This window comes from Triturus cristatus, chromosome 3_1, assembly GCF_964204655.1.
Source record: "Triturus cristatus chromosome 3_1, aTriCri1.1, whole genome shotgun sequence".
Lineage (NCBI taxonomy): Eukaryota > Metazoa > Chordata > Amphibia > Caudata > Salamandridae > Triturus > Triturus cristatus.
The window spans coordinates 1,022,185,659-1,022,329,837 of NC_140583.1; positions in this window are offsets into that span (position 1 = coordinate 1,022,185,659).

Below are 144,179 nucleotides of genomic sequence, written 5' to 3' on the forward strand. Positions count from 1 at the left end.
CTTGTTTCCAGTCCAAGGAGGACCTGGCCTGGCAGTTTGGGCTGGGCTGTTGCCATTGGGCACAGGCACTGGGGAGAATGTATGACATTGTTCTGCATTCTGTCCATCAATTGTTGTTTTTGTGTGTGTTGGCATATGACAGACTAAATTACGCCAGTGCTGGTGGAGAGAAAAACAGTAGATATTGTACAGTTTTTCACTCACCTTTTGATGTAAGGCAGTGCAGCAAATCTGATAATTATGCTGCATTGCGCCACATTTTAGTAAGTTCCATCCACCCAATGTTCAGCATTGTCTGTATGACTGTAGGATGCCTCCATCATCTTGACAGAAAATGTGTGCAAAATTGCGCCAACTAAAACATCCATTAACACGCATGTCGCAAGATATGTGCATAACTGTGCCACATAATACGTTTTTCTTTGTGTCACATGCCATGATTAACACTGTGCCATAGAAAATTCACATCATCGTGTCAGAAGATAATGTCAATTATTGTACAACATATTATGCCCATTACAGTACTCGCAAATATGCCCACCACTCTGCCAAAACGTGCCACCAACCAAGTCTATCGTTGTGGTGGACAATATGTTGATTAAGGCACCAAAACATATAGTTATAATTGTTTCTATGAACATGAGCAGTGTTGTGCAAAATTGGACCATAGTGGCCACAGTATGCAGTGGCATTTATTAACATGAAACCAAGCATGTTAGTCACCAGGAAAGAAAGCATGTTAAAATGTTCATCATAACATGGTAAATCCTGTCCAAGAAAATATACAGCCTGTGGCACAGAGTAAATGATCATTGTCTGCTGAATAATATGCACATTGTTTTGTTGAAGAATAAAACCATAATTATTCCAGAGAATTATTTTTATTATTAGCTGTTATTTTGCAAAATATGCATGGATTTGTAAGCAAAAATGCTTGACTGATCCAGCATTAAATCAATCTGTATATGAATTGATGAAATTTCCTGTCACCTGTATTTGATAAGGCAGATTGGAATTACTAGTAAGTGGTCAACAATCGCAGCCTTATTTCATATGCACACCGCGGGGCATATTACCAAGTGCCGGCGATACAATTATCGGCACTTTAGTGTCCGATTTCGGGCGCGAAGCGGTGATAATGATATTGCATTATTTACAAGGACACGCTAGCGCGTGTTTCCTTGACTTAGCTCCCGTTTTTCACAAGCCTCGCCTCGCATCAATAATGAGATGCAAAGTAGGCGTGGCTGTGCAAACAACATGGGAAAATATCACGAAGGCAGCTTCGCAGTATTAACAACGAGGCGTTGCGATAATTTAAGTCACGCTAACTCTACCTTAATTCAGGAATTTAACGTCTGTTAAATTCCTGACTAAGGCATACCTAACATGGGAGGTGGATTGTGGGGCTAAGGCCACAGGGCCTATCATCAAGCTTATCGCCGTTTTCCATGGAACGACACTGGAAAACCAGCGATGTTCCATGGAAAGCCCAGCTATCGCTGGAATATTTATCGCAATAGCGCTAAGCGTTAATAATACAGCGCTAGCTTGGCAATATATTCCAGCGATAGCCGGCGATAATTAAAAGCACGCTAACCACGCTCAGCGATAAATATCGCTGGGGCTTGATAATATGCCCACAACAGTTTTCTTTTGACACTGGAATACGTTCAGTTACTCAGCCAATCACCTATGGCGGCTAAAGAAATATAATTGTAAAAACTGAAAATGAGTGGGACACATAATTAATGAGCGGGTGGCGATTTGATTCTGCTGTCAAGAAATTAAAATAAAAGAAAGGCTCGACCCTAGCAATCGAGAGAGTGGTAAGCTGATTTGAAAACGGTTTAGTTACCTCTGTTCATTATTTATTCTTACCTGCATGTTCTATTGCTATTGTAGTTATTTTTGTCTTGTCTTCTCTACCTCCCGCTGTTCGCTCTTCATCATTTTTAAATGATTTTGTTGTTAACGTCTGTGCTCACTTTTTCCCCTCAAGTGATAGATTTATTTTTGTCACTTATTTCGTTAGTTTTTTCATTGCATTTATAGCTTAATATATTTCCTATCTTTAAACTGAGAACGAGTAATAGCAAGATATTCTACGGATTATTTTGCCAGAAAATGCGCAGAACATAACGAGCAGGCTGAAGCACATGCGCATATTTTGCAAAAGAGGATTTTATGCGATTCTGTTAGTTAACTTTTGATGATAAGCTTTAGTGCAAAACCAATTTTCTGTAATTCATCATTGCATTGGACTTTAGTTGATAGGTAGTTACCTGACAAAACAACTAAGACCGAACCACGCTATTTTATTGGTTTAACACTAGGGGCCATATGTCTATAAGAAAGAACCCGACTTATAGCTCTGCACCTCACTTTAGTTTAGTTAGTTTCAAAGTGCTACGCACTAACTCTCCAGCACCAGCCGTTGTGTGGTGGCTCTAGGTTCCAGATCCGTTAATTGGAGAAGCAGATGGGGGTACGCCAGATAATGAAGTCCAGTCACTGTTGTAGTTTCAAAACCTTCATTTGTGCTTATTCCTTTTCTTTTTTTCTCAATAGCACATACTGCTCAGCCAACGCGTTTCATTCTAAAACAGTAGGAACTTCATCAGGGCTTAAGAAAAAGAATCATCTAAATCTTTTTTCCGTGCCAGTCAGTGTTGTCAATCCAGTTTATTCCACCTGATGATTTGGAAATTCCCAGGGCATCATCATGCCCTAATCAAAAAACCTTGTCCGAATTCTTGCTCTTTCAGTGTCCACGTGAAACTACAAGAGCGACTGGACTTCATTATCTGGCGCACCCCATCCGCTTCACCAACTAGGGTCCATATGTACAATGAAGTGGTGGAGAGAGGCGTTATCCTTTCTGGCTTAATGCCTCTCTCCACCACTTCTGAAACGCAAGACTGCACCATATTTACAAAAATGTGGTGCAGCCTTGCATTTCCCCCTATGATGGCGCTAAGTTTAGCAACTTCGAGCCAACGCGGGTACCCTTGCACTATGGGGTATCTGCGAGCAGGGGAGGATTGTTTATGTATAAGAAGGTGCCCCTTCCTGCACATAAACAACCCTAAAATGCCATTCTGTCACTTTCGTGTGTGCTGCTTCATGCAGCACAGATGAAAGTGACAAAATGGCATTTTTTAAAAGATTGTTTATGTACACGAAGGGACACTTTCTTGTACATAAACAAACCATGGCCATTTGCTTTTTACATGAGTGCTGCACAAGGCAGCACACATGGAAAAAACAAAAATTAAGAGAAATATTGCATTTCTCCTCGTTTCACCAACTTAAGACCAGGATTAACTTGATCTTAATTTTGGAGCTGCCTCCTATGTACGCCATCCCTGTACATAGGGGGCAGCATCAAAATGAATGGGTGTTGCTGTAGAACGCCCACGACCCCCCCCACTGCCCACCCTTTTCACTGTAAAATTGTGTGAAAGAGGGCCTTATTTACAAGGCAGCATTAAGCCATGTTAAGTGGCGATAGGGCCTTGTACATATGCCCCCTAGGTGTAATTATACCATATGATTATACAAGCACCTCACCCAGAAACAACCACACATAGAAATTAAAATAACCATAAATGTAGATCATACCATACCAATAACACTTTGCATCACAATTGACACCAACTTCCATTCCAAAATAAAAATTTAGTGAAGAAGATCCGAATATAGAAATATACTCCACAAAATATCAAATATATGTGTTTAGCTTTTGAGAGGAGAGTAATCTTGAATAAGATTAATGTGCTTCATTTGTAAACAACAGGCATACATCGATGGCAGCTGTTTGCCCAACACTAAAACAAGGTCCATATGCCCTGAACACATATAAATACAGGAGACAATCACAGACATAAATGTAACATACTACAGTACTCGATAATAGAAGTTATTTCCGATGTCACCCACAAATTACAAAAAGTTAACAAGCATTTACATTTTCAGCATATTTAAAACTATTAATTGTTGTTCCTTTCTAAGCTTTGACTATGTGCTTATTACATCCAGAGATGGCCGAGTCACAGAGGTAAAAAATGCTGTCAAACCCAAAGTGGACATCAGATGGAAAATCCAACCTATTTGCCTCATAAACCATTGCATTACTTAAGTCACCATAGCCTTCAATAAGGCCCCTCATAGATCAAAGTCATGGTTCCCAGATAGGAACTAAGGGCCTCGTTTACGAGTTTTTGATGCAGGGCAACGCAGCAAGTCACTTTGCTGCGCTATCCTGCGTCAAAAGGAAAAGACAAAAATGCACTGTATTTATGGTATACTGTGTATTCTTGTCCTTTCCCACTGCGCTAGCACCATTGTGGCTGCCTTGCGCCAATGCAGGCACCCTTGCACCACGGAGCAAGAGTGTCTGCATTGTTAGCAGGATTGTTTTCTTGCAGGAAGGGGCGCCCTCCTGCATTAAAACAATCCATGGAGGCTTTTTTCTTTTTCTATGCGTGCTGCATTTATCTTCTTTTTACGCCTCCCATGTGGAGGCATGCGTTTTTTACGCATTCCCCGGTTTACAGGTAGTTGTAAATCTGTTGTAAATCTGTGAATGCGTCAAAACCCATGGGTGTTGCATGGAAACACCCACAGCAACGCCCATGGAACGCTTCCATGATGCAGTGTAAGAGCAGTGACTTGGGCTGCTTTGCCTCACACATATCTACAAGCCGATGAAAAGCAGTGCTTAATTTGAGCCGGTGGTTTCCGGTGCTCGGCACTGGCACTTAATAGTTAACACCGGCGCAAATTTAGAGATGATCACAACAACAGTTAGTTATTAATTCATTATACATTAACAACGATTATTACCTGCCACCCAAGCCCTTCTTATAGCTTTGGGGGGGCCTGAAATAGTCTGAATTGTCACACATGTAGGAGTGTGATGGCTAGTAGCTGTGTTGTTACTATCATTTTTCAGCAGGGCAATTTGTGGGGCAAGCTGAAGTGCCCTCCTTACAAGAACCCTGGCACTTATGTTTTTACAAATTAGGCACTGATGAAAAGCCATGCAAAGTTGCTTTGCTTGGCCTTGTTGCTGTTCTGCACTCCGAGCCGCCGAAGAGTCATAAAAAGTGGCGGACCAGCCATGCTATAGGCTTGTCAATAAGCCCCTAAACTGTAGCTTATTAAGTTAAAGTTGATCTTCACTTCGTCATATGGGCTTTACATGCCAACATCAAATAGCTGCCAAGATTATGATTGATCCTCAAGAGCCCCCACAGGCTGCAAAAGCACAATCTTAGCTTCAAGCATAAGTTTCCCAACACAATGTACCATTGCGAATCCAAGTATTCATAACAGATATACATTTCTAGCATTCTTGAGTCCTGTTTCCACTTATTATTTGTTCATATTGGCCAAAAGCATGGAGGGCCTGCATTCTTCAGCTGGGGGAGAAGAAAAAGATTCCTCAAGCTGAATACAAAGGAGCATGGCCTTCTGCAGACCCCTGCCCATGGTCTACTAGATCATGGGGAAAAGAAAAAGTCAGCACAGCAGGAAGTAAGTGTTTGCAGCTTTGGACTCTTTATTTGACCCGTAAGGGGGAAAACAATAGGAATCGGAGCCAGCATTACCCAGTCTGAATATTATCATTCCCCATTCTCATAACTTGGTGGGGGAGGGGGTCCTCAATTTCTGAGGACGCGAATTATGAATTATTTACCAACTAGAAATTTAAGCTCTCCCAATTTAACTCACCAGCACCAAGTTTAAGAAGTAAAGGATGGGCGGTGCTGAGTTTTCAGTTCTAGCTCCTGGTTGTATGTCGGAATAATGAGTTCCTTTACAACGCCTACCTTAACAACACGGTCTCTACTTAGACTGTGTCTTAACCACAAATTGCTTTATGACGTTTTCCTTGACCACAATATTTTGTGGTAAAGGCATGCATGGTAAACAGCTATCCATGGCTAAGTTTACCACCCCCTTCTTCTCCGACTGAGCCCTAAATACACCCCCCCTTCCTTAAAACTACCCAGAATCCCCCACCCCTAAAAACTAATCTGAACTCCTCCCACCACCTAAAAACTACCCCAAACCCCCTCACACCCCCTAAAATCTACCCTGAATCCACTTGAAACTTATCCCTAACCCCTCCACCTCCTCTAAACTACCCTGAACCTGCCCAACCCCCTAAAAACTACCCGATCCCCCCACCCCCATAAATACTACCCCAGTCCCCCACCCCCTTATAAAACAACCCAAAACCCCTCTTACCTCTTCTCTCTCTTTCTTTTCTCTTTCACGCCATCCTGAACACTAGACCGATTTTGCTTAAACCACAAACATGCATGGTTAAGGGAAAGTCATTGTTCAGGGAAGTTGTTGTTAGGCTTGTGGGCTTCCTGAACTCGTGGCTCTTGCCTCGTTGTTCCGGAATTCCCTGCCTCAACGGTCTATCAACCTTCTTTCAAGTGTGTGCCCAGTTTCTTTGTACCCTCTTTGTACTTAGCACCAAGAAACCTCTGTGTGCTCTATAAGTGCATTACGACACACATTATCTCCAAGAGAGATACTGTACTGAATTATTAATTCAAACCCTAATAGCTACTCATGAGATAAGTGGAAACTCATACTGGGCTCATTGGTCTTAGTCTTCCTCAAATTAAGAGTGAAGTTGTGTTTTCTACATTAAACATTTGGTTTAAGTTACTTTTCAGGACACTTGAAGTTTCTATTCAATAATAACATTCAGGGCCCTATTTAGGAGAAACTAACGCAACGCGGTGCCGCAAGTCATTTTGCTGCACCGCTCGGCGTTAGTTTCGAAGCACAGTGATGAGATATATTTACAACAATATGTTGCATCCTTGTGCTTTTCCCTGAGCTAGCGCACAAACTGCTGCCATTTGATGCTAGGAAGCCTGTATCGTGGGTATAATGTTTTTGTGCAGGAAGGGGCATCTTCTTGCACGAAATACAATAATCTGAGGTGATTTCCTCTTCCAATGTGTGTTGTAGAATGCAGCATGCATGGAAAGAGGGAAAAAACGAGGAGAAATGAAAACATTTCTCCTCGTAGCGCCTCGCTACACCCCCCCTGAAGTGATGTAGCATTCTGACCAGGTTTATGATTGCTTGTAAATCTGGAAATGCATCAATGGACATGGGTGTTGCATGGAAACACCCACAGCAACACCCATGTTTCGCCCCTAACACTCAAAGTGTTGCGCGAAAAAGGAGCGATATTTACAAGAACACGTAAAGCAGCGCAGGGTGGCTTTACATGCGCAAAGGGCTTGTAAATGAGCCCCTTAATGTGAAATTGAGTGACTGGAGGTGATAACTCCATTTACAAGGAACTGGTTTGAAAGCAAGGCATCTCATGTTATTTGTATAGTATTTTTTTAAGAATATCTTTGAGGGAATGTGCTAGAGGTCCTTGCTTTATTTTTTACTTGTGTTAAGGTTCAAAACCAATGACCATGATTGAGAGTCAGTTCAAAGGAAAGGGAGAATCATATGTTCAAATAATCAGCCAAGGTCATTAAAGAAAAATGTGCACAACTAGGCTTCTTCTAGTTCTCAGTTTGTATATTTATTCAGGTGTCAAATAATCCATTGCAAAAAGTAAAAATGTAGTTAGAATAAGAATCCAATTCATTAAAAAATGCAGTATCACAATGTGCCGTTAGGAAATTAAGTGCACGCAGCACATATGGCAACAGTCAAATTAATAATTCAAGTACAATTCATCTTTATTCGGTTTTGCATAAAACCATAAAAGGCAGTACAATACATCATTACCAATATAAGACTTAGTTAAAACAATCACATTCAACCTGACTAAGCAAGCAGGCGGTATAAACAGGCGATAGATTTCTGAGTCAAACATCCATTGATTTTCTATTTCTCGCTGCCACTTTTAAGAAATGAACACACTAAGACATCCATCTAAACTTCCTAAAAGATAAAATAGCTCATCTTTGCATTTTCTAAAATCGAGACATTTTGAAATTGGCTTTAAATAAAGGACAAATGGACCTTTATAATATTTTCAAAAAACTCAAAGTACAGCAAGGTTTGTTCCGAAGAACTATCACTAGGGCTGGCCGAGTTGCACATCCCCCTATTGAAAGTGCATTTCCAAAAACTAAGAAGATGCCTTACAGTACTCACCCTAAAACAGAATAAGAGTGATATTTCCCACAGAGAGAGGGTAGAGATGGATTGATATCTGGTACTCAGTCTAAGCTCAATGTACTCCCTAACTGTGCGTTTATTAGACTTAGAAAAATAATCTGCTAGAGTGGTGAAATTTGTGAAATCTGGCCTTACCCACTTTCTTGTCAGATTTTGATAAAGTGCTTGGGGGCATATCAACAACAACCGGCGATAATTATCGCTGAGCGCACTTAGCGCCAGGATAATTATCGCCGGCTAGCGCCGATTTTTAGCGCTGAGATAGCGTGCTATTAGCAACGCTTATCTCATCAGTGATAAAAATCCTGGCGCTAACTGGCTAACGTGAGATTATCGCTGGAAACCCAGCAATAATCTCACGTTAGCTTGTTGATAGGGACTCACAAACTTAGCCATGATATCCACCTTCCATAGGACATCATGGCTAAGTCAGTCCTGAAGCAGGTGTTAGGAAAGTAGCGATAACAGGTGTTATCGCTACTTTTCCTGCCGCTATGCTTCATAGCGTGGGGCTTGATGATAGGAGAAATGTCGCTTAGCGACATTTCTCCTGTCATGCCAGGTCAGGAACGCCCACTTTGCATCTCATTAGAGATGCAAAGCTGGGCGTTAGAAATCCTGACGCTAAAGCAAGGTTTTACGAGTTAGCGTGGCCTTGCTGATTAGGCGATAAAATTATCGCCGCTTTTCGGCCGAAAACGGCCGCAAAAGCGGCGATAATTTTTTATCGCCTGCTTGTTGATATGCCCCTTGGTGCGTGAAATATATCAGACAAACCTAACTCACAAAACAGTTCGCAGACGTATCGAAGCCAATGCTTAGACTGGCCGGTATTTAGTTTAAGACAGTCTAAAATAATGTCCCTGCACAGGCTGGCAGTGGCATTAGTCCGTATGTTAACCCAAGGTAAAACTGGGGCCAATTTGATTTTGTCTGTAATGAAGGGTAGGTTTAGCTCTGAGTGAATAATAAAATAGGAACTCCTTGGGGGCAAATGGAGCAATCGCCTACAGATATAATTTTCCTCTATCTGTATATAAGAAGGATTAAAATGGCCCCAAATCCCTGCACCATACAAAGCAGAAGGAGCACATTGTGTGTATTAAGGGGCTTATTTACAAGCCCCTTGTGCCACTGGTACGTCACTTTTTCCCATGTTAAAAGTGATGCAACAGCAGTGCAAGGGGCTTGTAAATACGGCCCTTAATTTGTAAACAAGGTGCGATTGAACCCTACCTACTGCCTGGGGAATGGTAAGAAGGGCCCCAGCCGACCTGCTCAATTTCACCTGAGCAGAGGTTACCTGTGACTGCCAAGTTCCTAGTGAGTCAAAGATGATTCCAATATAACAAAAATTGTTTATGCTATGCAGGAATTGATTATTAATGCGCATTCAAATAACCTCTTTTTTGCATATGCCACATGCCATAAGGTAGGGCTTTCCAAAGTTAGTACTTAAGTCAAGGTTACTCACAAAGGATACAAATGACTCTACCAAGGAGCTCAAAGCTCAGGTAGTTCGAGCCAAGAGAACAGCGTCATCTTTAGAAAGTACCGAGGGGAAAACTGATCCCCTATTCTTGGTACATTGTGCTTACACTGGACAAATGTGAGCCCTAATTGGTTACATAAATAATAAACAACAGAGGTGCCAAGATACATCCTTGGCGCACTGCTCGAGCAAGTGGAAAAAGAGTCAGACATTTCACCTGCGGATCCATATCTTAAATTAGTAGTTAGAGTCTCATGAACAGTGTATTGAAAATTCACCCAAATGCTATCCAGTCTCAGTACTAACAGCATGCACAAAAAGTTTAGTTCTATTCACACATTCAAATGCTGTGGATAAATCCATAAAGGCCAGGTACAGTGGACAGTGCCTTGCTATAGTGTATTTGTCAAAAATTTGATATAAGATACAGCACTGTTCCCTTGTACCTAGCCTGAGCGAAAGCCAAACTAAAAAGGGTACAAGATATTATTTTGGTTCACTCAGTCTCTCATATGCTCAAAAACCACCCTCTCCAAAATCTTAGCACTACTATCTAGTAATGACATTAGACAGTGGACGGTAGCACATAGGCGAATTACGGTTCCACTTTTTAAAGATAGGGACTATAATGGATACCACCCAGGAGCTTGGGATCTTGTTACACAGAGATTTGGTAAAAGTGTTGGTTAACAAGGGGCCTCAAAGATCAATGTTGCATTTGATGAGGTCCATGGGTACCCCATTCGGGCCAGATGCTTTTCCAGCTGGGCTATGTCTTATGGCAACTTCTACTACTTTCTCTGTGAATGACAAACACAGGGATTACTCAATGTATCCTGTAAAAGAGCCTCTAAGCTCTAATCCTCAACAATATGAAAAATTGTGCCACAGTGCGAGACCCCGTCAGAGTCAGACACATTAGAGAGAGAAAAAGATTTACCAAAGCATCCCTTTGTCTAATCCTGTCCTCCAGGTTCCGGAAGGTCTTGCTAGTATTGTGCATGGTAGCAAATCCCAGTTGATCCCAGTCCCTTTTAAGCAGAGATTCCCTCCTCACTTTCAGGGTGCTTTCATAGTGCACTCTCTCATGTATATACTATTTTGAATTAGAAAGCTCCTTCCCCAATCGGTGATTAGCGGCCGAGCAGTGCTTATCAAACCAGTGAGAGCACTCTAGTTTACGCGACTAGGCTCCAGCAAATGGCTCCGAATACATGAATAAAGGTTTTCATAATAATACAACAGTACACCACCAGTCACGTTGGCCAAGCAACACTGAAAGATCTCCTGATGGATCTTTAAAAGAAAACCTAAAGTGGACAAGTCTGAGACCATCATTTGAATGCTGGGTGATTGCAATGGTGGCAACTAGTGATTTGATCTTGTGCACAGGGAAAAGTAACCTTCAGCTTTAGAGCATCATGATTACTCTCTGTTTCCTTTATGTAACACCCAAAAAACCATGAGGAAAATGGTCTGGCTGAAAAAATACCATCAATAATTGAGGCCCGCACCCTAAATGAGGTCCTTGGAGGGGCTTCGCTGCTAAACAAGTGGACCGCTTCAACCAGGTCATGAGCCAAGATAAGGAGCCCTGGCTATACCCCTCTAGAGCCAATCAGCCCTTGAAGAACAGCTTGGTCTTCACTTTCCTGCACCTCAGGAAAAACTGCCAATTTCACATTTAAATCCCCACATAAGAGATAATTCCATTAGGAGCAGGTCCCCTCTTTAGTAGGCTTCAAACAGGATAGTAGATTTTGATAGAGCGCTTTCAGCACTCTATATTGTATGAGTGCACTATATTCATAATTAAGACGCACTCACATGTAGTTTATCGTTTGCAGTGTTTTATGATTATTAAGATGTATTTAGTGGAACAATTTAAACATTAATTGTAGTGAATATATTCAAGAAGGATTGAATATGTATTGAGATTCCTGAATGTATAAGATACAAGATGATATTATACTCATATAATGTAACTGTGATTAGTTAAAGTTGTCCGAGTCTAGGCCCAAAAGAAACAGAGTGTTTACAGTTTCACATCCCCTTGGTCTCTTGAGAAATAAATAATTAAATACATGTTGTGTTAGAAAACAGAGTGTTCTCATTCTTCCGCAGGTGCCAGAATGCAAACCAATTATTTTTTGATTGAAGGAGATAACCGGAATGTCTTTGAAGATGGCTGAAAGGAGATAAGGGAGGATGCCTTCCGTGTCTGGCCTATCTGGGAACCAAGGCCATCCGAACAAAGAAGGTTCGCCACACTGACAAAGTTGCAATGGAAGATTTCTGATGACGTATCATTAGTCGAATCCCATGTTTTTGTATGATGCGCAGGGACAGTGAAATCAGACTTCTGCTAGCTTTCAGAGGAGAAGGAGCATCCTAGAGCGAGCTCCAAGCCTTAAGCTTATCAACCCATTTGACGTGACTACTTCTTAGGAAGTCAACACATGCTGACACCTTTGGGAAATGATGGAAGGGAATTAGATAGGACCTCCATTAGAATAGTGTACGGAAAGATATTTTATTTCTTTGTAATGAAAAGGGACCTAGACTCTGCATCTATTCTTTGTTGCATTCTGATTTTGGAGTTTACTATATTGTGCCTTTTGTGCCGAATCACCTATATTCGTAGACTCGGCTCTATATTGATCTTTTTGTATCTATATACTTTGATTCTTCGTTATGTCTACAATTGTTTTTGGCCTTATAATAAATCGACAAAACTGAAGTTCGGAGTCTGTTGTCCTTTACAGCATGGTTATATTGAAAGTATAATCCTGAATTGTTTTACTCCACTCAACCACTTTTAGTAGATAAATAAAAGACCATCTACGCCAAATCTAGTGAGGAAGATAAGGGGTGCAATTTTGCATAATCAAATTCAAAAAGATTACTCAATGTGATGAAAACATACTGGATTTAAGAAATCGTATGGTAGAAGTTTACCAGATAAAAATAAAAGGGGCTCAGTGTGTTTTTAACTAATAGCGCTTGAAAATCAAAACTCCTAGTAACCAAGACTGAAACTACCACTTTCAAATTCAGCTGGACTCAAATCGATAGAACATGATGTAGCGGAAATCACATTTTACTTGTAGGGGTGCATTATAATCACACATGTAGAGAGCACCCGCTTATAATCCTTTGTTGTGTTAACATGAAGTGTTCGAATTTTGAAAAGTATTAATCTGCAACTTGATGTGCTTAGGCCACTGAAAAGTAAAATTGAGAATTAATGTAGTAAGTGAATGTAACTAGCAAAAAACATTAATGTGAAGAACTTGGGCCTGATTCACAGAACTAACTTAAGACAAAATCCTAAACTTACTACTTTTGGTATTCACAGTCGTAGTAAAGTTAGGATTTTGTCTTAAGTTTGACTTAAGACAGACTTAAAGACAGACTTAAGACAGACTTAAGAGACTTAAGACAAACATAAGACAAACTTAGGACAGACTTAAGACAGACTTAAGACAGACTTAGGACAGACTTAAGACAGACTTAAGACAGACTTAAGACAAACTTAAGACAAACTTAGGACAGACTTAGGACAGACTTAAGACAGACTTAAGACAAAATCCTAACTTTACTACGACTAAATGCCTTCTGTGAATACCAAAAGTAGTAAGTTCCGGATTTTGTCTCAAGTTAGTTCTGTGAATCGGGCCCAGAGTGTTGTGAAACTGGTAATTATTCATTTACTAAATGTGCTTATTAATTGTGTCGTTTAGTATATAGGTAAATGCATTAATTGAAAGTGCCTTATTTGCCATGCAAATTGGTAAAGCTCATATGATACTTTCTTATGTTAGCTGAATTTTGTAGCCCTGAAATGCAGATCCCTGGAAACTCTCACTTTAGAATTAACAAGTCGAATTTCATGTGTGCTGTGGAATTTGTTCTTTTTCACGTTTTGTGTTGCAAGTGAAAGAAGCGCTCTCGTTAGCTAGAATAATGTCTTTGTTATACTAGTCAGGCAAGGAGTGAATACGTTACAATCACATGGCTTGAGTCGATGAAGGAAGGTCATTGTGCTTCACACAGGAGAAGGCTTGGGAACCTTGGACAAATTGTATCAAGAAAAGAACACCGCTGTCCCATGGTAAAACACCTTTAGGATCATACCCAGAGCAGATGGCGTGACCCACAATGAATCTTGGGAAAGTTACCTATGAATAATGTGTTGCTGGGAGTAGAGAAAGAGACCATTTCTTCTTTGCCTTGAAAGATAGAACATCTTTTAGCAAACTCTGTCATGGTAGCTTTATGGTACATGACCCATCGTTGGTGGAGAGACTTTTTTGGAAGACTCCACATGCTGTAACCTTTTACCCTTCTTCCTGAGGACCATTAAGTAGGATGTCACTTTAGTGTAAGTGTACAGATAAATTAATGCTTTTCAATCATCAGCTCTCGATGCAGGGAAATTTGGACTCATGCTTTCTGATACTCTGCATTGTGCTTCTTGAACTAATTGTTATACTTATGTTCCATTGTCTTAATTGGATACACAGATTTGACTTCATGCTAATTCCGATGTATTTCTACACTCCCTTATTTAGGTGTCTTTATGTTCAGTTATTTTTGGCTTTGTAATACATTAACTAACCAAAAGTAGTTGTTTATGGTGACTATGTGTCAGTGAGGATCATTGCCTAATTGTTTGGCTTAAAAAACAATTTTTCTACCCTCTACGCTTACATGCTGTGAAAAAAAAACCGATCAGGCTGTGACTCTAGGACAAGCCTAGAACTTATGGACCTGGCCCTTTCAAACACCTTGAGCTCTGTCTCAGGAAGAAGGGATTGAAGGACAGGAACAGCAAGTAATCCCAGAACATGAGATAGCAGTGGTAGCCCAAGTCTCCTGAAGTACCACAAAATCATACTGGGCAATAAAGTCTAGTCAAGCGGAGTTTGTTAACTTTTCCTCAATGCCTGTTATGTTCCAACTTAATTTAATAAAGAGTTTGTGCTCCCATTTATGGCAGTAACAAACCACTGGTTTTAGAAGAAATTAGGCCACTACCTTAGGATCAACAATTTTTGACATTTTTGCTTGGGTTAGATACATACTTTGTTTTGGGTACTGATAAAGGTGCCTGGGCCAACTTCCATAACCTGGGTTGCCTTATGTGTCAAATTAGGAACCAATACAGAAGAGGGTAACGGCTGCTTGAAGGTAGATAGTTTGTGCTCGATTGGATCTAAACAATCGTCAATGGGAGAAAGATCTGCTCTAAGAAGTGCCTTGAATTTAGGGAAGTAGTCCTCCAACAGCTGTGCTGCACAAGGAGGGCTTAGCTCCAAAATATCCTCCACCCCTCCCCAACTACATGTGTAAGTCTGTCCCTGAAGACTAGAAGAGCATGTTTGACTGGTAGCTTCTATGTGATTATTTTGAGCTATCTGTCTGGTCTGCATAGCAATGGCAGCTGGTTGAGGGGTGACAATGCCTTCATCTGTAGGGAGAGCAGTGCGCAGAGTTTTGCTCCGTAGAATTCTGCGGAGTTCCTAAAAAAATTCACAATATTCCCCGCCAACGGGTGGAAAAAGGCTTGACTGCACCGTTTATGCAGCTGTTTCGGGGCAGTAGCAAATTCCACGCTACGGCAAATGCAGTCTGCATGAGCATGGCCATTTTGTTTTACCTGCTTTCTATTCTCTGTATGGTGCTAGGCCTTGTAACCTTCTAATATGTAATTAATACTACCTCCATACCACTCATCCACCCCTTATTTACCTCTTTTTATCAGTGTGTTTCTTTAGGTTTGTATATTTTACATCTTTGACTTCTTTCTTTTTCTGTGACTTTTTGTGCTTTTTTGTTTTCCCTTTCCGCTTTCTTAGATCTTCCTTTCTACAGCTCTCTCTTCTCTTACTGACTTCATACTTTTTCTATTCCTTTCCTACCAAGCACCATGTCGGAGAAGCAGTGCGGCTGGTAGAGGCATTCCTTGGGGTCACCGGCAGCACCAGGGGGTACAGCCCCACCCCATTTTTTCTGGGGCGGAGGTGGCTTCACTTACTTTTAATGTGCAGTGCCAATTCCCCTTCATGCTGGCATCAGGCGGCAGGCCTGGGAGGTGATACGGCCTGCAGGAGCATCGGATGGTGTGGGGGTAAGTGCACCGTTACATGTGCAACAGCATTGGGGTTCAGCACACCATGCAGCAACTGATGCACCGCTGGGCCGACGTACTACTAATTCGGGAACAGTGCTGCTCGACCTGCAGGGTGGTGAGGTTACGGGGCTCAGTGAGTAATTATTTACTTTTTGTTTTCTATAATGGGTATATATTTTTTATCAAATAGCATGCTGTTCACACTCAGAGGTAAGTTAAGTTTACGTTCCGAATATTATGTGATCCAGTTTGACCTAGCCAGGTGCTCAGCACTACCTAATTGTAGGCGCTTGGTTGGGCTCATTATTTAAGAAGTCATGCAGACTTCTCTGTCCTTTCACTAAGATAGTGATAGTAGTAATATCAGAGAGTTAGCATTCTCTGTGCCTTTCTTTATCTAGCTCATACAGTCCCAATCTCCCAGTGATGTGTAGTATGCATCTATGCATTGAAAAGGGAGATTGAGTTGGCTCATCAACGGGGGTTGAGAAGCAAAGTTGATTTGTTACAATGCATTAGTCGTTCCAAATGTAGTTTAGGTTTCAGAAATTAGTTATGAAGTTTAGGTTTAGGAAATTAGGAATAGGTCAATTCAATACTAGTACTCTAGGCTATCTGTTTGTGAACAGTACAATGCTACTGCATTTGCCTTTCAAAATATTTTTGGATAGATTAACTGTACCCCAAATATATTTTTTTATCTTCTCTATTTATTAAATCAACACCCAAGGGCAAGAAGAGGGCATTATTGAAGGCAGGTCAGGGAGAAGCTGAAGTGCCTGCCACCACCAATGCCGCTGCGGGTAGAAGTACCATGACCACCAGCAGCACCACAGTTGATGGTTCTGCTGGCCCAAGTAATTTGTGTTATTATTATTATTTCCCTAACGTTTACCTCCCCCCACTGTTAGAATAATTTTGCCTTATTTACTTTTTTTGTACTGTCTCCTTTTTTTCTACTGCTCTTCAATTTAATGTTTGTTAAATGCTTATTGTTCCTGAATTATCCTTTTTTTCTATATTTTCTGTCTCTGTAGCTGACTTCCTCCTGTCTGCACTAGTCTGTAGCTTTCTTCTGCTTTGTTAGTAAGCTTTCCCTTATTCTTTCATATATCTTGAGGACTGGTACTGTAAGACTAAGAGAACAGATTTTAGGTACTCTACTGTAATGATTACAAGCCCAAAAAAGCTATTTTTCTCTACGCCTATTTAGTGAGAAGAATTTATCTTTCTTGCTCATACTCAAAGAGTAAAACAAGACAGTGGTCATGGTGGCCCCCCAATGTAGTGTTGTGTTATAATTCATTTATACAGCATACTAGCAGTTTCCATGACAGAGCGCAGTATGAGGTCCCAATGCATTTGCCAACCAAGACCACATGTCCTTCATTGACCAATTTATTCCACCCCTTGATTGAGCTTCACTGAGTCATCATAACTCTGCCCCTTCATTATGAAAAGTTTTTGGTTGGCTTGACGGCCTGGCTTTTCTAACATTGTCAACCAGAAAAATGCCCAAGATACTGCTAACCAAACTATAGTGAGGTATTGTGGTTGTATTTTGTTAAAATAATAATAAGGAGAGGTGTATTTGGCATCTAAAATGTGTAAGAGTCGTTCTTGGCATGTGTCACAATTTTCTTGCAAAGTAGTTTATGTACATAAATTTCGTATATTCAATAACTGATTTATCCCTGTTCAAATTTTTCTTCTTTTTCAACATTCATCTACAGTGATTGACGAAGCCAAAGCTTAGCTCATGATGCTCACAGACACTGCACTCTTCTATAGCAAAACCTCTACCTACACAACCTAATCCCTCTAACTCACCCTGAAGAAGAGTAAGTTAACTTTCCTTTCCTTACTGTCAACCAACTGTATTTGTTGAAAATATTTTGTGGTGGAGGGCGAGGTCAGGGAGCAAAGTGGGACTAGGTGCCTGATTTCGAGTTTGGCAGATGGGATACTTTGTGATGACCGTGCCATATAAAATCTATATCACATTCTTTTCACTACAGTCAAGTGCATCGTTTTTACCACCGTATACTAATGGCAGGCAGGACATCCGCGTTTTATACGTGATGTGTGTGATGCAGTATTATTATTTCTCCTCTGCCTCTTCGCAGTTAGGATAGATTTGAAAGGCAGTCGGAGAAGAGCAAGGCCATTGGAATTAAAGTACGATACTTGTTCATGGCAGCTGCCCCAGCTGCAGACTGCAGAGTGTAGCAATTTACCCAACGCACTAGCATGCCTCCATTAACTTAGCACAAAAAGAATACTTACACTGCATAGTGCATAATGTCTTACTCATTAATGAGATTTAACTTATTATTCTATTTACACACAAAGTGTCTGTTTAGTTTTCTTTACTATGAAATCCCTTAAAAGAATTAAAATCACTTAGGGGCATATCAGCAACGAGGCGATATAAAATTATCGCCGCTTTTGCGTCCGTTTTCGGGCAAAAAGCGGCGATACTTTTATCGCCAAATTAGCAAGGTCACGCATGAAACCTTGCATTAGCGCCCATATTCTTAACGCCCAGCTTTGCATCTCTAATGAGATGCAAAGTGGGCGTTCCTGACCTGACATGACTGGAGAAATGTCGCTAAGCGACATTTCTCCTATCATCAAGCCCCACGCTATGAAGCATAGCGGCAAGAAAAGTAGCGATAACCCCTGTGATCGCTACTTTCCTTACGCCTGCTTCAGGACTGACTTATCCATGATAGCCTATAGAGGGTGGATATCATGGCTAATATCATGGCTAAGTATATGAGGCCCTATCATCAAGCTGACGCCAAACTTCGTGAGATTATCACTGGGTTTCCAGCGATAATCTCACGTTTGGCAGTTAGCGCTAGGATTTGTATCGCTTTTGAGATAAGCGTTGCTAATAGCACACTATCTCAGCGATAAAAATCCATGTTAGCCGGCGATAATTATCCTAACGTTAAGTGCGCTTAGGGATAATTATCGTCGGTTGTTGCTGATATGCCCCTTAGTTGTTTTTTTTTATTTGGTGGTATTCTGGTTTAATTACTTGCATCCAGTCAGTGCTTTTATGAGAGGCATGTGTGGGTAAAAAATGGCCCTGTGGCTACTACTAATCTCAACAAAAATGCCAATGGCCCCAGGGAACCAGTACTGCTACTGTGTCACTACACATTTGTAAATAAGTGTTTGCACAGAGCTTTGTTTAAAATGTGTGTTTTTTTGTTTTTCTTTCTGATATAGCTACTCCCGCTGGTGCATCACTACCACCACCTTGGCAGACGATTGCAGTCCGGCTTCGGCAGCAGAGGATGGAGGCCATCCAGACCAAATACCATCAGTAGGTGGCTCTGGAGGCTGAGGGGCGGGGCCAACTTCCACCACCCTGGGTCCCAGTTCCTCTAGCCAACCGCAAGCCGCCTCTATCACGGCCACAACATCACCAGCGCCGCCAGCAGCTGGGATCCGCCTGAACCACACTGCCGCTCCCCTAATCAGATTGTTTCCAACACCATGTGCTGTGCAATCTGGCCCTGCTTCACCAGGAGATGGCAAGCCTACATCAGGAGTTAGAAAGTCTTCGGACCCGCATTGATGATACCCTCTTCTGAAGCCCTGTTTTCATTTGTTGTTTTGGTGACAAGGGCTTCTCTTGTGGGTGGAGAGGGTGGGAATTGGAAAAGGAACAAGACTATGGACTTTTCCTAGAATATTTTGGGCATTGGTTGGGGACCGGGTGATTTATTTGGGGAGAGGATTAGGCTTGTTGTGGATGGAGAGGGTGAGTTTCTTTTATTTATATTGTTCATAAGAAAAAGTAAAGGGAAAAATTACTCTGATACTTTATGCCTGAAATAATGTTTTTGTGTTTACTTTAACTTTGCACTGCAGCCTTTTGGCGCAGCCTGTTTAAAAATAAATCTGTTTATCAAAGTGTATACCAGTTAGTTTTAATTAGTTATACCCTTGTCCTACTACCCTCTTTAGCTATTTTGACCATTAGGAATTGACCATTAGGGGGGTATGCTGCCATTGCCTTAATTGCCAACAACAACCTAGATAACAAAACAACTTATCTTCAGTAGAAGATAGCAATTTATTACCTAAGCTAGTTCACTTCACTCCATAGTTCCCTTACCTGAATAGATGAAGTGATGGCTGCTACCTCTCTCAATCTTCCAAACCCTTGCTGCAGGGTTTCCCAAGGTGCCTTCTTAATGGTGGAGGTAGTAGTAGCAGGCTAGCGCGCTAACAGGGAAGGCATCACAAGCAGGGTGCCACACCCACCTAAGTGAACTCCAGCTGTCGGATTAATCAAAAGGATTGTCGATCACAAGCAACTATATTGAAAGACAACACAGAGGTAATGGGTTATATTTACATCACACCTGTACCAATACGGCGACCAGACTACCACCATGACACAACAAAGATCTGATATTATATCAAAAACTAGCAATAGTAACTTTTTTCGAGTAATGGGGACCTATTATTTTATTGAAACTAAACTTACAAATCCTTGAGTCAAGAGAAGTGGACTCAGAGTCAGGAGTGGACAACGTTAAGTGTTTACGCAACAGAAGGCCTGAATGATGATGTTGGCAAATGATCTATTTCTAAATTATGAATCTCTTTTATGCATGGGTGGGTAAGTGGGGCTGGTGTGGGCTATAGCTCAGGTAATAGAAGATCCCAAAGTGAGTTGGTGTTGCTTTCACCACAAATTCCCCATCAAGTGTGTGATCCATTTATGGTGCAAATTAAGTCACACCACAATAAATCACACAGCCTGGAGGAAGAAGGTTAAGGATTTGATGAATGGATGGGAAAGGACATCGATAATGTCTGCCACGTTTCTAAGGTTACTTTTGCCTACAGTTTCCACCAGGCGTCCACCCAGAACTAAAGTTCCCCACATGCTTGGCCACCACGTGATGATGTGCACTATCCTTCTAGCTTCCCCAGATATGCCTAACCGGTATGTTTGGTAGGACTATTATTTTTCATGACTTGCGAGGGTTAGCCTCAGAGACCTCATATTTGGATATCATATTGACTAGTGCATTGATTACTTGATGTGATCTGATGATTCTTTTAAATTCTTTTTAATAAGGAGATGTGTCAAATGTTTCTCCACATTGTTAGACACATCAAACATCCATTTTTCCATAGTGTTGCCCATTCCCTGAGCTGTTGCCAGGTTGAGGTAAGGCTCCTTATCCGCACGATATGGGTAAGTAACTTTTCCATTTGTTTTCATTGTCTAATATGACAGACCTGTGAAAATCAAAGTATCCCACTTGGTCTTATACATGCCTGTTTGTTACTACGTAGAGTCACATGCATTATTGATTCCTCCTGTTGCTTCTGTTTTTTTCTATAGGTAGGACCAGTAAATCAGCTATACTCCCAACAGGATTACTGGTTTTGTATTTCACTCTTATTTTCCAGCATTTTGCACTTGTTTTTCGCAGTAGCACTATTTGAGGTCCTGACGAAAGCTGTGACACCTTCATGGGTCTCTATGGCTGAAACATGTAGACCTGTGTTCGTCTCACACATGCAGTAACAGAAATATGCTGCAGGGGCACTGTTTTTAATCCTGGTACCAGGAATGAGTTAATAAAGTTTCCCCTTCGCTCTTGGTAGCTAGTTTTAACATCACTATCCCAATTTTTTGTATTTTTGTTGTGCTGCTCTCTTCACCCAACCAGTTCTTCTTCTCTCATCTGCTGGATTTAGTACATCCAAAGCAGAGTAGGAAAAAAACATCTTTGAGCTCCTCCCTCTCTTCTTAGTTTGTTAGTCTAGACCTGAGGATTTATTGTGTTTGTATAATTATTGTTTGGGGAACAAATCCTTGCAGATCTCTAAAACTTTCTCTGGACCCCCCTTCTCTTTGTGTGTTTACCTTAACTATATTACTGCCATTGTCCATGTCATCAAACACAATTCTGAGACCTCTGGGTCGCAGCCATTCAAACACCGTGCTGTTAACGTCTTCCAAGATGTTTGCAGCTCTATGGGATTTCTCCGTGGGGAACATGGCTACTGTTGCATGCTGCCGAACACCCTTAAAAGTTTCTTTAGCCTGAGGCCTGTAGTGAACTGTTGCCTAACCCCCACAAAAAGAAATCCAATGTGCAGTGATACACACGTATTCAGTGGCTTGACAACTGTTCCACATGTCTGTCATCAGTTGGATAGTGTGAACAGAACTCTGCTGCAAAGCTTGTCCAACAATTGCAGCACATCATGATGGAGCACTGGAACAGCAACTCTGGCAAGGTAGGTCTGGCTGAGACCTTCCATTTTGGGCAGATGACCACCACAAATTATAAAAATCCCATTCCTTCCACAAAAGAAAAAGGGAGGAGGGCCAGCGCTGGCATTTTAGCCAGCTTTACATTGTACAAATGTGCTATTGGTTGGGTGCATTCGTTTGGCCCCTCCTGCCTAAATATGCCCGTAAGAGCAGCCTAGATTTTTTCTGATGCCACCGTAGCAGATGATTTCCAGAGGGAAGAATCAGCATATGGTAGACTCAATGTGTATCTTGTTTGGGCAGTCACTGTGTGCTGTGGTGTTTCCATCTGACTCTTGTGCCATTTCGACAATGCTGAGGCAGGTGATACTGGTGGACTGCTGGGGACAGGGCTGCTTTGCATAAAGCTGTCACCCTATTCTTCCTAATCACATTCACCTCTGTGAAAAGGTGGCCTGGTAAATTATGTCCACTAATTAAAGTGGGCACCTTGCACCAGTCCAAACAACCCTTATGGTGATTTAAGAGGTCAAAGATAACCTTAGAAAGCTATCCAAGTGGTAGCTATGGAGAGCTGCCTTCAGGCTCAGTCTTGAAGGAATGTTAAGCAGCTTGCTTTACCAGAATGCAACCTTATTGTATTGGTTAAATGAGAGAAGAACCACACAGTAGTTATAAAAATAAATATTTATTATCATAACACCTTAAATACCTCACAGTATCTGCTACATGCAGATAAACACAAAGCACACAATACTGTAGCACAGAAACAATCGTAAGTAGCACTAATACACAGTGGGCTCCCAGGGGAGACCAAACCATATACTAAAATAGTGGTATAATAACCACGACTCGAGTCAAGGCAGGTTCTAGAGAGTAGATAATCGCCGGGACCCCAAGGAATCACCCAAGGTGAGTAAGTAGGGACCCCAGGGAAGACGGGTGCAGTGTGAGAACACAACCGTGTGCTACGTACAATTCAATGGGAGAGTCGCGATTGCAACTTTAAAGTTTAAGCACCCTTCCCAGTGGATTACGAGCAAATGCTTTGGAACATATAAGGTTGGAGAGCCAACCCACCTGTGGATACCAAAGTACCAGAGTTACCTATCCCAGGGAAGCCGGGTGCATGAGGCTAAAGTGGCGCCGGAAACCACCATCGTTCTCAATGGGAGTCTTTAAAGAAATGCCAGTGCTGGAAAGATGAAAAGTGTCCAGTGGAATCCGCAGGTGGATTCTTGATGGAAGGAACTTGAAAGCAGAGGGAACAGAGTCTGTATCACTCAGGAGTGACCAGGGGCTCGGTAGACGAATGCCCACCAATGTTGGGTGCTTCGGGTGTGAAGAAGGAGACCTTGTCTCTACAGCTGCAGGGACCAGGAGACGTTGAGGACAACCAGGAGCCGGATCTGAGCTGTCCCATGAAGGATGTCAAGTGCAGAGGGATCGGTGTCCGACGGGAGCACCAACAAACCTTGGCAACGGCAACCCACGAAGAAGGTCAAAGAAGGTTACGGTCTGCTCAGCAAGGACCAGAGGACTCACCACAGCAAGGGGAGTCAGGCCAGGCCTGGAGCAACCAGGGGAGCCCAAGAAAATCAGGATTGTCCCTCAGATGAACCCACAGGCTGAAGGCGCAGGAGTCGCAAGGGGACCTCTAACAGTTTAACAAAACAGCAGCTTACGGGGCACAGAGTGCGAGTTGGCCAAAGTCCTTTGCCTGAAATGTGTGCAAAGTGTGGGCTATCGACAGCCCAATGCACGAAGTTGGGAACACCAAGAAGAATATGCACTTGCAAATGTACGTGGTGCACAGAGGTTCAGGTTATGCGGTCCCCACGAGGGATACTGGCCTCAGACTTGGTGAGAGGAAAGCCCAACCTCAAGGGACATAGGAACCCACCTCCTTTGTTGCTGGAGCCTTCGGAGTCCACAGGAGCTCAGGATCAGTAGACCGTTCAGTTGCGTTATGGTGCCTGCGAATGCAGGGGAGTGAGTCCTTCACCCCAAGGGAGATACTTCAGTTGTCCTTGATGCTCCACAGGTCCTGCACGGAACCTGTATGTTGCACGGGCACAGATGATGATTTGGACTGAGAGGGAGACAAAGTCGGGCCCAGTCGAAGTGCAGCGAAGTCCAGAGTGTCCAGACGGTCGAAGGTCAGTGGTTTCTTGTTCAGAATCTTGTCCATGTCAAATCTAGGGTCCTACCACCAGATAAGCCCTTTTGTACCCACAGGAGAGGATTGGACAGATTCAGTGGACCCTCCCTCGGGAGGGTCAGGACAGTGGAGAGGTTACTCTCATGTCCTTTGTCCATTTTCACACCAGAGCAGGAACCAACGGCTCCCAGAACTGGTTTGAGCTGGACTATGCACAGTAACACCAAATGTGCCTCTTGTGCAGACTTTTGGAACTTTCAAACCTCCCTGTGATAGGATGCCTATTGTGCTGCCTTCCCCTGCTCGAGCTTGGCTCAGCAGCAGGAGGGCAGAAATGTGTCTCTGGTCGGCAGCAACCATTTTGTGCTGTCTGGGTCAAGAAGGCTGCTTCCGGGAATTCCAGGGATCCCACAAAGTTTGCTTCTGAAGGGTGGAATCATACCTCCCACACTGGTTACCATTGTGGATGTATGATTGCAAGGTTTTTGATACCAAACACGACATAGTTTGTTGCAGCCATTTTTGAGATAGCATTTTATGCGAGCATTTAATGCACCTCTACCTATAAGTCTGGCTGCATCATTGACAACCTGGGAGAATGGTCTCAGAGGCTGCAGGGGTGCTCTGCACATGCAGGGGTACCCTCTCACGTAAAATCCAGCACCCTGCCTTCAGTGTTGTTAAGGCCTGCTATAGGGGTGACTTATAGGTTTTAAGTGTAGTGACCTATAGATATAGTAAACCAATATCTAAAGTAAGTGATGCATGCACCATCTTACACAGGCTGCAATGGCAGACCTGTAATTCCATTTTTCATGGCCTCTCATGGGTGGCAGAATACATGCTTCAGCCCATGGGAGGCCTCTGGGTACCCATGCCCCGGGTACATGTGTACCATATACTAGGAACTTATAAGGGTACCCCAGTATCCAATCTAGAGTGCACCTAAGTACATTTCATTAAATTTTAGGAAGAAAGCAGATAGACTGTGGTCCTCATTAGCAGGATCCCAGTCAGACTAGTCAACAACAGTGTAACATCAAGCAAAAAGTGGGGGTAACCATATGAAGCAGATCCTACTTTCCTACAACCTCCCACCATGTTCAGAACTGATTCCCCTCTCTCATCACCACCACCACCTGCAGCAATGTTTTGAGGCGCACCTACCAGCGGATTGCGTGATGTTTTTTCTTTTGGGTTGTTTGGTCGTCAGACCATGGGGTGAACCAGGCTTACCTTGACAAACACTTGTGTGGCAAATGAAGCAAATTGAAATGTTATTCTACTGCTTGCTAGTAGTAAAGAATTCCTAAACTAAGGATAAGAACATTTTCAGTGGGCCACGGGTGCCACTGCCAATGCCCGATGAACTCGAGATAGGTGGGTGTGTCGGCTATTGATCTCTGCAGTGCATACTTCTAAGGAGGCAGTAGTGGATTCAGGTCTCTGTGGGAGCCTTACAAATATGGAAGCTGGCAGTAGTGGAGTTAATGTCGGTGTCCTCTCAGCTCACTTTCCTGACAATGAATGGTTCGTCATCCTCATCCCCTCTGACAATTTTAAGTCTTTCAGAAAACTTCCTTTTCCCTTGTAACGCCTGGTGTGCCTCGGACTCAGTCAGTGTCCAATCCATGTCCAGATCATCAAAAGGGGTGTTTGGAGAAGATGGTGGAGTATCCTTCCTTTTTCTTGCTGGAAATCTGGAAGCAATGGTTCAACATGTATATCTTGCTCAACAGGGAGCTCAACCCCCTGGTCTGCTCCTACATCAGGAAGCGAAAGAGGCTGGAGGACTCACATTACATGTTGTGGTCACATCACTTTTTACGGGCCTTCACTCTGGCAGTACTGGCTGTGGGTGATGTCTCTCTTGTGCGCCTAAAAGCAAACAAGCAAGAAAAGCATTTAGTGAATTGTGGCATTTGTGCAGTTTGAATTATTCATAGTCCAGACAATATAATTTAGTGTGGTTACTTATTATCCTTAATAATTAACAGCAATAGTGTATCCATTCCAAAGCCAAACCAAAGCACCATAACATTTCATTTTCAATCAGGATAAAAATATACAGATGTAACAGTTTGCTTTATGTGCGTCTAAGAGAGACACAGGTAGCAGTTAGGGAGGTGCAGAGGAAAATGCAACAAACCTTAAAGAATGAATGCTGGTGTGCACTATACACCTATGGCAGGCAGAGCGTCCAGGGGAAAATTGAAATAACGTTAAAAAAAAAATGTTGGTGTCTGCCTATGGCAGGCAAGGGGGTCCAGAAGGAAATGGAGTAATCCTTAAACAATTAATGCTGGTGTGCGATTGTGTGCCTATGCCAGGCAAGGGAGTACAGGGGAAAATGGAGTAATCCATGAAACATTAATGCTGGTGTGCACTGTGCACTTATGGCAGAAAGAGGGTCCAGGGAAAAATGTAATAATACTTACAAAATTAATGCTGGTAGGCAGCTGTGCACATATGGCCAGCAAGGGGTCAGCCGGTCCAGGAGAAATGAGTAATGTCAATCCTTAAATAATGAATGCTGGACTGCTGGTGTGCGACAGGTGTCTATGGCAGGAAGGGGGTGAATGTAGGCAAAATGTATATGAAAAAATTGAAAAACAATCGTAAACATTTCCTTACATTTATTATGTGTGTAATTTCTTTTTAATTATTAAAAAGAAATAATTGCTGGTGTTCTAGGAGATGATGAGAAACCCATTGGGGCGAACAGGGAAAAAAGTAAAGAAATGCATAGAATATAATATATAAAACACTGTTCAGATATACATATATTGCAATGATCCTCAAGCAGATTAATAAACTGGCATCAGGGAAAGTAAAAAAAAATTAGCAAAAACAAAAAGGAATAGTCCTCTCATAGCAAGTACCCTAGAAAATGGCATTGAAAACTGGAATAAATGGATTTACACAGTGGCAGGCTGCACACAATGTCCAATGGCCACAAGGTCAACCAACAACAACAAGCAAGAATGCATGGCCCCAACAAAGAACACATGCAGGCGTATGAGAAAAGCACAGTAGTTGGCTAGAAAAAATGGTTGTCCGACACATGGTCAAACACCAACAGCAAGTAAGGAGGCATGGCCACAACAAAAGGACACATGCGGGCCTATTGCAAAAGCACTCTGGTTGGCTACACAAAATGGCCTCCAATAATCAAAGGGTGGAGGAAGTAGCTCCAAGAGGTCCACTCAGCATCCATGAGGTGTACTCATATAATCAAAGTAGAGTGGACCACCAAAGACATTTATGCCAGAGTGTCACAGGGCCCGATTCACAGAACTAACTTAAGACAAAATCCTAAACTTACTACCATTTTGGTATTCACAGAAGGCACTTACTCATTTTGGTATTCAAAGAAGGCACTTACTCATTTTGGTATTCACAGAAGATAGGAGTCCTAACTTTAGGACTCCTAAATGCCTTCTGTGAATACCGAAAGTCTTAAAGTTAGGATTTTTCTCAGTTTAGGAGTAGTAAAGTTAGGACTCCTAACTTTAGGACTCCTAAATGCCTTCTGTGAATACCGAAAGTCTTAAAGTTAGGATTCTTCTCAGTTTGGGAGTAGTAAAGTTAGGACTCCTAACTTTAGGACTCCTAAATGCCTTCTGTGAATACCGAAAGTCTTAAAGTTAGGATTTTTCTCAGTTTGGGAGTAGTAAAGTTAGGACTCATAACTTTAGGACTCCTAAATGCTTTCTGTGAAATACCGAAAGTCTTAAAGTTAGGATTTTTCTCAGTTTAGGAGTAGTAAAGTTAGGACTCCTAACTTTAGGACCCCTAAATGCTTTCTGTGAATACCGAAAGTCTTAAAGTTAGGAAGTTAGGATTTTTCTCAGTTTAGGAGTAGTAAAGTTAGGAGTCCTAACTTTACTACTCCTAAACTGAGAAAAATCCTAACTTTAAGACTTTCGGTATTCACAGAATGCATTTAGGAGTCCTAAAGTTAGGACTCCTAACTTCTGTGAATACCGAAGTGAGTAAGTGCCTTCTGTGAATACCAAAATGAGTAAGTGCCTTCTGTGAATACCAAAATGGTAGTAAGTTTAGGATTTTGTCTTAAGTTAGTTCTGTGAATCGGGCCCACAGTTATTGTTCTGAAACCTCTCAAACCCTATTTGCCTCCAGCGGCGTATATTATCTCCACTGAGGCAACTGTTGTGAGTGGCATCATCATCGGGTTACGCACCTGAGTACTCGCTTTCCCAGGTGAGTGATGCCTCCAGCTGGATGGAGAGTGTCTGGTAAGTAACACTGATGGGATCCATGCGAAAAGCCTAAAATTAAAATTATCTCCTATGGCCAAAGGCAACTTTAATATGAATTGAGCGGAATAGGGATAGGGTTAAAAAGAGCATGAGACGTCGGCAGGACGAACTACTTATGCTTGGTGTCAAGGGTGGTTAACATGTTTCGGCCAGTAAATGCCTCTAGAGGCCAATGGCCTCCATAGTAGCACATCTTTTAAAACGTTCTAGACAATGAAAGCACTCAATTTTACAGCATCACATCACATAAAAGGTGGCATTAAAGCATTACTTGCGCTGCATATCAGATTGTTACTTTTTATAACACATACTTTTCTCAGCAATTTTCAATGGACATATACAATTTAATATACTGCACTCTGAACATTGCAATGGAGTTTCAGCTCATGACCTTCTGATGTTTCAAATCACATACCTTCGGCCTAGGAATCTAGAGAAAAGTGTTACTTTCCATGTACAGACACTGAATTTTTGAAAAACAAATGAAAACAATACTCGTGCACAACATATAAACAAATACTTTCAATAATTTGGCATAGTGGTGCCAAGTTATGTCAAGTAAGCCAAATCTATGTTAACTCAATTTTTTATACAAAAAATGTATTTTCAACAGCTGCACTTTTAGTAAGCACTGCATGTCCATTTTTAGATAACTGTCGGTAGAGAAGTAACTGTCAGGCCTCACTTTCCTTTAGAAGGTATTGGGATTGTAAAGACTGTGTTGCCTTTAAAAAATAGTGGGGTCTATAATTTATGGGGGAATATGGGCAAGGCAGTTTTCTGTATTCCTTTGTTTTACTTAAATTTTTTGGTGTAGGGTGAATGTCTGTGAGCCATACTTTCCACAGGTGTTGAGGTACTTGAAGTGAAATATGTACTGAAGCCCTTGGGATTTCTTTGACCGTGTCAGACCTGCCTATAGGCCTGCCTATCGCATCTCTAACTCCACAACTACAATAGCTTGGAAGTTCTGGTAGTCAGATAGTGTCTTTCTGGCTCCATGCAAGTGACTGGTGGATAGCACATCAATCATGGACTTCAAGCACTGCCCTCCCTAATGGTGGAGGACAGGGATTCGCTGGACGCCCCTCCCACCTCGGACGAAATTGCCTTGGCTATTCGCTCGGTTGCATCCGGCAAGGCCATGGGCCCCAATGGTATTCCCATCGAGCTCTACAAGCTACGCCCGGATGTGTTGGCGCCCCACCTGCGCGCGATGTTCCTGGCGGCCCACTCGCGGGGTTCCCTCCCGCCGGACCAGCGTCTGGCCACAATTGTGGTGATCCACAAGGAGGGGAAGCCCCGTGAACGGGTCACATCCTATAGGCCGATTTCGCTTTTGAACGCGGAGCCCAAAATCCTCGCCAAGGTGTTGGCCAACAGGTTGGTTGGCGTGGTGGGCGATTTGGTCCACCAAGACCAATCTGGCTTTATACCGCACCGCAACACGGCGCTCAATCTGCGGCGCTTGCACGGGGTGCTCGCGCGTGTCCCATTTGTGCGGGAGCCGGCCATCTTGGCGTCCTTGGACGCCACCATGGCGTTTGATACGCTTGAATGGCCATACATCTGGGCGATGCTGGCGAAATTCGGGTTTGGCCCGGGTTTCATTAGCTGGGTCAAATTGCTATATTCGGGCCCATTGGCGCAGGTGGTAGTGAATGGGCGAGTCTCGGCCCCATTCGCGCTGGGGAGGGGTACGCGACAGGGTTGCCCCCTGTCGCCTCTCCTGTTTGCCCTGGCCCTGGAGCCCCTGGCGGAGTGGCTGCGGTGGCACCCTTCTATCCGTGGTCTCCGCTGGACCCCCGAGCATGAGGACCGTGTGTCCCTCTATGCTGACGATATCCTTCTGTATCTCGCCTCCCCGCGTAAATCACTGATCGTCCTGGTTGATGTTTTGCGCTCATTCGGTCGCAACTCAGGCCTGGTCATCAACTGGGCGAAATCCTGTGTCTATGTGCTTTCCGGGGAGGCTCCGGCCCTACCACGGGACTGTCCGATCCAGATTGCCTCCCAAGGTTTTCGGTACCTGGGTATCTATATCACTCTTGACCCGGAGGCCCGCTATGAGCGGAATTTGCTACCCCCCCTCCGGCGCTTGAGGGAGGACGTGGTGCGCTGGCGGCGTCTGCCGCTCTCGCCTCTCGGCCGAGCGGCCTTGTTTAAAATGATGTCCCTGCCACGCTTCCTCTACGCCCTCCAGAATACTATGGACTTGGTCCCGGCACGCTATTTCCGTGAGGTGGAGGGCCTCCAGCGGCGCCTGTTCTGGGACGGGAGGCCGCGCATTGCTCTGGCTAAATTGACGCTCCCGTGGTACGATGGGGGGGTCGCCCTCCCTGACATTAAACGGTATTACTGGGCCTCCCAACTAGCTGCAATTAATCATGGCCTTTACGGGCCCGCCTTGAACCCGGCATTTGAGATGGATAAGATGCTCCTGCCCGGTGGCGATTACAATCGAGCGCTCTACGCTGGCGCGCCCGACTCCCGTTTGACGGGACTGACGCGTGTCATGGTGCGTGTCTGGCACGCGGCTAATGCAGCTATGGGGTGGAAGGACCGTTTGACCCGGGCGTCACCGCTGTATGCGTCTGAGAGGTTGGGCTCCCTGTGGACGTCGAAGGGCTTCGAGAAGTGGGACACGATCGGAATCAGCACGGTGGGAGATCTCTGGACGAGGGGGGGATTCAAAACTTTTGAGACGCTGCAGGCGGAGTTCCAGCTGCAGGGCAGTGAGTACTTTCGGTACCTACAGGTCCGCCATGCGCTGGGCTCCGTCTTCCCGGATGTCGCATCCATTCCGGAGTCTTCCCCCCTGGAGGACAGAGTCCTAGATGGCCATGTCCCGGACAGCACGATCTCCCTCATATACAAAAAACTGATCAACGATAGATCGTGCCTGCTGACTAGTCTCCGCGTGGCTTGGGTTGCCGACGGGCTGGAGCTGGACGACGAGGATTGGATTTCCGCGGTGGCCTCTCCGAAAGAGGTGGCCATCCCGGCTCGCCTTCGTTTCGTCCAGCTCAAGATCCTTCACCGGGTCTACGTGACGGGGCCAAGGCTTCTGCGTATGGGTTTTGCTGGTGACGGAATGTGTAAGCGTGGCTGTGGTGCGTTGGCGACTTTCATGCATATACTGTGGGAGTGCCCGAAGGTGGAGCGATTCTGGCGTGGTGTGCATGAGGTCCTGCGTGTGGTTACGCGTGTCGCGCTGCTGCCTGAAGCGAGGAGATGCTTGCTGAATGTATGGGAACCGAATGACTATTCGGTCCCGCAGACGCGGTGGGTGACTCTGGGATACATGATAGCCAAGCGCGACATTGCTCAATTGTGGGGATCCCAGAGGCCCCCTGCGGTGTCGGCCTGGAAAGAGCATATGGATTGGTGTATGTTTCGTGAAAAGGTGGTGTATGTGGCGAGAGGTAAGCCTGGGGCGTGGGTGAAACTCTGGGGCCCCTGGAACGCCTACCGCGGGGGTATTTGTGAGCCACCACTGCTACCGGCTGCCTCGCCTGCTCCGTCTCCCTAGACGGCCCCCCTCCCTCGGCTGCGGGCGCGCGGTCCCCCAGTCCCTGATCTATTCCCATTCCCCTCTCCAGAGTTCTGCTGCTGGTTTGGATCCCCCACTTATGGAGCACGTGCTGTCACTTTGGATCCCGGGTTGCCTTGCGGGTGTGGTTTTTTGGTGTTGTTTTGTTTCAAGAAAAGGGAACCGTACTGTGGGCTTGGAGCTGTGTGGCCTGCACCATTGATTACTCCTGTTTCACTGCTCTGCACTGCCGAGAGACTTTTACTGTATGTATGCAATATGCTTTTGTCATTCTAGCGGCCGGCCGGATGGTTGTAGGCCCATACCTGTAACTTTTACAAACTGCAATAAACGGTTTCAAAAAAAAAAAAAAAAAAAAAAAAAATCATGGACTTCAATAATGGAAGAGTTAATTGGCTGAAAGTCACAGGGAAATACTAGCATTGATAACATATTTGCTGGTCCAGATAACATATTAGGAAACATACGAGTTGTACCGACAAGGCATCATGCCCATTTTAGAGGTTAAAGACCTGAAAGGGGGTCAGACCACCATGTCATTTCTCTAATGCTCTTGGTAAATTCCCCTTAGAGTACTTTCAATTGCTGCTCATGGATGATCTCCATTACCTACTGAAATAGGTTCTATATTCAATTTTTCGTGCTTTATTTGAAGGCTTTTAGTATAGGGAGTGTTTTGAGAAATAGTCTTTGGGGTTTTGGTGCATGAGGATCTGAAGTTTGGAAACTTTTGACCCATGGCATGGATTTGTCTGGCATTTTAGGGGCAGATGTCTTGAAGATTTTAGGGTGGTGTATTTTCCAGAATTGTATTTCCTAAGACAACATCTTTGTCTCATTTGCTGCCTCAGTACTAAGTTACAGTTTACACATATAGAAGGCTATAAGAGATTAAATAATTGGGTGCAATTTGTGGATGTATAATACATTATTTATTCATTGACAAGATAAGGAAACAATTTTATTTCTTGGTTTATTTGTGTTATTATATTCAGTGATATTTGTAGACATTTGTTGCCAATGTTGTTGTCTGCATTAGTTCATAGAAAGTTTGTATTGTCAAAAGATGTTTTATCCTTATGTTACACAAGCTTAGGGTTTTTGAAGGCAAAATTGGTAAAGACAATGCAAAATACAACGTTTTCCCTAAAAAAATAACCACGTACTGATATAGAAAATTTGCATGGTAGGTCATGAAAAAAATCATATTCCACACTGCAAATAGAATTCACTTTTCACAAAACACGTACGTCCCTGTGAACAAATGAAAACATTTGAGTCTCATATAAAGTGAAGTTTGAACTCTCTTCGACACTCAAAAGCAAACAAGTCAAACTGTAGTACTATGGTTGAGATCCTCTAGGTCCAGTAAGAGTCATTTCGGGGAAACACATAGTGAATGGCTTAAAAACAGAGGGCCATATTATCAAGAACGGTGATAACATTATCGCTGCTTTAGCGGCAGGTAACTGCCACCAAAGCGGCGATAAGGGGCGTGATAATATGCCCTAGAGAATTCCAGTAGAAGCCCAGGTTCTGGTGTGAAGGACCACAAATCTGGGCTTCTATTGGAATTCTCTAGGGCATACTATCAAGCCCCTTATCGCCGCTTTAGCAGCAGTTTCCTGCCGCTAAAGCGGCGATAATGTTATCACCGTTCTTGATAATATAGCCCAGAGAGTGCTTTAATCCTTAAGAGTTTTTGTGTTCCATGAATTAAATTATTCTGCTTGCAATGAACAATATTGTTCTAAGAAAAAGAGGAAACATAATGTTAAAGTACAGTAACATTTTAGTACCAAAACACCATTTTAGTTTAGGGGAGAAGTATATGGTGATCGTTCTATGCTGTTGTCTGATTTTGTAAGTCTGATGTTGTCTGTAATTCCTGAATTAGGCAGAAAAGTGTCTGCTCAACAACGTCACATTTGTGTACATGCTAAACGCATACTGAAATACTTAGCAAACTATATCATCACCACAAGTAATCTTCTGACTTGGCATTGGAAGGTTAATATTTGATGATGAGTTGTGTATTGCAATATAAGCACAATGTAGTTGTAATGTCAGATACATGATATCATTATGCTAGTTTCTCAAATCATAATACAATTCATGATTTACAATTCGTACACATTCATGATTACAATGTGTTTTCACTAAAAGTCGAATGTAGATCCATAAATTTGAAAAATTGAAAGAGAAAAGTGATAAGAAAGAATGCTGTCCAACTATCGTGGCCATATTGGTGTGATATATACTTTATAAGTTAGTTATACAACTAGCCAGCTTGTGATGAAAATTATGGGGCTGATTACGATAGTGGTGAACTTGCTACGGGGTCACCGCCCGCCATAATATTATGGCGGGCGGTACCGCGGCAGCCGGAAACTCCGACTACCACGCATCCGACGGGCTCATTGAGTCCGCAGGTGCGGCAGAGGGCCTCCCTATCCAAATGGTGGCCGTGCCTACCAGGCACCGCCGCAGGGATTATTACGGTCCATCCTCGCCAGCCTTTCCATAGTGGTTCACCCACCATGGAAAGGATGGCAGGGATGGACTTTGGGAGCCCGTAGCAGGCCCTCTTTTTCCCCTGGCATTTTGGTTTTGGGTTCGGAGGCACCAATGGTGCCCCCCTACATTTCCCTGTGCCTTGTGGCAGGCCCCGCATGGTGCCTGCCACGTAGTGCAGGGAAATGTGAAATGTGCCGTTTCTAAATTGCGGCGGGTGCTGCTGCCAACAGCACTCGCTGCAATGTAAAATATGGGGAGTGCGACCGCCGTGGTGGTGATCGCATCGTAATCAGCCATGAAGGGACCACCGCCTTGAAAGCGGGCGGTCCCACTTCCCGATACGATGGCAGACGGACTCAAGTCCGTCCACCATCCCAATCACCCCCTGTGTTTGAAACTTGCAGTCATGAACACATCTATAAATGACAACATGAAAAAGTAAAAATACAAGTGGTTAAATATTATTTAATCTTGAACTAAATCATAATAACATTAATGTGCCATTCTGAGGAGCAAACAAAACAAACAGAAATCCAATACTTGAGGTACATATAGACTATATAAAATACTTAATTATATGTTACACTTGATATAAGTTAGAAGATACCATTTTTTAAACAATATTATGATAACTTTACCTGTAGTTACCTTTCTGACAGATAAATGTACTATATCAGTTCTTTATATTAGTGAATAGTGAATCTCATGCTTTTTATTAAGTCTTCATGAACTGTGCCAAGCTTCATTATCCAGGCGGTCCTGCCAAGCATTTTACTGCCTCTAGCCAGCTGTGTCAGGGAACTGTGGTTTCCTGGCAGAGTCGGCGGTCCCAGGGCAGCACGACCACCAAGGGCGTAATGTTGCAGTTGGAAGACTGCCACCGCCACCCCACCACAAGTCTGGTGATATGTGGACTGCCAGACTCGTAATCATGCCCTTAATGTTATAGTGGAGGTCCAATTTATATTACTCTTCCACAATTTAATCAAGAACGTAGTGTCTTCAATAAGTGGAGCGTGTTTTACGTAACTGTATAGTTGCACTTTCCAGTGGACATACTCACATTGTAAACAAAATCTTGCAGTTAGTAGCTACACTACATTCTGACTTAAACTCAAACTCAGTTTTAAAGTCCTTTTGTTAAATAAATTCTAAAAAAACTAAAACAAATGTTATGTTTATTTCAAGCATGCTTGATTTGATTTGTGTGTTATTTATACGTCCCAAAAAACGTGCTTGACCAGGAAAAGTGTTTCAGAGACATGATAATATTTGTGGCCATATCCTGGTCCCAGTTTTATGCAGATTTTACTTCGGATGCAATGGACTTCGCAGTTTTTCCTATCAATAGAGACATGACAGAGTTGATTTATGAATATGAATGTATTATTAAGGATCAGATTTATCTGGCACTATTTTACATTTTTGGTCTAATTATTTGCAACTGAGAGTGATTCACTTGTGACCTCTGTTTGCCACCAATTCAAACAAAATAGTTAAAGCCGTTGCGGACTCTCTGCCCTGAAAGATTAGCAGGCGGCATTAGCGTTGCCTTTTTATTGGTAGAATATTGTAAAATGTTGCAATTAAACAAATGTTTATAATTTTAATGTAGGGATTTATTGCCTGATTCTTGTATCTAAATATATCTTTATATGAACTGTAGTTATCTAATAAACAGGGGTTGTTATTACTAAATTGGAAAATCCACTAACAACATTTCACTTCCTCTGCATTGTTTAGGAGTTCTGAGACACAACTCCTGTACTTACACCTAATTTGGTTTTGTCTACAGTTGTCAAGTATGTAAACACTAATAGCCAGCTTATTTTCCCTACCAATATTCCAAGATTGAAGACACAGACTTGGAACATGTAATTGAGAGGCCAAACAGTTTGAAGCTGCCACACAAACCACACATACTATTAGGGACTGGAGTGCGGTTCACAAACATTTAACCCCTAAAGGGTTCCGTGCACCAAAAAATACAGAGGCCCTTATTAATGAAGGGCTTATGTCGCCGTTGCATCACTTTCTGTGTACCTGCGCGGCATAAAAAATGTGCCACACTGCACCATATTTACAAAGTGACACATCTAGGCAGATGCGCCACTTTGTGAACCCCTGAACCACATTATACCTGCGTCAGGTGTAATGTATGCAGTGTGTAAGTTCACCCATAAAAAAGGCTCGTAGAAGTGGAGCAGTGAAATCTATGAGTTCACTGGGTCAAATCCTTACGCCTGCTGCGCAGGCCCTTTTACATGCGACTCGCCCATGTGTAATGACACATTGCTGGAGATGCGACTGTTTTGCAACACACTCCAGCAATGCTTCATTACTGCGCCATCAGATACGTCAGGATTCCTGATGTATTTGGTCAATCCTTGCGACATAGAGCACGTACTGTAAATATGGCACCTCCATGTTGTCGCAGAGGAGGGCGCAATGAAAAGTGTTGCATCGCTGTTTTTAACTGGCGATGCAACACTTTTCATAAATGAAGCCCAGAATGTCTTGGTTCCAATTTATTGTCAGTTGGCTCTCCGGCATTTGAAATACGGAACTAAGTAAGCATTTCACCAGAATATGGTAACCAATGAGCTACCCCCCACCCACCATCACCGAATGTATCTATTCAGTTCTTTCACCACCAGACAAATGTTTAAAAGACATGAATTTTAGTGGCATCCGATAAGGTGGTGCTTCGGAGATATTTGCCCATGGCAACCTAGACCTTCTCTGGCTCTTAGCCATAACATGTCAGGTCCCTGTGAGTCAAAACCACGTAATAATGTTTGGAAATTGAGAAACTCAGCGGCATATTTATGAGCACCTTTGTGCCACTCTTTCACCACACAATGTGGTGCAAGAGCAACACAAATTAAAAATTAGATTTATGAGGCTACTCAAGGCCACCTTGCATTGCCCTGTCTGGCTTCATGAATCTTGAGTAATGTAACGTAGTGCAAATTGCTGTGTTGCATTATTTTGCATCAGGGACGCATTTCCATGGGTGTTCCCACACAAAATCCATGGATTTTGATGCATTCCTAGATTTACAAGACCAGGTAAAGCTGGGAATACCCTTCATAACAGGCAAAGTTAATCTGTCATGTTATTTTGTGTTTAAAATTCAAATGAACATTAAAAAAAAAAATTATGAAACTCTTAGAGTTTTTCAGCAGTGCGTCATGTAGGTTTGGGTCACCCCATTCCTCTTCTATTGACTTTTGTTCAGATAGGGTTCAGGGCTAAAACCCTTATACATGACAGCACGCTTTATAGACATCTCCATTACTTAACTTCTCAATTACACAGTTTGATCAATTTTGTCCATTTGGTGTGCAGGCTCATCCTCTTTTGCATTCTTTCAAAGCTGGGAATGCGCCAAAAAGATGTGCCTCCCCAGAAGAGGTATAATGAGGAGAAATATCTGTATTTCTTCTTTTTTTTTTCCCTTTTTCTTTGTATGCTGCATTCTGCCTCTCTGGATTGCTTTGTGCAGGAATGCAATCCTTAGTGCGCAAAAACAATCCCTCATGCAACGCTGGCACCCTTGCACCATAGTGCAAGAGTGCCTGCGTTAGCGCTAGGCAGCCATTGAGCTCTGTGCAGGGGAAAGGACAGTAATGTGCCATATTGATTTAAATATGGCACGTTCCTGCACTTTCCCAGTGACGCAGCACAACACATCAAGATGACTTGTTGCGCTGCGTCACCTTTTCATAAATATAACCCTCAGTGTTTGAATAAACCCCAGAATCCAGAATGACTGTGTGTATCTTACAGGTCAGGAAATCCTGTCTTACCAGTAGATTCTACTCAAGCACATCAAATGTAGCAGTTGCTTATTCAACTACCCAGCAATGCTTTGAGCATCCGATAGGCCCTCAAGACCTGGCTGTTCGAATAATCATCCGGGACCTGCAAGCGCCTGGATACCCTATCGGGTGATTGTTTGACATGGGCATGAAGCTAACTACAAAGGCTAGAATACAATGAAGTGAATTTCACACATCAATTTTCGTGTAGGGGAGACAGGATTTGATCATGTTCACCGAGAAACAAATCCAATAAACCACATCTTCCCTGCTCTCGACATTTTTGTGGTTAGCATTAATTGCTTCTTGGTTGCTGGTGTGGGTGTTGTATGCCTTTTTTATCCTTTAATCTTTTCGTACTGAATGATCTCAGTTTATGGACTCTGACACTATATAACCGCTCGCCCCCTGTTCATTAGAAGCCCTGCTTTTCCACCAAGAGACTCAGCCATCTTGTTGATGTATTTTATCTATATAGCTCTTAAAGCTAAGTGCTCCACAAAGAAGAATTAGAAATCAGTTTGCTACAAAACAAAAACACAAGAATGGTAGTCCAGGGCTATACAAATAGGCGCTACAGCTGTTCCGGATTATAGAAATCTAAATTCTGTTGGGGTAACTGTCGGGAAAAATGAGTTTCAAATCCTGGAAGCTGATGGAGACGCATCAAAAGGCCCATTAAAAGGCCCAGTCAATGCCAATTTGCACTGTATTGGGCATTCTTCAGTACTGTGAACGAGACTGTTGTTTGACGTCATTACGCTTTCAATCGAGATGATGATTGGCCATCTGTAACCGTGATAGAAAGGCTGAAGAAGACACGTGCTTAGCTCCACCTATGATGGCTCAGCCCAGTGCGAGAACATTCCCTACAGCAGCAGAAAGGATGGCACAGACTGTGCATGTTTCCTTGCAAGACAATGTGGATGAAAGAACTCAAGATCCGGCAGTGACCTTGCAGCTATGCTGTGAACTGCTACTAATGTGACAAGAGACTTACCTTTGAGAACAGCTAATAAATACACCTGTAACTGATGTTCAACTTCATTCATTTTTACATACTGTTGAAGTGTGTCAGATTGCCGAGCTACAGCATAATAATAATAAACAAATGTATAAAGCGCATGGCTACACTCACTAGTGTGTCCATGTGCTGCGGCATCAAAAAACTTATCAGTAGCAGTACAGTGAAACAGCTAGAAGGGAAGGCCTAAGGACGGAAAAAGCCACGTTTTTCGTTTTTTCCGAAAGAGTGTCTCTGATGGCTCCATCCGGAGACCAAGGGGGCGGTTATTCCAATGCTTGGCCGCCAGGAAACGGAAGGTTCGGCCACCCATTCTCGCTCTTTTGATGGTCAGAGTTCTGACCTTTCCCATCCCACATGATCTCAGAAGGCGGGCCAGAGTGTAGGGGGTATGTAGATCATGTAGATAGGTTGGACCTTTTCTCTGTAAGATGCGGTGACTAACACACAGGGTTTTGAAGAGAATTCTCTCCCTCACCGGAAGCCAGTGAAGGGAAGCCAGGGCCTGGGTAGAGGAAGCTCTCCTGGGCAGCATCAGAACGAGGCGGGCTGCGCATTCTGAATGCATTGAAGTCTTTTCATACATTTGCTACTTGCCCCCAAATAAAGGGCATTATCATAGTCCAAGTGGGAGGTTACCAAAGCATGGACCATGGTTTTTCTAGCCATCATGGGAAGTACATCAAGGGTCTTCCGAAGTACTCTCATTACCCCAAAACATTTCCCTGCCACCAGTCTGGTGTGGCTCTCAAAGGAGAGCTTGGTGTCCAGCCACATCCCTAGGTTCTTAACCTGTTCGCTGGGGGATGAAGTAGGGCCCAAAGTCTGAGGCCACCATGATGAGGACTAAATCGAGGGGGCTTTACCTACCATTAGAACCTCTATCTTATTGTCATGGGCTTGTGTAATGACACCACCAGTTGTGTGTCATCTGCGCATGACACAACACTGATGCCATACTTCCCAATAATGTCTGCCAATGAGGTGATATAGAGATTAAAGAGAGTGGGGCTGAGTATGGGGCCCTGTGGTACCCCTTGGGCCAGCGCAGTGCTCTTAGAATAGTAAGGTTGCAGAGACCCCTGGAAGCTGCGGTCATGTAAGAAGGACCTCAGGTAGTCTAGGGCTCGTTCCGCCAGTCCTCCTATCCTGAGGCGCTGTAGAAGTATTGGGTGGGCTACCATGTTGAATGCGGCACTGAGGTCTAAAAGGACTAGGGTGACCGTCTGGCCCTCATCTACATGTTTGTGGATGGTTTCTGTGGATAGGAGCAGTGCTGATTCAGTAGAGTAGGTCGCTCGAAAGCCCGATTGTGTAGGGTGAAGCAGGTTGTGTTGATTAATACGGGCTATCAGTTGAGTGTTGATGACTTTTTCTGCTATTTTGGCAAAATATGGCAGAAGTGAGAATGGACGAAGGTTCTCCAATTGACTCATGCTTACGTTCAGCTTCTTTTTTATGGGGAAGACAATCGCCTCTTTCCACCTTTTTGGGACCATTCCCGAAGTGAAAGAGAGACCAAGGAGGTGGCTGATGTTGGGCGCTAGGACCTCTAGGCTCTCTATTAACACTTTTGGAGTAGTGGGGCCCCTAGGTGAGCCGGATTTGATGCTTGAGGCTATGTCTTTGAGATTGTCACAGGAGGGGAGAACAAAACCACAAAGGCAGTCTGCCTCCGCTATGTTGGACGTCCCATCGCTATCAGAGCACCCATTACGTGCTTCATCTGGGAAGGTAGAATAGATTCTTTCTATATTCTCTGCAATGAAGTCTGCCACCAAGTTGCAAGAGTCCACGGAGCTGATATTAGAAGCTGTAGTTCTTGCTAGTGACGAGATCTCTTTGAAAATATTGAAGAGTTCCTTAGAGGAATTCTCAGCTATCTCAATCCTATCACTATAGTAGGTGGCCCGGGTTTTTCTTATGAGGGAGTGATATTGTTTAAGGCTGGTTTTGTATTCAGTCAGTCTTCTTGTGATCTGAGAAGTCTTTCTTCCCTGTCCTTTCTAAACGCTTACAGGCGGACTTAGCTATCCTGAGTTCGTCATTAAACCAGGGTGCCGTTTTTAATTGTCTCCCAGGCGCACTCAAGGACCATGGAGCAATTCTCTCTAATGCCTCTGTAATCCGCTTATCTAGTGCGCTGCAGGCTGAGTCAATATCATTGCCACCTGCTGGAGGGCTAGATTAAAGCTTGCTGCTGAAAACCTAGCCCACTTCCTATGCGGTTTCGCAGCGCCTGACGTCTTAGGAGTAGAGGTATAGGGTACCAGAGTGCTAAAGGGAACCACAAAGTGATCTGTCCAGGGAACTGCAATAGGGAGTTCAATTTCTAGAGCCCCCCAATTGGCAAAATTAGGGTCTAATAGGTGGCCTAATTGGTGAGTAGGGAGAGTAGATTGTAATGTCAGTTGCAGGGCAGCCAGTTCCTGACAGAGCTGTTGCACTCCGGTATTAGTCAGCTCGTCAAATAGAAGGTTCATGTCCCCCAGCAAAAGCATTTTGTCATAATGCAGAGCAGGTTGAATCACCTTCTCTATTAGGCTCTGTACAAACCGGATGGAGGGCCCTGGTGGTCTGTAAATTAGAAACCCCTTTATAATATAGTTAGCAGCTGCCATTATAGAAAAGAAGCCTGCTTCGCTATCATCAATGTTTGCTGGCTCTAGAGTACATTGAATCATTAATTTATGAATAATGGCAATCCCTCCCGCCCTGTTAGTCGGCCGATCCACTCTTGTAATTCCATAGTTATGTGGGAGAGCCTCGAGGATCTCTGATGTAGAGTCCTCATTTAGCCAGGTTTCAGTAAGAAACATCACATCTGGCTGCATGTCTAATAGATGGCCTTGGATTTCGTGTTTGTGCTTCTTCAGGGATCTGCAGTTGATCAGGGTGAGATTAAACTTCTGGCATGTCCCTATCTGTTTCTTGTTCGTCTCCATAGTGAATGGGCAGTGTCTACATTTCTGGTGCATGATTCCTGTCGCTATGCTGTGCTTACATATCTCCAAAATGGGGGGGCATAGTGCATATAGCTGTTCAGCAGTATACCTACAGGCTGATTCTGATTGAGCAGAGGTTTTGGCCCCGGGCCCTGACCGGCCACGGACGGGCGCAGACGGGCTTGCCTTTGGCGCGGCGGCGGCACACCCGCTGCGCGCCTCCGCTCGGGCATTCGCATTAAGTAAGGTACTCTTTCCCCAAGTTAGACCGCTAACCGCAGTTCAGCCCTAAGAGTGGAAGTGCTTGACCCCTACTTCCTAGTCCTCCGCACAATCGGCACTAACTGTCGCATCGGACCGGGACAGGAAGAATGTAGACGAGCACAAGTACCAGCAGGTTCAAGGTAAGTTTAATGGGAGCTTGGCGGACAGCCGAGCACAGCGAGGTCTGCCCCCCGGCCAGATTGGGAGGGGGGAGGGGGGGAGTGGCCGGAGCGGCCATTTTGAGGAATTTGGGCTACATTTGGGCATAGCCCAAATGTAGCCCAATTTTGAAGTTTATAGCCCAAAGAGTATATATCGCAGTTTCGCGCTAACCCAGCCACCATTTTAGGTTTGGTGACCTGGTGGCTGGGAGCGCATTGTCCTGTGAGGGATTTTTGTCAGGCCTTGTGTTGTTCTTGAGATAGCGGTTTCAGCTACTTGTGGCGTCATGGCTGGTGGCGATTATAGGGTGTTGGAAGCATTGCGATTGTTCGTGGACCTGGTTATGGCGGAGGTGTCGGTGGCGGCACGCCCAGTGAGGCGCGCGTCAGCGGGGGTGGCGGCCACCGTTGCGGCTTGCTCGCCCCCCGGAGCGCTGGAGGTGTGCAGGTGAGTGGGAGGGGCCGCGCGTATGCCAGGAGTGCAGCCCCAGGTGGTAGGGGGCGGCGGGGAGCGTTGTCTCCCCGCCGCATAGCCTGTCCATTGGGGGCCGCTTTTATACCAGGGGAGCGGCCCCGGGGGTGAGATTTCAGGTGGATGTGCTGAGCGGGGGCCGCGGTGATGTATGCGGAGCGGCCCCCTTGCTGTCCTCGGCGGATGCGGCAGGGAGGCGGGGCACAGTGTGTCAGCAGAGGTGGGAAGCGCGTTGGGCGCCCCACCACCGCGTAGTCTTTCCGTTGGGGGCCGCTTGTTAGGCAGGAGAGCGGCCCCGGAAGAGAGCGGGGACAGCGCGACTAGCGTGGGGGGCTGCGGGGTGCTTTTGGAGACAGCCCCCTTTATGGGGAACGGTGGAGTGGTGCTGGGCACCGCGGTAGGGGAGAGCGCTGCCCGGAAGTCGGCAGGGAGGCGGGAGGGAGTGGGGAAATCCTTGCAGACTCAGCTGGAGCCGGGCAAAAAGCCTCGGAGGGGGAGCGCGGTGCGTGGCTCCCCCCCGATGGCTCAGGCTGAGAGGGGTCGCTCTTGTACTAGGAGAGCGGCCCCTGGGGGAGGACATGGTGTAATGGGGCGACAGGGGGTGCACGGTGGGTTGCAGGTTCTGGGGGAGGGGGCGCAGGAGGTCCCTTCTCGGGGGGGTCAACAGCTTGGGTGGGTTGGGGGGGCAGGGACGGGGTGAAGGGGTAGGGGGCGTCGCGGTAAAAGAGGGTATGGTGCATCCGGCGGAGCAGGGTGGGGGGGATTCCCCCTAGTTGATCGATTCTGAGGGGAGTGAGCGCGACTGGGCAGGCCTGGACATTTTTGAGTCCTGGGCCGAAGGGGTGTCTGGGGTGCCTGGGGCAGGGGATGGGTCCGGGGATGATTTGGGCTCGGGGGTAGAGGGGGGACAGGGGGCAGGTTTTGTGGTGAGCGTCGGGTCGGGGGGGGTTGAGGACTTGGGTGAGGACGGCGGAGGATGAGGGGGGGAGGGGCGGGGGGGTTGGAATGGAGCGACGGGGATGACGGGGACGGCGACGGGAATGAAGGGGTGGATCTGAGGGCGGTGGGGCGGGCGTGGGTAGCCGGTACGTTGGGGGCAGGTAAGCGTGGGTGGGATGGTAGTCAGAAGAGAGGTGGGCCCAGCACACCAGACCATTCCTTTTTGTTTCAGGCGGTGGACCAACAACCTGACCGTCGCGGGGTGCCAAACTTGGTAGGGCTGGTAGCGGCCCGGAGGCACCAAGGAGAAGGGAGGGTGGAGCCTTGGGCGGCGTGCCCAGTACCGGCGGGGGATCCCGGCACGGCTGGCACAAGTAGGCCCGGGACGGGCTCGCCGGCCCCAACACCAACGGGGTCGCAGCGCCCCGGGGGACAACAACGACGGAGCAGCGCCGGAGAGGATGTGTTTTTCTCACGCAGGGTTCAGTCTGCCCCACCAGCGGAGAGCGCTGGGGGGCCAAGGCAGGAAGAGCTGGATTATGAGGAGGATAGTATGGAGGAGGGAGAGTTGCGAGATGTGGAAGAGGACGGGGCGGGGCGGGGGGGCCGAGTAATGCTGTGTCTAGTGTTTTGCTGGTGTCACGACGCCAGGCAAGGCCCACGGGTCGGACATCGAGGTGGGAGACCGGCTCGGCCCCTCAGCCAGGACACAGGGAGGAGCGACGGACGGAGTCATTGGCGCCAGGTAATAGGTCTTTGCTCGGGCGTCCAGTGATGGTATCTGTGGGGGTGGGAGGGTCTGACAAAGAAGGGGGGGTGGGAGGAAGGTTGCGCAAGGGCACGTATGTGGTGGATGTAGCGGTTGGCACGGAAGAATCAGGTAAGGGAGGAAAAGGCAAGGACGTGGAGTGTGTGACGGACACGAAGGGGACAGTTGAGACGCAGACGGTAGAGGGAGTGACAAAATTGGAAAGCAAGGAACTGAAGGTCAAACGTTTGCCGTATCTGGGGGTACCAAAGCCGTTAGGCACACATTTGATGTTGGCTACCAAGGAGTGGATTTGGAAAGGGGAGTACGTGGAGATGCTTATGCTACTGGACAGGGAAGTGCGGACTAAGGAGGGCTCCAAGGAGGAGGAATTTGAATTGGCAAAGCGGCCTAAGGTGCCGTTGACAATTGAAAACTGGACAGCGGCTTTCCTTATATATGCTAGTGTGTACTGTGAGAAATTCCCAGAGAGGTCAGTGGCCATGTTTAAATACATGGATGTCATACGGAAGGCGCAGATTACGGGGGGTGGATATGCCTGGGCACAGTATGATGAGGAGTTCCGGGCACGCATGGCTGGGGACACGGAGGCAAAGTGGGGCGAGCTGGATACAGATTTTTGGCAGCATACTATGGGTCTAGCGGGGTCTGGGAAAACGATTTTTACGGCCAGCGGGCTCCCGCTCGTTTATCGGCCTTCTCGAGGAGGCCCCACCCGCGGGGGGGTGGGGGGAGCAGGCAGGGGACAGGCAGGGGAGAAAGGATCGTGCTGGGATTATAATAAAGGATTGTGCACTCGGGAGTACTGCCGTTTCAGGCACGAATGCTCCGGATGTGGGAAGCGACATGCACTGGTCAATTGTTGGGGGGCCCAGGGTCCGTCGCAAGGGGGTCAGCAGTGGCAGTTGGGGGCCGTTAAAACAGGGGGCCAGCAGCAGCAACAGCAGTCGGGAGGGGGGCGGGGCTCTAAGGGGCCTGGGAGAAAGGGCTCGTACTCCGGTTAACGTGGGAAACTTGCTGGCGACCTTACAGGGGTACCCAATGAGAGAGGCTGTGGAACGGTTACGTTTGGGATTTGTTGAGGGTTTTAGGCTGGGGTATGAGGGCCCTCGGGGGCGGCGAGGGGCAGACAACTCGAAATCGGCACGGGAGCACTCTCAGATAGTGCAGGATAAACTTGACAAGGAGGTACGGGAGGGCTGCATGGCGGGCCCCTTTCAGGAATGGCCGTTGCCTAATCTGATTGTGTCACCCATTGGAGTGGTGCCTAAGAAAGAGCAGGGGCAGTTTCGCCTCATCCAACATTTGTCCTGGCCGGAAGGCGGATCGGTCAATGATTTTATTGATGAACGTGAAGCCACTGTATCTTACTCTTCTGTTGATGTCGCCATGTCACTGGTGGTGACCGCGGGCGCAACAGCGCAGATGGCAAAGTGCGACATAAAGTCGGCTTTCCGGCTGCTTCCAGTTCACCCTGATGACTGGGATCTGTTGGGCATACAATTCGGCGGTCACTGGTACATGGACAAAGCTTTGCCGATGGGCTGCTCAATGTCTTGCGCACTTTTTGAATGTTTCAGCACGTTCCTACAATGGTTGTTAACGGAACGGATGGGTCACCAAGGAGTTACGCACTACCTGGATGACTTCTTTTTTGTGGGCACCTCAGACTCCACGGACTGCCAGAAGGCTCTGGACAGCTTCAATAAGATCATGAGGGAACTGGGTGTGCCGCTGGCCCCAGAGAAAACGATGGGACCCGGCACGGCCCTGGCTTTTTAGGCATTGAGTTGGAATCAGGCTTGATGGAGGCACGCCTTCCTGCGGATAAAAAGCAGCAAATGTTGGAGCTGCTAGCAAGTGTGTTGGCAAAACAAAAAGTGACGGTTAGAGACATTCAAGTACTGCTGGGCCATCTCAATTTTGCCTGTAGGGTGGTCAGAGTAGGGCGGACGTTCTGTAGGCGACTGGGGCGGGCACTGGCGGGGCGGAGGCCCCCACATCATCATGTACGTCTGTCAGCCGGGGTGAGGGAGGACTTGAGGCTGTGGCAGTTTTTCTTGCATCAGTTCAACGGGATACCTCTGTTGAGGTAGGCGGACATGGTGTGGGACATACAGATTTTCTCAGACGCAGCAGGGAGCACTGGATTTGGTCTTTACTGGCAGGGGAGGTGGTGTGCCGAACCCTGGCCCGTGGAATGGTTGGATGGGGGCAGGACTATTGCCTTTTTGGAATTCTTTCCCCTGGTGGTGGCCGTCACGCTGTGGGGAGTGCTGTTGGCCCACAAGAAGGTCACATTCAGGATTGACAACATGGCAGTGGTGCATGTGGTCAATCGCCAGTCGGCAAGAGATGAGCAGGTTCTAAAGCTGTTGAGAGTGTTCGTGTTGGGTTGTTTGAAGCATGATATTGCTTTTTGTGCGGTGCATGTTCCAGGTGTGGACAATGACATTGCGGATGCTTTGTCTCGTTCGCAGTGGGGGAGATTCCGTGGGCTCGCCAAGGACGCAGACGTGAACTCGACCAGAATGCCGCACCAGCTGTGGTACGTAGGCAACACCGGATGTTGCAACTGGTTTTAGGATCGTTAGCACAGTCCACGAGGTCGGCATATCGAGCGGCATGGGAAGAGTTTTTAGGTTCAGGGGCAAGGCGGCGGGCACCCGGGGAGGCTAGACAGGAGGATGTCATACAGTTCATCTTGGACTTGGTGGAGAAGGGGCTTACGAAGGTCATGATCATGGGTAGGCTGGCGGGCATTTCTTTCGTTGGGAAACTGTTGTGGGGCTACGCACCTTCCGTGGGCGAACTGGGGGCAAGGATTTTGGAGGGCTGGGTGCGGGAGTGTGGGCGCGCCTCTCGTGTGCGGAGACCTTTGTCGTGGGAACTGTTGGAAAGGGTGTTTATGGTGTTGCCTGGATTGTGTTTTGATAAAGGGGAAGCAATGCTTTTTTCTACACTCATGTCTTGGATGTTTTTCGGGGCATTTAGAGTTTCAGAGTTGTTGGGGTCCAAAGGTGAGGGGGGTTTGTCTTGGGGGAGGTTTCTTTCGGTACAGAGGAGGTTAACATCTGGCTTCAAAAGACAAAGACGGATCAGAAAGGTAAAGGGCAATGGGTGGTTTTAAAACGGGGGCGCACGTCGCCAGTGTGTCCTTTTCGGTGGGGGATGCAGTGGAAAGCCTGGTCAAGGGATCTGGGAGGTCTGGTCTTTGCTCATGGGGACGGGCGGGGCGTGAAGGCTTCCCAGCTGTTAGCGGTGTTGAGCACGCATTCTTTTCGGATTGGGGCGGCATCAGAGGCCCATTCTAGGGGTTGGGGGCGGGGGTGACATTATGAAGCTGGGTAGGTGGTCATCGGATTGCTATCAGCGTTATGTGCGCAGCGTCGCTGGGGGAGGTGTGCAGTAAAGAAAAAAAAAAAAAATAGACATGTTATTCGGTGTTTTTCTTGTGTCTTACCCTTGTTTCTCTTTTCAGGTTCGGTTATGGGTCCCCTCGCCAGGGAGATGTCCATTTGGATTGTAGGGCATTCATTTGTGAAACGGGCGCAGGTCCAGGCCCGCTCCAGTTACTTTGGAGACAGTTTGGGGTTCAATAAAGACTTATTCGCGGTGGCTTGGTGGGGCAGGGGCGGTATGCGGTGGAAGGAGTTGTTGTAGGTGCTGAACGGGCTTTTGGTGGTGGGCAGGTTCCCGGATGTGTTGGTGCTACATCTGGGGGAAAACGATATAGTGAGGGAGACAGGTTTGGCGCTGATGCGGGCAATGAAGAGGGATTTGATTTTGATCAAAGCTCAGTGGGCGGGGTGTTCCGTTGTATGGATGGAGTTTGTCCCTCGGAGAATGTGGAGGGGGGCGGTCAATCCGGGGGCAGTTGACAAAGCTAGGAGGAAGTTGAATACGGAGATGGCGCGGTTCTGTCGGCATTTAGGGATTGATAGGATTGCACATAGGGAGATTTGCTACGACTCGCAGGATTTTTTCAGGGATGATGGGATACACTTGTCTAGGCTCGGCATGGACCTGTATCTGTTGGAATTGCGGGAGGTGTTAGCATGGTTGTTGGGGGTTTATCGCTGTTAGAGGGAGAACAGCAGTGGGGTTTGGGGGGGGCAGAAAATGGGGGGAGGTGGCGTATCAGCCTACACTCCCGCCCTATTTCTGGGTGGCGGGGTGTTTGACAGTTGGCCGGGATTGGCTGGAGTTTGTTGTTATATGTTTGGTAGTTTGTGAGCAGGAACAGGGAAAGGGTAACCAGGTAGGATAAGTTTAGATAAGTTTAGATTAGAGGTTGGTTAGTTACAGTAGCACAAAGGCAGGTAGGGATTACGGTCAGGGGAGTTTAGGATTTGGAAAGGCTAGATTGTGTAGGATTGGGTTATAGTATGGTTATGGAATGTTATGTTGTATTTTGTGGGAGGAGGGAAATGATGTGGGGATCGTAGGGGTGGGGGGAGGAACAAGGGGTCAGGAAATTGTTGTATAGCGAGGTTTTAGTTCTGTAAGGCAGTGGCCAAGGTATGACATTGTGATATGCACCTGTTTCAATAAAGCAGCCTTTTTCACACACAATAAACTAGTCTTGTGTCGGCTCGCCCCCCCCCCCTCCCCCCTTTATCTCCCAATGGGAGCTTGGGGGGCAGCCGAGCACAGCGAGGTCTGCCCCCCGGGCAGATTGGGAGGGGGGGAGTGGCGGGAGCGGCCATTTTGAGGAATTTGGGCTACATTTGGGGATAGCCCAAATGTAGCCCAATTTTGAAGTTTGTAGCCCAAAGAGTATATATCGCAGTTTCGCGCTAACCCAGCCACCATTTTAGGTTTGGTGACCTGGTGGCTGGGAGCGCATTGTCCTGTGAGGGTTTTTTGTCCCCTCCCGCCCTCCCTAGTTTTAGAGGTTTTAGGGGGCGTTTTCTTGGGGTTGCGGTCTAGCCTTGTTAGCGTGGGAGTTGGCAGGCGGCATTTGTTGGAACAGGTACATAGGGGCAAGTTGGTGTATTGTCGCTTGGAACAGGTGCAGGCGGGGTGGTTGACAGTTGGCCTGGATTGGCTGGAGTTTGTTGTTATATGTTTGGTAGTTTGTGAGCAGGAACAGGGAAAGGGTAACCAGGTAGGATAAGTTTAGATAAGTTTAGATTAGAGGTTGGTTAGTTACAGTAGCACAAAGGCAGGTAGGGATTATGGTCAGGGGAGTTTAGGATTTGGAAAGGCTAGATTGTGTAGGATTGGGTTATAGTATGGTTATGGAATGTTATGTTGTATTTTGTGGGAGGAGGGAAATGATGTGGGGATCGTAGGGGTGGGGGGAGGAACAAGGGGTCAGGAAATTGTTGTATAGAGAGGTTTTAGTTCTGTAAGGCAGTGGCCAAGGTATGACATTGTGATATGCACCTGTTTCAATAAAGCGGCCTTTTTCACACACAATAAACTAGTCTTGTGTCGGCTCACCCCCCCCCCCCCCTCCTCCCCCTTTATCTCCCAAAACAGTGTTAAAATGCAGTGGACTAAACACATAAAAGCTTTTAAAGGCGTGCGCTAAAAACTATTTGGCAAATCAATATAAAACAGTGGTATTGAGGCAAAGTAATGTTAGGAGGCTAGAGAGTACTGTCGCATTACCGCCACAAAACGGGTCTTAGCAGATTCTGCCACAATCTGCTCTCGCCGCTACGTGTCCGCTTGGGCATGCGCATTAAGTAAGGTCTTCTTTCCCCAAGCTAAACTGCTAACCCCAGTTCAGCCCTAAGAGCAGAAGTGCTTGGCCCCTCCTTCCGCGCCCTCCGCACAATCGCCACTAACTGCCGCGTCAAACCGGGGCAAGAAGAATGTAGACGAGCACAAGTACCGGCAGGTTCAAGGTAAGTTTAAAACAGTGCTAAAATGCAGTGGGCTAAACATATAAATGCTTTTAAAAGCGTGCGCTAAAAACAATTTTGCAAATCAATATAAAACAGTGGTATTGAGGCAAAGTAATGTTAGGAGGCTAAAGAGCGCTGTCGCATTACCGCCACAAAACGGGTCTTAGCAGATTCTGACACAATCTGCTCTCGCAGTGTACATTGCTTGTTGCACAGTATGATTTCTCTCTCCATCTTGCAAATTTGCTGCCACTGGTCCCAAGAGGGAATGGGATATGTTAGACTCTGTGTTTATTGGGCCTCTCGTCTGTGAAAACTGGCAAGAGATCACTAAGGTGGTACCATTCAATGCATGACACTCCTGTACCCAGAACATTACAGTGTCTGATTCCTCTACTGCCACTTCACTGCCATGCCCATGATGTACAATGCTTAGCGCTTCATGCAGACATGTCACTTTCAGAATGAGGCCACAGTTTAGGCAAAAGTTACTGGGCCAGAACTGTGATGTTTGTGGTCACACCCCAGTCAACCAGTAACTCAATTTCTTACACCGAGTAATTGCCAGTGACTGAGATTAATTCAAGCTTTTTACCCATGACATTTTTTGTATACTTCAATTAGATTTGATCGATGACATATAGAACTCTCTTACGACTATAGTATAAACCACCCAGGATGGAGTCAAAGGATAGTTTCTAAGACAAAAGAAACAACTCAATGCAAGCTGTGATTTCATAAAGAATAGGTTCTCTTTAAAAAAAAACAGTGGAAAGAAAGTGTTTTGGTTAAAACTAGTAATATGAAACATTCCATCTTGCTTCCTATGTTTGTGTCCAAAATTCAAAAGCTGTTGAGAGCTGAAGGTCTTGGAACCAAATCGGGTCACCCATGGTTGGTGACTCAATCAGCACTTTGGCAACAACAACAAAATACACTATTTCCAGTGCTTAATTTGAGCTGGTGGTTTCTGGTGCTTGACACCAGCACTTAATTGCCAGCACCAGCACTTAATTGCTGGAACCAGCACACTTATGACAGCTGCCACATGGTGGCGCTGTTTGTGCATTTAAAGATGAGCAGAAAAACTGTTGTTTGTTAATTCAATATACATTAAAAACAATGAAAACCTGCCACCTAAGCCATTCTTAAAGCTTTGGCAGCCTCGAACAGTGTGAATTGTCACATTTGTAGCTGTGTGATGGTTAGTATTGTAAGTACAGTGGCAATGGGTGGTGCAAACTGTGGTGGCCTCCTGACATGGGCCCTGGGGCTTATTATTTTACAAATTAAGCACTGGCATTCCTGCTTTCTGTGTTACTGCTGCTCAGCAAAGTACAAGGACTGCTAGCAGTTCACCCCTGCTTTCGCGTGTACCACTTTTGTTGGCCCATCGGGTGTCTCTTTGGCCATTTCAATTCTTTTTCACCTGCCGGAAGTCTCTGCTGCCCATTCAGCTCATCACATCAGTAGCCATTACTGACGTTCTCTGGTGCGGGAACCTCTGGACCAGTTACATGAAACTTTGAGATTTGTTGAACGCTAAAGAGTTAAAAAAAAGTTTATTCCCAAGAGCAGCAATTATTAAAAATAACAACTGTCTCAACAACGTCTCGCAGTGACTGACACTTGGCAGGTATTTCTGTTTACATCCAATTTGCATTTTCTTTATTGCAGCAATGTCGTTATCGCTATTAGTACTTTGCCTGACAGGGGCCCTCAGGGGACCCATAGTCTATTTCTGGCTTCACTCAAAACAAGTAAAAAGTGAAACAAAAAGGCCTTGTGTGAAACGAGCGGGTGTGATCAAACAGCTTCAAATGACAGGAGGTCCCGCTGGAGCCCGAGAAGGGAAAATGGCCCTTCTCGGTCTCCGTCCCCAGAAAAATCTCATCTGGATGATTCTCCCTCGCTCGCTGCTTCCGCATAGAAATGGTGACGGGCAAGGCAGGGTGTGTTTATGCACTTCAGATGTATGGTTTTGTCAGAAACTCTCAAAATGTTTCTTTTTAAAGCAGCCAAATACTCCAAAAAGCAATCCATTGAAACTAACCATCAGAACATTGGCTGAAGTAAAGCCATACCTGTGCATAGAGGTGCACGCGCTGTTAATAATGTGGTGCAATAAAAATTCTTCTGGTTGCCTCTGTTAACAGATGATGGAAGCATGTCACTATGGGGCCTATTTATGGAAAAGTCACGCAGTGCAATGCAGAAGTCACCACGCTGTGCTGCACTGCGTGACAGTGAAAGGGCAGGAATGCACTGTATTTAAAGCAATATGGTGCATTCCTGCCTTTTCCCCTGCGCTAGTGCCCTTTTTGCAGCCTAGCACCAAGCAGACACCCAAACACCAGTCTTCAAGGATGCCTTTGTTGCATGCAGAATTGTTTTTGTCCAGGAAGGGGCACCTTGCAGCACAAAAACAATACAGAGAGGCATATTCCTCTTTCTATGTGTGCTATAGGAAGAGAAAGTAACAACGAGAAATGAAGATATTTCTCCTCGTTACATCTCTCCTGGAAGGTGTATCTTTTTGGTGCAGTCCCAGGTCTACCAGTTCTAGTAAATCTGGGAATGCGCCAAGAACCATAAGAGTTGTGTGGGAACTTCCCAGGACAGAGTAAGACAATGCAGTGATTTGCATTGCCTTACTCCAGATTTATGGAGCCACTACGGGCCAGGCAAAGCGGCCTTGCGTGACTTCTTAAATCTTACTTGAGGTTTGTGTCACGCATGTATCACGTTGCGTGGTGCAAACGGTACGCAAACCATCTCTTAAATAGGCCCCTAAACCTATTGGACATGTCTGGTTAGACTGGAATCAAACCACACATGTTTAGAATGAGTCCAGCAAGAGGTCCACCCAAACTAAGAGAGGAGGGTCAGGGTCCCCGTGCCATGGTGCTCCAGGACCTGCTCAAACCTCTGAATCTCACAAGCTCAACAGGACTGCCAGGGCTCTTTGTTGTGCAGTGTCTAACAGATCAACACCATTCTGAGTCACCAGGGCCACGAAGTGTCTCTGCGGGGACACACCCTGCCCTGGTCCTTCAAAGTGATATGCCCTTGAGTCCTCACCTGACAAGTCTCTTTTGTGTACCTTTTTTCAAAACAATCTGCCAATATGGAAGTCTTTAGTCAAACACAGGTGCCTTGGCTCTGGGGTGTCCTCATTTATGGTGTGACATAAATGTGCATTGCTATCTTCCTGCACTTGTGACCTGGATTCCACAATGTACACTGTGATCTAAGGAGTAGACAAAATGAGTGCTCGCTCACTCATCCTGGTAGGAAGGTCATGGAACGCTAGTAAAGTTACTGCACACTTATTCTGCGTTATAGGCAGTGGGGAGAGGACCTAGTGCTGACAATCGGGAGAAGTTTAGGGTTCTTCTTGGATTCTTTGTGCCTGTAGTCAGTGTCACTCAATAACTATGTGCTGAGTCAAGAGGTAGCAATGTTTAAAACACGTTTCTTCAAAACAGCCAAACACCCACCGCGTTTCATTCTTGAAATTCTTCTGGGTGAAAAAGACCTCCTATTAGGGTGTGGTACCACAGAACATGCGCGCCAGCGAGTGGACTGCATACATGTCATTTTACAAGGCAACTACATTGTTCCTTTGACATCTGGCAAAAAAGGCTATCTAACAACAGCAAGACATGGCAGACATAAGCTACGGTTGTGCATCGTATACCATAAATGGCAAATATTGTTTTTTAGGTTTGGAGTTCAATAAATCATGATTCACCTTTACCTGTTTTTTTTCATTGAAGATATATATGAATACTTATGAGTCAGTTTTGTACTTTGTACCCTACCTGCAATCCTCACATATTTGGCAGCACAGAAGCTTTCCTGAGACAAGTTTTACAATTACTGCTCAGGTTTCCCAGAGGCAATCACAAAACAATATACCTGGATATAGTGTTGTAAAATATACAATCTGTCAACCACGGTATAAGCAGGAGTGGAGCAATCAAAATAGATGAAATTGTAACTGTTGAGCTGATTAACAAATATATATCTGTTTTCCTATTCACCTGAGTAGAGGGTACACCCACAAAATCATCCGGTACGCTCCTTACAAAAATAGCAGTGATTTTTGGACTTAGATTTTGGATGGGATGCAGCGGCGACACCTCCGCAAAGGGAGAGCAGCGTCGCCCCACTGCCTGGTTCAGAGCCAGCAAATGAAAAATAAAACGATCTTCTAGCATTGTTTTATTTTTCATTTGCCTACTCTGAGCCAGCGCTGTAGGGTGGGGTGGGGCTGAGGCATGGGTGAGGGGAGGAGTGATATCTGCACTCCCTAAGTGCGCATATGTGTTTGGCCAGCCGTCTCAGGCCAGCCAAATACACATTCTCCAGCCTGGCTGCATTGAACAACCTGGTTGGAGAAATCCCGCGGACTCCCTGGTCTGAGCAGAGCGCCATTCCAGCCCACTCAGAGCAATCTCCGCGCTGCTCTCGTCACATGAGAGCAGAACGGGGATTGGATGGGCATCTGTCCCAGGGTCTGCTCTCTTCAAATTAGAGCAGCACGGAGATCGGATGGGCATCTGTCCCAGGGGCTGCTGGGACCAGAAAGAGGACAGGAGGTACAATGGGGGAGGCAGCCGGCGGCTTCAGGTAAGTTCTTTAAAAAATATCATTACTAACACCCCTGTGCGATCCACCCACGTGATCCCGCCCTCCCTCGCGCGAACCCCCCTGTACTCCCTCCACCCGCCCACCACCCTTTGTGGCGGCCGTCACTGAGATTAAGGTCATGATGGTAGAAGAGTAAGGAGTAAGTTGGAGTATGGTTTTGTGCCCTTTGTCCTCCTCACATTGACCATTTGACTCATTTAGCTCTGAAGTTGATCTTCATGCTAAAATCTTGAAAAAACGTAGCATAAAATCCTACATTGGGGTTTGAAAAGGTACAGTAAGGGAAGCTAGACATTCATGGTTGCCTCACGTCCACCTTGTGCTCTTTCAGTGGCACACAATTTTGTGTAAATCTTGCAAAATGACCGAGTCATAGGTCCTGATGCCCAAACGTAAACTTGATAATTTTGTGTAAGTTTAATCTTTTTCGGTATTCACAAAAATGCAATGTAACACTAAGTTTACGACTGTGGAGATTTTGTAGTAGTAAACTTACTATTAAATTGCAGTTTTCTGAATACCGAAAAAGAGTAAATTTAACAAACATGTAAGTTTACCTTTGTGAATCAGGCCTTCTGAGTTTTATTTATGTTGTGAAGTCTGTTGCTATTTTGCCATAAATCTTCTATAACACGTTTGTTTTTTACACATCATTTAAAAATATTTTTTTTAACTGTTTTTGTAAATCACTTTAATGTATAATCAATTAAATGAACAAGACTAATGAATGTCTTAGCCTTTATCTTTCCGATTTCAAGTTGTGCTACTCGCTGTCTGCTACCCCCTTAAGCTGATATAAAACTCATTGTACCATTGTCGCTTTTTGGTCTTCCCTGGCCCTGCAACTTCAAAACCTGAATACAATCAAGACACAAAACTACCTAATGGGACACTGAATGAATACCAGAAAGTTGATTACATTTTTGTGAGCGCAGGTTTTCTTTCCAGAGTGGTGTCCTATGGGGCCTTGGTCTCAATACACAGTGACCATAACCCTGTCCTGCTTGCGGTAATATGGAACGATTGGTTGGGCATTAACATCCGCCCTAGCAACCCGGGATCAGTTCTATGCCCCACAGATCAAGGGAGAAGGCTCAAATGGGCGAAAGTGGTGCCTGGAAATTTCTTGCACGATTCGATGCCCAAACTAGACGGCTATGTCGAGACTTGTCAGAAGGAGGGCTCCCTAGCTCATGAAGTTATGGGAGCGTTTGAAAGTATCTGTGCACAAATATCCACTGCCCTCACGGTTAAGAGCACTCGTGGTGTTGAGAAAAAGCATGGATGGTTCGACCCTAAATGTTCTAAAGCCCATAAAGCCTTACTAACAGCTTTGAAACGATCCCCGAAAGACAGGACCGAGGTTGCTATGGCTAGGAAGGAGTATAAGGCTACTATTATGGGGAGAAAGCATGCCATAAAACAGCTGGCGTGGGAGAAATTAACTTCCAGTGATGTTTTGCGTAATAGCTCCCAGTTTTGGGCCACCGTGAACCAATCCTTCTTTTCCGAGGTAGATAACAGCTTAATGGATTGTGTTATACCAGATGATAAATGGCTCAATCATTTTAGCAATGTTTATGGTGCCAGTGATCCGAGCTTAGTCAATAATGGCTGGGAGCCCTTGGATTGCCCCCCTTTAGTTTTCACTTCCGCTGAGGTGGAGAGGGCCATCATGGAGATATCCAAAAATAAAGCCCCGGGACCGGATGGGGTCCCGGGAGACTTTTATTTGCTCTCGCCAAAACTCTGGGCAGGGGTTTTGACCCAAGTATTTACAGCAGCTAATAGTAACATCTTCTCCAGCAGTTGGACCACATCTGTCATCGTGCCAATCTTTAAAAAGGGCCAGCGCGATGACCCGGGGTGTTATAGGCCCATTTCCCTCCTTGACTCTGCCATTAAGATCTTGGGGAGAGTCTTGCTTTACCAACTCACAGATAACATCGAGAGGAGAGGTGGCCTCTCAAACCTGCAATATGGCTTTAGGGAAAAACGGGGCACCGTGGACTAGTGCCTAAACCTCCATATGATAATATCAAAATACACAGTTGCCAAGGAGGGGTCCCTGTTTCTGGCGTTCATGGACCTCTCCTCGGCTTTTGACCTGGTGAATAGGTCAAAACTGTGGGCTGTTCTACTGGAACTGGGGGTTGATAAGTCCCTTGTGAATTTTATGGCACTACTCCATCAGGACCTCTCTGCCAAGGTGAGAGTCACAAAAGAGGGTAGATGCACTAGCCACTTCAAATCCGTTAGAGGAGTACGGCAGGGCTGCATCCTGGCCCCCCTCCTTTTTACCATCTATATTAACAGCCTCGGCATACATCTCGAGGCCGTGGAGGGGGACGTGCCGCGTGCAGGAGAGACAAGGATACCTGCTCTCCTATACGCGGACGACGCTCTCCTGCTAGCTCGCACTGGGGTTGCCCTTCAACGTTTGTTGGACTCCTTTGGGGCTTTCATGGACCAACTTGACCTAAAAATTAATACTAAAAAGTCCCACACCATGGTGGCTACTCGCCACATAAAGAAAGGTAAATACACCTCTTTCTTTTGTAAGGGCGAGGTAGTGTCAAGGGTCGCTTCATTTCCCTATTTGGGGGTAACGTTTGATGAGAGGGGTACCTGGGGCCCGCAGATCAAGGCAAAGAACCTCTCAATGGCCAGAGCCACATCTGCCTTATTGGGATTCTCTAATAGGCTGGGTGCAAGGCCCATGGAGGCCCTTTTAAAAATTTACGAGGCTAAGTGTATCTCCATAGCCACATATGGTTCAGCCCTATGGGGGTTTGTCCATCAGGAATCATTACAACGTGTGGAAAATAAGTTTCTAAGAAACCTTTTGTCTGTTCCCCAGTCTACCCCCACTTACTTGATTCACAAGGAGGTGGGCTTAGACTATGTAACAGATAAGCTTGGTATAGCACCCCTAATATGTTGGTTAAAGACATGGCTTAATAATGAATTATCTCTCAACCATGTTATCCTGCAGGACGTTATGTCCCTGGATCATATGAATAAAATCTCATGGTTGGAGTATGTAAAAAGCACTTTTTCCAACCTAGGCCATCCCAACCTTTTTGCTCTGCCATCCTCTATTAAGAAAGAGGATATTAACTGGACCAAAAAACATTTTATGGATAAGGCGAGACTGGCCCGTGAGGAACAGGAACTGACCAAAATGACAGTTAGATCTCATTTTATGCTGTCATCCTCCCCGTCCCTGGAGCCATATCTCTCGATTGTCACAAAGCCCTTCCATAGACACTTGTTAATCAAATTTAGGTTCAATTTAATCCCCTATACCTTAGGTTGTTTTCAGACGTGGAGCAAATCGGAAAGGGGCTCGCCGTGTAAGTGTGATGACTTTTCCACTCAGGACACTATGCACTTTATGATGTTTTGTAGTTTTTACAGAACCCCAAGAAAAAAATACTTGTTACCGATTTTATTAGAAGCTGGGTTTGTTCAAGTTAGGCCTGCGTTAATTTTTCTGCAGCTTCTGGGTAGCACTCGCATAATATTCTCTGTGGCAAGTTTTTTGGTTGCCGCACAAAGAATTAAAACAAAGAAAAGGGCATTACCAGCCATTGGGGAGATTTAATGCGCATAAAAAGAGCATTTGTGATTATATAAATTTTGCCCTATCATGCACTTTCCATTAGAATTTTTGCATTCTCATAAATGTTGTGATCTGCTGGCTGTCTTTTGATCTCAATTCATGTTTTGTATTTTTATCTTGTACATATTGTTGTTTTATGGCTTTTATGATTTTTAAAAAAATCGAATAAAGTAATTTGACTGACTGACTGACTGACTGAATACCAGAAAGACTGACATCCCTGTAAGGCCATCAGCAGGGAGAAGAGTCAGCCTCACCTCTGTCTGACTTGTAGTTCATACCTACCTTCCTTGTTCCTTCTTGTCATGTTCTCTGTTCTTCTGTTCTGTGTGCATGCAATGAACATATGGATGGGTCATCAGCAGTGTTGCCTTGGTGCACTCATTAAACAGGAACATTGAAAACACCCTGTACCACTAAGGAGGATTATCTTCCACTCAGGACCTTTCAATCTAACCAATGTAACTGCTGAAACCTGACCAATATCTCCTATAACATCTGTAGGACCATATAGAGTGGGCATGCCTGTTGATGCACCTTGGGCGGTGCAGAACAAAGTGCTAGATTACCTTTACCCACTGTGGACCTGCTAGTGGTGGTGCTCCTTCTTGAGTTAGCTGTTAGCAGTGCTAAATTTGAGCCAGTGGTTTCCGGTGCTCAGCACGAGTCATAATCAACAAAACCAGTGCTTTTCATGAGCACCAGTTAAGGGCACATTCATTTATGGGGAGAATAAGTGATTTGCCCAGAATCACAGGGTGTTGAGCCGACGCCAAGACTCAAACCTGGTTTCCCAGTTCCGAAGTCGGCAGCTCTGGCCATTACGCCACATCCTCTTCATGGTTAGTAGTTGGTTTTGTCTTAGGCGGTGCTTACAGGAAAAATGGGCTGGTGCTAGCTGCATCGTGACAAGAACCCTAGCACTTTTTTTTTTCTTGTTTACAAATTAACCACTGGCTTCCAGAATACATTTCCTCCACTTTAGGCCTGCTGGGATAGCTTTTTGAAACATCTTGACAGGCTTCTGGTCTTTTTGTGTACCATAGTCCACCGTGGGTGTGCCGTGGTAGCACTGCGAGTAGAGCGGACTACCAGTTCGCCACTGCCAGCACGGTGGGATTAGCTGACTGCCAGGAGGCTGTCACTTCGGCACTAATGCTTGCTGGCAGCAGAGCTACATGTGCTCCGAACACTCCTGAGGCTTTATCTCATCACATCCATGAAAGATATTCCAATAGATTCTGACAACTTCCAGTAATGAGATTCACAATTAGAAGCATACAGGTGGTGTGTGGTATGATTCAATGTGTTGAAAACAGAGGACCTCATTTACAAGCCCATTGCGCCGCCGGTGCTTCACTTTTTTGGAAGCACCAGTGGTGCAATGTCCCTGCCCATATTTACAAGGCCACGTAAAGTCACCCTGCATGACTGTTCATGGCCTTGTAAATATGGGCTCCTTTCACACATTACTCTGCATGAAATGGGTGTTCCATGGCTGTTGCTGTGGGTGTTCCCACATATCATTGGAACCTGACACATTCCCAGATTTACAGCGTTTTGTAAAGCTGGGAATGCATCAGACTCCTATGCCTCCCCGGCGTAGGAGTGGCGCACGGAGGAGAAATATTTTTATTTCTCCTCTTTATTTCTCTTTCTATGCGTGCTACATAATAAAGAGGAAAATGCCATCAATGATTGTTTTTGTGCAGGAAGGTGCGCTTCCTGCACAAAAACAATCATCAATGCAATGCAGGCGCCCTTGGAACATGACGCAAGGGTGTCTGAGTTGGCATATGGCTGCTGTTTGTGCGCAGGCGGAGGGGAGACGGACCGGAATGCGCCGTACCTTATAGATACGTCACATTCCTGTCCTTTTTTTTATGCATGGCAGCACAGCAAGAAGGCTTGCTGCACTGCCATGCATCAAAATATAGTAAATGAGCCCCATAGAGAGAGACACGCAGAGACATAAACAGAGATAGAGATGGACAGAAGAAGCAGTGAGGAGGAGAGTCACCCCACTGCCTGGCTCAGAGCCAGCAAATGTGAAATAAAACGATGCTCTTGTATCGTTTTATTATACATTTGCCAGCTCCTATCCAGCGGTGTTAGGAGGGGCGGGGCTTAGGCATGGGAAAGGGGACGAGGACTGCTACGTGCACTCCACTCCCTAAGTGTGCATATGTGTTTTGGCCGGCCGTTTCAGGCCGACCAAAACACCCATGCGCACTTAGGTATTCTCCAGCCCAGCTGCATTGAGCAGCCGGGCTGGAGAAACCCCACAGACTCCCTGGTCTGAGCAGAGCATCTTTCTTGCCTGTTCAGATCAAACTCCGCGCTGCTCTGCAGCACGGGGATTGGATGAGAGTCTGGGTCCCAGGGGCTGCTGGGGCTACTGGGACTGAGAAAGTGGAGAGGTGGCGAATGCGACGCTGGAGACAGCCGGCCGCGGCAGCAAAAGGTAATATATATTTTTTTATTGTAACCCTCCCTCCCCCCGTGCAAGGCTTCCCACATGACCCTAACCGCCTCACCAACCTTTGTTTATGGCAGCCCCCACTGAGAACAAGGTGAAAGGCTGTTTGTATGTGTGCAAGAGAGACAGACAAGCAGAGAAAAGAAAGGGAAATGACTGTATGATAGTGAGAGATCACTGAGAAATATTGAGACAAAGAGATCACAAATGAGAGACGTAAGTAGTAAAGAGAGACAGACTGAGAGAGGACGGGGTACTATGTGAGAGATAAAAATAGGAGAATTGTGCTTGAATTTCACCCAGGACGTTTTGCTAAGTTGACCATGTTTTTTAGTCTAGGGAAAGTGTTCTTGTTGCCCGTTTAAATGACAGCAACCTGTATACTTTTTCCATAACCACTCTATGGCAAGTCTTGAAGTCCTCCACTACAAAACATTAATCAACAATGGAGGGGTGATCTGTGCACCTGCCAATCTCTACACACCTTTCATCCGGTGTCGAGGAAAATGGTGGAGTCTGAGGCACTTTAACCCCGTCCAGGCGGCGAGCACTCCCTTCCCGCTCCCCCCTGGTTGTTGCCATCTCTGCGCGCTTTTCCCTTAAGTACCACTTGACCACTTCTTGGTGCCTGAAAAGGTCGCAGTTTTATTTTTACAGCAAACATTTTTGTAACATGAAATCTTCATATTTCAAATCTCAACATTCATGGTCTTACTATAGTCCTTCAACGACCATGTTTCACTTTTATCTATTGTTCATTCTTTTCTCTATTCCCATTCTGGACCCAGCCGCACCAATTGCCTGGGAGAGGAGGGAGGGGCCCCAATCCCCGTGTTTCGGTTCACGGGTCTAGGCTTCAACTTGCTACCGATTTGGAGGGTGTCCCTTTCTGGGCATGCCCGGGCTGCAAGTGCCGTCCCGCTCGTCCTGTATCCTTTCGGGGCCCTCCCTTCTCCCAGGGGTCTCTGCCATTTGGCATCCCAAGGACCTTACTTGAGCATCTACTCTATTTTCTTGCGGCTGGGTCCTTGTCATCTTCTCCGTCTGTACCCCTGCCGTAAGGCATCCCCGGGGTCCTGCAGGAGTGTCATCTCTGTTCTTTCTCTGGCGGCACGCCGCCCAATGGCTCCCCCAGTGCCCCTGGCGTGAGGCATCCAAGGACACTGTGTGAGCCTTTCATCTATCTCCTAGTACTTTTGTTCTCTACTAGGTTCCTCGTGTCAGCTCCGCTACCCTTCCGCCCCTACGGCTGCGACGCCCGTATCCATAGGTGTGGGTGGGTGGGCTTTTCTTCTTCTTCTACGCGGCGAGGGGGAGCCTTGAAATTGAATTTCCTGGGCCGTTGGCCCCTTTTAACCTCCCCCTTGCCTACCTCTCTCGCCCCCTGATTGGGGGGGGGGATCTTCCTTTGTTTGTGGGCCTATCATGCCCTCCCCGGCCTAGCCGGGTTTTCCTGATTGTGGGGGCGTGGCGTGGAGGGGTCCCGCCGCCGGCCGGCGTTCTACCCTAGGCCTCTATCGGGTCCGGCTTTGCCTTCCCCGGCCTGGGTCCTTACCAGTCCCACAGCCCCCTCACCAAAAAATAAAATAAAAGCTTCTTAAGCAACTGCCGATGTTCTGGGGAGGTTCCAAACCTCATATGAATATCGCCCGTGCAGATCCTCTAAACACAAGTTGGAAACCTACTCTTGGCCAGGGTTTCCAGCTCACCTTCTGTTCCGCCGTGCAATATTTGCTCTTTATAAGGTGGCCATGTGAAGGGAGTCGATATCCAGGGCTGGACTGGTACTTCCGGCACCGGGAAATCCCCCGGTAGGCTGGATGGGGTGGGGGCCGGTTTTCTAACAGGGGGCCGTTTTGTGGCTGAAATTGTCGGTCCGTGAGTGACGTCACATGAGTCACTTCAGAGAGAAGTCTGACTGTCTGTCTGAGTCTGACAGACTGAGACTACTACTCCTCTCTCAGTCAGTGCTTAATTTGAGCAGGTGCTTTCCGGTGGTCAGCACCGGCACCTAATCCTCAGCAACGGTGCTTATAGCACTAGTTAATGACACACTCTTTTGGAAGGCAGGTGGTTTTCCACAGAATCACAGGATGTTGAGCCACGCAGAGACTCGAACCTGGTTCCCCAGCTCTGAAATTAGCAGCTGTAGCCATCAGGCCAAGTCCTCTCCAGACAAATGAGTGCCGGGGCTCGCGTCAGGAGGCAGTATTCCCCAGCACATTTCTCCTGCTGAGTGGGGCAGTGAGAACTTCCATTTTCAGAGCATGTATGACAGGCAGATTGCTAGGTATTGGCTAAAACGGCCGACCGTTCACTTTAAGCGGACTTGTAGTAGGCAGCTCAGACCTGGCTGGGAAGGAGGAGATCATGTAACAGACGGTGGCACTGAGTCTGAAGTACCCAAGTAGGGTTCAAAGAATCTGAGTAACGAGTAAGCCAGGCCATGACAGAACTACACTAGTTTGCAAGTAGTACTTGGGAACATATTTTGACCGAATGTTAAAATAAATCATGCTGGAAGTATGGAAAAAGAGGGGCCGAAAAGGGTGACCTGACACTTTTACCACTTTGCATTTCTCTGATAGGCTACAGGCTAGGGGACTACTTTCAGAAGTTGGTGGGCTGCCATATCTCAGTTATGCCCTCATGGCCCCATTCTACTTGCACCTTCCTCCAATGTTGGATTGGTTTAAAAAAAAAAAATTGGGTCATGGCTGATTTTGGTTCCCATTTCAACCTTGGGGTTTAGGACAGGCAAAGACTTCCTTTGTGAAGAGTCTTACGGTTACCAGGCGTTAATGCATGCCTAAAATGTATGCCTCTGCATGGCGATTGGGTGTGTACCCCTATCCTAAGTGCTCTACTGTATGTGAAACAGGTATTTTGACTTTTTGTTTTACCCTGGGGGTCACAGTAAGCCAGCATGTGCAGAGAGGCCTATGTTTGTCTCTGGCACTGAAAGGTACAGAAACTATTCTGTTACTTGGAGGGACACCCAAAACGTGCCCCCATAGTCGGCATAGGTATAATGTCCATTCCCGGGGGAAGTCACATGGATCTGTGGTGGGAGCCTATTGAATTATTGTGAATCTTCAACGTGATCTGACATTTTACTCTGTGTCAAAAGAGAGCATGGTCTATTGACCGTTCCTGTGTAAATTCCAGTTTTGAATGTAAACCTTAGGCCTTGCTCTGACATTACAGGTGCAAGTTGATTGTGTGTATATGTAATATGTTTATGATACCTGCTAGGAAGTAGGTCTCTGTGCCTAGTCAGCATCTGTGTACTGCATTCCATTTTCGATGGCCCTTGGATTACCTGGCTAGCATGTCACAAAATGGAGGATTGATACAGCATTCACAGACATTAGAGGTGTACTGCGTAGGTTCCTGTGACTGGAGGGTGGAGCTCCAGACACTGAAGTGAAGGAAGATTGAGACAGGGCTATCCTAAGAAATTAAATGAGGAACATTTTAGTAAAGGGCTGCTGATTAGTTCTTACTGACCAATGCCATTTGGTAGATAGTAGGGATGAGGGGTGGGATTGCACTTTCTGTTGTTCAATGTGAGAAAGTTAATTGGTAGGGCTTGCCCTTTTATCTGTCCATGGTTGCTGCTTCAGTAAGGCTGATGACAGCCAAGTGCAGAAATATCATGCTTCATTTGACCCTTGTGTTGGTGAGTCCTGCCTGGAATCTGCACAATTGCTATATTCATAGAGAGCCATCATTTTGCACAAAGGCTGTGTATTAGCAACAGCCACAACATTATATATAAAAGACAACTAACCCAACCCGGTTTTGAAGCCTTAGATTGTGGATCCACATTCCATCCAGAAAATGAGTATAAAAGCCACTACACTTTTTTCCAGTTCCAGGTCGTTCTGACCAAGGAAGTAATAACTTTGCAGGTTAACAACTCAGGTAGGACACTCCTTGCCTTACGCCCCTCTTGCTCCCTTGGTTGCATTAAACTCTGTCTAGCCTGGCTGGCCCCTTCAGTTAGGCTCTCATGTCCAAATTGTAATGAAATCATACCGAGACCTTCTCTCAACCCATCCACCATTAATCAATGGCAACCCCCCTTTGAAAACACTAAATCCGTTTTAACCCTTTCCGTGCTCATGACGGAACCACTCCGTCATGAGCCACGGGTGCCGTGTGCTCATGACGGAGTGGTTCCGTCATGCTGCGGCAGTTGGCGGCCTCTCCGCCCACGCGGCGCTAATTCGGCGCCTGTGCGGGCGATTAGCGCAGTGGGCGGAGACGTGACGGAACCACTCCGTCATGAGCACAGCTCACCCGTGGCTCGTGATGGAGTGGTTCCGTCACGTGCACAGCGCCACCGCAACTGCCCCCAAACCCCCCCAGCGCCGCGGCGGAATTCCTGCCGCGGCGAAGGGGTTAAATCTTGCTCTTATAAACGCACGATCCTTGACCAAACATAAATATGGAATCACTGAACTCATCGACGCACACGTTTGGATGTGCTATTCATCACTGAATCCTGTGGTGACAAGGAGGCCAACCCTGATTTTGCAGTAGCAGTCCCAACCAGATATGCGCTGTTTATACTGGACAGACCTGTAAAAAAAGTCAGTGGCCTCGCTCTGATATATAGTGAATAATAATTTCCTAGGCAATCACATGGATATGAATATCACAGTAAATGTATTTATACAAAACAAAAAACAAAAATAATCTAATAAGAACCAGTGTACCACTTAATAGTTGTAATTAAGCTTTTTTTCTTTATTATAAAGAGGAGCTGGTATTTTGTTTAAAAAAAAACCGTTTAGGTAATACACAATTACACATTTAAAAAGAAACACATTTTTTCAAAATGTTTCCTAAGTTGTGAAGACCATACACTGTATAATTTGGATATAATAACCAGGAAAATGAGTAAAATGCAAGTACAGACAAAACAATCCAAATCAACAATTCGTAAAATAAAATGCGGCAGTGGATCGTCTTCGACGCGCGTTTCGGCGCACTGGCGCCTTCGTCAGGAAAGCCACACAATTTTCTCGTAATTGAGGATTAAACGATAATGTTTTACAAGGGTTTCTATTAAAATTGTGACTATTCACTTATAGTTAGTGTAATTATATGTCGATCCTCCTTGGCATATTCGACTTTATAAAAGGAACCAATGAGATATATCGCAGTTGGATTACTGCCCACTGCACTGCTGTTCCTCTACCGACTGTAAGGCATTTTCCTTTAAATTAGACTTCCATAAGCGTACAATGTTTAATGGCATTCTTTCATATCGCCCTTCCGGCACAAAAAACGAATTTCTGCATAACTTTCAGTCACTATTAGACTTTGGTCTACAATCCGACATCTTCCCTATTCTTGGTGACTTCAATTTCCAGTTGGAAGCCAGTAATGACAAAGACACCAAAGCCCTCATTGGGATGTCCTCAGCACTGGGACTTATCAACTTATTAAGGACCCCACACACTCGGCTTGTCACACCCTTGATGGGCTCTTCACCAACAATCCTGCTATTACAGTCAAAGCATCTGTGCGCTATATAAGAAATAATAACATAACATAACATAACATACTCTTCCACTCAGCTGGTCTGACCATCAAGTCATAATTTCTGATCACATTTTGCCGCTTAAAGCACATGACTTTTTCTAGCCAGCTAGATCCACCACTCAAAGAACCTGGCATAAAATAGACTCTGTTCTATTGAATCAATCTGTAGGGCTGAATCAACCAGACCTCTATTCCTACGTAAACCGAGCATCCACTGCTTATACTGACTGGCTTATTTATGCCTTTGTTAAATTAGCCCCACCAACCACCTCACACGCGAACAGAAAGTAACCTTCAGCCCCCTGGTTCTGCAGAGCCTTGAGACTGGAGAAACAAGTCTGTAGAAGGCAAGAAAGACACTGCCGTAAGCACTACAATGTCCAAAATAAATATTCATACAAATTAGTGCTATCCAAATATAAATACCTTCTCATTAAAGAAAAAGGTCACTATTACACACAAATGATTGAAAATGCACCCAATTCCACTGAGGAACTGTTCCAGGTGGTCACTAAGCTTACCTCTGTCCTGAAAAATAACTTGACCATACATAGCCAACAATTCTGTGATACCATAGCCTTTACCTTCAAAGACAAGGCTGACCAAATCTTTAATAGATTTCATAACTCTGAGTCCAAGGACACCCATGAACTAAGATGACAGAAAGACCTAGGCTACCCGCCCTTCTAGAAATTTTCACCCACTTCTCTTAATCAAGTGCCCACTCTCCTGCTTGGAGCTCAATCAGGGTCACCTGATGACCCATGCCCCCCCAAGGGTACTGAAGTTGGTACCAGAACTAATCTCCACCAATCTATCATCCATTTTTACCTTAATAGTCTCACAAGGGGTGTCCCCAACCATTTGGAAACAAGTCTCCATTCTCTAACTATTAAAAAAAACCAATCTTGGCATTATGGATCCTCACAATTATCATCTGATTATCTCTAGGGTTCCCCTTCCAGCAAAAATTGCTGAAAAAATCATGACTCTCAAACTGTCAAAATCTATCCAAGACAACCATCAGATAGACCCCACCCAGTTTTGCTTAGGGCAGGTCACAGCACAGAAACATCCCTCATCAAAAACAGAGAAGAAATACAAACTTCTTTAGACAGTGGGGGTTTGGCCACCCTCTTTCTTCTGGACCTATCCACTGCCTTCGATATAGTGGACCATAAGATTCTGATCCACCGTTTGAATACCATAGGGATAACATATAAGGCCCTCTCCCTGCTCACATCCTTCCTCTGAGAGGACCCAAAAGCTGACCTTCAGCCAATTTGACTCCTAACCTTTTACATTACCATGCGGGGTTCCATAGGGATCTTCACTGAGCCCAACCCTTTTTAATATTTACATATCAGAACTTGCTCTCCTAATTAAAAGTTTCAACTTGAATACTACCTCCTATGCGGATGATACCCAACTATTAGTGGCAGCCGTTGACAAAGATTTCTTAGGCTCATTAAGGCTGCATACCTGCATCAGAGCCATCAGTCTATGGATGAGTAAACATTGTCTAAAACACAATTCGGGTAAAACTGAAGTAATGCTGTTCAGAAATCTCCTCACTGCATGGTACCCAGCTTGATGGCCCGATACACTTGGCCCACTGCCTTTAACTGTGAACTTGGGCTTGATTATTGATGATAAGCTCAAACATGGAGCTCAAGTATCCAAGGTGGTTTCATCTTCCTTTCATATCCTCTTCTTCCCTACATTCCTTACAAGACCCGGAAAAATGTGATTACAGCATTAGTTCTCTCAAAACTGGATTATTGCAATGGACTGTGAATGAATTTACAAGGAAATCTGATTAGAAGGCTCCAGCTGGTCCAAAATGCAGCAGCCAGAAGGATTCTGAACATCCCAAAATTTCACACCATCACCCTTGGCATCCAAGAGCTGCACTGGCTCACGATTCAGCAAGTGGGTTAAATTTGCAGCCCCCTGTGTGGCCCACAAAGCCTTGCATCATGCAGGACCGGAATTCTTATTGGGCCACATTAAGTGGTACATCCCCAATAGACCCTTGTGTTTAGCTACTGCTAGAACACTCACCATCCTACCCCCAGTCAAGAAAGTAAACTGGGTAAGAATGACCTTTGTTACCAGTAAGGCCAGGCTCAGGAATAGTTTCCCTCCATATCTCAGAGTCATTTCATCCCTTCTTACATTCAGGAAGGAGCGCAAAACCCGGCTCTTTAGCAACTAAATGGTCCCAACTCAGCATGTTCAGTTCAACAAGCGCCAAGACAACTACGGGTATAAGTGCGCATTATAAATAATTTATAACATGAAGTACTGCTGTGTGACCAGGGCTGGTGTCTGCATGGTAGCCAGTCTCTCAGAGATGAAGGGATATCACCTCAACTTCAAACTTGCTATAGAAGCTGATAATCTGTGCCTGCCTACTCTCAGTGGGGAGGAGAGTCGCTGGCCCTGCAGGAGGAGCAACTGCCTGTAGTGTCTTGTGATATTTTATGACAGAATCCTTTTGGCTCCCAATTGACTCTGTGGAGCTGTGACGTAGGTGTCTGAGTGCAATGGCATGAAAGCTGGATTTAGAATGTTGAGTTCGCAGTTACACGCAGCCACATAAAGACATGTAACACTAAGGTCCGTGTGTGGCACAGTTATTGTCTGGTACTCAGGATGGGGAAGACACTAGAAATGGCAACAAGATAGAGGATAAGTACCCCGAAGAATGCCTGTGCTCTCCCAGAGACTCCGCTATGGTCCAAGCAAAGTGCTTGTGCATGCCACATGTGTCGCTGTCAAAGAACAAAATCAACACTTCATGCATGTGGAGTCAAAGCGCAACTCCAGGTGCTGTAAAACAGATGAAGACACTGGAATCATTGCAAAGTATCTGCAAGTTGATGGTCGAGAACCTGTTGGTCAGGCCAGATATAAAGGTACTGTGCTTCCATGCAAGATATAGTTGTACATTATATGGAGCATGGTTATGCGGTTATATAATGATTCAGATAATAATTGATGGCTGAAAGAATAAGTAAGAAACAAGAGCCTTGATAAGCAGAGCTTTACAACCTCACTACCAGGCAAAGAGACCCAAGGAAAACCACAAGGGTTGTGCTTACTGAGCTGTCCACCACAAAAGCGGTCAAATGACGGCTCAGAACAACTCCAGAGGTCTCCAACAAGTGAAGGGCTCGGATGGAGATGAGGGAGGAGGTCACTGCTTCCTCAATTGTCCATGAAGACTCTGAGGCTGGTCCATCACAAGGCCTCAGAAAGAGAGCGAATGGCGCAGGCTCAAATGGATAGCAAAAAGAGGTCCACCCTCAGCCACCCCATAACTATTTACCACACTGCCGCCTTTTTGAAACCACCACCACCTTTTGATACCAACAAAAAGAAAAATATTGGTGATAGATTGACTGCTTAGATGGAGTCTTTTGATGATTTCAGTGATGCACTTGAAGAGACCGAATAAAAAATTATCAAGTACCTCAATAATCTTTGCTGGTGATGATGTGAAGGAAGTCATAAAGAAAATACCATGAACTGACGAAATTACATATTGTCAGATTAAGGAAACACTGAATCTCAAGTTCAATCCAGTACCAAACATTGATTATGTAAGATTGTTTGTCAAGAATGCCAAAAGGTTGGTGAGACCATTTCTGAATTTGTGGAGAGACTCGATATGCTCCTCAAACAATGTAAATTAATTTAATGATGAAGAAGTCATGCATCTTAGAGTTATTGATGGATGCTTGTCCAATTCATTCAGATGACGAATGCTGAGAGAAACTCTTAAGGTCTGATTACCACTTTGACAGTGTGGGAGCTGGCCGACACACCCGCGCCTTGCTCCCACACCGCCAAAGTCGACCGTCACCCACCTGCCAGATTACGAGTTTCCTCGTGGTCTTGGGTGTGGTGATTTGGTAGTCCAGCAGAGGTGCAGATCTAAGGCTCATATGTGAGCCTTAGAACTGCAGTGCCAAGGGAGTGCCGAAGTAAGTTTCTGCATGGCACGAACTGTGCAGTCCATGCCATGCAGGAACTGGGGTGCATGAACACATGGGGTCACACCATGTGCCACCCTGCATGTAACCCCAGGCCCTAAGGCAACAGGAGGCCCTGTAGGGCCCCCCTAGTTTCCTCACCGGCAGCTTTTCCGTGGTGGGAGCACCGTCATGAGACTGCTGGCGGTGAGGAAACTCATTATATGCTTGGTGGTGCCGCAGCGGCACAGTCAAGCATACTGCACTCTCAGACTGCCACACATCCTATTGCTGTCCAACTGCCGTAGTCGTAATACGGTCGTCGAATCATCAGTGCGGTGGTCCCCGACCGTCACCACACCTCGACCATGGGTTTGGCGGTCCAACTGTTATTAGGCCCTTAGTCCTGAGTGAACGTTGACAAGCTGCTGACATGGAGGCCAAAGGTGCCCAGAGTGAATCAATCATGAGTATTAAAAGTAAGCCAAGGACACAAAGTGATGTCTACACATAAAAAGAAGATATGTTTTAGAAGTGGATTTTCGTTTCCACACAAAGGTAAATGTCCCGTCAATGGACAGATATGTAAAGGCTGTGGAAAAGAGAACCATTTTGTGACAGTTTGTAAAGCGAATAACTAAAGTATGTGCTTCACAGCGTGAAGACACAATGGCCGCCAGAACATTTGAGAAGCAACATTCAACGCACATCCACAAGACCAAGCAGTGACAACAATTGAGGCAAATCGACACTGAGCAAAGTCAATCATCATCTAAATCATCGTCAAACAGTTTGTCTGCTTCAATATCGAGTGAAAATGAAGAAGATGGGTACGCCATGTCAATGTTTACCACACAGAAAAGAGTGTATGTCAGACTGGCTGCATGTGAGCTAAAGTGTCAGGCAAAGAAAGGTTGACTCTTCACTGTCAAGGAGGAGAAGCCCAGCATTTTGACCACTGAGACGAAGTGGACAGGAAAGAAAATGGAAGAAAAACAGAACTCCAGAAGGCCTCTTAATACAGAGGGCCCTACGCGCAACACACAGACAGCTCATCCCATTAGCCAAAACAAAGTACTATATTAACACCATCTATGAAGCCACCAACAGAAGCAGAACACAAATCAACCCCCCTCACTCCACATGAAGGTGAAAGGTCATAAGCCTCTTCTATAGTGACAAAAAGCAGAAGATCCACCAGCACATCGACCATACCAAGCCTTCTTCATCTTTCACACTCACCCATTCCCATAGAATCCCACAACGGTTAGCCTTCAAAGCCCTGACTGATGTGCTCAAGTCCCTCAAAGCCATTTTTATGGAGATGATGTCTTGCAGTTGTCGTTTATCAAGCTTTCTCTGGGTATGCCCTCTTACTCCTACTTATATTCGTCAAATGCATACCTTACTGAAAACGTAATCCAAGAAGCTCTTGTGACTGGCCAGATCATCCCACTCCTAAAGAAATGAACATTAGACCCTGATGACTTCCCTAACTACCCACCAATCACTCACCTACCATTTATTGGCCAGATCATTGAAAAAACTGTTTATGTCCACTCCAAGATCACATCAGTGCTAAACATCGCCTGCATGACTACCAGTCTGGCTTCAGATCACACTGCAGCACGGAGACCACCATTTACACATTATAGACGATGCCCTCTTGGCCACAGATGAAGATAATCCCTGCCTCCCGATATTGCTGGACCTCTCAGCTGCCTTTGACACAATGAACCATCCTACACTTATAAGAACCCTTAAGTCACAAATGGGATTTACCAGCAATGTCCTTCACTGGTTTTCCTTCTTCTTTTCTAACCAACACCAGTTCATTTACATAGGCACTTCCAGGTCACCGAAGAACACTTTCACATGTGCAGCCACCAAAGGTTTTTTACTGTCTCTTGTAACCTTGAACCTTTACATGGAGCCACTTGGTGCTCTACTTACAACAAACAGCATCAAAAGTCACCAATATGCTGATGATAAACAACTCTATTTGAATGTCTCCCCTGCTTCAGACATCCAATGCCTCAAATAAAGTTTGCACATTATTTGCAATGTGATGTCCAGCGCATACCTGAAGCTCAATCCAACCAAGCCAGAATTCCTATACATTGCCAAGAACAACAAACAAGTAATTACATGAATATTGATGATTTTAAACCCTAAATCTCACCATAGTTCCTAGACGTATGTGTGCAGGGGGTGCTGTAGCACCCCTCAAAAATAACCATGCTGAAGTTCAGAAGGAGAATGAGTAATAAAGATGCCTTTTAATTTTATTTTTATCTTGTTGCAGAGGTCAAATGTTAGGCCCTTTGCTCCAACAAATTACTGTTTTTTCTTTTCACACAGAGATTGGTATTTACTTTTCTTTCTATTACTGCAAGGGGAGGGGATTTTCTAACGTGAAATATGTGACAATTTCGCTGAGTGTAAAAGAAAAAGGCTGTAGGCTGTTAATTTTCTTGTAATTTTCTTTCTCACGCACAGTAAATCTTAATCTGTACACACATTTTAAAATATATCAGCAGTTGCGAAAACACAAATGAAACACTTTCTTTTGTAACTCTAAAGTGGGATGAAAACAGATATTTTAATAGGATTAAAAAAAATCAAGATACTTGACTTGGTGATCGGCAAATGATAAATATTCATTGAAAAATGATTTCTATATATTATCATTTGTGTGCGGTATAGTTTTATAAGCAAATCTACGTCTTGGCAAAGTTAGTGGCCATGTCAATGGAAAATATGCTATCTGTAAATTACAGTGTAGTAATATATTTATGACAATGTGTTTCAAAATGCACCACTGGCTACATACCACACCCGTACCACTCTTCTGCTGAATGGACATGGCTCATTTGCTACACTAGTTGTTCGAGTAGTGTTTGCATTTTTAATTGATTTCTAAGACAACAGTGACATAACACTGGTGGCAACACCCCACTCTGAAAATTGTTCCACTACTGACCCTCAGCAAATGCCAATTCACCAACTGGGCATCAACCAACTGGGCACAAACCTCTCCCTCAAGGAACACAGTACCAAAATAATTACTCCATGGTACCAGCTCTCTCTTCTAAAAAATAGTAAATCAATTTTTTCTGGAAAGCAACTTCAGAAATGCTGTTCGAGCCCCTTCACTCTTGCATTTGGATAGTGGTTGTTGGAAAATGGTCCTTTCTGCAGGGTCATCCTCAAACTTTTTGCCTTCCTCCTCCTCCTCTTTTTCTGACCTCGTTTTTTGCTGGGCTTAGAATGCTGAGCACTTTAATACTGCTAACCAGTGGTAAAGTGCATGTGCTCTCACATCTAAACATGCTAATATCAGCTGATACCCAATTGGCATATTTCATGTATTTATAAGCTGCTAGTAAAGTGCACTACATGTTCCCAGGGACTATAAATGAAATGCTGCTAGTGGGCCTGCAGCACTTCTTGTGGTATCCTCTTAAGTAGCCCTCTAACAATTACTCAGGTCTGCCATTGCAGAGCCTGTCAGTGTAGTTTACACTGCCATTTCAACCTGGAAAGATAAACCACTTGCCAGGCCCAATCCTCCCCTTTTTATACATATAAGGGGCCCAGGATAACCCAGAGGACAGGGTGCAATTTATTTTAAAGGCAGAATATGCATTTTTACGTTTTACACGCCCTGGTAGTAAAAAACGTCCAAATTCGTTTTTCACTATTGCAAGGCCTATTTCTACAGTAGGATAGCATTATAATTACCTTATTACATCTTTTGAGTGTAATTCCCCAATTGTGAAGAGATGCACGTTTCAGGTTTGGTTTCTAGACTCACATTCTAAAATAACAATATATGGTGAAGCGGGATTCTAAGTTGCAAGTCTGAAAATATCAGCTTTAGAAAGTTGTCATTTTCTTACTTTAGCCATTTTGTGCCTGCTGCCTGTCTCTGAATACACATCTGGGGTGGGTGACAGCTGGGCTTTGTGCATTCCCTCTTGACATCCTCACACAAAGGGAGCGTAGGGGTGACTTGATGGGCCATCCACTTCTTGATGAACAATCCTGAGAGGGAGGTGCTGGGCACAGCGTCAAACACCTGATAAGATTGTGACCTGTCCCCACACAAAGGGCTGCTTACCCCCCTGTAGTGAGTTTGGAGCCAGGGCATCAATGGTGGACCTCTGTGCACTTCAAAGACCTGTCTTTGAAGTCTCCCTCACTTCAAAGGCACAACTTGATGTAAGTACTAGCCCTATTACACCACCACTTCAGTACACTTCTGGACGTGCCAAAACTCTACCAGGAAGAAGAACTACTGTGCTGCTAAAGGATTACCACTTTGCTGGACTGCTGCTTTGCTGGACTCCTGCCTTGCTGTGCTGCAGTCCAGCCTGCTGTTTTGCTGCCTGTGCGAGAAGGACTGGACCTGTATCACTTGAACTCAGAGTGACTCCAAGAGCTTACTTATTTGCCTCCTGATTTAAAGTCCTAGGGACATAAAAAACGTTCAACTCACTTGCATCTGCACCAGGACTCTGCCATTTGTGAGTCTGCCTTGCCAAGTGGTGCCACCCCTGTCCTGGACCTTGGAAGTGAGGCCCAAGGTGGTTCTTCGGCCAACAGACGCATCCTCATTAGAACAAGTGCATTCTTGCCGTTGCGGGGATCAGAGCCAGCACATCTTCACATGGTTTGGAACCGGCACATCTTCGTCATTGTGTGAAGCGAACCCAGCGCATCGCCTTTAGAACCAGAGCATCCCCTCGGAATCGACGCATCTTCTGCCACAGAAGCAGTACCGACACATCGCATTTAGAACCTGTGCATCACCCTTGAAACCGATGCATCGCCAACTTTGTGTGAAGAAAACTCACGCATCGCCTCCTGTTGCAGGATCGGAACTGACGCTTCGCCTCAGCTGCACCCCTCATGTTCCTCAATGTCGATGCAACCAGGATCAAGGTACCTTTGTTCAGCGGGCCTACAGAGTCCCTGTATCCGGCCCACTTTCCATTGCGGTCCGCCTCAATTTTTGACTTTCTCCGGGCGCAGCGCAACAAGATATCCCAAATAGGCGCTTAGTGCTTCTAAGTGCTATTTTACTGTTTATTCTTTAAAAATTGCCATCTCATGTTCTACTTATTGGGTTTTTGATGTTTTGGTCTTTTTTTATTTATTAAATTAAGTTCTATTTTTCCAACCTGGTGTGCAATCCTTTTGTGTGGTGTTTTCACTGTTTTACTGTTCGAAATGCTGCACAAATTCTTTACACATTGCCTTTAAGTTAAGTGTGACTGCTCTACACCAAGCTAGCAGAGGCGGAGCACAGGTTAATTTAATGTTTGCCTGCTTCTTGCCCTGACTAGGATTGTGGTTGCTGTCTGACTTGGGCTCATACCCTAGTCAACCATCAACCCAATTGTAATAACCTACTTCCTGCCTTCCTAGATTCCATACTGGAATCCAGTAGGGGCATCTCACATGCCACAGCACTTTTCATCGATGGCTTGAAATATGATCACATCACACCAACCTTGATGAAATTCCTTTGACTCCTTTTGCCAGACCGTACCATCTTCAAAATTAGCTGCATCATTTAAAAAACCATCACAACCAGTACCCCCACTTATCATACAGACAAGCTCACCATTTCTAGCAGTTTTCAGTATATGTGTGATCAGGACACAATCAGGCTGCGGACTTAGAATTGCAATAATGAAAAAAGCATGACAACATGCCTTTTCCATCTGTGATCCCAGGATCTGAAACAACATCCCTGTATCCATTAGAACCACCCCCAACGGTGCTCCAATTTAGGTGAGGGTTGAAGACTCTACATTACAATGCCTTAACCTTAACCGTACACAATTCAGCTTCCTCTCCTATACTCTCAGATTTTAACCTTGCCTTTGACCATGTACAGTGCCTCGCTTCCTTTAGGCTAGGTTTGAGCTATAGAAATACCACATACATACATACATACTGCAGACATAGAGCAAAGCCTTTCCTGTCCTAAATTGTGAGCGGTCCCCTTGGTCTTCCTGTGCAGTTCCTGATGAGAACTGCACATGAAGTTGTGCATCAATTCATCATGCCCCCATAAACCCCAAAGGCCTGGTGCTATCACAGACACGGCAGCTACCTTAGAGGACCTGCAGCTTTGGTCTGGAGACTGCAACTGCCAGAGACAAGCACCCACATGCATCAGCCTGGGGCCAAACTGCAGAAGGCGACCAACCACTAGCTTCATCCTGGGGAATTACACTTCTGAAGATAAGTGTCTGCCTGCATCGCCTTTCAGCTGTGTTTCTCTAGACCTCATAAGGAGACTGCAGTCCATTACCTGAAACACTACGGGGCGTCTAGTATTTCATTTTGATGTGATAATAAAGTACTTTCTTTTAACACAAAGATGAGCACGGGGTGGACAATATATTGTGTCTTTTCTTTGGCTCTTGGGTTCTACACTCTTGCCCTCAACACTGCCTCCATGTGATGATGTATTCATTTCAATGTAAATACTGCAGTGACCTGGCCATTGACCCATTTTGAAGATATAGTCTGACCTACATAGAGCATGCAAATATTTCTGTAATCCACTCAAGAACTGGCTCTGTGAATACGTATTTGTTTATTTGTTTAACAGTATTCTATAGAACGCTAGCACCATAAGGTGTTGGTTAACACACTAGAATAGATACATTATTGTTTTAAAAAATGACAGTAAAGATAAGAAAAGTACAAAGAAATATATGACTATAAAGAGCGTACTGCTGCCCCTTATGCAATACTGTATCCACTGACTGAATCCAGACCTTCGGGGTGCATCCCTCTGACCAAATGTAATGTGATGCCAAACATGCCTTATTTTACTGCTCATTATGTTGTGAACACCCTTGTTATTTTATTATTCCTGATATTGTATTGTGACCATATCAAAAATTTAAATAAACAGATCAAACAAACAAAAAAAGACCGTACTGCTGCTTCAGTTGTAGACGATGCCATTAATGTGTATTTGGAAAAGGAGGGTTTTTAGGGAAAAAAAGTGAGGGATATGTTTTTAGGTCTGATGGGAGGGAGTTCCAGAAAGTTGTCAGCCCTCTTCTCAGATGAGGATAAAGCAACTTAAATTCATAGGTATTTTGGGTCTACAATAGCACTGGTTTAGGAGTTCCCTCAACTGACCAGTGTCTTTGAAAAGCCGTTGGATCTGCGGTGTCCCGGGTTGGCCATTGATGGACTCAGTTGTAGCCACACAAGGTTTTCAAAGACAGCTCTCCCAGTCTTGCTATAAACTAGTCTTCCTGCATTCAGGGTTACAGAGAAGTATGATGCTACCTCGGAGACCAGAAAAAACAGGGATAATGAACTAAATTGGTAGGCAAGATGTATTTGTAACATCATAAATTAGAAAAATGGTCGGACGAGTGCACCCTGTTGCATCTTTTGCCCCGACTGGCATCAATACCTGTCTCCACTACTGTCATTTGATCTCTGGGAGCATTTCTATTCTGCCCCACCTTGATAGAATTATGTGTATTTTTTTAGCTAAAGCCCAGTCATATCCATGCAATAAGAAATAAAAGTGCCCCTTTGTGGCCCATTGCAAGAGTATTACATATGATTCCCAAGACAAAGATCCCTTGTCAATGCCACTGTCCCATGCTACAGTGCAAATTCAAGACCACTTTTTTTACTTGTGTTATGGGTCATGCATCACAATGATGTACAATGAATAGCCATTGGGGGAAGGAAGGAAGGCTCTTATGTGTCAAACTAACAAAGACGGTACAAAAGGGGGTGGTGATGGACGGAGCATCAGAACCAATCAAACACTCACACCCAGTCAACAGATCTGGGTTTGATCCATCACCGTTCTTTAGCCCACTCTGCCACCCCAGTTCAGACATGGCCATATGCAAATCAGTCTGACCCTGTGCCTCATGGGAACAGTCCAGCCCGAACTACCGAATGGCATGGTGAGCAAAAAAACGATGGATTTAGGCCCAGATCTCTGTACTGGGGTGAATGTATGACATTGTTCTGCATTCTGTCCATCAATTGTTGTTTTTGCATTTGTCACCCCGAGTGGGAAGGGTATGCTCAGACGTGAGTCCCTTGCTCTCCATGCCACTGGAATCAGGCTATCCTGGCTGATGAGGGCTGAAAGCCCGAAACCGGTCTTAGGATGCTTGTTTCCAGTCCAGGGAGGACCTGGCTTGGCAGTTCGGGCTGGACTGTTCCCATGGGGCACAGGGTCAAGACTGATTTGCATATGGCTGGGTTCAAACTGGAATGGCATGGTGAGCAAAAAAACGATGGATTTAGACCCAGATCTCTGTACTCGGGTGAATGTATGACATTGTTCTGCATTCTGTCCATCAATTGTTGTTTTTGCATTTGTCACCCCGAGTGGGAAGGGTATGCTCAGACGTGAGTCCCTTGCTCTCCATGCCACTGGAATCAGGCTATCCTGGCTGATGAGGGCTGAAAGCCCGAAACCGGTCCTAGGATGCTTGTTTCCAGTCCAGGGAGGACCTGGCTTGGCAGTTCGGGCTGGACTGTTCCCATGGGGCACAGGGTCAAGACTGATTTGCATATGGCTGGGTTCAAACTGGAATGGCATGGTGAGCAAAAAAACAATGGATTTAGGCCCAGATCTCTGTACTGGGGTGAATGTATGACATTGTTCTGCATTCTGTCCATCAATTGTTGTTTTTGCATTTGTCAAACTAACAAAGACGCCATGATGGAACAGGAAAGAGGCCAGCACTATTCCATAAAGTTTACTGGTGCAGTTTCAGCAGGGGGGTTCCATATTCTCCCGATCTTTCATGTCTACTTGTATGTCTCCTGTAATGAGTGGCACACTGAATTCTCATGAGGCAGTGAAGGCAACCACCAAAAGGGCAATTATGGTGAGAATCTCTACCATCCCGGAAAAATAATGGAGTGTGTATCAAAAACACCCTCTATAATGCTATTATTGAAGGGGGGCACGTTACATTTAATAATATCAACATTTCAACATGACGCATTGTGAAATTTGTACTGTGTGCAGCTGTAGTTTAAATAACAACCCCGGCACTCAGTGCTATGAATAAGGTCTTGCAAAGAATCAATCATCCACCTCTTATCTTTGGTCTCATTTGTTTGATTACCTGCAAGATAATCCGAACCCCCCCCACACTGAATTTTCAATGTAACTTTGCATCTAGCATGTTCAAGCCCCGGTGGATGAAGGGTCTTCATTTTATGTGCGGGAGCTTCTTTAAAGTCGGGCCTGCCAGGCCAGAGTAGGGTATGGCCTCCACCCCCCAGGCGGAGGACCTTCCCCCGTATCATGAGATGCATGCCTTCAAGGTCAGGATTGTATTGCAACTGCAAGAGCAACTGCAAAGTAGTTTTCCGAGCAGGTACTATGTTGGTCTTGCCCCATCCCTGCTACGACCTGCTGGCCTTGTGGCAGGGGCAACTTTGTAGTGGATTTCTTCTGGAGGGGGCCTGATAAGGCCTCACTGTGGCCTCACTTCTAAATGAGGTGGGAAACCACACAGTTGGTGATGGAGTTTAGCCGCTACTTTATCGCAGTTCACTCACTCAAAAAAAATCTAACTGAGACCCTTATTCTGTTACTACATATAGGGTTTCAAGGTTTTGTGTTTTTTTTTTAACTTTAGAAAGCTTTATTGAAAAAGCAAAAGGCAAAGTAAAACATCATTACAAGAAGAAATGACAATAAATGGAGGTAAAATGTTATTAAAGTTAACAGTATACAATGCAGTCCCAAAAAGGGATATAGATACTATACCAAGGAAAAAAGCTTTTTAAAGGTATTTGTTTTGTGGAAGGGGAGAAAAGAAAAATAAAGAGAGAGAGAGAAAGGGGGAGGGGGAGAAGAAAAGAGGGGCAACCAGAAATACACAATCGATATCATAAATTGCCAAAATTAAAAAGAAAAGTGAAAGGCTAGCTGATAATTACAAAGGAGAATTAAAAGGGTACGAGGTAAAATTAAGGAATACGTCTAGAAAGAAAATCAGTTAAAGACAACCATAACAAATCTCTTTTGATCAATAATGGTACAGTAGTAGCAAAGGCACGATCAAGCCTATGGTGATGACATAGCAGGTTCCACCAAACACTGTATGAAATCTTCGAAGTATCTTTCTAGTCAGTTGTAATAATCTGAAGGGAAACAGCTATATACAAGTCTATAAATTTACATACATTACGTTAAACGTCCCAAATAGATGAAGAACCTCCCAAAAAAAATGTACAATTTCAAAAGGATAATCTGTGTCTAAGACGTCATTTAGTTTTGACCAGATACGAGACAAGAGGGATTTTACCAACGGACAATAAAAAAACATGTGAAGAAAATCACTATCAGCATGTGAGCAGGACCAGCACTTCTTGGAATCAAGTAACTTGAATGTGTATAAATCAGAAGGAGTAAAAATGAGTCTGTTGTAAAAAAATATATAAAGTCTGTGTGGTGCTAGCAGAGCGAGAAACAGTATGTATTTTAGACCATATGGAATCCCAAACCTGGAAGGGGAAATCCTGAGCTAGATCTTTTTCCCATAGGAGTTCAAGTTTAGATTTGAGCCTATCAGCAGTGGGGCAGGATAGTAGTTTATAAATGGCAGCAGCTTTGAGAGGAGTAGAAAAGTCTGATGGAGGTGAGGGGAGCGGGGTAGTAGTAATTAGGGAACTATTTTGGGAAATAATAGTGGTTAGAGTGTTTACAAGCACGGGATATTGGGAGGAGTAGGTGTTGGAAAGATTAAATGTTTCACGGATGTCTGAGAAATCCCTCAAGGAATTATCTTTAAGTAAATGATCATAAGTAATAATACCTTTATCAATCCATTCTGTCCAGAAAAGCGCTCTGTTATTGATCTTTAAGAATTTGTTATACCAGATCGGAGTAAGGAAGAAAAAATCAGCCTGTGAGAGAGAGGAGCAAAACAGTGAGAGGGCAAGTGCTTTGGAAAGTTTACATGTTGGAGTAAGAAGTCGCTTCGGAGGCTGAGATAAGCGAGTAGCTGTAAGAAATGAAAAAGGTGAGAGTTGCGCAAGCTCAAGTGTACTCCAGGCTGTTAAGGGAGGAGAAAGCGAGTCATTTAAAAAGGGCCAAATTTGTCTTAAAGTGAAAGCTGAGTGAAAGTGAGTAAGGTTAGGAAAGTTGACACCACCTAAGTCTTTGGGTTGTTGGAGACAAGAGAGAGAAATCCTGGCTTTGCCATTGTTCCATAAGAATTTTGTTAGAAGGCGATTTATGGTTTTAAAGAAATAGAGAGGAAGAGAAATAGGAAGCATTGAAAGATAAAAATTAACGATAGGAAGAAGCATCATTTTCATAGTTGCCAGCCTCCCCCACCAGGATAAAAAGAGAGGAGACCAGCCATCTATGAGTGCTGAGATCTTTTTAAGTAGATCCTTGTGGTTGTGTTTGATCGTTTCTCTAATATTAGCAGTATAAAGAATGCCGAGACATTTAATGTTCCTGGGGTTTCATTCAAAACCAGAACCATCAAACATATGGGAAAGGCAACATTTGTTGAGCGGAAGGACTTCAGATTTGTCGATATTCAATTTATAACCAGAGACCAGGGAGTTTTCTTGTAATCAAGAGAAAAGTGAGGGTAAAGAAGTGGACGGATTAGAGATATAGAGTAAGATGTCATCTGAATAAGCAGTGAATTTAATATCAATATTTTGAAATTTGAAACCAGTGTAAGATGATGAGCACCAAACTTTTTTCCAGAAAGGGTTCTAAAGCAAGAATGAAATGAAGAGGGGAAAGGGGATAGCCTTGTCTGGTGCCTCTATGGAGAGAAAAATAATTAGATTGGGAACCATTAACCCAAATAGACGTAGAAGGGGCAGAATACAACACTTGAATGTATTGAATAATGGGGGGGGGCTGAAACCGTGCCATCTCAGTGCACTAAACACAAAGTCCCAGCTGACCCTATCAAACGCTTTTTCAGCATCTGATGTGATAGCTGCGATTGGGCAGTCCATTTTTGAGGCGAGGTGGATGATGTTGAGTAGAGTTCTCGCATTATCAGCAATAGATCTACCTTTGACAATCCCAGATTGGTAAATAGTAGTAAGATCAGGAATTATTTTGTTAATATGGATTGCCAAAATTGTTGCATACATTTTACAGTCTGTATTGATCAAAGAAATAGGCCGATAATTTTTGCATAGGGAGGGGTCATTATCTTTTTTAGGAATTAGGCATAACATAGCCTGTGTAAAGGAACCTCTGGATTCACCTTTGGTAAAAAAATAGTTGAGCAGTGAAAGTATGTGTGGTATTAGAACATTCTTAAAGTGAAGGTAAAAGCGAACAGTGAAGCCACCCGAACCGGGTGTTTTGTCTTTGGGTAAAAGAGTAATAGCATTGAGTATTTCTTTTCCTGAGATAGGAGCGTCGAGGGATGAAAGGTCCGTAAGATTATCAGGGGATTTGGGAATAGATTGAAAGAAAGAGTCGATTTGTGCGGAAGCAGGAGTGAATTCCGGAGTATAAAGGGAAGAGTAATATTGAACAAAACAATCAAGGATTTTATCATCAGTGGACTGAAGGTTTCCATGATTATCAGTAATAGCTATGATTTTGGATTTTTGCTTTTTGATTTTGAGAAAGTTTGCAAGGGATTTGCCAGCCTTATTTCACCCTCCGTACATTTTAGCGTTTAATTTAGGAAGATTATTACATGCAGAATCCCAAGAATGCTTGTTATACTGCATTTTCACTTTCATGAGAGAAGATAGTGTATCAGAGGAATTTGTGGTGAAGAAAAGATGTTCAAGTTCTGTAATCTGTTTAAGAATGTGAGATGACCGTGAAAGGGCTTTTTTCTTCTTACGAGAAACAAAGTCAATAATGAAGCCTCTAGCGGCAGCCTTGAAAGCATCCCAAATAAAGTGGAATTGAGAAGTAGAGTGAAGATTATTATGGAAGAATTCTTCCATGAAAAGCATAAAGTGCTCAGTAAACTGGGAGTCTAGGAGGAGAGAATTGCTAAAGCGCCAGCGCCAGGAAGAGGGAGTAGGTGAGGAGTAATCTAAGTCTAAAATAACGGGGGCATGATCTGAAATAAGAATAGAGCCTATTTTTGAGTTAGTCATGAATTGGAAAGTGTGTTGAGTGAGAAAAATATAGTCAATACGGGAGTACGATGCATGGACTGGAGAAAAAAAGGAGAATTCTAGTATGTCAGGGTGGGAGATTCTCCAGGAGTCTATGAGACCTCTGGAAGAGATGGTTTTGTAAAAAGATTTTTTCATCTTATTTGGAACATATCTGGTTTGTGATTTCCGGTCTTAGAAGGGATCCATGAGTTGGTTACAGTCACCTCCCACAATCAAATCATCAGTCGCATGTGAGGAAAGAAGTGAGAAAAAGTCATTCCAAAAGGTAAAATCAATGCCATTAGGGCCATAAACATTACAGAAGGAAAGTTGTATATTGTTAACAGTGGTATCTAAAAACAACCATCTGCCATTAGAATCATGGAACTCATTTTGTAACTGAACGCTCAACGACTTATGAAACAGAATGATAACACCATTTTTGTTGTTCACTGCCGGAGAGCAGAAAGCTTCTCCTACCCATTGTTTACGCAGTGAAGACAGATCTTGCAGTTTAAAGTGCGTTTCCTGCAACAATGCAACTTGACATTTTAATCTTGCTAAATGAGATAACACACGTTCAGCCTCATGCATCAAGCCAAAATCCGCTAATAGCTAATAGCTAATAGCTCCCGGTATTGAGTTAAAAATACCCAATCCCAATGCATCAACCCAAAAGCAAAAATCGCTATTTAAGGAATCCTTAAATAGCGATTCCTTAAATAGCGATAGCATTTAAGGAATCCCAAATTGAGATTCCTTAAATGCAATGCATCAAAGTTAAAAAATTAGCGATTTCGCTAATAGGGGGAGCAAATTACCATGAAGATGAACTGCATGGTAATTTGCTAAAAGTTTGAAAAATGCACTTTTGTGCATTTTTCAAAGTTTCATGTTGCGCACACACATGCCCTTAGAGCATGTGTGTGTGCAACATATGTGCACATATCAATTTCAGGGGTGCAATAGGGTGTCATTTTGACACCCTTGCACCCTTGAAATTGCATGAGCAATTTGCGAGAACCTACTGGTACTCGTAATTTGCTCATGCAATCTCCAATTCATTCCTATGGGCCTGGAGGCCCATAGGAATGATTGGGACGGCATTCCTTAATTGCTACTCGCAATTTGCTAGTAGCAATTAAGGAAAGTTAAGGAATCGCTATTTGAATAGCGATTCCTACATGCATAGCCTTTTGCTATTCTTTATTAGCGATTCCTTATTTTTCGCTAATAAGGAATCGCAAATGGCATTGTTGATGCATGTGCCCCGTTGTTTTTTAACAGGGTTGCGAATACCTTTAACATTCCAAGAAATAACACGAAGACCACTCATCTCATGAAGATGAATAAGAGTAGTCGGAAAGGTAAAGAGATTTCAAAAAGGAGTAGGAGAAGAAAGAATAAGAGTAGAAAGAGGTTGGAAAAATGTAGATAGTAAAGAAGAAGAAGAAGAATAAAAAGAGAAGTAATTGAAACAATTGACCACCACAGGAATAGGAACCAAAAAAGGTATGCGAGAATAGTAGAGAAATATGAGCTGAGGTAAAAAGAAAAGAATCAAAAGAAGGAAACAATAAGGAGCCATGATCTGAGAAAGGAGAAAATAGGATACAGGCAACAATAGAGAAATAAAGGGTTGCCAGAGAAACGATGAAGAAGAAAAAAGAAGATGACTGGAATAAGATAGGAAAAGAGAGATGACAAAAAGCCAAGGGGCTTTAGCCATACCAATCCACAAAAAACCAAACAATAGTGGGGGGGGGGAGGGGGGGGGCAGCAAGAACCAAGATGACCACTCCAGTGATACGAAGCATCGAGAGAGAAAAAAACTGATATAGAAAATAGATTATGAATGAGGGAGAGAAAACTCAGAACATACAATAATAGACAAGCGAAACAAGGAGGAAGGAGACTTACCAAACAATAAAGGAACAAAGCAACGGGATGAACTGGACTTGATAAGCTGAAGGAAAATGCAGGGGTAAATCCTCAACAACAGTACAGCACAGGGGGAGACCTGGAAAACATGAAGAAAAAAGAAAAATAATTATAGACAAAGTCGAGATAAATAATACGACATACCAACAAATAATTAGTCTTAGAGAGAAAGACAAACAGATATGTCCAGTAACTGAATAATCACTGATTGCTAAGTTCCATGAGTTCTCCTCGATGAGAATGAATGAACTTACGAAGGTCAGCTGGATCATCAAAGGAAAATGTTCTATCTTTGTAAGTCACTTTAAAGAAACATGGATGTATGAGGCCATAGCGAGCATTCATGGATTTGAGAGCTGGTCTGAGATCAAGAAATTCCTTACGTCTATTAGCTGTTGGTTTAGAGACGTCTTGACTGAAAAAGATTTTATGTCCGGACCATAGCATCTGTTTGTGTTGCTTGGCCGCGCTGAAGATCGCCAAAAGATCAGAATACAGCAGGAAATAAAGATTTCGGGTTTTAATGCACATTTTTCACAAGGAGAATGACTCGCGCATTCACACATAAGCAAGATGTTCTTGACTCGTAAAGGAGCTGGGTTCCACATTCTAGATTTACTCAGGAACCTCTGGTCGATAGTCCTGTTGCCTGCTTTGCAAGTGTGGCGGGGAGGAAAGACTCACTAACCAATTATACTCTACCATTGCCCATGACCCCAAAGGAACACATACTCCTAATCCAAATGTTGTATATTTATCATAAAGCCATAAATAATTGAACATATAAACACCTCAAAACGAGAGTGTAAAGATACATGGGCACTAATACAAAACCAAACCTATGAAGAAGATTTAAACAGTGCATCATACACAAAATAACCAATTCCAAGATCAGGATACAAATTATTAAAGGAAACACATCTAGAGCCTTCTTCATTTGTAGGTAATAAGCAAACGCATTATCTACTTCTATTATGACATCCCTACTTAGCATTCTCCAGGCAAGCTCCCAGAAAAGTGTCAGCACGTGAAGACTTCTTAAGAAGTTTACTCACGTTGAATAGGTCGAGTAGCATAAAGTTATGGAGCTCATTCTGAGATGATCTCCCCTCTCCAGGTAAGGCAGAAGTCCCCGGGCTCTACCCTATCCCCAATCCAAAAGTCGAAAATCATGCCCCCTATTACATCACTTGACTGCCTCGTCCAGTTGAGTACTGCCTTACAGGTAACTTTCCATGAAGTAACAATACATCCAAACTCTTACTCGATTACCTTGGTTCCCAGACTTTTCCAGACACAGAATTATACTCCTTCATTATCAGCTCTGCTTGTTTAAAGGCATCCTCTCCTCCCTAAGTCTGTCAAACTCCTTAAACAAAGTCATTATTCTAGCTAACAAGGACAATTCTTGCACCTGCAACAGAAACATGAAAGGATAAATATTCCACAGGCACATAAACTCTAATAACAGTTTCGATTTAAGAGCGAACAGGGAGAAACAAAAGTTAGGCCTCCTAAATTCAGCTAACATAAGAACAGTGCACACACTTAAAATGCAAGCATATGTGAATCATTGATATGCACACATTATACAAGCCTTTATATGATAAGTTCATTAGCCATGAATACACTTCACACGTATATGATTCATATAAATACGTACATTTTCTACGTCAATTCCTTGATTACATGAAGAAAATATCTAGAACTTTACTTACACGTTATCACAATGTACGTTCTAATGCCCTAATAGTAATACAACAACAGATTATAGGCCACATGTACGACGGTTTTTAGCATGTGCAAACGGTTCTTAGACCCGTTTGCGCACGCTAAAATCCATGGGCCCATGTACAAACAGTATTTTGAGAGTGGCAAATAAATTGCGACTAGCAAAATACTGTTTTGTGACTAGGTATTTGAAAGGGGCGTTCCCTTCCAAATAGTGACTCCATAGCCATGTACGAATGTTTTGGGACCGCAATTTTGTTCGCAAAACACTCGCAAATTACTACCTGCTTCAAGTAGGTGGAAATTCATTCGCAAATGGGAAGAGGTTCCTAAGGGACCCCTTCACCTTTGCAAATGCACGCAATATTATTTTTTAAGGGCAAGCAGTGGTCCCAGGGACCACTGCCTGCCCTTTACAAATGATACGAAAACGTTTCGTTTTTTTTTAAATGCAGCATGTTTTCCTCTAAAGAAAACGGGCTGCATTAAAAAAAAAATAACTACTTTATTTAAAATCAGTCCCAGACATGGTGGTCTGCTGAGCCCAGCAGGCCACCATCCCTGGGAGGACCAGCCATTCCAAATAGGGTAACAAAAAGCGAGTGGCTCATTATTAAGCATGATCCTCGCATTTTGCGACCCCAATGGGAATCGCAAACAGTGTCCAAGACACTGTTGTACTTGCCAAATAGCTAGTGCAAATTTGCGAGTCACAAATTGTGAGTCGGAAATGCGACGCAATTTGCGACGCTATTTCGCAGGTCGTACATCTGGCCCTATATGTGGATGCCGACTAACCATGATTATAATGCATCCCCCTACAAATGGAAAAGCAACGTTACGCTCTATCACTCGCACATAAAGTATGTTTCCTGTACCATGGCGACTAAGACTGAGCTATTTATAGATTCCTATGTGTAATTTGATTCCCAGTTTTTAAGGTTGTGACTTATTCGAGTAATTGAGTGGGCGAATTATTGATGCACAGAAATTATCCGGCCTGCAGATGTGAGAAACAAAAAGGGCAGAGGTAAACGATGGAAGGAGATACCCATACATTTATTATTTGCTATTTACTCATTTGTGATTGCCGAAGAAGTAACACTTCAAAGAGAAAAGCTTTACATACCGAAGAAATACTGCTACCTAATGCAGCGATGCAGCCTGAATGCAACCATTAACACTTAAGTACTGGACAGGAATCGCAGAAATAAGAGAGTAAAAATAAAATACATGCATGAGAAACCTTCGGGTCAGCGTGCTTCATAGGAGTCCTCCCTTCTCTCTTCCCTGCGCCTCGAAGAGGGCTATTCATCGGTCAGTTGCCTGCCTACTGAGTTTGCTTCCCATGAACATAATTCAAAGTTAATTCTCATCGGATGTTAATTTTCATCGGATGTTTGATGTAGGATCAGCAGGTGTTCCTCGGTATTACAGACTCACTTCCAGCTTGGAGCTGTAATTGTTCCCAGGAGAAGGATGGTGAAGCAGAGACCCCAATTGAAAGAGACCTTTAGATGAGAACACAAACATACATAAGAACAGGTAAGAACTAAGCAGGTGATCATTTCTGGAGAAAGACATTTTGTTTCATAGGCTGAAGCAGGCACCACGCCCTCAGTCAAGAGGGCAAACAGAAAAAGCTCTTGAATCTCATAAATAAAGTATTTTTGCCTGTAAAATGTACTCTTGCTAAAGGGTCCTGCAGTATAAGTACAATGAATGAGATGTCTCAGAGCTGGTGGAAGGATGTTTGATCACAGATCTGAAGGTTGCTTGACCCCCTTCTGTGGCTCTTACGTGGTAAGGTGTCTGGAGGAAAGCTATAGAAATGATTTGAATACACTATGAAGCTGGGAAGATGTCCTCTCGTAGCCATGACATGGGTGATGCGTTCCAGTAAATACGTATGTGGAGGGTGAAAAGAGAAAGCAACATTGTTGTGATGGTATGAAATGTAGGAAATGTCTTCTGGCAGCCATATCATGGCTGGTGAGATGGTATATTTCGTGGCCAACATGTTCTGAAGACTGAAAGATGTCATCCAGTTGATGTGTCATGGCTGATGGAATTCTATTCTGTCATTGATAGTTAATCTGAAGATTGGAAGATGTGCTCTAAAATGTTGTATCAAGTTGCTGAAACTGTACGTGGGAAACTTCAAAGAGCTTTAAGGATTGGAAGATTTATTTTCAGAGCCAGATCTTTGTCCGCGGAAGCCGATATCAACGTATTGCAGATTGGGTCACGATTAGAAAATACAATCTGGCAGTCATTTTATGAATGGTGAACTGCGCCATCCCCTCTGCCAAGATGTTCTAAAGATTTAAAATGCCCTTTTCTGGATATACCATGGCTTTTAGAAGGATACATGGCCCCATCCAAGATGTTCAGAAGGTAGGGCTGTAGTATTTATTTAGTTGAGAGTTTTGTCAACTATGCAATCACCTAGGCGTCAGGGGAATTGATAAACAGCAGTTACTTTAGATAAGAGAGACGTTAGAACAACCATAAAAAAGACAGAATAATAGGAAAAAAGAGCCAAGATTTCTGCGCTTTCCGAATTAAGAAAATCGGGTTGTGGCTCACAGCTTGGCTAAGTGGGAATTCCTCTGTCTAGTGGAGAGTACCAAAAAATACTCGCCCACCAACGCAGTCACAAGCAAACCGAGGAACTGCCAGAAGTTGAGATGAGGATGACTGGAGAGAGCGGGCAAGTAGGCGCTGCATTGAACCTGTGTTTCAGATGGGAATGCCTGTAGAGTGGAAAACCTAAACCAGGCACAGATATTTAAAAACTATTTTTTTAGAAACTGGTAGTCATTGCGAAGACTTGAGGTAGGAGACGGTGAAGAAGCAGGCAGGAAGCTTGAAAATCAGATGAGCCTCAGATTTCTGAAACTGCTGCAGTCTCAGAAGGAGGAAAAGAGGGGAGCCAAGATAGAGGGGATTACAACAGTTAAGATGTCTCAAAATGACACCTTGGACAGCCAGATGGCTGACTCAAAAGGATGGAGCAGAGGATTCTTATGCAGTACTTTCAACTCGAAAACAAGAGGAGGGCAGCTTTCTGGGAATGGAAGTAGAAGGAGCCTGATCAAGGCGGACTCTGTGATTGTTGACCGAACAGGCTGCAAGAGGATGAGGGACGAGTTTGGAGGATCAGAATTCCATCAGCAGAAATGTGGCGGATTGCGACTGGACGCCATCAAAATGTCCTTTTCTCCATGTTCAGTTGGAAGGAGTTGATGCTCATGCAGTTGATAACATCTTCTATGCACTTCTGAGAGTTTTCCTTATCATCTTTAGAATATTCAGTCAGAGATATTAAGAGTTGAGTGTCGTCTGCATAACACACACAACGAAATCCAGGTGAATGAGATTAGCCAGAGGAAGAATGTAAAGATTCAAGAGCTTGAAACTCAGGTAGGATCCCTGAGTGGAATTATGTCATGAGGATTTGAAATCAGAGCACAAGGGGGGGCAGAGAGACTGCTTGAGAGTGGACTAGTAAGCATGACTTGATCCAAGCCAGAGCCCCACCCTGGATCTCCACCTCTGCCAAATGATCTACTAGGCGGACGTGGGAGACTATAACAAATGCTGCTGACAGGCCCAAGAATCCATGGGAAGCACAGCAACCCAGGTAAGCCAGGATGGAAAGGTAATCTAAGATGGAGATAAGAGAGTGCTTGGTGTTGAGCAAGCGATAGATGCCAGAATGAGTGGTATCAAAAATTCAGTCGGACTTGAAAAAGTTGAAAACTGTATATTTACGGCTTTCTCCAGGATTTGTATTAGAAAATGCAAAGGAAAATGGATTGGAGGTTTCATATTACTGAGCGCTGCACGAAGGGCGTTTTAAGATTGCCAAGGCTTGTTTCCAACAAACAGGAACACAGCAGGCTATGAAAGACTTGTTGCATATAACCTGAAGAGTAGAAGATATAAACGGTTTTCCTTGAAAAAAGATGCAATTGGGACATTGATCAAGTGAAGAGTCAGAAACATTGGAGGACATGAGATCACGTATGCAGCCTAATGAGAGTGCATACCTCCTCACGGGAGGGCGCTGACAAGGAATCAGGGCTAAGAGGGTCCATGGTAATGAAAGACAGAGACGGGTATTGAGGAGGAAAAGATCTGCAAATGGTATATTTTTCCAGCAAGCAAATCTGAGAGTTTGTTGCAACGGGACTGAAAGGGCTCAAAAGAAGAGGCTGTGCACTCTGATGCAGCTAGAGAATTGACAATTTTGAAGATTGCTTTAAAAGTTTTACAGGAATTGGTGATCCAAATAGAATAATAGGGGCATATTATCAAGACAGGCGATAAAATTATCGCCGCTTTAGTGGCAGAAAACTGCCGCTAAAACGGCGATAATGGCCTTGATATTATGTTCTATGGCATTCCAATTGAAGCCCATGTTAGATGTCCTGGACATCTAACATGGGCTTCAATTGGAATTCCATAGAGCATATTATCAAGCCCATTAACGCCGTTTTAGCGGCAGTTTCTTGCCGCTAAAGTGGCAATAATTTTATCGCCTGTCTTGATAATATGCCCCATAGTTAGCCCAGACATAGCTTTATCATGGCTGGTGAAGGCTGTAGATCCACGACTAGCATGTTCAGAAATTTGAAAGCTATTTTATCTACGTTTTGAAAAGGAGGCAGTGTCGAGTGGTTTATCATGGATGTTTCAAAGGCTTGGGCATTGCTCTCCACCCTCTCTAAACTGTCAGTAGAAACATTTCTTTCTTTTATCATGTCTAGACACATGCATTCTCAGCCACATCAGTATATTCCAATATAGCCTCATGTGAACATGTGCTAAAAATTATCCTCATTCATTCATCCATCCGTTTATGAATTTGTGCATTCATTCATTCGTTAATTATTTAATTAATTCATGCATTCGCTTGTTTACTTATCCATTCATTTATTCACATGTGGGTTATTAGAAAGTTTGAGAAGTGCAACACAGGCTAGGCTTCATGGCTGAAAAGCATTTTGTCTTCTAAAGTCAAAATACTCAGAACATCCGAACACTTGCTGTAACCGATGAACGTGTCTGACTATACCCTGATGTTCTCAGAAACCAGAGAGTCCTTCACATCTTCTGCCGTTGTTAATGTAAGTCTTTCTGTACCATGTTGATGCCACAGTGTTGTCCATGGAACATGGCCGCTGATGGTACCCACCGCAGGCAAAGTATGAATACTAGAATGATAGGACTCTAGTGTTTGCTTGATCTCTCATATGATGGCTTGATTCCACGGAACATCACCTATGTTCATTCTTTATAATAAAAAACTCAATAAACCCATGATACCATATGAAGCCGATTCATGTGATTTGTTAATATTTGCTTCAACAAAGGTGTAACAAAAATGTTATCATAGTTGTCATGTCGCTGGTTTGCCTGTCCCTATTTTGTGCTCGGGTCAGGCATGGCCAGAAAGGGAGGCGCCGCGGGGAGGAAGCGGCAGTCCGGCGTGAAAGAAAAGGTTACAGTGGAGAATACGAGGAGAGAAAATAAAGACAGGTTCCCTTACCGCTCTCCGTGTCCGTGTGTTTCCTGGGGCACGGGGAACGCGAAACTGGTGACGAGGGTGGGATGCGAAGTCACCCCCCTCCACCGTCACTCTCCCAAGCTGCGAGGAGCGTGCGCGGCCGCAAGTAAAAGCGGAGCGCCAGAATTCACCGCATATAGGTCCGCGCTGACGCTGGTGAACACGGAGTGCCTGAGCTGCCAAAGACGCGCTCTCAGTGTAAGGAGAAGCGCGCTACCACGAGGATAAACGGAACGCTCCAGTCACCAGGAGGAAATAGCATGAACAGCAGTCAGCACAGCCACCCGACTCCTGATTAAGGAATAGAGCTTACCGAAGTCCATGCCTGAAAGGACAGCACGGGAAGGCAGGGGTAAGCTAAATGAGTGCCCCCAGTGAAGATCACAATATGAATGCATGAAAATGCCCTGTCAAGACTGCAGTATACACACATGAGTCCCTTTTGGCAGCCCTCTTGAGGTCAGGCATTGTCATTGGCCAGGTTCAGCTCCAACTCAGCGGCCATTTTGAAGTCAGGCAATACACATAAGGAGTCCCCAAAACCTACCAAAGTCACATTTTGAGCCCCGCAGACGCCTCGAAGTAACTGGAACTACGCTGCACTCCCTGACTCCCCGCAGCAAGCCGTACCCGGCCCAGCACACAATGCTCTGCCACCTGGACCGATACTCATGAGAGTATCATATCTACGCCCTCCTGAACCGCTGCCACTGACGTCCGGAAACAGCATGGGCCCCGCGTGGAAGAGTTGGCTCGAAGACTTCGAAGACTTCGTGAAAGGATCACAAGTCCGTGACTCCAATCAACAGCTCATTGCCCTACGAAATCTCGCAGGCAAAGATATAAGACAAATCATCAAAGACTTACCGATGGCAAATTCTGCATCATACGAGAGCGTGAAGGAAGCCCTGAACAAGAAATTTCTACACAAGCGGAGCTTAGACTATGAGCGCTACACGTTCAACCTTGCGTATCAGGAGCGAGATGAGCCCATGGGCGACTTCACATCCCGCCTTAAGCGTTTAGCACGCCACTGCGAATTTGATAACTTCAACACAGAAGACGCTCTTCGCCTGCGCATCATCGATGGATGTCAATCTGAGTCATTACGTCGTCGGTTACTGAAGAAACACTACACACTAGATGAGATAGAAGAACTCACGCGCATCAACGATCAAGCCGAGGAACACGCGAAGAAGATGAAGGCCAGTAAACCGGAAAGAAAGGAGCAAGCCCTCCGCGTACACTCTCATATGGAAACGAGACGGCGCCCAGATCGACACACATCAGGAAGAGTCACGAAATCACCCCGCCCAGGGACACAGAACAGTCACTCCTGGAGACAACCTTCACAATGCTACAGATGTGGTCAAGACTACCCTCACACGGGTCAGTGCCCAGCCATTGGACAACAATGTCACCGCTGTGGGAAAGACAACCACTTTGAAGCCGCGTGTCAGACTCGTCGCATGGAAGCGAGACAGACCAAACAGAGCACAGGATCATGCCATCACGTAAGGGCTGTACGTGATCGAAGAGACCATTTAACGAGCTCCTCTAGATCCAGTACACAGTCACACAGCTCATACCGATCTCAGCTGTCAACATCCAGAGAATCGTCTTCCATTACTCCCATTTCACAGGACAGTGATGAGTATGTATGCATGGTGGCAGACCCAGATAGACTGAAGAAGTACCCGCGACTACACATCCAAATGGGCAGCCACTCTGCGAAGTTTGTTTTAGACACAGGCGCGTCACTCAACTACATCTGCGCCACCGAATACCAGAGCATAAATCCAAAGCCAAAGTTAGAACCAGCAGCAGTATGGGTCTACACATGGATGTCCAGAGAACCAGTACCATGCTTAGGACAATTTTGTACCACACTAACCTACAAAGACAGGAAAATCCAAGCACAGATTCATGTCATCGAAGGCCCTGAAGCAGCCGACTGCCTTCTCAGTCTACCTACAGCGGAACGCCTGAAGCTAGTCGAGATCCATACAAAGTGGACGATTCACCAGACATTATCAACAAGTTCCCCAAACTGTTCCACGGTCTAGGGAAGCTTGCCCATTTCAAAGTCAAGCTACACAAAAATGAACAAGTGACACCAGTGGCACAACATCACAGGAAAGTGCCTTTTCACCTACAACAAGCAGTAGATGATGAACTCCAAGATTTATTAAAAGCAGACATCATCAAAAGATCGACTGGACCCACTCCATCGGTGTCTCCTGTGGTAGTTGTACCCAAGAGAGGCCAAGATAACAAAGTACGCCTGTGTGTAGACATGCGAGCCCCCAATACAGCCATCGAACGGGTGCGACACCCAGGACCCCACATCAGTGACATGATCACATGCCTGAATGGTGCCACAGTTTTTTCAAACTAGACCTGAACAAGGGATATCATCAACTTGAATTGTACGAACGATCAAGTTACATCACTACCTTCACCACACACCAAGGACTTTTCCGATACAAACGTCTCAACTTCGGGATCTCCTCTGCCGCTGAGATCTTCCAGGAGGCAGTCAGACGAGTGATACAAGACATTCCTAATGCTTTTAGCTACAGCGACAACATCTTGGCGTTCAGAGAGACCCAGAAAGATCATGACAAAGCGCTGGATCGGGTGTGTCACGCCTTACTCAATGCCAACCTCACACTCAATCGGGACAAGTGTGAATTTCACAAGTCGACCCTCAAGTTCTACGGTCACATCTTCTCAAAGGAGGGCATGAGACTTGACCCTGAGAAGATGTCAGCACTCTCAGACACTCCACAGCCGCATGACGCCAGTGATGTTCGTTTGTTCCTCGGGACGGCCAGCTACTGCGCCCGTTACATCAAAGACTACGCCACAATCAGCTACCCCCTCCGAGAATTAACTCGACAAGGGAAAAGTTTTCAGTGGTCAGGTACGTGTGACCGGGCTTTCAACACAATCAAGGCAGCAGTGAGTTCAGCAATCAATCTCACGTATTTCAACCCCAAACGGAAAACCGAAATCACAGTAGATGCCAGCCCCGTTTGATTAGGAGCGATTCTGGCACAATATGATGATGAAGCCGATCAACGCCACATCGTTGCGTACGCCAGCCACAGCCTTACTGACACAGAAAAGGCATATTCCCAACCGGAAAAAGAAAGCCTGGCACGCACTTCACACTCATCACTGACCACCAGGCGTTGATCACCATCTTTGGCAACCCTAGAGCGAAGATGCCTCCGTGAATTGAAAGATGGGGCATCCGCTTACAGGATTATACGTACACCATCATCCACAAACCGGAGAAGGCAGAGAATCCAGCAGATTACATTTCAAGACATCCCCAAGCTCTGATGCGAGTGCGTCACTCTGTGGCTGAAGAATACCTCCACTTCGTCATTGACCGAGCTTGCCCGCCGGCTGTTCCACTTGAGGCCATCATCGATGCATCATCAAATGATGCCACGATCCAAAACATCATGGACCGCATTCGCACCGACTCATGGCGACATCTAGAAGAATGGAATACGAGCGACACCATCAACATACAAGAACTTGTGACATTCAAACACGTTAAGGACAAACTCTCCATCAGTGACAACGGCCAACTATTAAGAGGTCAGAGAATTGTCATCCCCAACCAGCTGCATCAAGGAACTGTAAATCTGGCACACGAAGGACACCGAGGGGTGGTAGCCACGAAGAAAGCGCTGCAAGAGCGCGTCTGTTTCCCTTCCCTTGACCAGATGGTGGAGACCACACTCCGCGAGTGCCCACACTGTCAACTAGTAGGGCGAGAAGAATCACATGCCCCGCTGCAGATGTCAGATCTACCTGACGGCGTCTGGCAACACATAGTGGTAGACTTCTTTGGCCCGCTGAAGTCAGGAAAATACATCATCGTCATCATGGACGAAAACTCTCGCTTTCCCATCGCTCATCAGATTTCATCCACTAAAGCGGCCACCGTCATACCTGCCATTGATGAAGCATTCGCTGCATGGGGCATCCCCACAGTGGTGAAGACTGACAATGGCCCACCGTTCAATGGACAAGAATTCGCAGAATTAGCGAGACACCTTAATTTCAAGCATCGGAAAATCACCCCCCTGTGGCCCCAAGCAAACGGGATGGTGGAACCATTCATGGCCACCATCAAAAAGACAATGCAGCAAGCTGAACTAACTCACCGGGATATTCAGCCAGCGCTAAATGAAGTACTACGAGCATATAGGACCACACCACACAGCACCACAAATCAATGTCCAGCCACCCTGATGCTGGGGCGGGTTCCTCGCACACGGATACCAACCGCAGATGTCATCACGCAGTCCAGAATGACGACTTCAGACCACGAGACACTGGTAAACCTGGATCGGACTAAGAAGGTGAGGATGAAAGAATATGCAGAGCACCGCAGACTTGCCAAGACGTCAGACATTAGAGAAGGAGACTGGGTATTGGTAAGACAAGAAAGGAGATCCAAAGCAGACAGTCGTTACTATGAATGTCCACTACGAGTAATGCAGAAAAGGGACCATGATTACAGCCGAGGCTGAAGGCAAGAGAATGAACAGGAATGTATCGCATTTCAAAAGATGCAACCCAACAGCCTACACATGGGCTCGGGCACCTGACTGGGACACTGACGTGTCAAGTCAAGAAGCGAGCAATCATGAAGAACGTGCACAAATGCCAGAGACCTGTGAAGGGAGAAGAGAACGTCCTCCCAGTCAATCACAGTCCAGCCGACCAAGAAGAGATATTCGAAAGCCCATTCGACTCATTGAAGAACTCTGAGACAGGCATTGGCTTTTCAAATACAAAAGGGGGGAGATGTCATGTCGCAGGTTTGCCTGTCCCGATTTTGTGCTCGGGTCAGGCATGGCCAGAAAGGGAGGCGCCGCGGGGAGGAAGCGGCAGTCCGGCGCTAAAGAAAAGGTTACAGTGGAGAATACGAGGAGAGAAAATAAAGACAGGTTCCCTTACCGCTCTCCGTGTCCGTGTGTTTCCTGGGGCACGGGGAACGCGAAAATAGTAGACACTGACATTCAAAGAAACTAGAGGGTTGAATCTCCTACACAAGTGGGGATTCCAGGTTGTGGGAATCCATTGTTGGAATACAGTGGAGACCAGCTGGATTCTGTCTCCGGCAGCTATTTTTGAGCCAGTGTCAAGATGACCATAGTCAGTCATCCTACCTGGGTCCCAAGCGAGGTGTGCCACCACCAGGACACATGTAGCAAGTGCACCTCCGACGTGCTTCAATATGAGAACATCTACTTGAAGGAAAAAGCTCCTAGTCTCCTGCACCGCAGGGCTGCTGCTAATGTCTCTCACGTCAAGGCCCGCATAATTCGTATTTTCCAAATGTTATCATGGGTGGAAGTTGTTGGAGATCAAAGGCAGCACAGATGCAGCATAAAACCGGCTGTGACACATCCCACGTAGAGAAACAAAAGACCCCCTGGGGGTTAATTTCATAAGTTACTGGAAGATAAATGGAGGTTTTAAAGTGTTTGTGCCTTTTTACGCGCTATGAGTCGATGTAAAATATGACAATCTGCTTATGCCCTGTAGATACTAGGTAGGTTTTCTGTCAGCAACTGCACTTTTCATGAATATTTATATAACATAAAATATAAGCTACATTTTTGGTACTTAATAATACATGTTTATCACTTACGAATAGAATAATAAAAGATTGAATAAAAAACCTAAAAGGTTTACACTTGTGCTTACATGTTACACAGAGCACATAACTGAACTGTTTTACAAAGACTGCGACCTGTTTCCTGCACTTAGAACAAGGAACTCTACGACACGACAAGGACTGGCAAAGCCAATAGGCCTCGCCAATGTGAGATCTCTTGGCTTTGTCAATATTTCATAGCCATATTGCAACATGGTTGAAAGTAAAGTAAAGAATCTGTATGACTCGGCCAGCGTTGACCACGTCATAGGGCTTTTTTTTTAAACTTTCAGAAATGCTGCACTGAAAACAGCGCTGCTGTACAATATGGCCAAAACATTTATAAAGCCAATAGATCTCGTGTAGGTGAAACCTATTGGCTTTGCCAATGCTGGTTTACATTGAGCGAGCACATCAATGCCATTGAGCAGGCTACTAACATGTAAACAAATAGGATCTTAGATATGCAGGCATTGGTGAGGTGTTTGCTGGGTGCTTTGCTCTAAATAGCATTACCGGTTGATCTCTGAATTGTTCTAATAAATCTTTCGAGGGTTACTGGTTGGCTACATATATACTATAGAAAGGGCTGTCCTGAAGTGGTACGTATCGGCGGGGTGACGCTTCTATTTAGAGTGGAAAGCCCTGTTACAGATAAATGAAGGTATCTATTTTACATTTTCCAGGTGGTGTCTTTTAATTGTATTGTATTGTATAAAAATGTGTATAGCGCAGAAGAACTGTAACCCTACGGGTATCCAGGCGCTCTGACCAGACGAGATGTTTTATCGCACGAAGAGGCAAAGTCGGGGATATCATGCTGCTGGGAAAAGCCAGGTCTTAAGGCTCCTTCTGAATTCCACCAGTGACTGCGTCTGTCTGAGTTCGGGTGGGAGCGCGTTCCAGCTTTGGGCTCCGACCACCCTAACATACTGCGCACAACTCTGTAGAATTCCTTTTGAGATTCCTGTACATCTGCATTGATTGAGAAAATGACCAGTTCCTTTTTATGATTCCACCCCCCCCCCCCACTACTTTGCTGAAATGTGTGAGCTCTATGGCATATGCGATTTCCAAGAGCGATGTAGCTTCGTCACTGCAAGGAGACTAGAAGGAAATGGGTGAATAGAGGCTTCTTTGTGGACAGCCCTCAAACAAATGACTGTCTCTCAACGCACATCTCTCTGGTGAGAAACACCTTTCATGGAGACAGTGATGTGCTAATTTAAGACAGCTTTCTGTGGTAAGCTCCATCATCATACTGTAAATCCAGCAGCCCATCATCAGTCTGCATACATGTACTCACAGCCACACTGGCACATAAACTCACCTGTGATTTGTGGAAAGGCCAAATAGGCTGGAGTGAGTCATATATAATGAGTCTGATATGGGACACCTATCGGCCTTTCACAGGCACCAGCTCGGCTGATAAACTGACTAGTTTGCCATCATCTCTTTTAATGTACAGCATATCATTATATCTGTATTTTCTGCTCATGCTAACAATCAAATGAGAAAAGTCTATTCTAAAAATACCACAGTTTTGCTTACAGTCCAATATGAACGCACAATTTAAATAAAACAATGACAATAAAAGTTTTCAAAACATACAATAATGCAAAAGTAGAATGAACACAAACTGTCAAATTTCCCATGCTTCTGTGGTAAAACAGGCATACAATTTACCAAAAATTCAAAAGCTATCCGACAGACACAGAGGTACCTTAGTAGCAAGAGGAGGGTAAGTTTCAGTAACAATAAAAACAAGAGCCCTCGGAAGACAGCACCTGACATTTGACCTTGGTCTTTGAAGGCCCAGCAAATGTGACGAGATAAGAACAAGATTTACAGGCCTATTGATGACAGAAAACGAGTTCCTGGAAGAATACGGTAAACACAGCTTTCAAATAGGGGGGAATGCAAACTCAAGCTGAACAGCCTAAAGCAAATAAAGCCAGCAAATGGGAGGTAAGAAAACCTGAATTACAAACCGCAAAACTAATAGCAAGCAAAGGGCAGAATGTGTTCCCAGGTCAACTTTTTGAAACTTTACAAGATGTCTTTCACATACCACACAGCTGCGCTGTCTGGTGGACTGTAACCTAAAAATAATCCTTGTGGTGTTTCTGATTTAAACTATAAATATGGAACCTACCTTTATAAGCCAATCTCAGTTAGAAGAATGTTATTCCCTGAGCTATTTAGTGATGATTCAGGTAGATGACTTCAGAGAGCACATAGATCATGCCTGCAAATGCATTAATCAACCAAGTTATCTCAACAGTATTATGCCTAAAAAACCGCTAGCCGTATAATATCTCTGCAGAGGGCGCATTATTGCTAATTTATGCTTAAAATGCAGTTAGTTTGTGAGCAAATGAATTATCCAGAGGGGCTTTACTATAATATTTTCCTTGTTGTCAAAGTATTTGCTAAGAGTATGTAAACGATAATGTATGATGTGCATTTCATTCAATCCACTACCCCTAATGGCTCTGCCCTTCATGACTAACTCCTTTCTGCACCCCCCACAGTTTGATTGTTCCATTTCCAATACTGAGGTAATCTGTTGTACACTTGGTGCCCATGAGTGCAAAATACGCCTTGGCAAAAGGTGTGCAATTTTCTTTGCAGAATATAAATGGAGTGAGCAAAAATGATGAAAAATTGTGAGTTGTGACATAAAATGCATGATTAAGTATACTGCAATTTTTTGCACAAAAAGTGTCCAAACTTTCATTATTGGCTCAAGGATCAATTTCATGCAACAAAGATAGTGCAAAATTACAGATGACGCAAAACACAACATCTCGATTGCAGCTCTTTTGTATTCTGTGCTTGTTTCAAAAATAGGATTTTTACCCAATGTATTAATAACAAGACATAGCGTAATGACATAATATGAGGCATTTTGTCTGTGGTGGCTCGCTTGGAACAGGCTTTGTGGGGCAGTGGGCGGGTATTAAACAAGATTTAAAAAAACGTACCTTCTCTGCCATGCTGGAAGCATGGGAAGCATCCAGGCCACCGGACTCTCCCAGCCAATCAGGACGCTGCAGGAGCAGCATCGTGATTGGTCTGAGCATCCTGTTTGGACGCTCAGGCAGTGCATGGGAGCCTGGGCATGTTCTCCACAGAGCTGTGCAACACAGCCCAATGGAGAACATGCCAAAAGTGTGCATGACGTTTTGGCCGGCAATCCGTCATGTGCACTTAGAGGAGTGTAAACCACTCCTCCCCTGCTCTGGCGTCAGGGAGCCAGCCTGGTTGTGACTTCCAAAAAGAAAATGATAATAACGTCTTGTTATTATCGCTTTCTTTTTTTCACTGTTGCAATAGCAGTGGGGCGACGCTCCTCCGCCTTAGCAGAGGAGCCGCCACTGCAGTTTGTACAGCAATGGTTATGAGAAATGCTGGAAATTATGTGAGATTATACCAGTTTCAATGACATTTTTCCTGGGGCTAGAGACAAACCCTTTACCACTTACTAAGGTACATTAAGAACCCTATTACAAGATGGTCGTAGTTAGGTGTGGAGATTACAGATGGGTGGAATAAGCAATTCTGGATGTTATCTCCGTATCTATGCGTACTATGGGCTAATCTCAGAAGAATAGGAAATAATTGTGCGGATGGAATTCCTCTGCAATGAGAAGTACATGTGACCTGGGACTTGTGTGGGGCAGAGTCTGGGACAATGGTGAATGATACAGTGGTTGAGGGAAGCGAAGGATGTGCCCTGGCATTATCCCCTTTGCCTTAGAAGGAAGCAGGCAGAGGCCGAGCACATTTATAAAGAGATTTTAGTAGCAAGATTACAAGGGTATTACATTTGGAACTTCTGTTCTAGTATGTGGAAAAACTGGGTGCAGCATCACGGGACCACTGATAATTCAGTGGTGTGGTAACACACCCAGCGATACCAATCCGCTCAACTCATCGTCAGGATTTTAGAAGGACTTAGGCTGGGGCCAGGCTACCCTTGCAGCCCAATCCTAAAACTTTTTTACTGGCTGGATTTTCTGCTGGTTAAAACAGAGTCTGGTATTCACATACACGTAAAACCCATGTGCAGAAAAACCAGGCCGCTTGTCATTAAATAGAGCCATATGCTACCTGTAAACTGCTCTGCTAAAGTCATAATCATATGCCTAGATGAAGGTTAGCTGAGGCCAGAGACCAGGGGCAAGTTGCACTTATAGAACAATTCCAAATCAATTTACCAGTCGCATTTTCCATCCTGTAAAATCAAGAGCAGTGTTATAGCAACTGAAAAAGCCAGGTGCAGAAACAACAGACTGCATAAACTTGAGCAGAGTGGTGCTAGAGCTCCACTCAGCATGTAAACTGGGCCTAAGGGAGGCATGGGACAACAAACGATTCTAGCTTATTTACCAATACCTCTTTGTTTTGTGACAGGTGCTTTAGTTTTAATCATTTTTGTTTTTCGACTGATGTCTGCAAGAAAATGGACAGAATGGTGAAGGAACTTGACCCCAAGGTACCAAAGCACCAGGGGTGGCTCCTCCGCTAAGGCGGACGAGCATCGCCCCACTGCTCTCAGAGCAGTGGAAAAAGGGAAGATAAAATTATAAAATGATAATAACCGTGTTATTATTATTATTGTTTTATTTTTCATTGCTGCAGGGCTGGGTTAGGGTGGGGTGTGGCTGGTGGGCTGGTGCCACAGGGAGGGGAAGTGGTTAATGCACTTAAGTGTGCATGGCGGTTTGGTCGACCGTCGTGGGCTGGCCAAACATTCATGTGCACACTGCATGTGCTTCACCGGGCTGTAATGCACAGCCGAGTGGAGACCATGCACAGGCTCCCTGTCCCCATCTGAGCACCGAACCTTGGCACCCAGGCCAATAACAACGCTGCATTGCATCATTGTGATTGGCTTAGGGGAGCCTGTGTGCTTCCTGCTTCTCTGCTGACTCAGAGTCAGGAAGAGAAGCGGAGAGACGACGAGGAGAAACGGAGGAAGAGGAAAGTGGTTTTAAAAAGTATATTTTTCAAACCCCCACCCTGCCACTCCCGTTCCCTACCAGCTGCCACTGCAGAGTGCTAGACATGAACCCCAGTTGCGTTACAGCGGACACATTCATTTTGTTATGCACGAAGGGATGAAGTGATTTGCCCAGAATCATAGGATGTTGAGCGTCCCTGCCGAGACTCCAATCCGGTTCCTCAGCGTTGATGTCGACGCTCTAGCCGTTGGGCCATCCCTGTTCACTCTCTCAAGCCACTTTCCTCAGCTGCCTTCCTGTTGAATACATGCTTTTTTTCTCCCCACTGCCTTGTTAAATCCGACATCTGTATCTCTCACATACAATCTCTTTCTGTTTCAGCACTGTATTTTCAGTCTTTTTTTCCGCAAATGCTCCTGTTCGTCTCTTCCCCTTCACCAGCCGCCCTCCCCCCACACACTCACAACTCGCCCACTCATCTCTGAGCATTGCAGTTTCTGTTCCTTTGCCGGTGTCTGTATATCAACAACTGTAGAAACTCCTTCACACACTTTCCTACAATTACATCTGACACATATGAGACATCACTGTGTGTGCTCAGTGAAGAGGCCAAGGATTGGATGTGCCTGTAGATTGAGTTCCTTCCTTTAGAATCCAGTCAGAGGCACTGTGAGAAACTCATTGCCTTCAGTATCAACATCCAGCCATCAGTTGTGTCATGTCATAGACACCCACACACAGCCTAAACTCATACAGACACATAGTGGGAACTCAATTCAGAGGATGCACTATACAAAACCTATATGTGACATGAAAAAAACGACAGAATAAAAACATTTGCAAAAAGCAAATACTTTTAGAAATTTGCAAGATGAAATGCAACATGTGAATGTAAACATGGACTGGATATCTTACATGAATTACATTAACAGGTTTCACATAGGTCCAGAAGGAATTTATGTTTAACCTGGCATACTCCTGTGCAATTTCAGTAACTTTGTGTTACGTTTGTAAGCCAAATTCCAGAAATTATGACATTATGACACTTTTGGTAATCACGCACAATTTGTGGCAAAAAATGTAGCATTAACACACAGGAACAACAAGAATGCCAAGAACCTGAGCGGCTTCTGTTTATTGTTTCTGTCATTTCTTTTAGCATGAAATGCGGTGTCATGTCCATAATATACATAAGGATGCATCTTGTGCTCAAATATAGTGCCAAACGTCGTTTTTGTATTTTGCATAATATTACATAATTTGTCTATTATGGCCCAGATTTGCAAAACAGCCACGAAGCGCAGCACAGCAGCCAAAATGCTGCGCTGCAGTGCGTGAAAAGGAAGGGGCAGGAGAACACCATATATACAGGAGATATGGCTGTCTCTCCCCTCTCTCTAGCACCAGCGCAGATCTCAGTTGCCCTGCACCAGGCACACACCTTTGCGCTATAGTGCAAGGGTGTGTGGCTGAGTCTACCAAAGGTTTTGTACGGAAAGGGTTCCCTTCCAATACAAAATGCTATGCTTAGATACACTTCAAAACGTTTCCTACTTTGTATCTGTGCATTATGCAGCATGCATGCAAAGTTGGAAAATAAAATTAAAATAAAAACATTTCTCTTTTTAACACCTCCTTTCAAACAGCATTAACTTTTAGCATTAAATCCTGTCTACTATTGTTTGTAGATTGGGTTTTGCATCAAAAGGCATGGGTGGTTGCGTGTGAATGCTCATGTACCACCTCTTTAGTGCTAAGTAAGGCAAAACAGGTTTTGCACTGGAAAGTAAATTAGGAAAAAAAAAAAACTGCAAACTAGCATCACTTTTGTGACACTAACCCAGCACAAAATGTTTGTAAATCTTCCCCTTTGTGTGGCTATGCAAATGCAGATTATGCCAATTTTGAACACCCCTAGTGCCTGATTTACCAATTCCTCCCTCAGTACGGCAGATGCAAATGCTGCGCTGCGTGAGAAGTGGAGAGCAGGAGAGCGCCTACTGTACGAAATATGGCACTCTCCTCCCCTCTCCCTAGCACCGGCGCTGAAATTAGGTTCTGTCCGCCCCAGAGACACCTTTGCACCATAGTGCAAGGGTGCCTCCGTGAGTCAAACATAGGTTCTGTACTAGAAGGAAACCCTTCCAGTACAAAATACTTTGCTTAGACTAATTTCAAACATGCTCCCACTTTGTATGTGTGCTGCACAGTGCAGCCCACAAGTGCAGTCAGAAAAGAAAGAAGAAAAAATAAGCATTTTTCCTTCAAAGGGCCTGGTTGATGGGTGCGCTATTTTCAGTCCCTGTCTACTTTATTTAGTAAATTGGGTTTAGCGTCAGAAACCTCGGGTGGTTGCATGGGAACGCCCATGCACCTCCCTTGGTACTCCCCCCAAGGCGCAAAGTAATGCGAAGCAGCGCTGTGCGCTGATTCGCATTACTTTAATGTTATAAATGGAAATAAAATTGGACAAAAAGACTTTGCGCCGATTTGCATCACTTTTGTGGCGATAACAAGAGGTTAAATCTTAGTAAATCTGCCCCTTAGTTTTGCAGCCATTGTTGAGAAACCAGTCATTGGTTTCGCCTGTAGGACAAAGAACATGAATAGAGGGTCAGGAAGGGACCTGCTTCAAAGTCGCTTTTGACCCACTCCTACTTAAAACCCTTCCTGGGTGTAAATCATTGCTCCAGCAATGCGTTCCTGACGTATCACGCCGCTGACTGCATAGGCCGCATGCGGAAAGGCTGTTTTCTATGCCTCGCGACACACATTAGCAATTGTATCTACCTTAATGAGGAATGCTGTGGAGAGTAGTTCATACCTGTGCCTTGTTGAGAGAACAGTAGGCTACGAGGGCACGTGAAGGGTGGCAGGGATGGAGAGAACAGAGTAGAGAGACAGACAGGAGGAGAGACTGGTAGAAACGGAGGGAGCATAGACATATAGGGAAGGGGGAGAGGATTCAGATTCAATCATCGGGAGTGCATCCGCCGGCTGCCATCACGCGCGAGTATTGAGGAGAGGGAGGGACCTGGCAGCCAGTGACATGCCTTATAATCAAGCAAACTGCTGAAACAAGAAAAAAACTGAGCACGGCTGTCAGTTCACGCTGCAGGACTGTGGAAGACCGGGAGGCTGTGTGGGGGAGGGGTGGCGGGAAATGCTTTCCTCCCATCATTAGCCACTTCCTCAGTCCATGGTATCCCTCACGAGCTGAGCAGCGCTCTGCCCGGCCCGCTGCCGGCACCGACTCAGCCCACGAGTTACCTTGTTAGCAGGACTCGTCGCCCAGGATCAAACGGACTCAATCCTGCTGCGTGGAGTTTCAGGGAGTAGGGAGCTACCTTGGGCAAAGTATTTCCAGAAACAAAGTCATATTTTTAGATCCGCTTCCTCAGTGGGTCTGACGCGGGCTGTGAAAAGCTGCCTTTGATCCCTTCGGCGTTGCTGCGGCTGTTCTCCAAGAGCAGCCTTTATGGCTGGACTCTTCTGCGGGCAACATCCAAAAGGGCTGGCTGTGTGTCTGTACACTCAAGCAACATGACCATCGCCCCCGCTCTGAGCCTACACCAATTCACAGACAGGTATTTGAAAAACGCATCTCCTCAATTGTTTAACAGAGTCACCACATGCTCATCTGGGAACTTTTTCCCTGCACAACTAAAGTTGACATGAATATCAAGAACCACTGGTTCAGAGAAAGCTTTGTATTTAAGCCTGTATTATTATTATTATTTTTATTATTGAATTAAACATTTTCAGATTTGCTGTAAAAAAATAGTCATTCTTGGGGTGTGTAAAATTCGCATAATTTGCTTTCACACAATTACATGAGATTTTAGAAAAATTTTGTGAAATCTGTCTGTGTACTCCAGCATAATTTGAATTTAACCCAGGCCTTTTACATTCCCTAGAGGCCCTATCACTGAACAATCTAGTCTCGCATTACTGAAAGTTTGAGCTATTGGTGTTGCATTATTATTTGCAACGCCAATAGGCCATACTTTCAGTAATGCGAGACCTATTGCATTGCAAATGCTTGTTTAATCTAGATCTTATGGATCCCATGACCTTCTTCAGCAGGCCAGTGGCTTGAAGAAAAGGGCATAAATGTTACCCTCCAGATAACGATAAGGATGGAGGCTGCATTTGCACGTGACAGGGGGGTGGATGTGCTAGCGAGGTGTCAAGAGATGGCCAGAGCTGGACAACCAAACAAATCAATTGGTAACAGGCGCGCAATGCCCATTGGGCTCAAAGGGCTTCATCCCCCCCGTCATGTGTGACAGCCCGGGCAGAGACAGCTTCCCGGGCACACAGACAGCCGCACCGAGTACTTCACAGGTGTTTAAAAGACCATTTACTTGTTAATGAGTCTTTGGTTTTTTTTTCACCCCTTCCTAGAGCCCCTGCAGCGCCACTCTGCCCATTGTTGGAAGAATTAGCCCCCCCTTCCCCCCGAAATTTGGCTCTAGTTGTGCCTCTGATTGGTGATGTCTACTGGGAGGGCACCAAGCACCCAAAGGCGGGACAGATGCACAATATTAACCACCCAGAGAAAGGGAATTTGAAAAAGCAGCCCAACTAACCAACCAATAGCTGTGGGCATGTCCAAAGTCCCCAATAGCTCATATACCAAATACAGCATGCCTCCCAGAGCACAGCATGCGCGGCCCAGGCTCAACCTAAAAATGTTCATGGGATCTCTGAGCTTGTCGAGTTTGCGAAACTCGCTGACTCTTTTAAAAGTTCAGGTCTGTGGTAGAGTGGGGCAGTGAGTCCTTAATATTCATTTTTAAATCTGCAAGGGAGAGAAGGCTGTCAGTTTTTATGTGTTAAGGTGCCATAAACTGCAGTTTATAACATACCAATTCTTTGAAAAGATTTCACACTTACACATCATTTTACAAGTAGCTCATGTGAATGCGAAATTTGGTATGGACTGATTAGTCCATGCTAATTTAACAGATTTGCAATCAGTTATATCAGAGCCATGAGAACGCAAGACTGGGGACAATGCACAAAAGCATTTAGGTGTATGGGAAGTAGTACAGCAGAATTATTCTCTGATGCACTTTGACCAAATTTTTTCTGTAACACTGGTATAAACTTACTTAATTTCCCACATTTCACATTGTGCTTGTTACATGAAATTACCGCAGAATGTGAGTGCTGGAGCAGGGGACCCATGCAAATGACAATAACTTGAATGACTACTGTTGCGCTATTATTCATTTTATAGTGCAAAATGTATGCTTTGTCCAAAATGGACGCAAGGATGAATTTTACAATAAAACATAGCACTTCATACCAGATTTGCATTTAATAAAATTTTGCCTAGTTTTTCGGGGGTTCGCGTAATTACGTAAAAATAAATTATATGAAATTTGCTCACCCCTAAATTTACCATGTCTTTGTAAATTGCCCACAATACAGCCAACTTTATTAGTAAAAGCGCAAAGTGAAGATGGTCCCTTGTATTTATAATAAGAGGCTTATTTATGAGAGGGCTCTGCTGCCGTTGCATCACTATTTTTGATGTGATGGCAAAACAGGCAGTACTCCATATTTACAAACTGATGCATGTGGCCAAATGCAACAGTTTTAGTAGGCCTGTGTCGGATTTCTACAGCGCAAGAACTGGCTGTGTCATGCAGAGAATAATTAAAGCAGGGTGGGTGTTCCCTCATACAATCCACCTCAAAAACAACGCAGTGATATTTATGGTTTTGTCAGTGTGTGACACATCGTCATCAAGAGTCGCACAGAGCCTAAAATGCATCAAAATTCCTGCGCATCAGCAGCCCAGGTGTAAGGAACAAAGCATTGACTCTGGTTCATAAACACAAGCAACACAAAACACTTTTCCCGAAATCCATTACACCATGGAGGTGTTCATTTTGCAGATGAGAGTTGTGAGGAGACCCCCACCACCACCCCAACCCCCACCATGTAGCAGCACAGGAGAAGGGAGCTCGTTTTTTACCAACGGACTTCCCTCATTGACCTCAGGGAGGATGAGGTCGTCACATACTTCCGACACAGGAAGGAGCTCGTAATAGAACCGCTGAACCAGATACTGCCAAGACTCCAGCCGCCAACTGACAGGCCTACCAACATCCCTCCGCAGGTCAAGCTGAGGCTGTCCCCCACATGCTGGCATCTGGTTAATTCCAGATCACAACAGCTAGAGTGGCTGGAATATCGCAACAATCTTTTTCTTCCTTCCTACCTCTGTCCTGGATGCCATCATCCTCCTAACACCCCAGAACCTCTTCTTCTGCACGACACAACTACAGCAGCTGGACATCAAGCAAAGTTTCTATGCCATTGCTGGATTCCCACATTTGTTAGGAGCCATGGATTGCACACGTGCAACTGGTACTCCTTGCAGCACCATCACACCTATACCGGAACCGGAAGCACACCTACTCCATCAATGTCCAGGTCATTGTGGACCATCGAGGGATGGTTATCAATGTGCTGGCAAAACACCTAGGGAATGCGCATGATGCAAACATCTTCAGGCACTGCATAATCAATGAGGGCTTCATGAATAGGTGACATGGGAGTGGCCTATTTTTTGGTAAGCAAATCTGCCGTAAATAGCAGAACTACTAGTAGTAAAAAAAAAGTATGGCAATTTAGTCATCTCTCTGTCTGTTTACGGATAAATGGCCATATGTATAAGGGGTGTGCCTCATACATGCATCACGGTACACATGTAAAGCAAATCCCCAAGTCACACATGTTAAAACTACATTCTGTGCCTTTGAATGTCGTAAAGGCATCAATCAATGAAACACTGGGCACAATGTGTAACATCACTGTGTGCAATGGAGGGGTTCCATGGGCATTGTAGGGGTTTCTCCATGCAACTCCCATGGTTCATGAGGTGTTACATGTAGCTTATACCAGGTAAACTTTTAAATGTAACAAATAAAATGGTCTTCCCAGGTGATGTATAAGAAGGAAAAATAACTGAAGTCATCCAAGTTACTCCTGCTACCAATGTTGTAACAAAAGCCCCTGAGCTCCAGGGCCCGCCTCCAGCACTGGCAGGTCCCTGGCCTGAGAGCTGCGGACTGGGTCTGAAGCACGGGGCCCCCTGCATTTCCTTTGCAGGAGGTCCTCCTCAAGCTTTGTTACACCACTGGCAGCAACCCATGTGTGCTGGATTCTGTGGCACACATACATCTACGGGCAGCACTCTAAAGCTCTCATATTTGGGATTTTGGCATAGGCATTGCAGCAAGTAAGCTTGCTATGCTATCCTATGCCTAAGTGAAAGGGCAGGAATGCACTGTATTAATGTAGTACAATGCATACCTGTCCTTTATCTCACTACTGGCCCTGTTTGGACGGTCTAGTGCAAATGCAGGCACCCTTGCGCCATGGTGCAAGGGTGCCTGTGTTAGTGTTAGACAGCACATTGTATGCCAGTATAGTCTGAAAAATGTGGTATGGTCTAAATGCTATGCACTACTGTCCTTACTCAGTGATGCAATAAAGTGCAGACAGGTGAGTTGATGCACTGCGCAGTGCCACTTTCCCAAATATCAGGGCCACAGTGTAATGTTCATATAGTTGGAATAATGCACTGCATTGTGTAGACAATGATGTCCCACATTGTCATGCACTTACTAATGGGTCAATGGCAGTAGCAACAGAATGTCAGTGAGTAGCAATGTGTTAGTTCAATCTGTGTGGATGGATGGAACCACATCAACCGGACTGGGAAATGAATCACTACTGAAACCACGTGGCATGACAGACAAGCCAACATGAGTACAAAGGCAACACAAGAGATAAGTCTGTGATCAGTGTCTCCTCTATGGCGTACCAACAATTGGTATCACTCAAAGGTCAACAAGGTCAGTGGTGTGAGAACAAGTACTGTGGACATGAGTGAGTGTGTCACACATGGTAGTATACATCTGTGTTGATCAAAGTTTCAGAAGCAACACAGGAAGAAGTATGTGGAAAGGCCATGTGTGACAGGGTAAAGGTCAATACTGGATAACATTGTGACACCCACAGTAAACAAAAAAGGAAGACATATATCTAAGCAAAACTGACAGTCTGTGTACACACATACATGTAGCTTGACCGCTGCATTGGCTGATGTAACCAATGTGGTGGCTCACCTGCTGTGGATTAATCAGCCCACGTGAAGAGCATATGAATCCAGCACATAGAAACTTACCAAGTCTAACACAATGCAGCCAAACATGTCATACATCAGTCATCGATATAGAATAAATTCCAACATGAACAAGGCACCACAGAGTACTCAGGTTAACAATCCCAAAATACAATAGCAAACATCTGATCAATAAACTGTCACTTCACACATGTGAGTGCACAGAACATTGATTAATCAGGACATCTCTAAATACCCATAACAGTAAGCAACTGGAGAAACACGAAAGCCAGGATGTAGAAGTGTACAATGTATTAGGTCACGCTCAACATAAGCTATTACACAGATAATTGGAACATACTTGTGTAGACCCGTGTCCAACTGTATAAGTAACACATTTTGTGAATTACCGTGAGATATTTGTTTGAGTCATTCAGTACACATAACACACATGGGGTCATATTTACAAAGAAGTGATGGAGCTGGGCATTAGCCTTCTTGGCTCAACACCGAGCCCCGCTACTTCGGAAATGCAGGGCTGTACCATATTTACAACAATACGGTGATGCCCAGCGTTTCCCCCTGTGCTGGCGCTAATTTTCAGCTGCCTGATATCTGCCCAGTCACCCTTGCACCATAGAGCAAGAGTGCCTGCATTGTGGGGAATGATTGTTTATGTGCAGGGAGATGTCCCTTCCTGCACATAAACAAACTTAAATGGTGAGTTCTACCTTCTATGTGTGCTGCTTTGTGCAGCACACATAGAAGTTGCAACTCGTCATTTTTAAAATAATTGTTTATGTGCAGGAAAGGACACCTTCCTGCACATAAACAATCATACATGTCATTTTACTGTTTCTATGTGTGATGCACAAAGCAGCACAGACAGCAAAAACGAGGAGAAATAAAGCATTAAGCATCTTAAGACCAGGTTTTTTTGGTCTTAATTTTGGCGCTGCCTCCTATTTACGCCACCCTTGAAATAGGGGGCAGCATCAAAATCAATGGATGTTGCGGCGGAACACCCCCGCAACACCAATTGCCCATCCTTTTCACGCTAAGTATAGCTTGAAAGGGTTCCTTATTTACGAGGCAGCATTAAGCCACGTTAAGTGGCTTAACACTGCCTAGTAAATAAGGCAAAGCCCGTATCGCCACAGGAATGTCTTTAAAAGTGACGTTCTCTGGCAATAGGGGCTTGTAAATATACCCCATGGACATGAATGCAGCTGTAAAAGAGGGTACATGCATTGACAGTTGTAATTACTGTTAAACTTTCAACTGACGAAGGACATGGTCTCCAACCATGAATCATTACCCCTGGTGTTCATCCCCAGACTGATGTAGGCCAACACTACAATCTGGCATGAATCAAGACATTGTCATGAGAGGCTTTGAAGTGCTGAAATCCTGGTTCAGATGCTTGGACATGTCAGGGGGAGATTGCCTTACTTGCCCCCTATGGTCTGCAAGATCATACTAGTTTGTGTCAATCTCCATAACATCTGTGTCTAGACAAATGTCCTTTGGGACTTGGACCTGGATGAGCAGGACCCAATGGAGGATGGGGATGAGGAGCAGGATGGAGGAGGGATACAAAATAAAATAGCTGGCACAACCACATTGTGCAAAATGTCACATGTGGCACACCCACATTGTGCAAAATGTCTTCACTTGATTTACATATTCTTTGATGGACAGAATGTCCAAACAAAATAGGAAGGTTCAACATGGAAATAAAAGCTTGCATCCATCATTTGTTTTGGCGTGCATGACACAGTCCCAGTTAACATCAACTCACCCACATATCGTCAACTAAAAGTAGGCCTCAAAATGTGACTATCATTTAATCAGACCTGTTGACGAACATTGTGCCACGCCTCACTTCAATCATTAAAACACATACAGAACTGCGATGTGAAGCAGTGTACTGCATTAAAAGGATAGGCCAGCCATGCCGCATTTTAAGATCAAAATTGATCATTAAACTCCCCTTGCATTAGAGCAGTGGAGAGCTGTACTGCTAGCAGTCTTGCTGGGTTGTGCAACAGCAAAGTGTACAAAATATTGTACTCAGTGAAGTTAGGGATACAAATGACAAACTACCATACCTGGGAATAACCTCATATTGCAGTGTGTCTCACCAATGTGTTCCCATAATGATTAATGGTGTTTTGCTGGGAGCCATGTTGTTGCAGGTACCAACAGAGATCATGAGTGACCGTTACCATGGACAAAGGCCCAGTGTCCTGCAAACATGTAAAAGCAGTTAGGTGTAAAGAATGCATACATGCATGTGTAGCTTATCACAAAACAAAGCTCATGTGAAGCATTTCCTGAGTGCAATGTCACATATACCTCATCACGGTACAGTTGATAGAAGGTACTCTTGGCATGCATTGCCCAGCAATGCAATGAGCACCCAAGACCTTTAAAAAGACAACATGATCAGATGACATTGAACAGTGTGTAAATGGCTAAAGCACTACAACATTGGATAGGGTATATCCAAGCATCTGAGCAGCTGAAGGATATTAAGATGTCAAGAGTGTGATTTCACTTGGATAAAAAGTCAGACAAAAATGCATGTGCACACACACAACTCATTGCACATGGTCAGATGGAGTGCTCTAGATACAAACTTACCTTATCATTGTAATAGTTATGTACCTCTGACCTGAGTGAACAACTGAATAGTTGAACGGACCACAAATATACTGTACACTCAAGGTAAAATGTTAGCTGAGTGTGTGCCATCACGTATGCCTGTGTCAGGGAATGCAGTTTCCATCGTGGACCAGGAGGCACACACAAAGGCCTGCCATCAGAGTCTATGTAGTGCTACTAACGTTGACCGGAGTAAGATTCAAATCATGTGTGAATGGCAGCATCTTGTTAATTGAACAAGTAAAATAGACTATTTAACCATGTCTCACTGCAGTGGTGACTGATGGCTCATTCACCTATTCAAAAGGTCTGTTGTTATGGACACAGTCACCCAAGATCTTCATCATATTTTATGATATATGTGGGCATGATAACACCATATAAGAAACACGTGTGCCTTTGCAAGACATTCACAACTGAAAGTTTGCACTGTGTAACAGTCTGCACATGCAGAGATTGTATATGCTGCTAAAGTGTGTTTAACTACAAACCCTCTGCCACAGTCCAATGTGAGAGTAGTACCGAGCAGTGTGCAATGACTAGGTGCATGTGTCATGCACTTCATGATGTACGTTGCCGTCTTATATATGTCAATCACAGTATAGTTTACATGTTGTCCAGCTGCGGCCTGTGCAGGTAAGAGCGATGGGGCCTGGGGGGATTCAACAGACAACCTCAAGGGAAAATGTAATAAATAATACATTTTCCCTTGTCTTCTGTCAAAATCCCACCCCCCCCACCACTCTTACCTGCACAGGCAGCAGGTGATGTTGTCTTGTGAGTGTAAACAGAGGGGCATATCATGGACTTGGGCACACAGTGCAGCACAGATTGTCTCCCTATGCCACAGCAATGTTTGCAAGCACATAGCAGGATAAGTACAGCATCTAACATAACACTTAACATTTTTAACTCTTGACCTTTGCCGGTGTTGGATTGCCCACCTAGGCCCAATGCAGGCACACTTGCCTCATGAGGCAATTATGCATCTGTTACAGGCAGGAATGGATGTAATCCCAAAAATGCTGTTAGCTCTTGTGGTCCCTCTATGTATGCTGCTGTACACTGGACACAAAGAAATTCAGAGTAAAGATAAGATGTCATGGTCTAACTACATACCACTTCTGTGAAGGTAGTACTCACTGATGCTTAGCATGTTTGCCTGGTGCCATCTGTCAGTAAATGCACATATTACCATCTGATGTGAATGCCTACCCATATAAAAAGCTCAAGGAAGACCAGTCATGCACTGATTAGTGCAATACATTACTATACTGTATATAGTGCCACTCGGTATTCTTTGCACTTGACTGGCCTTCTCCAGCTGGACTTGTGATGCTCAAACAATAGCCAAACAGATTGAGCAAAGACATGTTTCAAGGTGCATTATGCATGAGACACACATATTGTGTCAGACACAAAGTCCAGACAGCAGATGCGTCTGTACTACAACATTCCCTGGTGGAAGTTGGGTAGAATAGTGTGCTAAATGAAGTTTGGCCAACGTTCACAGGTGTCATATTGGCCTAACACCATACCTATCATATCAATCCAGGTAAATGTCAAACAGGATGCCACAAACACTATAGACTGGCTGAACCAGCCAGTGCCTGTGCTTTACTGAGTGTGTATTGCATCTGTAACACACTTATGGCACGAATTCTGAAAACGTGTGTTAAGTTAGATAATGGGCATAATGGTGAATACATTAGTGTATGTCATAGGCAATCCTCACACATGCCTACAAAGCTCTCCACAATGCTAGACCAGAATATCCGAACCACAGCCTCACATTCCTCACACCCACCAGAAAACTCCGCTCCGCCCAACTTGCCCTGGCCTCCGTCCCAAGGATCAACAAGACCAGAAGCAGAGGAAGATCCTTTTCCTACCTTACCACCAAGGCCTGGAACACCCTGCCCACCAGCTCAGGCAATCCGCACCGTTGTGCCTATTCAGGAAGGACCGCAAGACCTGGCTCTTCGACAGAATCTCCACTCCCAGATGGATCAGCAGCCCCCCTCATAGCTCTTTGAACCCTCACGGGTGAGAAGTCACTCTATACAAACCCCTGATTGATTGATTGATTGATTGATAATATGCCTACTCTGCAGCTACCTATGTTCGACTAAGCCTACTAACAAACAGAAAAAGCAATAAGAATGTAGGAGTGTCTCTAAACATGTATGATTAATCCAGATCAATATATTGTTACTCAATATTTCACCATGATGAAGGCTAAACATCCACTTAGGAGCACTTTTACCACAGAAAATCGAGACACTCGAAGATGTCAAGGCTGTCAGGTAAGAGAAGAGGTGCAATGAAAGTGAGCCCAATGTTTGTTTACCTGCCTTTTAGGCATGCAAAAGGCAGTATATACTTGTCTATCCAGAGATACCCTTGAATTGGGTATTTTCAACCCCAAGGCAGTTAAAGGAGGTTGGCCCTGTAGTCAAACAATTATAAAGTTCTGCTCTTCCCTACTTGTGGTCATCAACCCTGTGGGGTTGAACATACCTAATACATGAGTATCTTTGGATAGGCAAGTATATACTGCCTTTTGCATGCCACATGAAACTTTCTGAGGTTATACTAGGAGAGCACTAGAAGATCGAGCCCACCCTGACTTATTCCCAGGACCTTGAACGGCCAGTAGTGTAGGGCAGAAACATGTTCGTCCTATAAGGGTCATAGGGATCCAATCAACAGGTAGGCATTGCAAAAAGGGGACAGTACCAGGTGACAAGGGAGGTGGTATGATCATAAACACTGGTCCACAGAGAAACTGGCCAAGTGGCACAGACAAATGTGGGGATTTGTCCACCGGAGAAGGTTGAAGTTCCCATCTTCGTCCTCCGATGTGTGTGGTACCTCCCCTGAGGGTGGTGCGTTGGTGCGGGAGGCATCTGAGGCACACACACCTCAGGCCCAGAAGATGTGGCTCCCCTGCCCCAAGCAGAAGTTTCCTGTGCCATCAAGGAAGGCAGTACTATACAGAAAAGAGCCTGCTCGCTTGTCAGCACAATAACAACATCGCTGTGGAAGGCACCCATTGTTGCAATATAGGAGTCCTGCTTCCGCTCCATAGATTCAAGGATGGTGCGGATTGCCCCCAGCTGGGTGGCAATCTCACTGGTGTCACATCGGCAGGGCTGTTGTTCTTACCTTTGTCTCATAACACCAGTGATGTCAGCCAGGAACTGTTCCAATCTATGAGGCGGAGAGCAGGTGCCTCAAATTGCCTCAGAGGTGTACTTACTGGAACAGAGGCACCTATGGACTCCCTCTAGGGTGCCCGTGATGTTCTCCATCCTTGCTCGCACCTCATCTAAGAGCTGCCACTGGACTCCTGGTGCCTGCTGTTGGAAGATAACATGGGGGTCCTCGGAGTCCATGGATGGGCTTGGGTTTGCAGATGGGGCATGTCCTCTAGAGACCCTGAAATGCTGTCACCCCTTTGTGTGACAAGAGAAAGTACTCCAATGGAGTCCAAGAGTTGCTGAAAGTTGTCATCGTACATGGGGGCAGGATGTCATCACCAGCATGTTGGTCATCCAGGAAAGGCAGTAATTGTTTCTCCCTCTGCAATGGAATATAAATATGATAATGGTGATCTATGGTAAAAGTTGACATGAGTAATCTGGGTGACATGCAGACTTTATTCTCATTAACTTTGACTTCACCATTAATGTGTAGGACATGAGTGACTCATAGGAACTGTGGCCAAGTTGCGCTGTAGTTGTCTTTTAGATCATAGTAATTCTGCTTTGTTCACACAACCACTGTGTGACATGAGTGCCTTTTCGTGTCATTACACACATTACAACACAGTTATACAGCTTGCTGTCCTGCCCTGCCTGTGAGGGTAAATTGATGTAAGGTACACATCTGCCTTGGTGATTACCTTTCTTTTTCTTGATGGCTATTCAGAATGTGGTTTCACATATTGATTGCACAACTGTGCACATTGCACCAAATCACCAGGGTGTCTAAATTCCTTCCGGCCATTACTCAGCCCACAGTTCCATGGAAAGTGATGCGGGTTTAGCCATTTATTTGATTTGATCCTGTGGCCTGCCTTTCACACAGTACACACAACAGTTTTCCTTGTTGTGCTGTGTTGCATGCATATTGTGCATTCATGTGGCCAAGACTATATATTTTGCAGGCAGGCATACAACTTTACACAGCTAGCAAGCTTGCTACACTGCAGGAACATGTAAGGGCATGTACTTACCATGGTTTGCTTATTTGTGTAATCTGATGTGATTTCATTACACACACAGTTGGTGCCATAGTTCTGAACAATGGGCACTGTGTACCAAACTTGGAGGGGATAGGCCCAGTCAAACTAGGTAGATTGCTGGCACTGACGCTCCGACCATTTCATTAATGCCAGAGTTGGTGATTTGCAAAGTATCACCAATCATTTAAGTCATCCCGCTCACTTGTACATGTATATGACACCTCTGGCAATCCTCATTTAGGCCCAGGTACTCCACTTACTGTCACACACTCATGGAACCCGGATCATATATTGACACTTAAGTGACACCAAAACCAACAATGTGAGTCACCATATCCAATTGACCAACATGGAGTTTGCGGAGTTTTCTGCACTCCCACTCCGCGGAGCTCACAGAGTGCAGAAATCTCCGCTTCGACTTGTGCAGCGGAGTTTTTTCCCCGCTCGCGATCGTGAACGGTAAGTTCGCGATCGCGAACAGTAAGAGGCCGATTCACAGAACTAATCTGAGACGAAATCCTAAACTTACTACTTTTGGTATTCACAGAAGGCATTTAGTAGTAGTAAAGTTAGGATTTTGTCTTAAGTTTGACTTACGTTTGACTTAAGACAGACTTAAGACAGACTTAAGACAGACTTAAGACAGACTTAAGATTTAGGACAGACTTAGGACAGAATTAAGACAGACTTAGGACAGACTTAGGACAGACTTAGGACAGACTTAGGACAGACTTAGGACAGACCTAAGACAGACCTAAGACAGACGTAAGACAGACGTAAGACAGACCTAAGACAGACCTAAGACAGACCTAAGACAGATGTAAGACAGACTAATTTTACTACTACTAAATGCCTTCTGTGAATACCAAAAGTAGTACTTTTACGATTTTGTCTCAGATTACCTCTGTGAATCGGGCCCTAAGTTCAAGAGCGCGAGCTGCCACTCGGGTAGAATTTCTACCCAAGCGGCAGGAATACCAGCACAAACTGCAGTTTGCACTGCACTCCGCCACTCGCAGAAATTCACAGAGTTCTTTTGTAACTTCGCGGAGTTCTGCGTACTTGATTGATTGTCAAAATACAATTGTTAATAGAGCCATAATATTTTTAATTCTGTATTAAATAAGGAATGTATTGGTGCATCCAGACCTCCCTTGGCCTGATTGGCTGGTTGATATAACACGCTGAAATAGACACTTGTAAGAGCTTTAAACATTTTTTTTAACAAAACAGTCCACATATACTAAGGTTTCTATCACTGGATGTCAGACCTCCCTTACCTTGACTAGCTGTCAATGAGTCCATGGTGATCACTTTTGCCACAGCTTGCCCACCAACTTTGTTCTTCTGAATCAGACCTGTATGGGTTTGATAAGGGCTTAGAGTAAACAAAGGAGATATACACTGGGAGCAAGGCATTTTGGAAATTTGTAAAACAATTGAAAGCAAAGTGCATGGTTAAACTATATGTCATTTGCTCAAATGTACCAAATGTGGGATGCATGGAAGCATACCACAACCAAATATTTTTAATATCTACACATTCTAATGTTTCTATTGTTGGGTGCAGGACTCCTCTCGATCTCAGATTACTTTTGTGAATCAGGCCCAAGGTGATCTCGATCTGATTTCATTACCGGGACAATGTGCTTAACAATTTTCCCAAAACATGGCAATTTCCTTCAGTTTGAAGACAAAGGGGAGGGGATTAGGAATCTAGGGTTTTTTGTATTAAGGTCCAGCATACGTACCCAAGCAATTAAGTATAAACACAAAGTATGCAGTTCCTAACTAAAAAGGCAAAACCAAGACTAATTCCAACTGCAATAAGAAATACCAGTGAACGACAGGAGAGTGATCTCCTCTTTTTTGGAATAAGGCCCTCACACACCTGACAAGAAGGTGTCTTGCTTCATCATCGGGCCTGCTCCTACTCGGGCCGGCGCTGCAATGCCCGATCAGGCGCCCGTGATGGGGCCTACTTATCGGAGATCTTTTTTCCGAAGCCGTTAGATAAGATGCAAGTGAGGGTCTTAGTGTAGGTGAATGAGTGAGTATGTGGAGTGATTTAAAATAGGGAAAAAATCCAATCAAAACTATTTTAATGTACATGGTTCTTCCCCTAATTAAAAAATATGAAAAAATCGCGTATGTACACACAATGTTGTGTTTTTATACGCTAGTTTTTTTGGTCAACATGTTTCATGCCTATTTTATCAAGTAGATGGCAATTCTTCAGGACCTAAACAGTTATACTACCTACACACATTTTTTGGTGGCGGACACAAAACACAAGAAGTGAGAAGTGACCACCCTTACAGCACCCTAAAAAAAGTGTGAGGGTACCTCTGGTATAATCAAATTTAAATGTAACCTGTGGAAATAATAAAAACAGTTAGAGCAGTCAGGGATAAAAAACATTATTATACCTCTTTACACAAACCAATATGATTGAACTAACAGTTGGTAGTGCATCACACGCGTGTACAAAGCTCGTGGGCTGTGACATGCTAGATGCAACAAACATCAATGTATTAGGAGATGTTTAGGTGATGATGAAGGGAGTCAAAATAGTCACAATGAGGTTGAGAGAAGAAGAGCGGAAACTCACGTAGTCTTAGGTGTATTTAAACATGAGGTAAATCCTTACCCTTGTCTCTAATGATCCGGGCCATGTCGGTACCGGTCGCCGCGGACACTGAGTTCTAGTGCCCTGATTTAATAAAAGCATGTTAGTTAAAATCACACAGCAGAGACGTTGATGTTTGTTGCATCTAGCATGTCACAGCCCACGAGCTTTTTAGGTCTCGCGAGCCAAAGGCTCGAAGAGACATTTTATATGTGGGATTTTCAAAGTGCTACCCACACTTTTGGCTGGCCTAAACCTTGAGTGCACGAGATCACATGTACGTGCACAGCTGCTCCTCTGCTAATTGCATTCCCCCCTCCCTTCTCATCCAGTCCTTTGATGCTCTGCTCGATTACTTTCACTTTCGCTGCTTTGACCCTTGCATTCCCCCCTCCCTTCTCACCCAGCCCTTTGATGCTCTGCTCGCATCTCCCTCCTCCCTGGGCGTGAAGGGAAACAGAGACATCCTCCTTAATTGCTGTTTCCCCTCTGAGCCGAGAACACATCGGGTCCTGTGGACACGTTATTGATCAGCTCCAAACTCCAATACATTGCTCTCAAGTGACCATCTGTCAGAGGAAACAAGCAGCAGGCACTTAAATGACTTTTATACATAATTATGCTTTATTATATGCCTCATAATTTTACACCACTCAATGCAACACAATTCCACGCCATGCTACACAATTCTATGTCACATAATTCTACTCCACATCACATAATGCCACTCCACATCATGCCACATAATTTGACAGAACACCACATAATTCAACAAAGTGTAACATAATTCCACTCCTCCCTACATGACTCCAGTCCACACAATGGCATTCCACATCACACAATTGCACTCCAAGTTACACATCTGCCCTTCATGCCACACAATTGCTCTCCATGCTGCACAATTCCATGTCTCACAATTCGACTCCACACCACAGAATCCCACGCAACCAAGTTCCACGCAACGTAATTCAACTCCACACCACATAATTTCATGCCATATATTACCCCTCCAAGTCACATAATTCCACTCCACCTATTTTCAATCCACTCCATACCACATCATTTCACCACATGCCACATAATTCCACACCACTCAAGGCCTCGCAGTTCCATGCAACACAATTCCACATCTCATAATTCCACTCATGCCACAAATTTCCACTCACACAATTCCATGCCACATAATTCTACTCCATACCACATAATTCCACTTCAGTGCACAACATATAATTCCACATCATGCCACATACTATCCCACATAATTTCACTCCCTACAACATAATTCCACTCTGTGTCACATAATGCCTCTTCCCTTTCGTGCCACATAATTCAGATCAACACATTTCCACTCAATTCAATTCCTTGCCATGCGACACAATTGCACATCACATAAATCCATGCCACATAATTCTACTATATGCCACACACTTTCACTCCACACCACATAATTCCACACCACGTCACATAATTCCACTCAACATCACTTAATCCCACTCCACACAATTGCACTCCATGTCACACAGTGGCACTCCTCACAATTCCATGTCTCAAAATTTCACTCCATGGCACACAATTGCACGCCATACAATTTCACACCACACAATTCCATGCCAAAAAATTCTGCGCCACTTAAAGCCAATCCATGGCATGTAATGCCATGCCACACAATTCAAATCAACATAATTCGGCTCCATGCCACATAATTCCACGGCACGTAATTCCACTCAACCCCACACAATTCATTACCATGTCACATAATTCCACTCCATGCTATATGATTTCCACTCCACTCAGTGACACTCCATGTCACCCAATTGCACTCCACATCACACAATTGCATTTCACGCCACACAATTCCACGTTGCACAATTCCACTCCAGTCAACACAATTACACTCCATGCAACACAATTCTGAACCACACAATTCAACTCCATGCCACCTAAGTGCACTCCACCCTCATATTTCCAATCCAAGCCACATAATTCCACTCCATGTCGCATAATTCCAATCCTCTCAATGCCGCACAATACCATGCCAAACAATTCCATGCAACACAATTCTTCTCCACATAATTTCACGCCACCTAATTCTACTCTACACCACATAATTCCACTAGTCAACACCCCACAATTCCATGCCACACAATTCAACTCCATCCCACATAATTTCACTCCATGCAAAATCACGACTCCACATCATGCTACATAATTCCACTCCATGAGACATAATTCCACTCCATACCACATAACTCCACATTGTACCACACTGTACCACCTAAATTTAATCTCCCCAAACCAACATAATTTCACACCACACAATTCCACACCAGACAATTCCATGCCAGACCATTCCATGTCACATCTCATAATTCTACTCCACGGAGCATAATTCCACTCCTTGCCACCCAATTCTATGCCACACCACTTGATTTCACACCATGTTACATAATTCCACTTCACGGCACTGAATTCCTCTCCACACAATTGCACACCTGTCACATAATTGTAGTTCACGCCACACAGTAACATGTCTATCTCAGTGAATGCAAAATAATTCCACTCCACATAATTCCATGCCACATAAAGTGCTCTCCACTTCTCATAAATCCACACCACATAATTCCATTCCATGGCACACAATTGCATGCCACATAATTCCATACCACACCCCATAATTCCACACCACATCACATAATTCCACTCCACCCCATACTTCCTCTCCGCAGAATTGCACTCCATGTCACACAATTGCATACCACGCCACACAATTCCATGTCTCACAATTTCCCTCAACACCCCACAATTCTAGGCCACACCACACAAATCCACACCAACTAATTTCATTCCATACCACATAATTACACTCCATGGAACGTAATTCCATGCCACATAATTCCACTCCACTATTAATGAATCCACTCAATAACATAGTTCCACTTAGCGGCACATAATTCAAGTCCACCACATAATTTCATTCCATGCCACATATTTCCACTCCATTCCATGACACATACTTCCATTCCTCTCAACACAATTCCATGCCACACAATTCCATGCCACACAATTCCATGCCACACAATTCCACACCACACCATATAATCCTACTCCACGCCATGCCAACTAATTCCACACCACATCCCTTAATTCCACACCATGCCACATAATTTAACTCCAGGTAACATAATTCATTTCCATACAATTGCAGTCTATGCCACACCACGCCAAAGAATTCCACATCTCACAATTCAGCTCCATGCCACACAGTTCCAGGCCACTCAACATACTTTCATGCCACATAATTTCACCCCACACATCATAATTTCACTCTGCATATTTCCACTCTACTTGACAACACGTAATTCTACTCCCCTCTACATTTGCAGAACAAGCATTTGCAATGCAATAGGTCTCGCATTTACGCAAGTTTGAGCTACTCACATTACAAATAACAATGCCTTTTATTTTTGTTTTCTTTTTTAAAACTTAAATAAAAGGCAGTGTCATTTACAATGCCAATAGCTTAAACTCGCGTGAATGCGAGACCTATTGCATTGCAAATGCTTGTTTTAGGGTGCTGCAAGGGTGGTCATACGCGATTTTTTCATATTTTTTAATTAGGGGAAGAACCATGTACATTAAAATAGTTTTGATTGGATTTTTTTCCCTATTTTAAATCACTCCACATACTCACTCATTCACCTACACTAAGACCCTCACTTGCATCTTATCTAACGGCTTTGGAAAAAAGATCTCCGATAAGTAGGCCCCATCACGGGTGCCTGATCGGGCATTGCAGCGCCGGCCCGAGTAGGAGCAGGCCCGATGATGAAGCAAGACACCTTCTTGTCAGGTGTGTGAGGGCCTTATTCCAAAAAAGAGGAGATCACTCTCCTGTCGTTCACTGGTATTTCTTATTACAGTTGGAATTAGTCTTGGTTTTGCCTTTTTAGTTAGGAACTGCATACTTTGTGTTAATTTCCTTCAGTTTCACATAGTAGAACATTCTTGCGAAGGCTTAACAACATCTTTGGTATTATAAGTGAATGGTTTTCGGACTTGTGTGGGACTAAACTGGAATCCACATACTAAACAGAAGGGAATGATTTGAGGGGGCCAAGGTTGGATGGAACTCAGGGGAACCTACCATCCCCAGACATTAATGAAAATCAGAGACACCAGGAGTCTGTGGTGATGCAGCTTTCATGAATTCCAACATGTTTTATCACCTAAAATACCAGTTAAAGTATGAGTAAAAAAAATCACAACAACTGTTATTGATAGAAATTCCAGAACTTCAATACACATGACAAAAGCCCTACCATGCAATGTTCCCAAATGTCTCATAATTAAAACAGTACCACACATTTTCAGGTGATCTGATTACACCCAAAAGAACAGACCAAAGCATGGCTACTGTAACTATATTGAATTCATTTGGGCGTTGTTGGACCTGGCCCTATATGACTGGTCACCCCAAATGTATGCCTTCTTCTAACTTCCTTTGCTGAACCTGTTTTGTTGGCTTTTAGAACTCTGTGCATTTATTCCCTGCTAACCAATGGTAAAGCTCTTGTGCTGTCCTTTGGAAATATGGTAAGACTGGCTTACACCAGATTGGGTGATTTAATTTACTTATAAGTCCCTAGTATACAGTACTGTAAATACCCAGGGCCTATAAATTAAATGCTTCTAATGGGAAGCAGCACTTTTTTTGCCACCATCTAAAGAATCCTTTTCAAACATGCCTCAGGCCTGCCAATGCAGCCTGCAGGGCAGCTTTTAGCTGCCAATTTGACCTGGTGAAATAAACCTTTTGCTAGCCCTAAAACCTATTTTGTAACACTTATAAGGCACCTGTATGCAGGGCGCTAAAGGCTCAGGGGGTACGTTGCAAGATGTTTAACAAGTAGAATGTCTGTTTAAGTTCTAGATATCCTGCCAGTAAAAAACTCCTAACAATGTTTTTCACTGTTGTGAAGCCTAGCTCACTCATAGACTAACACTGGGTTGCCTTACTACACCTAATAGGTGCCAACTTCAGATTGGCAGCAGATGGAACAACCATTGGCAAAGCCATAGGTCTCTCCTGTGCGAGAGCTTTTGGCTTTGTAATGTGTTTTAGCCATTATGTACACCAATCTGGCTGCTGTTCAGCATGGCTTAAAGTTGTGTTTAGTGGGATGGGGTAGATTGGGACAGAGGGGAATGGAGTAGATTGGGGTAGAGTGGAGTGGGATAGAGTGGGGTAGATTGGCCTGGGGTGGGGTAGATTGGAGTAGGGTAGAGTGGGTAGATTGTAGTGGGGGAGAATGGCAGATTAGTGTGGTAGATTGGAGTGTGGCATTGGATTGGGAAGAATTGGGAGAGTGGGATAGATTGGAGTAGAGTAGATTAGGTGGAGTGGGGTAGATTAGAGTGGAGTGGAGTAGATAGGAGTGGAGTAGATTGGTGCAGATTAGAGGCGGTAAATTGGAGTGTGGTAGTTAGGAGTAGGTTAGATTGAGATACACTGGGGTGGAGTGGGGTGGGATATGTTTGAGTGGAGTGGAGAGCAGTGGGGTAGATTGGGAAAGAATCGAGTGGGGTGGGGTGGGATAGATTGGTGTGGAGTGGGGTGGGATGGAGTCAAGTCAGAAAGATTGGAGTGGAGTGGAGTAGGGCAGTTCAGAACTGGGTAGAATGGGTGGAATATAGTAGGGTAGAATGGAAAAGTGTGGTAGTGGATTGGGATAGTTTTGAGTGGAGGAGAGTGAGGTGGAGTGGAATGGGGTAGATTGGGGAAGTGGGGTAGATTGGAGTGGTGTGTGTGTAGATTGGGTTGAGTAGGGTACATTGGAGTAGGGTGGAGTAAGGCAGATGGGGTAGAGGGGAGTAAAGTTGGGTAGATTGAGTGGAGTGGAGTAGATTAGGGTAGATTGGAGTGGGGTAGATTGAGGTGGGGGTGGGAAAAATTGAATTGGGGTAGATCAGGGTGAAGTGGAGGAGATTGGGGTGGAATCAGGTAGATTAGAGTGGAGTGAGTAGATTGGAGTGGAGAAGGGTATATTGGGATAGAGTGGAGTTGGATTTATTGAGGTAGATTGGAGTGTAGTTTGGTAATTTGGGGAAGAGTGGATTGCAGTGGATTGAGGTAGATTGGAGTAAAGTAGGGTAGAGTGGAGTGGAATAGATTTGGGTGGAGTGGGGTAGAGTGGAGTGGTATAAATTGTAGTGTGATAGATTAGGTGGATTATGGTAGGGTAGATTGGAGTGAAGTGGGGTAGTTTGGAGTGGCATGGGGTAGGCTGCAGTGAGATAGATAGGAGTGGTTTAGTTTGGAGTGGGGTAGTTTGGAGTGGGGTAGATTAAGTGGGGTAGATTGGGGTGGAAAAGATTGGAGTGGAGTTGGATAGAGTGGTGTGTGGAAGATTCGGATGGGGTGGGTAGATTGGAGTGGGGTAGATTGGAGCGGGGTAGACTGGGTTAGGGAGGGCTAGATTGGAGTGGAGTAGATTGCAGTGGAGTAGACTGGGATAGACTGGAGTGGGGTTTATTGGAATGGGGCGAATTGTGTGGGATAGATTGGAGTGGCGTGGGTTAGATTGTAGTGAGGTAGAGTGTAGTGGAGTGGGGTAGATTGAATAGTAGTGGAGTGGATTTTGGTAGATTGTACTGGAGCGGGGTAGATTGAATTAGAGTGGGGAGGATTGAAGTTAGGTAGATTGGAGTAGGGTGGGGTAGACAGGGTGAGGGGAGTGGGGTGGGTACATTGGGGTGGGGTAGTTTGGATTCAGGTAGTTTCGAGTGGAGTGGGGTAGATTGGAGTGGAGTGTGGTTGATTGGGTGGAGTGGGGTAGTGTGGAGTGGAGTAGACTGGGTTACATTGTAGAGAGGTGGAGTGGGGTGGGGTAGACTGGGTATGCATTGGAGTTGAGTGGGATAGATTAGAGTAGAGTGGGGTAGATTTGAGTGGTGTAAGTGGTATGGATGGAGGACGTAGAGTGTAGTGGAGTGTTGTGTCATGAGTGAGTGGCTTAAATTGGAGTGGCATAGAGTTGAGTGGCACGGCGTGTTGTAAAGCGTCTTAGGGTGGAAATGCATAGAGTGAAGTGGAGTATCGTAGAATTGAGTGGTGTGGCATAGGATGGAAAGGCATAGAGTGGAGAGGAGTGGCTTAGTGTGGAGTATGCATGGTGCAGTAGTGCCCTGCTATTACAGTCAACACACTTTCAATTAAAATGACAATTACATTTGCACTGAAATACAGTTTTAATGGACAAAAATGATAATGTGTGCCAATGTCATCACCTAATGTATTGATGTGTTTTGATTAGGGATGGTCAGATCTCACGGAGCTTCATTCTGTGGAATTCCGCAGAGTTACATATAAACTCCACAAGATTCTGTGCAATTCTACAAGCGGGTGGAATTCAGCACCACAAGGCATGCAAGTAGGAGCTGCTTCTTTCTGCCGGTTGAGCAGATGTGTACTCAAACAGCGTTTTTCTCAGTGCGAATGGTTGCGACCTGCCGCGACCTCCTGCATTGAGAAAATTGTGGCGGGAGATGTTCTAGTGCCCAGAAATCATGCTAATGGATGCAAAAACTGAGCCATGCGTGATAAAATCTCTGCAGGGCTTGGTGGATATTTGCCAGATGGGACAAACCTCCACAAACTCCCTCTGCAAAGCAGAATTTTCTACTCACCCCCAGTTTTGATCACATTCAAATATTTGTTTCACCACACTTCAGAATTCCAAATTTCATTTGTATTAAATCTAATTGATTCTGAAACATCAGCACAGTTCATTTTTGTGTGTGAATCCTACACCCTATCCTCTTACATGGGTATGCAGCAGGATTGACTCACACATTCTCTCACTTTGAAGTCAGAGAAAGAAAAGCAAACACCATGCTCCCTGAAAAGACGGAGCCTGATATTTGACCTCTGTCTTTAAATGCACAGTAAATGTGACAAGATAAGAACAACAGTTAAAGGAATGTTTAGAGAAATTCAGTTTGCGGAAGAATACAGTAACCAAGACTTGGGCAACGGGAGGGACAAACTCAAGTTGGACAACCTAAAGCAAATAAAACCATCAAATAGAAAGCCAGAAAATGTGAGTTACAAACCACAAAGCCAATGGTAAGCAACGGGCGGAATGCATTCCTAGGGAAGCTTTCTGAATGTTCCCAAATTGTCTTTAGCAAATGTCTGGTTGGCTTTGACCTAAAAATAGTACTTACACTTAAATGAAGTGTAATTTAAAACCCTTGTTAATGGTAGAGTCAGATTTTAGATTAAACGTTTTCTGCTCTAAATTTCTCAGGTCTTTCTAGAAGTTTCCAGCTGCTTAGGTCTTCTTATGTTTCCCTCATCAAGAATGTGTATTGGGCCTTGGAAGTGAATCATGAGACCTGGGTGTAGCAGGGAAATGGTCTTCCTGGCAGGTTGGCTGGGGGCAGCGGTGCCCTTATTACATTTATTTCAAAGGCTCTTGCCCACAGCACACACAAAGAAACATGACACTAGGCCTGTCCATACATTTGAACCCTAAACAGTTTGGAGCCAGGGAAGAGGAAGGTATAAAAATAGGACAATCTGAACCACTCATCAGAACACTTCTAGTCCTGTGGAAAATTCTGAAGGCCAGCCATGGACTGAATGTTGCTTGAAAGACTGCCTTACTGTCTGAAGAAGAAAGATTGGTCCAGCTTGTCTTGATCCCAGGCTACCCAGAGTGACTCCAAGGATCAGCTGGCTAACATCCTGTGTGAGTTACAGGGACAGAACAATCTTCCAGAGGCCTCCCTGCAACTTTCCAGCTGATAGGCTGAAACTGTACTTGCCTGGACCTGCCTTATCCCTGCTGCTGGCCTCTACCTGGGTAAGTCCTGATCCCCAAGAGGTGTCTCCCAGGTCCTGGAGCCTTGGCTGGTATCAGTGGGAGCTCCTAATGAGGTAAAAGGTAACATTTCTGAAGAATGGCTATTCACAAATGAGCCCGTTCACGCCACATCTCTGCTACCCGTGACAACTGCTACCACGATTCTCTGGTGAGACTTCCTCTTTGCGCCAACAGCGACCATCCACAATGACCAGCAGCACGACACCTGCACTTCGTGCTAATTGTGACTGTCCATGACAATCAACTAATGAAAAGCTTCAGCGACCATATGCTCTTCACACCACAGCAATGATCAGGTGAGATGCTGGGCCTGTTATCACACCAAAAGGCTCTTCATTGTGGTCTCCTCCAACTCTAACAGAACTCTACACCCCAGACTTGAGAAGGTAACTCTGTAGTGGGTCTAACATGGTCCCTGTATCCGACCCACGCCCCATTGCAGTCAGTAGGAACTTGTGTCTTCCCACCAGTATAGCATGACCAGATAACCACGTTAGCAGAACCAGTTAGCATGTTCTGCTTCTTGGAGGCATTTTCACTAAAAAATTTGAAATTCACTATATAAGGTTCTACTTCTTGGATTTTTGTGCTTCTGGTATCGATGTATTTATTAAGATGTACTCTATATTCCTAAAATGGCTTGGGATTTTCTTGTGTTGAGGGTTCACTTTATTACTGTTTGTGTGCTACATAAACACCTTGAGCCCGATTCACAAAAGTAATCTGAGACAAAATCTTAACTTTGCGACTTTCGGTATTCACAAAAGGCAATTAGGAGTAGTAAAGTTAGGATTCCTAGCTTTACTGCTAAACTGAGAAAAATCCTAACGTTACAACTTTCGATATTCACAAAAGGAATTTAGAAGTAGCAAAGTTAGGATTCCTAACTTTACTACTCCTAAACTGAAAAGAATCCTAACTTTAGGACTTTTGGTATTCACAAAAGGGATTTAGGAGTAGCAAAGTTAGGATTCTGAATTTAACTACTCCTAAACTGAGAAAAATCCTAACTTTACGACTTTTGGTATTCACAAAAGGCATGTAGGAGTAGCAAAGTTAGGATTCCTAACTTTACTACTCCTTAACTGAGAAAAATCCTAACTTTAAGACTTTCAGAATTCACAAAAGAAATTTAGGAGTATCAAAGTTAAGATTCCTAACTTTACTACTCCTAAACGGAGAAAAATCCTAACTTTACGACTTTCAGCATTCGCAAAAAGCATTTAGGAGTAGTTAAGTTAGGAATCCTAACTTTACTACTCCTAAATGCCTTTTGTGAATACCAAAAGTCGTAAAGTTAGGAATTTATCTCACATTACTTTTGTGAATTATACCCCTTGCATCTAAGTTAAGCCTCACTGCTTTTGTGAACAGTCACCATAGGGTTAGGCAATGTTAATTTAGTAACTTCTGTAGTACTCCCTGTCAAGTATTTGTGGTTGTTTCTTGAGTGGGTGTTGCTTTCAACCCTCTCAACCAATAACCCAATTTCTTAGTCACAAATTTGGCCTGTTAATATCAGTTAAGATAGACACACCCACACTTGTGAGGAACTACTTTTATTGGTAGAACTCTCTGAATTCTGGGTTTTGGGAGTTTGCTTCTCCACATAAGGTCAGAACTTTTCATTACAGAAATGGGATGAAATTCTCTTATTTTAACCAATATTTGACTTGAGCAGGGTATTCTAGGTAAGAAAAAGTGCATTCGTTGAAGCAATGCTATCAAGGACTCCGCCAGGTGTCTGGTGTTCAGAAATGTCTAGAGTTGGTAGGTTTCCCTAGATGTTGGATGACACCAGACCCTAATGCTGTAGCCACCCTCATACCAAAAATCTATCTCATTCCATACCAGTTTCTTGCACTCTCCATGGTTGCGTTCCTGGGTTTTATACTTGAGGGAACCTTTATAGGCTGCTGTTTAAATCAAGGGAAATGAGTGGAAATGCAGGATGACGACATTTTCTATTACATTTTGAATTTCTCAATAATTTTGGCTTCCTATCATAGGCTAGTGTCTACAAAGCTAGTGTTTACAAAATAGACTGTTGCAAAATCTTCTTCAGAATCATCTAGCATTATGGATGATCCATAATTCAGGATGGTACAAATGTCCCCTAACCTTAAACTCAAATTCTTGGGTACATTTAAAAATGTACAACTTTAATTGACATTCAATTTCTATTTGTAAGGTTATTATGGGCCAGATGTATCAAGGTAAATTGCGATCGCAAACGCTGAAATTTGCAGAATTTCAGCGTTTGCGATCGCAATTTAGCTGTGTGCAATGTAGGAACGAAAAACCTACTCGCAAAATAAGGAATCGTAAAATTTGTGATTCCTATTTAGCGCAAGCATTTAGAGAATCGCAATTTGCGATTCCCTAAATGCTATTCCAGTAGCCATCGCAAATTGCGATATTGCTCTAAGGAATCGCAAATTACCACCAATTTGAAGTTGTGGTAATTTGTCATTTCCTTGAAAAATGCACTTTTTAGCATTTTTCAAAGTGCCATGTGGCACACATACTTGCCCTTAGGGCATGTATGTGCTCCACATGTGCACACATGCACATTTCAGGGGTGCAACAGGGTGTCCTTTAGGAACCCTTGCACCCTTGAAATTGTGTGTGCAATTTGCGAGTACCTATTAGGTACTCGCAAATTGCGCAAGCAAATCCCGTTCATTCCAATGGGCCTCTTGGCCCATAGAAATGAATGGGAAGCCATTCCTTATTTGCAACTCGCAATTTGTGATTCGCAAATAAGAAATGTGTCGGATTCGCTAAATATTAGCAGATTCCTACATACATTGCATTTTGTGAGTCTATAATAGCGATTCGGTAAAATTCCCTATTATAGACTCGCAAAATGAAATGTTTATACCTCTGGCCCCAAGTGATGAATGCTTGGTACACAGTGAAAACGAAGTAAACCACAGCTCAATTGCTCGTTCCTGAGCAAAAGGAATAACCAGACCACATCCAGCTTCTGACCCATATTTCTGTGCCCCAGCAAGGGGCGTAACAAAGGCTCCCACAGCCCCTGCAGTGCGGGGGGCCCGAGCTCCAGGGGGCCCCCTCTGCCCAGTAACCTGTCAGCAGAGCTCCTGAGTGTGATTGGGGGGGCCCCCTTCGTGCACTTTGCAGGTGGGCCCCTTCAAGTTTTGTTACGCCACTGGCCCCAGCAAGTAGCTAGATACTGTTTGGATGTTTTCTTCCTGAGCCTAAGAAAAATTCCAAACAGGGACCTCCAAACAGGATTTGGTACCTTACGGGGCACGTGCCTTTGCCCCAGGATGGAGCTTGATGCAGGTGGAAATTGATCTTATGCAAAACAAAAAAAACATATTGCAACATGCTTTTTGCTGGGCTAGACACTGTGTGGCTTTTTAAGGAGGATTAGAAAAAACCAAAACAGTTAATTCCCATAGGAAAGATTGCTCTCTGATACAGAAAATATGGTTGAACAGAGTTACTTCAAATTTAGCAAAAGTGTACTCAAATTTAGCAAAAGTGTACTCAGAAGATGGGCTTCTTGTTCTGTGGTGTACATCAGGTCAGCTCTTTTTGAGAAATTAGCTTTTAAAAAGGTGCTCAGGTTTGCATGAAGGGGTTAATTTTGGTAAAAATCTGAGATAGCTGGACCATTGGTATCTAGCTATGCAAGTGGGTGGGCATATCCTGATTGTCTGGCTATAGCATAGAGAATATATTGTGCAGCCTTTAGAGGACTCCTGAAAAAAAAGAAAGGTCACAGAAGGGGGCAGAAATGCACATGCTCAACTCTAGGGCAATGCGGGGGTTCAGAGTGAACCACCAGGAACGAAAGGACACCAGGAACTAAAAGACATCCAGGTTTATCCATAACAGCCCATCGGGCTGAGAAACTATCATAAGAAGCTGGGTCTCGCATGGGGATCTGAAGCAGGCACAAGGAGCGCTCCATTCTCTTTGCTTTTTGACTCTCCATGGAGGGCCAAGGGAAACAAGGATCAGCACATGTCAAACAAAAATGGAGACTGGTAAGGAGTGTGTGTAGAGCCCCTTCCCATGACTCTGTTCTCTCTCTGGCCTCCTATGTCCCTGGGAGCAATGGAAGATGAATAAAGCATCTCCAAATTTTCATATATGTCTCCTGTGGCTCTCTTCTGCCTGGAGACCAGATGGAGGAGATCAGCCTGGTGCTCCTCTCACCCAGCATGCCTGCATGTGAGAGAGTGGGGAACCATCCTCGAGTCTTCGGTCTGAGCTGACTGAGGATGAGAAGAAAGACTTTCACTCCTGCTCGGAGTAGAAGACTGAGACAGCTTCCAGGTGACACAGAGCAGCTGTGCTGAGCATGCGAGGAGCTGACAGGGACTGTCTAGGCTTTGGGACTGCCTCCATGAAAATAAATGTGGGAATGTATCGGGTGGGACCAGGGCACCCTCTAAATTAAAAAAAGCAGTTTCCCACAATAGCTTAATCAAAAGGCCCCCAGGGGGCTTTGATCAACTTTGACCTAGCCCCCCGCATAAAAACTTGCATGGATAATTTCAAATTTGCATTGACCGCTTGAGCTGCCCCCAGCACAGGAAGGGGTGCCAGAAACATTATACTAAATGTTTGTGAGGCTTTCAGGAGTGCGGCAGTCCCCACAGGAGCCGCCACTAACGTTTTGTTGTAAAGATCGCCTTAAATCTCCTACTGGGTAAAATTAGAGAGATCATGAGAGTTTATAGACAGTTTCAAGCATCATAAAGTTTAAATTGTGGTTAGTCTCTGTTTGGTGGCTCCTAAGACTGCACTTACAGCATGTTTAAAGTTGAACAAAAACTTATACTCAATTGACAATAGCAGTATTGAAAATGATGCCTTATATGTCCTAATGATGGTCATGGGAGTGGTTTATTGCGAATCACCAGGTTATTGTAAGGTGGCACCATAATTAGCAGTTTTAAAGTTGTTGCATTCCTTTGTTATGATATGTTTCTCTTTTTATGATATGTTTCTGCTTCTATGACTGTGGTGATACCCCGATACGGCCAGTAAGCCTGCCTCCAATACAAAGGGGGTGATTACTATGACGTTCAGAAAGGCTCCGAATGAGATCCGGTATTGCAGAAACAGATCCGGAACCCTTGTTTCCGAACAAATCAGACACATTTCCCAAAGACCGATTACGATGCCCGGAAACTGTTTGGGCAGTCTGAATTGATTCCAAAAGGCATTTGGACAGCCCAAATCTTTCGGAGCCCAATCGTACAGCTCTATGGACACGGTTTCCGAATGATCGATTATGATGACTGATTCCAACAGCGGTTCTGATTTGGTCTGCCCGACATGAAACGGCTGTCGGAATCTGTCTTTGGGGGCTTGGGGACTTGCTTGCTATGGGTTCACATCCTAACCTACTAATAACTAATTTTCTTACATTGGTGGCAGTTATATTCCTGTGGATTGGGCACCTGCGAGGGGTTGGGTGCAGGGCTTGACCAGAGGCTGGGCTCTGCATTAATCCCCCCATTGCGCAGAGCCTACGTCCATGCGCTGCAGGGGTTGGCCATAGAAAGCCCAAGAGGGATTGGTGTATGTACAATTTTAAATATGTTTTAAGAAAACAATGAAATTCACTAAAAAATCTAAAGGTTAAAGTGAAATCATAGTTAGGTATGAGAATAAGATCTGTGCTCATGTTGAAAAAGAGAAATGCATTGAAAAAAATTAAGGGTGAAAGTGACATTATAATTTGGTGTTGAAATGAGATAAGAATTACTATTTAAAGACAGAAACCCACCAAAATTAGCCAGCTATAGTTTACTGAACTAACTTCACATATTACATCACTTGTAACATGCTAAATGACATTATTGGTCACATCACTGATGACATCATCCATGATACTTCTGTTCACATTACACCATAAACCCTGTGATATATTTTTTAAGTTGATAGTAAAGACCTCATAGTTATATGCAGCATAGAGTTACTTTGTGTATATGAGTGGCTGCTTTGAATGGAAACATGGTAAGCTTTAGGGGGAGATTTAAAAAGATTTTCCACCGTGGTCGCCTCACAAAAGTGACGCAAAACAGCGCAAAATCTTTTTTTGCTAATTTAATTTTCAACGTTAAACTTGCTTGGCGCTAGAAATAACATAAACGTTGGCCTGCTTCGTATTACTTTGCACCATGGGGGCGTAATAAGGGTGGTGCATGGGCGTTCCCATGGAACCACCCAAGATTTCTCAAGCTAAACCCAATTTACAAAATTTTACTAAAGTTTAGCATGAGAAAACTGCACCCTTTTAAACTAGGCACAAGGAAGGAGAACAGCTTTTATTTCTCCTTCCTTTTCCAACTTTGCATGCATGCTGCACTGTGCAGCATGCATACAAAGTGGTAAAAGCTTTCCCTCATGTCTAGGCATAGTATTTTGTACAGGAAGTTTACCCTTCCTGTACAAAACCTATGCTAGACTCACTATGGTGCTAAGGTAGTGTGTGGTGCAGGGCAGCTGTAATCAGCGCTGGTGCATGGGAAAGGGGATGAGAGAGCCATATCTTTGAAAATATGGTGCTCTCCTGCTTCTTCCCTGTCACTCAACGCAACGTAGCCTCACGGGAAGCTGCGCTGTGTTGCACGGAGATTTGGTGAATCTCCCCCTTAGAGTCAAGTGTGCTTGTGTATGTTGAAAGTTATATTGTGCATTGTTTAAAAACCAGAAAAATATATTCACAATAAATTACCACCATGAGATTCCCTTATTGGTGATAAAAAATTTAATACAAGTATACCTTGTTAAATAATTTCAGGTTCACAAAGCCTTAAGAACACCGTCATAATCATCAGATGAAAGCATCAATTATGTCATTTTTGATGTCATCAGTGATGTCATTAACATAAGCTGATTACAATACCTAACAATAAAGTAATTTTTTCAGTATACACATATACAGATCCATACACTTACATATAGTGCTTTTAAAATTGTTTCATTATTATTTCTAGTCATATCATTTTTAGTAATTTTATTTTTTATTTGGCTTTATTATATGTTTATATACTATTACACAATGTTCTTACTTCTCCTTATTTTTTAATTGTCATAACTTTAGTAACATATTTCTAACTATGAAATATGAGTAACAGTTTACATATTGTCAAGACCAACTTTATTTTTTATCACCTAAAGAATTTCCATTTCTTTTTCCCCTATGTATACTGCATGAAAGATACATTTGCCATTAGTTTATATCTATTTTGGCATCTTTATCAAATTTATAATTCTATCTCCAATCCCTCAATCATTAAGTTACATGCATATAGGTGGGTGGGGAGATTCACCCCTTTACCATCAGTCGTAACACATTCCTACACTTACTTTTTTCTGTTAATTATCCATTTGGCTCTATTTTTGTCCCTGATATTTGTTCCTTTGTAAATGGAGATTCTGTTGGATTTCTTCTGGATTCTTCTTGCTCGACTCTTTCTTCTCTCTGATGACCATGCAAGCTTAGTGCCTTGCTATTCATCTCTACATTAATCTTCATCCCACATCATGATCTACAACATGGCCAAGGAGGTTTTTAACCTGTTTGTTTTCCTCCTATTTTGGACTAACTTATGGAGACTCTTACCAATTTTTATGTGAATTACTAAATGCAGGATGGCACCGCAACTATTGAGAGAAGTTGCATTTATTTCAGGCTCCCAGGAAGGGGATTAAACAAACTTTCTCAGTATTCAGTACTTGACGGTTATTTTCCTAGATATTAAAAAAAATTGGTCATGTCACACTTCTGCTGTAAAACATGCAAGATGAGACAAATTATTAAGGTAACTACAGGGCTGAAAGCACCTGTTCTGCAGGAACGAGATATTAGAGACATTTTGCCATCCAATTGTCAAATCAAACAGAGCAAAATCAACTTTTGCTCTATTATCAATTTACTGTGCTACTGGGCTGTGGCACCGAAATGGCCATGCTAAATATCTTTGATGATATCCACTACGTTCTGAATAAAGCTCCCTCCTGCCGCCTCATGTTACTCAATTTGTCAGCAATGTTTAATTAGATTTTCCAACAGAGGTCTTATGGGTGTTGGTGTCTCACATGTTCATCGTGGGAGTGGCTCTGAGATGTTTGCATCATTTCCAAACAATCAGTGTTGATTGATAAGGATGAGAACTTGAATTTTATATTCACCTTGGATCTATTTTACTCCTAAGGTGCATTGATTGTAATGCTACTGTTCAACCTCTATGTGTACCCTACGAGGGTTGTTAGACAAGGGAGTCTCTAGTTGGCAGTTGGCTGTGGTTTGAACCATGTCCATGTAGGGACCCTTATTTTAGTCGGGGTAAGGGAGCTACACACCCAAGATAAGCCATGCTAACCCCCTCGGTAGCTTGACTCGAGCAGTCAGGTTTGTCTCATTGGCAATGTGTAAAGCATGTGTACATAAACACACAGTAACACAGGAACAATACTACAAAAGGACACCAAACTAGTTTAGAAAAATAACCAATATTTATCTGAATAAAATAAGACCAAAATGCCAAACATCTAACATACACAAGCAAAGATATCACTACATAAGCTAAGATATCACTTTTAAAAGGTTCAAAATAGTTCAGTCCATAGGAAACTATGGATGCATCTCTTTAATCACATAGTACCTGGGATGTGTCAAAACCAAAGATGAAAACAGGTGTGGGGAGGTGAGGCTCTGGACAGGCAAAGTGATGCAGTGGTTCCTTACTCCCAGGGGAGGGGATATGTTAGTTACTTACTGCCAGGGAAGGTGATGTGTTGTTTTCTTACTCTAGCGCAGGTGTAGTGATGTGTCAATTCTTTATTGTAAGGGGAGGTGATGTGTCAGTTCCTCACTAAGAGGGGAGGTGATGTGTTTCTGGACATATAGCCTGAGTTCCTTATTGCTGGGCAATTTCGATGAAGAACTTGGCACACAGGTGGGATGCCTCGAAAATCCAGACACGTTAGTTCGATGCGGCAAAACAGATGTTGCATCGATTTTCCATCCACGTGGCAGGTGATGGGTCGATTTCTTCAGCCGCACAGGAGGGCCTGCATCGGAGTTGGAGCCAAGGACGTCGGTGACACTGTGCTCGGGACTCAGGCTGTGGCGATCTTTCAGCAGCATGGCAGGCACTGCATTGATTCTTCGGCTCTTCTGTGGTCATATATTGCTTTTTCAACTGCACGGCAATGCTGCGGCAGAAAAAACAGATCCTTAAGGTCAATGCATGGATTTTCTTCTTTGCAGCAAAGCCACCTTCAAGGGCCCAGAACTGGAATTGGCACCACTTGGCAGGTCAGAACTTCCAGCATAGGAGTTCAGGGACTGCTGGTGAAGTCTTTGATGGCCCTGAGACTTCTTAACAGGAGGCACGCATTCACAAGTCCTTGGAGAACCTTGCCAAGCAGGATACAGAAAGCAAAGTGCAGTCCTTTCACTGCCCAAGACAGAAGCAGCAAGCAGTGAGCTAGCATAACACAGCAACAAGCAGAGTGGCAGTTCCCCTCCTACAGCTTCTCCACCTCATCTTCTTGACAGAATCTTCTCTTAGTCCAGAAGTGTTCTGAAGTTATAGCATCACAGCTCTGGTACGTATGCCAGTTTTTGCCTTTGAAGTAGGCAAACTTCAAAGGAAAGTCTTCGTATTGCGCAAGACCCTGCCTTTCATTGACCTGCCTCCAGACACCCTGTAGTGGGGTGGAGACCGCTTTGTGTGAGGAGAGGCACAGCCCTATTCAGATGTCAGTGACAACTCCTCCCACCACTCTAGCTCAGTAAGACCCATTAGCATGTTGATGGGGCATCAGGATATGCAGGGCAAACCTCAGTTCCCTTTGTGTGACTGTCTACAGTGAATACACAAGCAGTCCAGCCAGATGTGGAGTCCACAGGCAGGCAGAGGCACAGAGAGATAAAGAAAGAAAATGCCCACTTCCTAAAAGTAAAGAAACAAGGGGGGGGTTACCATCCAAAAGTCGCCAGGTTTGGACGTATGTATACAAATTGTAGAAAGGAAAAGAAACCTGGCTGTCAATTTTTATACCGCTATTTATTTAAGCGGATAAAAGCAAAGACTGTTTACTTCTTATGCTTTCAGTGTACAACTCACATTCTTTTATCATATTTGACACATATTTTATATAAATATTTAGTTCATGTCTGAGTTGAATACATTTCAGATACACAACACATAAAATACATAAAAGTGTTTTGTGAAAATAAACTGATGTGACAATACAACTCTGCAATCTTACATTATCTACAACATTGATGAATACAATTAAAGAAATTCGAAAAATTACACCAGCAGTGAACTAGTATAAAGAACTGATTCTGGGCAATTCCTAAAGGACCTATCGCTAGGCAAGATTTAATGAACTGCAGCCACACAGGATGAAAAGTGCTACTCTGTGGGGTGCATTTAACATTATGCGCCTTCTCCAGAGGTCCAGAATTTTCTGAATGCCCTTTGTGGAAAAAGGTGGAAATTGCCGATGCATTTCCAATCCCTAGGATTATTCACGGGATTTTCATCAGGGCTAAAGCACGGTGTAACCTGCAAGTGAGATTAAATAAAGAAGAGTTACCTAAAAGTGGGGCGTCCCCTTTCTATATATTTGAATATTTTGCCATTTCCTATTAAGCTTATAGTACCTAAAGTTGGAATTACTGCACTCGTGGGGCTTGAGTCGAGTATCAGATGTCTCGGTTTTCAGGACCTAAGGAGACCAGGACACTGTAAGTCAGCTGGACTGTCTTTGTTACTTTGTATTGTATCCCATACGAATAAATGTGTTTATCGTGAAACTTACGAATTAAATCTGCAAGACGCAACTTGGAGGATAGTTTTTCGAGTTGTGCTCGCCGTTCAAATTAGTTCAATTAAGTTTTCTCTGCAGCGGGTCAATTACCACGCTAACTGAAACAAGCATTTACAATGCAACGGTCTCGGCATTGTTAAAGTTAGAGCTATTGGCATTGCTCATGACATTATTATGGTTTATGTTTTTGTCAACTCACGTCAGACCTGACAGATAGTTGCATGTGAAAAATTAAAACGAAAGCCATAAAGCTACGGTTGCAATGCTAAACTTGGCAATCAAAACCTAAATGTTTAATGAGGGACAGGATTCGAGGCTAGCCAATCAAATCCGAGCTAATCGTTCTTGCGTAGACTTTCAATTGCATTTTACAAAAGGGTTGTAGGTGTGCCCCCACGTGACCAAAGCGAATGCAGACAAATCAAGTCTTGATACATGAATGGATCCAGGGGAAGCTACTGTAACAAATGAACTCTGGTGCAATTAGGGAGGCTCAGAAAACCAATGAAAAAAGCCAATAGTCTCCACTTCCCAGAGTATCTCAAATTATTACAACCTTCATCCGAATGTATACATAGTGCAGCGTGCTTTGAAGGCAATGTAGCAAGCACCTGGTAAACCAGCGTAGTTCAAAGCGATCAATCTTATTTTATGCCATACAACTTGTCACTCCGGGAACTGCAATGTTGAACTAAATAATTAACAAAGCTTGAAACTTTAAGACTAGAGACCAGCAGTTAGGCACACATGAACGGCTCAGTTCTGGGATGGTCGTTACTGTAATAACTGGCGCCTTCAGATTTAATAATCTCGCTTAAATCTGTTACTGTTAGCATTGTTGAAGGCGGTCGAACCGAGGTGTGCCATAAGTTACAGTATGGCTGCCTCTTTTGGATGGAGACCCTTCCAAGATGGCTGCTGTGACAAATGGCGTGATCTTGGGCACTTTTGGGTGGGTGGGAAGACCTGGGGCCTCCGGACACGTGCATCGGATATAGTGAGTCAGTCTATCTAGGAGGTCATCTGTGACATTGTGAAGGGCCGTGTCCTGGCACAGTATTCTCTCCACTGCGTCGACCACGTGTGACCTCGGGCAGGAAGCGCGAGAAACATTCACAATGTTTCGTAACTGCGAGGCAAACATTGGCCTGGTCCGGTGGTCACACTCACAACTGCAGCATGCATGAAAGGCGAGTCAAAATCTGGAAGCTTTCTTTCATGCCAAAGGCTGGTTTTAGACCTCTGCGTTTAACCAATTACGACATTAGCGTATGTGGCTTTTGCTCTACAGAGTTTTAAGTCCTTTTGATGTCGATTCCTCAATAATAATCTATTAACCAAAGATTTCTCAACAAAAGATTTTCCCCCATTAAATACATATTCATTCACTTAAATAAATGGATAATTTAAAATATCGTGTAACCAGGCAAGAAATAAACCGTTGTTTTAATGGGGACATTTAACAGGACTTACAATTTGGGTTTAAAGAGTCGTCTATTGTAACTGCAACGGTGGGGCTGGGCACGTTTGAAATGAGGAAATTGTAAATGATGAAAGGAGGAGCGTTGCCTGCCCGCAGCATGTCAGTGGTGAGTGCGTGAGCCTGGCGCTGGCGCGGCCCTCCTTACCGGTGAATGGGCCATGGGGTCCGGATCCTCCTGAACCCCGATCTTGCTCCGCGGCCGCCTCTTTTCTCGTCACGAGGCGGCCTCTGACGCCGACCACAAAGGAACCTGCAGATTTACAGCCGCCGAAGCACAGTCAGATCTGAACCCGCGGCGAGAAGCGAAACTGCAAGTGCGTCCAGGCTCTACTGAGCCGCGAAAACAACAGCAAGAGAGACCCTTCCAACCAATGCTTGAAAAAGATTCTAAAGAAAACTCTCATGCATACGTGTCAACGTTCCAGCAGTGAATAACTGTGAATTCAATGTTTAAAACTCTCGGCTTGGAAGGCAGAAATTTATGAAAGTAGGCTTGCACCTACAATTTGTGAACCTCTGATTTACACTGAATTCCCAAAGAATTCCAGGAGTAGTTGTGAGAAAATGTCACTTGGAGATTCCCAAAGTAAATGCATGTGTAAACAAAATGGAATTGAATTTGTACATTTCGCTCATGCAGAAGTTCCACAACGAGAGGACAAGCACACCACTGCCTTTCTCCGAGGTGAAGCAGAAATGCCTCGGAGAAACGCAGTGGCGTTTTCGGATTCGGGGGCGTGTTTTTCTTTTTCTCTCCTCTTGCCATTGGCTGGAGGAGAGAAAAACACGCCCAGCGAAAAGTAACGAAAAAACACGCCCCCGAATCCGAAAAGGACGGGGCTTGTTTTGCGAGACAAGCCTCTTCTCCAATGGCTGGCCAGCATTTAAGAGGCCAGCCAATGGAGAAGAGGAGAGAAGAGGGGCGGGTTCAAGCCCCTCTTCTCCAAGTCATTAAATCTCGCGAGCGAGACTGCGCAAGCGCAGCCTTCACTAGCCGAGACCTAAAAAGGAGTGAATGAGCACTTATTAACATGGTTTCTGGTTGTTTTGCCTGATTTATGAGACTACAGCCATTAATGGAAGAATGCA